General features: G+C 36.9%; 3 protein-coding genes across 5 annotated transcripts in view; all 3 read left to right on the top strand.

Annotated features, from left to right (window-relative positions):
• LOC138699972 (uncharacterized) overlaps positions 1 to 9,586 on the top strand; it is a 51,961-nt gene extending 42,375 nt beyond the window's left edge. For both annotated transcript variants that reach the window (XM_069826218.1, XM_069826219.1), the window contains one exon: positions 7,600 to 9,586. In XM_069826218.1, coding sequence (XP_069682319.1) covers positions 7,600 to 8,021 — 422 coding nt within the window. In that variant the 3' untranslated portion in view covers positions 8,022 to 9,586. The remainder of the gene's footprint in view (positions 1 to 7,599) is intronic.
• An 8,065-nt stretch (positions 9,587 to 17,651) lies between these two features.
• Positions 17,652 to 42,443, top strand: LOC138699971 (uncharacterized). Its single transcript, XM_069826217.1, has 5 exons — positions 17,652 to 17,807; positions 25,291 to 25,375; positions 29,337 to 29,422; positions 33,420 to 33,588; positions 39,916 to 42,443. The coding sequence occupies exons 1-5, from the start codon at positions 17,721 to 17,723 to the stop codon at positions 40,194 to 40,196; spliced, it is 708 nt and encodes a 235-aa protein (XP_069682318.1). The 5' UTR covers positions 17,652 to 17,720; the 3' UTR covers positions 40,197 to 42,443.
• Positions 42,444 to 54,167: 11,724 nt separating this feature from the next.
• Positions 54,168 to 126,222, top strand: LOC138699970 (UDP-glycosyltransferase UGT5-like). Of its 2 annotated transcripts, XM_069826215.1 has the most exons (6): positions 54,168 to 54,312; positions 60,802 to 62,985; positions 91,495 to 92,321; positions 113,016 to 113,238; positions 118,161 to 118,380; positions 124,708 to 126,222. In XM_069826215.1, exons 3-6 carry the CDS (start codon positions 91,503 to 91,505, stop codon positions 124,988 to 124,990), a joined length of 1,545 nt encoding a protein of 514 aa, XP_069682316.1. In that variant the 5' UTR covers positions 54,168 to 54,312; positions 60,802 to 62,985; positions 91,495 to 91,502; the 3' UTR covers positions 124,991 to 126,222. The 2 variants fall into 2 exon arrangements, with proteins under 2 accessions (XP_069682316.1, XP_069682317.1); XM_069826216.1 differs by lacking the exons at positions 54,168 to 54,312; positions 60,802 to 62,985 and adding an exon at positions 88,562 to 88,684.
• The last annotated feature ends 17,957 nt before the right edge of the window (positions 126,223 to 144,179 follow it).

Raw genomic sequence — 144,179 nt, 5'->3', positions numbered from 1 at the left:
GGAATCTGAATCCATACACACTCGCTAACGAATTCTAAGTCATGTCTCCGGTATACTACAGGTATTTGATTGTTGACAGCTATTAAGACACCACCACCACCACCACGGGTTTTATTGGTATCCCCAAATTTTCTATCACCGCGAAAAATGGTATAATAATTAGGGAATAAATTATTATACTCAACAAGCTCTTGAAGCCATGTTTCTGTCAAACAGATAATAGTGTCAGCATTACTAACAACATTTCCGAAAAATTCATCAATTTTAGTGTTTAATCCTCTGACGTTTTGATAATATATTTCAAGATGATTGCTTGAACTATACATTGAATGTCAATGGTAAAACTAAGAGGCATTCCCGTTGGATCCCTCAGGTTCTCTAGCAGTAGAAGCATAGTGTTGCTCCGGTTTCAATTTACCATAGAAAGGTGCGATAAGACACCCGACTGGCCAGACACCAGTGTTGTTAATTAAGTGGAAATCTTTTTCCTCAACCGAGATATGGAAAGAGGAATAAGTTTCATATTTTGTCTTTAATTTGGTTACTACCAGAGAACTTAGCGTAAGTTGGTTCTTTAGAGAATCCTCAATACTTTTACCATTAACTTTCGGACTGAATCTAGATACAAAAAGAGATTTCATTTTAGCTCTAACTGGAACTGTTTCAAGCGCACTAGATGTTAACACACATTCTTTTGTCCAAAATAATAATAATAATAATAATAATAATAATAATAATAATAATAATAGCAGTAGCAGCAGCAGCAAAAGAAAATGCGCACGATGTGCATGGTTTTCTATATTTATTGGAAAACTGTGTCCGTGTTCCTTGTGTGTGTAATGTGAAATGCGTGATATCTTTGACACTTTTGGTTACATCATTTACACACACACACTCGGAACTTGGTTCATGAAAACCTACAATTCTGCACATTTTATGTTGGAGACCAGCTCGTAGTCCCCGCGTGTCCATTCTCGGTCGATCATCGCACCCGTCGTGTAGAACTCGGTCCATATCATAGTTTTCTTGGTCCGCAGTTCCTGCAGGGGTTCCTCGTAGTTTGTCGTGGAGGGTAGTAGGAATTTGGTCCTCGACTCTTCTATCAGGAACATCTTCCTCGCCCCGACTAACACTAGACGGGATGGTGTGTATTTTGACATCTGTAGGACCTGTCTGTCAAGGGTAAATGTGATCAAGGATGAGAATGGTGACTTGCTTGCAGACTCTTCATCAATCCTAAACAGATGGAAAAACTATTTTGCGCAACTACTAAATGTACATAGGCCAAATAGAAATGATCGGGACGATATTGAAATACAAACTGCTGAGCCATTTATACCCGAACCCACAATTTCAGAAGTCGAAATTGCGATAGAAAATCTGAAAAAGTACAAGTCTCCAGGTATCGATCAAATTCCAGCAGAATTAATACAAGAGGGTGGAAGTGCATTATATAGCGAAATTTATAAACTTGTACTTGCTATTTGGGAAAAGGAAATTGTACCAGAACAATGGAAGGAGTCCATAATTGTACCTATTTTTAAAAAGGGGGACAAAACGAACTGTGGTAACTTTCGAGGAATATCACTTTTGTTGACGTCGTACAAAATTTTGTCCAATATTCTTTTGAGGAGATTAACTCCGTACGTAGATGAAATTATTGGGGATCATCAGTGCGGTTTTCGGCGTAATAGATCGACTATTGATCAGATTTTTTGTATTCGGCAGATAATGGAGAAAAAATGGGAGTATAAGGGTACAGTACATCAGTTATTCATAGATTTCAAAAAGGCATATGACTCGGTTAAGAGGGAAGTATTATATGATATTCTTATTGAATTTGATATTCCCAAGAAACTAGTTCGATTAATTAAAATGTGTCTCAGTGAAACATACAGCAGAGTCCGTATAGGTCAGTTTCTATCTGATCCTTTTCCAATTCACTGCGGGCTAAAGCAGGGAGATGCACTATCACCTTTACTTTTTAACTTCGCTTTAGAATATGCCATTAGGAAAGTTCAGGATAACAGGCAGGGTTTGGAATTGAACGGGCTACATCAGCTTCTTGTCTATGCAGATGACGTGAATATGTTAGGAGAAAATACACAAACGGTTAGGGAAAACACGGAAATTTTACTTGAAGCAAGTAAAGCGATCGGTTTGGAAGTAAATCCCGAAAAGACAAAGTATATGATTATGTCTCGTGACGGGAATATTGTACGAAATGGAAATATAAATATTGGAGATTTATCCTTCGAAGAGGTGGAAAAATTCAAATATCTTGGAGCAACAGTAACAAATGTAAATGACACTCGGGAGGAAATTAAACGCAGAATAAATATGGGAAATGCCTGTTATTATTCGGTTGAGAAGCTCTTATCATCCAGTCTGCTGTCCAAAAATCTGAAAGTTAGAATTTATAAAACAGTTATATTACCGGTTGTTCTATATGGCTGTGAAACTTGGACTCTCACTCTGAGAGAGGAACATAGGTTAAGGGTGTTTGAGAATAAGGTGCTTAGGAAAATATTTGGGGCTAAGCGGGATGAAGTTACAGGAGAATGGAGAAAGTTACACAACACAGAACTGCACGCATTGTATTCTTCACCTGACATAATTAGGAACTTGAAATCCAGACGTTTGAGATGGGCAGGGCATGTAGCACGTATGGGCGAATCCAGAAATGCATATAGAGTGTTAGTTGGGAGACCGGAGGGAAAAAGACCTTTAGGGAGGCCGAGACGTAGATGGGAGGATAATATTAAAATGGATTTGAGGGAGGTGGGGTATGATGATAGAGACTGGATTAATCTTGCACAGGATAGGGACCGCTGGCGGGCTTATGTGAGGGCGGCAATGAACCTTCGGGTTCCTTAAAAGCCATTTGTAAGTAAGTAAGTAAGTAAGTAGGACCTGTCTAAGGTTTCTTACCTTCAGGTTCTTCAGTTGTGTTTTGGTGAGGTGTTTCCAGGTTATTTCAAGCCCGTATGTCGCTATTGGTAATAATTTTGGTTCATACAGTTACATGGGTGTCTCTAACGCTACCTGTGGTAGGTGTTTGATATCAATGAAGCTTTTTATAGCTGCTACATGCACTCTGAATGTTGTTCCTGTCACTTGGAGAGTTAGTTCCAGGTATTTATACGAATTGCTGATTTTTAGCTTTTGACCCTTGCACATTACGAAGTCGGTTTTTGCTGCTCTAACTCTTTTTCTAAAGATTATACCAGAATCATTTTGTTTTCTTTCGCCCATTCTGTGATTAGATCCATGGCGATCTGTAGCTCCTCTTTGTTGTTCAATGCGATAGCCGTATCATCCGATGTACTTTCTGATCTCTTGTGTCTGTTTTGCAATTTCTCTAGTCACATCATGTGTGTAGGCGTGAAAGAGAATTGCACTTAGGGGATGGTCCTGCAGTACCCCATTTGCTTGACGTATCAACTTTGACTGACTGATATTGTCACATATTTGTATGTAGTTCTCTTCTAGTATGCTAGCTATTAGTCTTGTTAATATTGATTTGCCATTAAGTCTCTCCAGTTTTTGCAGCTATTTACCGTATCGAAAGCCTTTGAGAAATTTATGAAGATTATGTACATTTTTCCTGGTTTTCTGGTAATAGTTTCCTCTATGTTATGTACGAGGCATCCGGCGGCCATCAGCGTCTATCTTCCGGCCCTGAACCCGAATTTTTCCTCTGGAAGCTGCGGGTCTATTAGTCTGCAGATTCTCTGAGTTAGAAGCTTTGTCAGTAGTTGAAATGTGCGAAATCCTGACATACTTCCGGCTTGCTCAGCTCCTCTTTTCCTTTCTGGAGAATCTTAATGGTTGACTTCCTCCATGTTTCCGGGATCTTTCCCATTTCCAGGCACTTATTCATCATATTATTATGATGTACCGAAGTACATATGATATTTCCGTGCGTTCACACCTGTGGAGTAACGGTTAGCGCGTCTGACCGCAAAACCAGGTGGCCCGGGTTCGATTCCCGGTCGGGGAAAATTACCTGGTTCAGTTTTTTTTTTTTTTCCAGGATTTTCACTCAATCCAATATGAGCAAATGCTGGGTAACTTTCGGTGTTGAACTCCGGACTCATTTCACCGGCATTATTACCTTCATCTCATTCAGACGCTAAATAATCTAAGATGTTGATAACGCGTCGCAAAATAACCTACTAAAATAAAAGAATAAAATAAAAAATATATTTTCGTGCAGGAATTCTGCGTTACGATATGGTGATGAATGGGTAGAACGGAAAAAAAATCTGTTCGGCACCAGGATTCGAACCCGGGTTTTCAGCTCTACGTGCTGACGCTTTATCCACTAAACAACACCGGATTCAAATTTCGATGCCGGATTGACTCCTCAGTTTAAGTTCTATCTCTCTGTTCCCCTTTGGTGACCTATCCTCATGTACTGTGTCATAGCATATGTGATAGTGGCACAATGTCATCAGTTCCATCCAAACCGTTATTATCCCCGCGCTCTCATGCTTAACATGTCGGCATCATACAATAACGTGCGGTGTGCTTTTAAAACATAATTTTGCCGACCGATTGTTGCTCTGTATGTTTCACTCTAAGTGTCACGTTGTCACGTCTACTCTTCGATAAGAATAAGCACTAGTTTGTTATATTGTTAAATGGCTATTATTATTATTATTATTATTATTATTATTATTATTATTATTATTATTATTATTATTATTATTATATACGAGTATGTTGACATTCTTAACTCTTAATAATAACTCCTTAATAATAATTTTTAATCACATACCTTAATGTTCGTCTTCAGCATAAGACATTGCAACCTCGATTTTAGTACACGTGGATTCTAATCTAAGTAGGTGTCATTTAATAATGGAAGCAGCTTATTGGTTGCAATATTGAAATTGAGGCGAGTGATTGGAGCGGCGACATAAGAAATTGAAAACAATAATGCAATGAAATTTCAAAGACCTGCCGAATGTTATGCACGAGGCCGCTCAAAGACCTGGCGAATGTTAACCATGAGAGCGCGGCTATAATATTAGGTAGTCTGCCGTTCTTTTCAGGTGCTCATGATAGATGTCGATAGGTCCAGGTGCGCTGTTGCATTTTGCCTATCGTATCATTTTTTTTTTCACTTCTTCCATGGTGAATGCGGCACATTGTTCCACTTCCCAATCTGCATTTATAGAAATCTTGACCTATTGCATAGTATATTTTCCATATGTTCAGCCCAGATCTTCTTTGGGATGTCTGTCGGGAAGCGGGGTTGTCTGTCACGTATTGCTCTGTATGAGTCCTTTAAGGCTGACTGTATTAACTTCTGGTTCGGCTTGTCCATATATTCGATTCTTTTCCTCTTCACTAAAGTTTTGTATTCCCTTCTGGTTGTTTGATACGCCGCGAGAAGTGCAGCCTCCCCTTGATTGGCTTCTCGTAACAGCTTCAGTGTTGTTCGTCTCATCTGATAACATTCGCCATCAAACTATTTTTTCGCCCTGCGGGAGCTGTTCACCTTTCGAGCTGCATACTTTATGTAGTCTTCAATGAGGCATGATGCCTCGTCGATATTTCCCTTTCTGATTTCCAGGATCATGCGTTTTATCTTCCCTGCATTTTCCTAGTGTTCAGTTCCCTCGATAGTTTTGCCTCATTTTGGTTTTGTCGTTCTATGATTGGGATCCGGCGTATTCGTAACCGGTGCGTTCGCCAACGGTATGTTTCGTCACGGACTTTCTCTTCATGTGGACATGTTTTGTAATGGCGTTGTCATTGTCGTCGTTGTTGATAATTATTGGAAAAGTAATGAGCGTATTCCGAATCTCACCGGTGAGCAATCCAATGGCATCACGGTGTTCCGAATTCCACCGATGACGTCATTGATGCTCCACCGGTGTCGCACCGGTGCCATCAACTTGCAGACGTGGTGGCAGTCTCCATCAGTCGCCATCAGTGACTCTGATTGGTTCTTGTATAGGGCGGGAATTAGCAGACGAATGACATCGTGCACTGCTGTGTCATGGCGGTATGTTCTGCTTTAGTTCTTCTTTATTGTTTGTAATGAGCACAACGTAAAAACAATATGTTAATGGCTTATGAGCGAACATGTCAACGGACCAGTTATTACTACCGGTTCAAGAAATAAGTTGTTTATGATCTCTTTTATTTGAACGAGATGGCAGTACGGAAATTTCGCAAAATTTTGCTAGCGTAGCACAGATAACCACTTACATAGTCGCCATGACAGCATCGATTCTTCCAGCAGTTTTGTTCCTTATTATCGTTGCAACATGACGTCATTGATGCCACCGGACCGGTGAGATTCGGAATACGCTGAATGTTAAAGTAAAAGTTGTGTTTTAGCTACTGTAATAATTATGGTAATAAATCATAACACGACCGCCATAGATGCGTGTAATTAGTTGTTCTTCATGCGTGTAAATTGGGGCGGTGCGCCATCTTGCATGAAGATTATGATTTTCTTGTCATGATTCTTTTGTCTAGTGAGGAAATTCTTTAGCATACTACAATAGCTTTTCCCGTTTACTTGCGTAGCGTCTGTTATTCTATTGTTGTTAGCTTCGAAGAAATATGGACCAGTAATAAATTATTTTCAAGTGAAGCAACAATACACTATAATATGGGGACTTTAAAATCATTAGGACCTTGTCTGAGAGTCATTTTCAGACCAAATTTTTGTAATTACGTGTGTTAACACCACAATTAAGAAAGACGTGTGATTCGTCTGTCCAGAAAAATTGTTCCAACCAATGATTAATTGAATCTCTGCTAGAACAAATAAAGTAAAATCAGATTATATTTGCTGCTTGTCACTTTCTTTGAGTCCGAACACGGATATATTTTTTATGGGTACAGACTAAGGTAAAATGTTTTCTTAGAGTTGTCCAAATTATGCCATTTGAAGATGCCTGGAATCTGGAAGAATATTATTAATTAGATAATAATATTTATTCGTATTTATTTAATTATTTGTTTCAAACGCTCCAGCAGCAGTAACAGTAACTTTGATCACTCAGGTGTCTTATCAGCAATAGAAGTAGGTTTCTCAAAATGTCCTGAATGAATCCCCATAATTACGATTGCTATATGGACTTTCTCTTAACCTATTAAGTGTTGTAAGTTTTCTCAGACCTTGCGAAACACTTCTATTGCTTTCATTATGTATTGGAACTAACAATTAATAATTGAACCATGGCTTGAAACTGAATAATTTATTCTTGTAACAGCAGTAATAACATTATTAATATATTAGCCAACAAAATGATAACTATGGAAAAGCAATAGACACCATAAGACAAACCCCATTGTTTCCTCAACACTGTGATTCCCCCCCCCCTATCTCACATTTTGTAATATCTATAACGTTTTGAAATTAGAAGTGACTTTTGAATAATCTATATAAAAGAAGGTGTGCATTGCATTATTCTGTTATAAAGTATGATTTAAAAGATAGTTATAACCAATATTAACATACTTCGTTCAACCTGCTAATCGCACATGTATAAACCATGGGGTAAATTAATATTAGTTTGTGAAAAGCTATTAAATGTATTATTCTTATGTAATTTTTCTCTTCCACTCTAGGTACTCTTCTATACTGCTGGATCGTAGTGTACAGTTTCTACAGGGTTTTGAAAGAGGCTGAAGACAAGTTGGCAATTGCTTTCTCGCGAAGACAATATGCTGCCACGGCACCGGCAGAATATACCGTACCAACAGAAGTGGCACATGTCCATGCGGAAGCCCCACCTATTCCTGGGTCTGTTATCTACAATGTACAGGCTGAAGTGCCATCTAGCCAACGCTCACAACGCCACAGACTATCTCATCTGCCATCTAACAGACATCCATCACACTACAACCGTCAACATAACGCTTCATCTAATCCACATTTGCAACAATTACATTGGAATATGAGACGAAGAGATCAGCCAGTTGATACTGAGAGCAGAAGATCGTCATATGATGATTATTATTCTAATTCTGGCGAAATGATGAGTTATTAAAACGCAAGGTGATGCTTCCGCCAAAACAAATCACTCCGTTGCGTTGGTGCCAATGGCCTGCCGCTAGGCTGTGCTAGTGAATGTTTAAATCCCTCTAGTGGCCTAATGTTATAAGCTGTTTTAGATTTATGCAATGAAAATAAATGACCAAGTTGAAGGAAAAATATTTACAATAGGCTAATGCTTCTCATATTGGAGACCATTCTAATACTGGAACGATGAGCATTTCGAGTTCGCTATCACAAACCAACCTCCACCTGCAAACCATTTCATGCAGGAGTACCTTAAAGTTCTATATTGAGTCCAACTCGATATTTTGCTTACGTCCACGATATGATTTCACGCTCAAAATGCCACCACGCTTTGTATGCTGACAATAGACTACAGTAATGTACACATACATTTCTTTTTTTGCATAATAATGAATAGTACGGAAAATAAACATGTGGGTTTTCTTCAGGCTTCTACAATGCCATTTACGATCTTTTAAAGTGTATGGTTTGGAACTTCCACATGCTCGTCCGCTGCTTTGCGACTAATCGCTTCCCCCATTTTCTGCTCTCTACAGAGGAAGAGTAGACAGCTCATGTCACGGCCTGTAAGCATTGGTGCATGTTCTCAGTCACATAAACAATATGTGACTATGATGTACCGAAACGCATATGATATTTCCGTGTAGGAATTCTGCATTACCACCGGGACTAGAACTCGGATTTTCAACTCTACGTGCTGACGTTATCATGATAAGCGTAAGTAAACACTTCGTGATTCAAGACGGAGCATTGTTCCGTCGGACCCCGGCCACTTAATCACTCGTAATTAGTTCACCTCTGTACATAGTGGTGGACAGCCACTGTCACATATTCTGTGACACTGTACATGAAGGTAGGCCATCAAAGAGGAACAGAAATGTAGAACTTAAACTGAGAAGGATTCAATCCGGTATCGGAACTAGGCTTAGTAGATAAAGCGTCAGCAGGTAGAGCTGAAAACTCGGGTTCGAGGCCCGGTGCCGGAGAGAATTTTTCTCCGTTCTACTAATTCTTCACATAACATGCCTAGGTGATCCATCACTGTTTAACCGGGCACGCATCTTCGCATTGATCCAGAAAGGCCTGACTCTGACAGTTTGGCAAGCCGTTTTGGAGTTAACCAAAGTAACGTGTCGCGAGTATGGAGGGAGTATCAGCAGTAGGGATGCAAGGTTCTTGGAAAATAACCGGTTATCAAGTAACTGGTTATTTTAAAAATAAGTTAACCTGAAGAGGGTTAACTGATTAAAAAATAACCGGATAACCGTTTTTTTTCAACTTTGAAATTCGTCAAATTGGTCAGGAAAATAAAATGAGAAGTTATTGCCAATACCCATCAATGAAAAATGTACAATTAACTGTAAAACCAAACACAGGATAGTTAAAAGGATTTCATTAGAAGCTCAAGAACATCAAAGACGTATATGAACAAAATGTAACAAATAATAAGGTTATGAAATTTAGGGTCATAATGATGGGTGGAACTGTATCTTAACATTAAAAATAAATAGCACTATAAATAATTGCACATAATTTGCTCTATTTCTCTATAATATCGTAAATTGTTTATAATTAGGCCAATGTGCATATTAATAAGTTGAAAGTATAAATATATTGACAATAATCATAATTATTACCTCATCTTTATTTCAGCATAATCAGCTTCATCACAACTACATGAAGATCTATTAGATATCTTAGGTTGTGCATTTTTCTTTAACTTTAAGCATGATGGATGTTTACGAAGATGATGATTTTTTTAAATTAGTTGTTCCTCTACCTGTTTTGTAATTTTTTTCCATAAAAATTATAATCACAAGTATTATTTGGCTTCTTCGTAAAAAAATCCCACACAATACTTTCCTTACACGACTTATACTTATGTACAACACAATAATTTAATAAGCAGTTGCAACTATCATACCTGACGGTTAGAAAGCCACGTACCGTCAATCTTAAATATCAGAAAGATATTTTTAAAAAAGGAGATACGACATCGTTTGAAATCACGGATCATTTGAAATGTTCCATTAACCCGCGCATTTATATCAGCCAATCAGACAAATGAAAATTGACTGCCATATGAAATGCTCCAATACCAGCACATTTATATTTAAGCCAATCAGAGGAAGTCAGCGTTTACGATAGGCATAGATTGACAGTTGAATTGGAGTCGAAATTATTTTGCCATCAATGGACATATTAATAACTAAAGCAATAGAATAACTCTTCTCGGGTTCTCCTCCAGGTGAGTTGGAGATTAGCTAATATCCAACTAACCTGGCTGAGAACCCGAGAAGAGTTATTCTACATCAAACGCGGGGAAAGCCTCAAGTCATAAAACTAAAGCAATATCCCATGCTCCATGTAGGAATGACACAAGAGAACAATTTGTTAACGGTGATTACTGTATTTTAAGAAATAACCGGTAATTCGGTTATTGATGAAAATAACCGGTTATCAGGTTAAACCAGCAAGCAAAGATAACCGGTAATTAACCGGTTAACCTAATGAAAATAACCGGTTATTTTTGTCCATCCTTAATCAGCAGACACATTCCGTGTCTCATCGTCTGTGGATAGGTCGTCCTCGCTCCACAGCAGCTGCTCAAGACCGCTTTGTTATAATAAGCGCCACAAAACGCCCGAAGGCTAATGCCACAGAGCTCCGGGCTGACTTGCAACGGGATTCAGGGGTACAAGTTTCCACTCAGAACATCAGGAATCGTTTGCATGGGAGAGCAAGGAGGTTCCTCCGTCGTGTCTTCTTCCTTGACCGCCACAGAGCTGTTCGTCAGAAGTGGTTCCGAGCACACCGTGAATGGGGACTTGCAGAGTGGCGCTTTGTGCTGTTCACGGACGAAACGAGGATCGCCTTGTACCCCAACAGTCGCCGCACAAGTGTCTGGAAGGGTAAGGCTGCAGCATGTCCAAGGATTGCACGCATTCGCGGAGGGTTAATTATGTTTTGGGTCGGTACCACGCTGGGACAGCGGACGCCGCTCGCGTCTTTTGATGGCACAATGTCAAGCGAGTGTTATATTTGTGAGGTACTGCGACCAATTGTGCGTCCATTTTGTGAACAAATCGGCAATGAATTCATTCTTGTGGTTGACAACGTAAGACAACATCGAGTTGTCTAAAAAAAAAAACACTGCTTGTGGGATAAGTAGATCTGGCCAAGTAGTAAGTAACAATACCAAAAAAAAAAAAAAAAGGGCTTAAAGAAAGTACAATGCAGTCTGTGAAGTTTTTTGTGTTTTTCTCAAAATGATATCCGCATGACTAGTCCCATTTTTGATCCCAGTGCCACAATTAATTGAGCAATTATCGAGACTTTGAGTCTCACGTAATTGTTTGATTGCTGATACATCGAAACAAATGAACGTAGGAGGATATCACTCATTGGTTTTATGCAGCATACTTTTCTATCAGTGTAATTCGATCCTCATTGATCAATTTAGCGTCGTAGAGCTCGTTCATTGGCTGAGAAACGTTCGCGTAGGGTTATCAAAATAATTAGAGTTGATATCTTGCTCTTTAGTGCCTTATTACCAGGCTTCGGCCTAGGGACACAGAGTAACCAGTATTGAGGTTTAGAGTACACGGTGTATAAATGACGTCATTACCCGTGTGTGGAGACTGCAACGGCATAGGTGGATCCTTAATGTGCATTACCGTTGTATGTATTGCTGCTTGGCTGCGGTACGTGTAACAGGCTTCGGCGTAGGGACACCTGATTGAAGGTAACAACTCACATTAATACTTTAATGGTAGAAATTTATTGTCTACACTAGGAATATATTGTATGTACTGCATCTTTACAGGGTGAAATGTATTTTGTGCCGTACTAGGACGGACTGTTTACATGTTGAGACACGAAATGACTATGCTCTCCATCTCCCAGTCCACTCGACCAACACAACACTATCGTTTGTGCGTTCTGAACTTCATGCGTTTCTGTGCCCAGGACTGAAGCCTGCTTATTACTATGCGTCTGTTTGGTTAAGTCGCATTCCGATTTCTGCTGACAAAGGCTAGTGGTTGAGCTGTTAGGTCAGTCTTAAGTCTTCTCTGAATAAATTTGCTGTTCGGAATTGGACATCTACGTAATATTATACAACTTTTTAAAATAATTTATGGAAAAGGACCCCGATAAGTAACTGTCACGTGATTTCTCCCTTTTCGACGATCCTGCGACATAACCTCTTGGACGAACAGTACTCCAGAAAATGCCACTGGCTTGGTTCAGACGGTAGCGTCTTTACCTGCTGATCCGGTACTGGGCTCGGGCGTGGGTTCGATTCACGCTAAGGCTGGCTATTTCATTAGCTGGTTCAATTTTTTCTTAGATTTTCCATAACCGTAAGGCGAATGTCAGATAGTCTACGGTGAACCTCGGCCTCATCTCGTCAAATATCACCGTTAAATAATCAACTTAAAATACTCTGTTGCAGCTTTTTATAGCATGTAATAATCTTGAAATTTCATTCAGAGTTCATATTTCACTGCTATTATCTTGTTCACTTTAATCGACCGTCGTTTCTTTTATTATTTAGGTTCTTGCGAATAGTATCACATCGGTATATCTCCTCACTTCATGTCTATATTTGCTATATACAGAGTGCCTGAGAAGTCACGAATCATTTCCAGGATAACGCTAATTTTGTTCTCTCAATTGTAGATAATCTGAAAGATGTTGACTACACAATGAGCATTTTAATTATTGTGAGATTAAATATCGTATATACCGGTAGAACAAATGATATCAGAAACATTACAATGGCTGAATTTAATCGTGTCAATCAGAATGTTCTTTTCGATACGACATCTGTTTAGCCGAGGGAGGACGACATTTCCAGCATGTTCTATAAGATACGATTTTATACAGGTTTTAAGTAGCGGGGTTAACGTACAAGTGCGGCCGGCTGCGACATGCCCAGCCACCGAGAAGCAAAACACCGCGCCAGCGGTCAGTACATACTGGGTCATCCATATATCGCGGCACCGCAGCTGAAGCTATCGCTTCCCGCCGGCCGGGCAATACAAGAGCCCGATGTTTAGCAAACTAGAGTGGCTGCCTATGCCTAACAAATTCTAATGCACTTTAAAAGTTATGTATTCACCCATGTCACTAAAGGAGATTATAGAACTGCCTGCCTTCGCTTTCAACACATTGCTGGCATCTTGTTATGAAATTACCCATTACTTTTCTTAATTCTCTTTCAGAAATTGAATTGATCTCCTGGTGAATGTTATTCTTAAGTTCGTCTAAAGTGTGTGGAATCGTTTTATACACTTTATCTTTTAATGATCCCCAGAGATAATAGTCACATGCGGTTAAATCAGGGGCTCTTGAGGGCCATATGTTATTGCTGATAACTCTATTGTCAAACACTTGTCGAATTGACCATTATGAAACGTTGGCTGTATTAGACGTCGCACAGTCCTGCTGAAAAAACGCAAAAATACGTTCCCTTTCAGTTGATTCAGCAAAAAACGTATTGCAAAATGTTGTGAACAACTTCAAATTAGCGTAACTCTGAAAATATTGAGAATTGTTTATATGACATTTTTTGCTCAAAATGTCTTTGGGAATATGATTCGTAAGTGGCGATAACTCCACGTGTATACATTTTACGGACCAATAGGCCTACTGAGAAAGACGAGGATGATGATAAATTTATTACAGTAATAAGTATATACCGAAATAGGGTGCAAAGTATATGCACAGTACCAGCCGCCACTGTTGCTTGTACAACAGCTCTACGTTCACGCGCTTTGTCCTACCTCATGTCGAGTCAATGCAAGGAACATGAAGCAGTCAGAATATTAGTAACCATCCCCTCCATATTCGTTCGCGCCTTGGGAGCACGAGTTGATAGGCATGGCCTATATCAGTCATGTCAACTGACGCCCATAGGTGCAAGCGCGCGATTTAGAGCTCAGGAGAGCCTGAGCGCTTTACAGCGGAAAGGAAAAAGACAGACGAGTGAGGTAATATATGCCGCTTGATCGAACTATATACAGGGATGGCAGCACTGATTCTTCTTCTTTTTCTTTCCCTTAGTTTAACCTCTCCCTTTTAGGTTCATTTATACGACCCACGCCACCCGGGCCTTACAGGGCCGCAACCTGTCGGGAGAGGAATTAATCTATGGATCACATACATACTTTTTGATCACACAAGGACATGGAGGGCCTCCCCGGATGAGGGATCAGCTCTATGCCAGGGCCACCTCCGATACAACACAAACATTTAAGACAATACACACCATTCACTAACACATATGAAAGGATTAAGGGAAGGATCGCCGTCCATGGCCGGAATTCCAAGAGGCACAATCCTAGCATTTGCCTGGAAATAACTGAGGAAACCTTGGAAAATCTCAGTTAGGATTGTCTGCCCCTGGGATCGAACCCCGGACCTCCCGAATGCAAGGCCAACCCTCTACCACGCCGCTATCCCGCTCGGTCAGCACTGATTCAATGGACAAAAAGAAGAGAACTTATTAAAACTCTATCCATGTTAATTTTTATATTTGTCTGAGAAGTATAAGTGCATTATAAGAATGTAAGTTTTAATTTTAATGCTCATTTTTCAAAAGTTTGCTTTTTATTCAAAAAGGAATATTTTCTCAACTTTTTTTTACAGAAAAGTGAAATTTTCAGATATGTTTATTTAGCAGCCTTACAAATACTGAAACATTGTTTTCGTAAATCTAATATATCGTAAATACGTTTTACTGAAGATAGTGTATTGAAAATTTTGAAAACATTTGGAAAATGTTTGTAAGGAAATGAATTAACAAAGCAACTATTGTTACATCATAAACATTTGATTTGGTGCCACATGACATATTAATAGATAAGTTAAGTAGGCTAGGAATAGATAAAAGAGTGGTGCTATGGATCCAAGAATTCTTAAAAGGTAGAACCCAGAGAGTTAGAGTAGGTCATGAAATATCGGAAATTGGAAATATAAGTTCAGGGGTGCCACAGGGCAGCGTTCTGGGTCCATTACTCTTTATAATATACGTAAATGACCTATGCCAGGATATTTGCAGACGACTGCATTATCTATAGAAGGATTAGAAATAATTCAGATGTAGATGCTATTCAAACAGACTTGAATAACATTTACAACTGGGCGTTAAAGCATAGGATGAAAATAAATGGTTCTAAAAGTAAATCTATAACATTTTGTAAAACCCGAGAGGAAACTAGTCTTAATTACGAATTCAGTGGTGTTGTAATTCCGCAAGAACAATGTTGTAAATACCTAAGAGTGTATTTAAACTCCAAACTTTCTTGGGGAGAGCATGTTGATAATGTTACAGGCAAAGCATGGAGGGCACTTCACTTTATTATGAGTATCTTGAGGAAGGCTAGCCCCAAATCGAGGGAAATAGCATATCTAACATTAGTGCGACCGTTAATGGAATACGGAACTACGTGTTGGGATCCCTATAGAATATATCAGATAAATTCCTTAGAAAGAATCCAGTATAGGGCAGCTAAATTTGTTAAAGGTAAAAGAGAAGATGGGAACGATACGATAAAAGAACTTAAATGGGAAACTTTGGAAAACAGACGTAGGAAAACTAGAATAACATCATTGTATAGAGCACATCTAGGTCAGAAAGCATGGGTAGACATAACGGCTCGGTTAGAAAAGCCAACGTACTATGGTAGGAACGATCATGATTTTAAAATCAAATGTAGGAAACAGAAAACGGATGTAGGTAAATTCTCATTTTTAAATAGAACTATAAATGATTGGAATGACCTACCTGCAGCGGTCTTTGAGGACTGTCCTTCCTTAAGGAGATTCAAGAATAATTTAAAGAGTTGTGTATAAAGTGAAAATTAAAATTAAGGTGACATTCAACATTTAATTTTTTAAGGTGACATGTATTTATCTAGCCTGACGAGTTTACTTCCTTGGTTTGAATTGTAAATTATTTAAAAATAGCGTGTAAAAGGGCCTTAGACTAGAAATGTTTAGTTTAAATGTAGTTCTGTTTATAAGTATGCATAAGAATGCAATTATTTGACTTATTTGAACTGTTGTATCAGTGAAGCGAGGTGAGTCAGTGAAGTTATGGTTTTACAGTGCAGTGAACAGTTCCGATCAGTGATAATTTATAGCGTCAATGAAATGTGTTCTATAGTGTCAGTGAAATGTGTGCTAAAGTGTCAGTGAAATGCGTCATAGTGCCACTACAGGGAATGAGATGAGAGTAAAGTGAAAGACTATTGAAACTTATGTAGGACCTATAGATAATTATGTAGGTTGTGTTGTAAAATTAGGTGTTTTATTTTATGTTTTATTATTATTGTGTTAAATTGTATTGTGTATTCTTATTGTATTGTGTATAAAATTGTATATGTGTTGTAAATTGTATTATGTATTGTAAATTTTATTGTGTATTGCTTATCATTTTAACTGTGTATTGCTTATCATTTTAACTGTGTATTGTTAATATTGTATATACCACTGCCACCGGGTGCTTGCCCACTTGCAGTGTAAATACATACATACATACATACATACATACATACATACATACATACATACATAAGCAGAAGATATGTGCTCATGTGTTGGTAAAACGTCATCTCTATAGCTTCAGCAGATTTCGAGAAAATAATTTAATATAGTGATGATAGGAAGTTGCGCACTAATATCACCTTAAAAGCATAATGCGATGAGAGTTTTGTTATGTAATATTAGTTACAGTTAAGACATATAGGTACCCGGTAACTTTGCTTTGTACTATAATATTGTTTTTATTACTTTTATAAAGCTAAAGATATCATCAAGATCAATTCCAATCTCTTTCTTTGGGATATCACTTTCTTTATGAATGATGTGTTTCACTCACTTAGTACAATATAGTTGTACTACTATGGAATTTATGTTAATTTTCCTTCTTACCTCTTTATTATGTTATTAACGTTTAAAACACAACTGCAATATTAAGAAATTGGTGTTAGTACTTTTGTTTTACAGGCAATATATATAATCTCAAATAGAAAGAAGCCATATAAAAATAATGACATAACATTTCACGTTCCGTTTGAAGTTTGTATACCACTGTTTTCTTAATCCAACAGGTTGCTTATTCATATACATAATCCTTCCTCCTTCCATACCCAGCTTTTGATCCCCTCGCATGACGTCAAGGTCATATAAATGCGCTTGCTTTAACATCGCTGGCCTATACTGTCGAATTTTCACTTCAGTGATGAGAGTTCTGATTCCAGTGAGTTTTATTTGGATATCATGTAGACGTAAAGGAGGTTGTGACAGTTTTCTTCGTGAAATTCCCTTTTATCCTGGCTTCAAATTTGACCAGTCTTTTCAGACTAAAACAATTTATTTAAATATAAAATAAAATACAGTAGAATATGATTTGTAGTTAAAATATGACGGTAATAAATTTCCCGTTATATCTTAAACGCAAGCAGAAGTTGTGAGATAGGTGGAAGTTATGATAAAAGACCACTCTATCTCTATAATATGTGTTCTCTGTAGATAACGAGTTGCCCCACCCAGTAGTCAATAATTCGGATATCTTGATTAACCGTAATCCTCGCGCAATATAATCTGCAGTAATACAGCCTGTGTGACAGTTCTTGTGTGTAGTGCAAGTCAAGCCAACATGGCTGGTTTCATCAGGATGCAAGCGTGTTGTTGCTGCGGCGGAAGTCTGAAAGGAGGAGGTCTGTCAATTGCGGTCTTCTATTTGGTAAGGAATATAGCTACATTTATCGGTACATGCGCCCATCAGTCCTTCCTCTTTTTACTTATTTAATAGCCACTAGCCTATCCGTCATTCCATTCATATACTATTTATCGATAAATAGCTGACTATATATTACGTATATAACTACCTGTCAATGTGTCCATCCATCCTCTATTAATCCATCCATTCGTTATCCATTCTTTTATCATTGTTTTTATTCATGAATCCATCCGTTCATATCTTTACACCTACCCATTCAGTTGTCCATCATTCTGTCTGTACAATTGTCCAGCTTTTCATTCATCCATTCATCCATCCATACATACATTTGTCTTTCCACCCTTCCATTAATATATTTATTCATCAGATCATTAATCTATCTGTCTGTCTGTCGGTCAGTCCGTCCGTCCGTCCGTACATACATGTAGTCGGCCTAGGTAGCATAGTTGGTATAGCGCTGGCCTTCTATGCTCGAGGTTGCGGGTTCGATCCCGGTCCAGGTCGATGGCATTTAAGTGTGTTTAAATGCAACAGGCTTATGTCAGTAGATTTACTGTTATGTAAGAAAAACTCCTGTGGGACAAAATTTCGGCACACCGGCGACGTTGATATAACCTCTGCAGTTACGAGCGTCGTTAAATAAAGCATATATCTTTTTACATGTATGTACTGTGTATGTATTTATTCACATTGCAAATGGGTAAATACCCGGTGGCAGTGGTAACTAATTACACTCAATAATGACAATTAATAATAAACACAATTAATAATAATAATAAGTAATAATAATAGATAATAATAATAATAATAATAATAATAATAATAACAATAGTATAATAATATTAACAAGGAGCATCCTAAATTAAATGAAGCACGATCACTTAAAATAACATTTAAAATAAATCTAATTTGTATCTTAACTCTAATTTCGAACTAAAACCCACGAGTATGATATGTTCATACATGCACAAGTACCTTTCAGCACTACACTCATTTTGCTGTCAACTCACTCATTTCACTGAAACTACGACCATTTCACTGATACTATCCCGATTTCACTAACACTTCAAAAACATTTCATTGTTCAAATACTTTGTTCTACCACTATAAACTATAAAACTTCACTGATATAAAAAAAACTTCACTGTCACAACACACTTCTCCACTCATACAACACTTCAATTAAGAAAATATCAATTTACACCCTTTAAATAGTGTGCATAATATACTACCGTCTATTAGTAAAGTCCTAAAGCTTATTTTTAAATACATTTTTGGTTATTGGTAAAGCCTTTAGTAAATCTGCAGGTAAAACATTCCAGTCCCTGATAGTACGATTGAGAAAAGAAAACTTTCCACTGTCCGTCCTCTGTCTTCTTTCCCTAAATTTATGTGAGTGGTCATTCCTTGAAGAGTAATATGGCGGCTGCAACCTATTTTTATTTCTCTTCAGCCAGGCTTACCTCTGTATGTTTTGAACATTGCTTATAATCGAATTCGCGTTCTACTGTTCGTGAGTGTGTTCCATTTTAATGTTTAATTATTACGAAAACGCTTGAGGGACCTTTTTTTTTAATTTTTTCCAATATCTTAATATGTCCTAATCTGTAAGAATCCCAATATGCAGTACCATATTCCATTACTGGACGAACTAGTGCAATCTCTTTGGATGTATCAGAGCCTTTTCTTAATACCTTCATCACAAAGTGTAACGCTCTCCATGATTTTCCCGCTGTGTCAGTAACGTGTTCCCCCCAGCCGAGATCGCTGCTAAAAGTTATTCCTACATATTTACATTTGTTAACTTCCGGAATGGTTTCACACCCTAACGTATACGTTACGATTATTTTATTTCTTTCCTTGTAAAGTGACGGCCATTGTCCGATCGTTTATTCTATTGAGGTCATTCTGAAAAATAGTAGTATCTACATAACTTTTTATTTCTCTGTATACGATACAATCATTCGCGAATAAGCGAACCCTGGACAAGATGTTAAATGTTAACTGGCAGATCATTTACAAAAGTCAGGAATAGAAGGGGCCCCAAGACACTCCCCTGTGGGACTCCGGAAGTAATTTCTATTGCGCTCAATAATTCCTCCCGCACCCATTTTGTTCATCTTTGAAAAGTTTATTTAGGTAATTATCCTACGCTACCTTTTTTCGAATTTAGCAGTTCTTTCAATAGTTGTGGCAATTTTGTTTGTTTTACAACGCTTTCCTTGCGCTGACGGTAGGATTTCCTTAGTTTTCTTTTCAGTTTCCGTGTGTATTTATTATAATATTCCAGATCAGGATTGTTTGATAAACGTTTAACCGGGATAAATTTCTGTATTCCTGTTAAGGGATAATCTGCTTGAACTCCACCCAGCATTCTTCTACACTACTGCCCTTTACTACCCATAATAAGTACTTTCCTCTACGATAATTTGGAAGCATTCTCTGTCCGTTTTGTTAAATTGCAAGATTTTGTTCCGCTTTGCTTGTATACTTCGCACGAAAACATGACGACCTTCCCTCATACCCTTCACCAGTTAACTGCAGGCACGCGCAAGGGATAAACACTTAGCCGAGTTGCCAATTCTTCAAGTCATTGTGTTTTGCGAACGTTTTTCAAATTGTGTTCCGTGAAACCGCGATTTTCAGCGAGACTATATTATCTTTGTAAATATACATTAATTTATAATTACTAAAACAAAATTGGTATAAAAATAAACAAGATCATTTTAAAAACACATTATATTATATTTTCACTAACATGTTTTGCCTAAATTAACAAAGAAATGCAGAGTTATATAATAAGTGTTAAATTCTCATGTTATTGAAGAAGTTCCAGAATTTTATACGTAATTAAGGATGTTGCGCTGGTAAAATTTTCGGAAACTGTGATCATTGAATAGCAATTTATAGTAGAAGAGAGTAAAATTAGGTTTTATCCGCTTCGCCTTGGGTGATAATTTCCACGAGCGCATAAAATCCGTTTACTCTAGTGTGCTATACAATATTTTAATCATTACTGATATGTAAATTTAATTTTAAAGTTTAGGTCTTTTCTTTGTAATGTGTTTTTGGCGAAGAAGTTCATATATATTCATTTTAATTAATGCTAATATGTTGGTTGTCATGTAGAGAGTGATTTAAAAACATTTAATTCACTGCTGTAAGTTAGAAAACTTTTAAGCACTGCTGGGAATAATGTCATTATTTAGGTTGCTAAGGACGGTGAAATAAAGACCAGTTTAGATACCGCTCATGGATAAATGTATTCCTTTTACATCATTTTTTCATAACATGAAATCATATTAAAGCACAAAAGATTATATTTGTTTCTCTGCCAGTTTACTTGCTGATTCGATGCAAATTTTCTGTAGGCCTAAGGAACGTTATAAGATACGAAATATGATTGAATTAATTAAGGGGGCATGTACACTTCTTATACCTTAAAATTATGTTATGTGAAATATAGGCCTAATATAAAATTTAAATTTATACACCAACTATTGAAGTTCATTCAGATAAAACAACCTGTATTAGTTTTTTAGTTATTTAACGACACTGTATAAATTACTAGGTTATTTGGTGTCGATGGGATTGGTGATAGAAAAATGGTATTTGGCGAGATGAGGCCGAGGATTCGCTATAGATTACCCGACATTCGCCTTACTGTTGAGAAAACCTCGGAAAACCCCCAATCAGATAAATCGGCCAAAGCGGGAATTGAACCCACGCCCGAGTGCAACTTCGGATCGGCAATCAACTAAGCCAACTAAGCTATGCCAGTGGCTCTGTATTAGTTCTGAAGTTATGATTTGTAATGTAAAGTGCGGCATTGGCTATAATAGCTGTTAAGTGGAAAACGGCATGAGCTCTTTTTTCTTCTTCGCAAACTAGGCCTATATTCCTTAAAAACCCTTTTCCTGGTAATTCCGAAAATACTGGATAGAATCGAATGAAATTTTTTCTGCATTCTTAAACATAATGTACAAATCAGAATATTTCCGGAAGTTTATTTGCTGTTGGCGATATCTCTTCCGAGTACTGTTCGACGAAGTAAATCACGCATAAAGTCGTCTATCTTACCGAATTCTGTTTTACAGTAGTTTATTTTCTCTTCAGTTGGTGAACCGTAATTCTTAATTTCTATGCCCATATATATTTTTTTACAAACTCCGCCGGTTGCGTCCGATGTTAAGTGATTAAGATTTGTACTTATCAAACTGCCTCAACTTTCGATTACTCTATGGATAGAATTTCTAACGTTGGATACAATTTTAACACACTCCTCTGCAAATAACATATTCTGTTTTCTTCGACTGTGTTATTTGTTCTTGTCGTGATGGTCCTGGATCTTCAGGTGAATCAGGAGGCCTGGCTGCGGATCATCGGCTCCTACACTCATTAATCAAGGCCGGAATAAATTAGACATATTGAAGTGCACAACAGTATAAAACAACACGTCGACATATGTCTAAAAAGACACTGACAACAGGTGAAACCAAACAGGTAGAGGCAATGACTTACGAGTAAATTTGGCAATGCTGGGATCCATTGTATTTCTGCCACGCGGCTAGGGGTTGAGCAGAGGATGGGGGTTTATGAGGGATTACCAATTCCAAGAAGAGAGGCAGTCATGCTTTCGGGGCAAGTATACTTAACATTCCATAATATTTCAAGTATTACCGCGTCGTGGTCACTAATACCTGGAATCACTTCAATACCTGAGAATTTTTCTGGAGGTCTTAAAAGAAATATGTCTAGCAAGGAATCTCCCTTTGCTGTCCTATTTGTTACTTGTGTTAAGTTTATGTTTCCAGATGAGTGAGTTTACTATTGACTGGGCCTGACCCATCCCTCCCTCCCTCCCTCCCTCTATTCTACCCTGCCAGTTTACCTGAGGCAAATTTAGGTCTCCCGCGACGATAACATATTGACCGCGAATGTGTCTACTATATACATGCACGCACGCACGCTCGCAAACACGCATACATACATACATACATACATACATACATACATACATACATACATACATACATACATACACACATACATACATACATACATACATACATACATACATACATACATACATACAGTCCACACCTGTAGAATAACGGGTAGCGCGTCTGGCCGCGAAATCAGGTGGCCCAGGTTCGATTCCCCTTCGGGTTTTTGAGTTTTTTCCGGGGTTTTCCATTAACCCAATATGAGCAAATGCTGGGTAACTTTCGGTGCTGGACCCCGGACTCATGTCACCGGCATTATCACTTCATCTCATTCAGACTCTAAATAACCTAAGATGTTGACAAAGCGTCGTAAAATAACCTACTAAAATAAAAATAAAAATACACACATACGTACATACACACAGGCCTATATATATTTATGAATAGTGAGGGACATAATATTGTTGAGCGGGCGAACGGATTTCAAGATCTGCAGCGCTGTTTAGAACGTGCTAGAGCAGGCTCCGCCAGGTCGAGTCAAGATCGCGAGAGGGCATACAGGTCTGCTTACGGGCAGTACAGTTGTACACTGCAGTCTATCAGTGGTGGAACCTATCGAGGTCGCTTGGGGGCACCGGTGCACTGCATTTTGCACCAGGAATATTTGTGCTAAAAACATGAACCTTAGCAATGTAATGGATGTTGTTGTGCGAACAATTAATTTCATAAGGTCTAAAGGACTTAATCACATGGAGTTCAGGGCACTACTTGATGATATTAACAGTGAGTATGGGGATTTACTCTTCTACACCGAGGTAAGGTGGTTAAGTCGAGGAAAATTTCTGGAACGTTTTCTCCCACTTAGGAATGAAATTGCGTTATTTATGGATGTACATGGGAAACTTGTTAGAAGCCTTGAAAGAATATATTAAGAATAATACAACAATTGTGCGGAGACTTCGAACGTAGATATCAGGAAATTAAAGAACTTGAATAACAATTTCAGATATTTACAACACCTTTTTCAGTGAGTGTCCTGGATATTCCTGCTGAACCACAAATAGAAATACTTGATTTAGAAAGCGATATTGAGCTAAAGGATAAGTATCAAAACAGAGAAGTATTAACCATTTCTATACTTGTTTTCCACGAGAAAGGTTTCCTAAACTGCAAAATCTTGCTGCAAGAACGTTGTGCATGTTCGGGACAATCTACGTATGCGAAACACTGTTTTCTTTAATGAAGTTTACAAAGTCACGTCACAGAAGCCAACTAAGTGATGAACACTGAAAGCATGTTTGCGATTAGCTGGTACTAAAACAAAAGCTCCACGAATTGAAAAGCTGCTTACTAACAAAAAACTGCAAAAATCGCCGCGGATCTCTGATATATAAGAAAAATACTAATATTACAGAATTGTATTTGAATAATAACGTTTTTACTGTTGTTTTATTTTGTTAATTGAATTGTATAGCAATGAGAAGGAAACAAACAGTGAACAGTTTTATTTCGTAGTATGTTAATCTGTATAAAAGTGTATATTTTGTTTTGTTTCATTATTGTGCAAACATGCAAAAATTTATTTCGTATATAGTTAACTGTACCAAATTATGTAGAGTAGTGTTTTGAGTATAGTTCAATTAACAGTGAAAGTGTACTTCAGTTAAAAACTGAAGTTAATTTATATTCTTATCACAAATTTGCTTCACATACAGTACAAGTTCTTAGCTCCGCCACTGTGGAAGCAGCTTCCCTTGCCCGCAGCCGTACGTCAGGGCTTGAGGGTTTGCACGCACGCCCGAGAGTGTAGTCTCTTGACGCCCCCTGTGCTAGAGTTTTAATTCCTTCGCAGCATAGATATGTAATATTTAAACAGAAAAGGGAAGCGGATATCTAGTTAACATATGACCGACAACTTTCGGCTCGGAGCATGCCCAGTGTGACATTCTTTGACTTACAAAAAATTCGAGTCGCTCAGCTATCAGGTCCCTCATTGTACTTTTCCAGTTGTCCATACTCCTTTCAATTTTCTTCCTAACCAATGGACAGTGTCCATCTACGTATTCAGTCCACCTTACATTCACCAGTCTATCAATAGGCCTACATTCATCTATCCATCCATCATACATCTGTCCATCAATCCATCCACGCAACTATTCATCCATTCACCCAACTATCCATCCATATGTATATCATTCTATCTGTCCATTCACATTTATCCATATCATTTTGTTCCTCTTTCTGTCTCTCCACCCATCTACCCATCCATCCATCCATCCATATATTAATTAATCTGTCCATCTTCTGACTATTACAGGACATTGAAACATTCTTCACTCCATCACCCTTTTTAATGGCGTTTAAGCATTTACCTCAGACGTTCCTAGAGTCGTGACATTTACAGACAGAAAATGGAATACAATTAAATCTTCCAATAGATTTTAAGAACTACTTTGTTAACAGAAGTGGTTTTTAGTAATTGCTTTTTGTGTCAAAGCGGTGCTCGTCTTAACTCGAACTGTAACTTCTTTATTAAACAGATTGTGGCCTTCATCGGAGCTTCTGTGACAGAGGGATATATACCTATATATACTTTAACTTCAGGTTCGATTTTTGGATTGAAAGGTGAGTACACAAGTATCGATTGTAGTATTTATTGATCTATGGAAAGAAATCAAACGTTGAAATTCAAATAGGTCTAATAAGAAAGACAACTAATCCAGCTATCCAACGATCCTCAACATTCGAAACCCGTTTGATTTCATGGTATGTTTTTAATGTATAGTAGATATTATTAATATATTTCAGTTTCCATATCATTTTCATTTCAGATTCTGCCAAAAGAATCAATATATCCGTATTTTGTGTAGGCTACACTGGTATGTAATACGCGTCTGGCTAAATAAATGATTCCGATAGAATATACAGAGTGGAAGTAATGTAATTCTGCAGATTGAGAAGCACGATAGGGTACTCGCTTGAACGAATAGAAAATCTGTATTACATTTTGTGATAAAATGCACGATTAATTAGAAAATTGAGTTGGAAGTATCAACACTCTGGCAATATCACTGCTAACACACTGCTCTTTCTTCCCGTAATACAAATGTAAGAAGTCAACGAACTCTGGTGCCTCTTAATACGGAACAAATCTTGAGCGCATAATGCTTGATGCTAATAACAGTAATAGAGTTGGATTGTTGAAAATATCAAATTATAGGAAACATATTTTGCTATATATTTTGTTTTCCCATAACACCAAGTGTAATGAGAAATTTTTGTGACTTTGCAAAAGATAATTTTATAGATTTTCGTTAAAATATACTCTTTCAACATCCGTAATACTGAAATACTTATTTACGTAAGTAGTACAGAAAGTGATACTTTGAATACTAAAGCAGTTACAATTTTATTTTATTTATCAATCACGGAAAGTAAAATTCATAATTTTGCTTTCAACACCACAGAAATGTGCCATTATCTTAAGTTAAATTTCACACCAAAGATGATTGTAATATAGGCTTAAACATTTTAATTCATAGCAGTACCTGTGTTACAGTTGTACCAGTTTTTAGGTTAAAATTTTACAACAAAGATTATCGTAATATAGGGTTAAACATTATGAAATAGTAACATTTTAAGTTAAAATTTTACACACAAAATTATTGCAATATGGGCTTAAACATGTTGTTAAGAGTAGTGTCTCTGATGCAGTAACGTTTGGAGTTAAAATTTTTCATCAAAGATTAAAATAACATAGGCATAAACATGCTAAGAGTAGTGCCTTAAAACAGTAACATTTTAAGTTAACGGTTAACAGAAAAGACTATGATTACTATTTTGTAATAGGTACAGCAGTGGCAAAAAAATCGGACCGACCCTTGTAGCTATTTAAGAGCCCTGTTCACTCCAGACCACGATAGACTGGTAACTAAGACTTTCGTGGTTAGAATCCTGCCTGGGAAGGAAACTGTTTTGTGTTCCTTATTCAAATTTATTCCCAATACTTTTCGATTGCAGGTAAAATTCATGTTCTGGGAATAATAAGTTAATCAAGTAGTAAAATATCGCTGCAGTCGAAAAATATTGGGAATAAATTTGAATAATGAAAAAAAAAGTCCTTCCCTAACAGGATTCGAACCACGAAAGTCTTAGTTACCAGTCTATCGAGCTCTGGAGTAAACAAGGCTCTGAAATCAACTACAAGGGTCGGTCCGGTTTTTTTTTTGCCACTACTGTACACAACACAGATCTACTCTTGAACATTCTTTTATGTGTGTTACTGTGATTGTTGACCTTGATGCGGGAGTAGTTTTTGACCTTGATGCGGGAGTAGTGTTTCAATGTACAGCACCACGCGCCACTACTCTTCATCAAATCATTTAGCCCATTGCACAAACTCCGTACTCACTTAACTTCAAAGATTAGTGGTTAAGATTCCGGTCTCTACTTACTATAATTGAAATGTCATATCTTATGGTGCACAATGTGTTGTTTTGTTCAATGCAGAGGTTAAGTTTTGTATTGTTACTTAGGTAGCCTACACCTGACATTAATCATTTTCGTTTTTCTCATAAATAACACATGAAGAAAATAAATTAAAAATTGGAATATCATTTGTAACATTAGGAGAATTCAACTGCTGCGAAACGAAAAAATTATAATATAATGAGAAGGTATGTGTCATGTTATGATACAGATTTTCAGTCTAGATCGTAACTGATTTTTATATTCGTCTTTATCTGGATTTTCTGCTTCAAATTTCGTATCTGTGAGTTGCCCATTTTAAGGTAGTCATAGATTGTTTATTCTTGCTATGAAATATCTTCTTAGACTTCTTATCATTCAAGACTCTATCTGGGTTACTATAATCCAGAGTCTTATCAATAATCCTTTGGTACAAGTACAATACTGTGTTCCTTTTTATAGAACGGGAAACTCATTGAATGAAGCAGATGATAGTACAGTGTTTAATTTTTTCACTAATTGTTCGCAGATTAGTTTAGAAAGTTGCTTATATTATATCTGTTACATACTATGTAAAGATATCTATCTGTAATGAATTGATCTGCCTTCTCCATTGCCCTAGAATCGGTATCTATAATTCATTTCTGTAAGCAGTATTCTCTTCCTCTTCCTCATTCTCCTTCTTCTTCTTAATAATAATAATAATAATAATAATAATAATAATAATAATAATAATATCGAGCGATGGGCATTTTTATTGCTGAATATACTAAACAGCAAGAAATTTTCACAAATAGAGGATGTTTCTGTTCATGAAATTAGCATTGTAAAATGCCAAAGTCTAGAACACCATGGGAAATACACTCACTGTCTGTGGGGGAAAAAATACATCTCTATTTATCTGTCAGTAATCTGAACGCGAATAAGCTAGATTTGTAAAAAGAGAGTCTACCGGTTCAAGAAATACTGGAGAACGCTTTATTGAACTATCCCTCTGATTGAGGTTCTGTCTGATAATGCACATTTATTATCAGGCAGTATATCTCACTTGGCGATATGTGTCAGAGGAAGAACAATTGTTTGTATACATCTGAAGTTTGATTAGTGTAATATGTAGCTAGTCGGCGATATATGCAACGGAGGGGGAAAGGAACTGGCCACCCTACCCCTTTATCTCCTGGTTCAGTTGCCTCATGAGAGATGCCTTATTGGTGTCAGTTATGAGGTTCAAAACTGTTTTCGGACGGTTGGCAATACAACACCAAAAACAACATACAAATTCTTTTCTCCTTTAAGTAGCTTATTAAGAATATCGTATGTACTCGAATACAGAACTCCTCGCATATAAACTTCTTTCATTTCCAGAAGCAAAATTAAAAATATCTTCTGTTCCGAATATTGGACCATCTTATACATACGGAACAAATATTAAACTGGTGTAGTGAAACGTTTCACACCTAGTCACATATAAGATAATTATTATCAGCAAATGTCACAAAAATATATTGATACGTCATCATTGTTTTACTAAACAGTGATTACTATAGCACTTCTCAATTAAAGTTGCACTGTAATACAATTAATTACTTACTACTACTATTAATACATTCGTAATACCATTGTCTTAAGGATTTTTCAATTTTTTTTATTATAGCTTATTACTGTGTTTCCCTTTTCTAAAAGCCTTGTAATAAAAGGTAAAAAAAAAGCCTTGTGTTGAAGTGAATCCAGTAATTCTTTCTATGAAATAAGTTATGCATTTGAATTTAAATAAATACAAGTTACCCACAATTAAATTCTTATGAAATTTTTCGTACTATGTAATTATCTTTTTACTTCTCTAATATAAAACTTCAAATTTATCATCATTGATCTAAAGTATACAATCTTAGCTTTGGACTAAATGTTTGTTTTATATTTCCGTGTCTCGCCATTAAAAATATCATAAACTTTAAAAACTTATATTAAAGTAGTCATATCTTATGATCTACAGCAACTAAGGTATACATTAAAACTTTTCATGAGTTATAAAGTATTTCACTTTAGGCCCATTTCACTAATTAATAATTTAAACTGCTGTATAGTGATTTTACATCTCTGTTTGTTTTTAATTTCGCAGGAGAGAACACATTTATGCCTATGCTGAACATTGCATCGAAGTTATCTATACTTGCTAATATTTCTCTACTTTTTGGCGCAGTGGCGGTAAGTAAGTTTAGATCATTTAGTGTTGTGGGATTTAATCGATTAATCTATTTCTGATGTAAGAATAATTGATCAAAACTATTTAGTCGAATAATCGAGTAGATTAAAAATAATCGGTTGTACTTTATATTAATTATTATTTTGTTAATGCAATCTCAGACTAAAAATTCTGACAATATTCTTCTCTCAGAAATCGCTTACTTAAAAGCAGAATAGTACCGTTATTTTGTAACTGAAAAGAAGGTAGCAGGCAGCATAGGGCAAATTTTTGCACAAACACTTCAGAAAGAGATGGAGATATAAGGACAGTGACCTGGTCTACCCCTATTGAAAGTTGAAACACAATGCAAAAATCTTATTAAGTTTTATGGTTTTCCAAGGAAACTTCCACCTTGTTGTCTGCTCGTCTTCCTAGCACATGAAGTACATACTTTTCTAGCATCCGCCCCTATCATCCGTTAGCCATGGCTACACTGTTTGCAAGTGAGTAACTATCTCCTTCTCTTTCTAAAGTTTTGTAACCCGATTAAAAATGGGGCAGTCTGCCGTTTTCACCACCGCTGCACTGTTGCAATTTCTTCACTAGTTTGTAGATTAATCTGCTCCTATAGCCAGCTCATCTCAGTCGAATTTAAATCACTTCATAGCCCAATCGGTTTCTGTTTTAAAGGAAGCTGAACTAACAAACAAAATACTATGGATGAAGCAGTATTAACTATTGTAGGAGAGTCTTCATACTTTTCCAAATTCTTTTTAATCCTAAGTGTACGACTTGCTTCCCTTCTTTCATTGAAATAATTATCTCTCTTCTCCTCAACTGGATCCTGTAAGAATTTAAATTTCGACTCCTTCCTTCTTTCTACTACCATGCAGCAATCTTCATCAAACCACTGTTTCTTTTTCTTAGCTTCACATTAACCTATGCTCTGCTCAGCTGTAATTTTGATACTATCTCTGATATTTTCCCACACGCTATTAACATCTAACTCTTTCTCAACTTCGTCGGAACTTCCTAAAGTGGCAAACCTATTCGAAATTTCGACCTGATATTGTTGCTTAGATTCCTCGTCCTTTAATTTCAGAATACTGAATTCACTAATATTAGCTTGCTGCTCTACTCGCTTGATTATTGATAGTCTTTCTCTTAATACTCCAATTACCAAATAATGGTCAGAATTACAGTCTGCCCTCCTGAAATTGGGAATGTCTACTATACTAGTATGTCTCCGTTTATCTATCAAGATGTGATCTATTTGGCTGTGTGTCAATCCATCTGGAGAAGCCCAAGTATATTTATGTATATACTTATGGGGGAATGTTGTACTTTTGACAATTAAATTTTGTGATGTCGCAAAGTTGACTAACCTAACTCTATTGTCATTACAAGTTACGTGTAGGCTCTCTTTTTCAATAGCTGGTCTAAAAATATCCTCCTGTCCTACTTTAGCGTTGAAATCCGCTAATAAAATTTCCATGTGATATCTAGATAACTGATCAAAAGCATGTTCCAATTCCTCATAGAAACTATCCTTTATATCAGTCTTGCGATGGTGACTAATAATTTCGATCGAGAGCTATTTTATGCCCGCTGCGCACGCGTGGAGCTCTTTTACCTGTAAACATTGCTAAAGGATGTTCAGATGTTAGAACACAGCGCATCATGACGGAACGGAAACGCTTAAAGCTTTCAAGGAAGAGTGGAAGATACAATATTTATGCTTCGAACATGGTGATGAAGTCTAGTGTTTGTTGTGTAAAAAAAATATCATTTGCAAAAAAAGCAACATAAAACGGCATTATGAGACGCAACATGAAAAAAAAAATATATATAGGCATTATTGAGGAGAAGAGAGAAATAAACTGATTTTGGAATTGACATCGAAGGTAAATTAATTTACATTTGGGCTAGTAGATTGTACCTAGATTCCTTTTATTTCTTTATTTTAAATGTATCGTTGATGTTTTATTTGTTGCTTGTTTCTGAATATTTACTTTTATTACACTACGTGTTTCTTTAATTTAGAAATAGTGTTTTATCTTCGATTTCACTTTAACTTATACTATTACTAAGCTCAAAAAGCTAATTCACTTTTATTCCAATAACTATTGTCAAGATTTTGAGCAAATATGAATTAAACATTTTGAAAACTTTGATGCAAGGAGCTTTTTTAGTAACGTCAATATAAAATATACTTAAAAATATAATTTCAAAACTATTAGATCAAATTGCACCAAATTTTGTACAGATATTATTATAGACCTGTTAATATAGTTTAAATTTCACAAATTTTAGCCGAAAATTGTGGAAGTTTTAAAAATCATACATATCCCCTTAAATGATTGATCCCAAAAATTACGATGGATGTTATGTTATGTTTTATTTAACGACGCTCGCAACTGCAGAGGTTATATCAGCGTCGCCGGATGTGCCGGAATTTTGTCCCGCAGGAGTTCTTTTACATGCCAGTAAATCTACTGACATGAGCCTGTCGCATTTAAGCACACTTAAATGCCATCGACCTGGCCCGGGATCGAATCCGCAACCTTAGGCATAGAATGCCAGCATTACGATGGATCTCAATGTCTTAATTTAATCAATTTGTTTTTTTCGTGTTACGTGCATCTCACAAATCACTCTAAGAAAACTCATTACGTAATCACGACTCCAGAGTAAGCACTACATTTTCACAAACACATAATCAATATACTCTATTTCAATCAATATTGTCATTATTATTTGTTCAACAAATACTCAAAAGTTCTTAGAGATCACACACGTCGAGCAGGTAGACCCTATTAGTTTCTCCTAACCAATGAAGTGAAGTATTTACATAATAAATAATTTCTTTTAACAAGAAAATGGTTTACAAACAATTAACTTTTCCTATTTCTCTTTTTGTTCTTAAAACCCCTTTCCTTTGCGATTTGTTTATTTATGTACTTGTATATTAAATAATTGAATAATTAGCCCTATTATATAGCCAGAAAATTAGTAACGCAAGTTATAGTAATAATTGGTGCTTTTATTCGCTGAATGTGCATGTACATCCATGTTGTCTACGTTACGACGCCAATAAGTGGATGCGCTATGCGCTCGTGATCAAGGTCGAGCTCTTCTACCATGATTGGTAGCTAATATCGTCTCATCCCTGCTTCATATGGTCGTCTTTCTCTTCTGTAGAGGCTTGAGCATTTATAACTATGATATCGCACCATCTACGCTTAAGTACTAAATACGATAACCTGTCACTGATAAATTCGACCTTTTTGACTGCTGATTTTATTCTTTTATGAACAAAGAATCCTGTTCCTAATTGGTGATTATTTCCTTCCCCATAATACAGTACAACAAGTAATCTCCTATTTGTGATATGCCATTCCCAAATAACCTAACTTCTTGTACTCCCACGAAGTCTATTCTATATCTAGCCAATTCTTTTGCTACTAATGTTACCCCTCCTGTTCTATAAAGACTAGTTACGTTCCAAGTGCCAAATCTCATAACCTTATTCCTTTGCTGTGGTCGTACCAGAGAATCAGTCCTATTCCGAGGCTTATTGTAGGGATTCGTAACAAGCTGTTTTTTTTTTTTACGGTGATGGGTTGTTAGCCCTTCGCCCAACCTCCTTGCTGGAGGACCACCACTTATCGGCTGTCCACGATTGCTTATTCAATATATTCGAAGGTACCCTCCATATGTGAAGGCTGTCTCCTCTATCTGCAACCTGAGGACGCGCCATGCCGTGGAGATAGATATATACTAGAAAATAAAATTAATTTGTATTAGCGTTGTACCAGATTCACTTTTTTATAATGAATTAACAACTGTTAACTACCCACTCCCATATGATCGATGTTTTCCTGTCAATAATATTCCTCGACCTTCATGCTCTACCGCTTGTCATTTGCAGGGGACTTGCTCCGCTTGTTATATCTAAGTAAGTGAACATCGACTTTCTCCGATATCGACGGAGCAATTATTATGTTTTGTCAACAGGATAAGCCAAATTTCGTGGCAGTCTGGCTCGCATGGCACATTGCTTTGCCTTTTGTGCACTTCGCCCTCGTGATATGGGGGATTGTGGTTCTGAGCACGACTGAATTCTTGACGAAAGATCTCGAGAGTATCATCATCGGGATCCTCGTTTGCTCCGGAGTCAGCTTGGGTAGGTATTACACATAATCACAGACTGAGTGAAATCTTCACGATAACGATTATTAATTATTAGCTGCATATCGCGTAATATTTTGCATATAATTTAGAAAATTTATATCATCATGTATACAGAGTAGTGTCGTTAAATGTTCGAACATGAGAGGGGATGTCAAGATACTACAAACTTCGCCTTACTCCATAGACATCCCAACAGTACGTGAAAGTGAAGCATGTAAACTAAAATAACCAATTCCATTGAAAACCGGTAAGAGGCCTTATGTTCGGTTCATGTTTGCCGAGTCTTTGTAGAACTGAAGCTCCCTTTGCGTTTGTTCAATCTTTCCCTGTCCTTACATATGTTCGGTGCCTTTCTCTTTAGCTCCTACTCTCCCTGCGCCTTTATGCTTTACCTGCATAAGGATATCAAGCACATATCTTGCGAAGTTACGAATAGTAATAAGTATAGGTAATATTTCGTGTTATTAATATGACTAAACATCAGTAGCGGCTCGTCGTTCCTAAACTAAGTAGGCTACAATTTTACTAGTTCTAGAACACATGCAAACAGGAAAATTAATTTATTTTAAGACTCACCCAATTTCTTGCATACCAAGTCAATCCTCCTATCTTTTAAGCCGCATACCTGTCTATAATGTCTTAATAAAATGTCTAAATTTATTTGAGGGTGGAGAATATATCTCTATGCAAAGCTATCTGGGGTGTATTCCTGATAAAATAACATAGAGTCAGCTAATTTACCATTGCAGGGGTGGCTGCTTGGACACAAGGAATGAGGATACTATTCTCGAGTCAGGTAGTACATACTGTACTGTAAAATTTCACAGCCCTTAAATAATAGCCCCCGGTTTGGAGACCAACTTCAACTCTTCTTTATTTTTAGTACCGTTAGATCTGCAAACTGTTTCTCCTCCTACAACAAGTCTGACAGTTCTCCGTAACTGAAAGACTCAGAAACGCACTTCACTCATACAAACAGTCTTTAGTGCGTGACGTCACGTTACCATGGAAACCAAGTGTTGTATGAGAATGGAAGCCCAAATAATTTCACCTCTACAGTACTGAAAGTTCCAATAGACACCGTCGGCACTCGAAACTGTTGACATTATTCTATTCAGCGGACGGTTAAAGGTACTATTTATATAATTAACACTGTTCATAACGACTGAAAAGGAAACTTTTTTTTTATTTTAGAAATATGTTACCGGTAATAACTAGAATTAATTATTAATGAGAGATAAATTGTTTTTTACTTGTAAATAGGTGAAGTGGCACTTCACCTATTTCACCTGAATAACAGTCCCTGCTAAACATTCACACAAATATAAGTATAAATAAATCAAACAAAACATATTTTAAAAAGTATATGTTCGAAGTACCGACTGGTACGTGCAATGTTCAAATATAATAGAGGAAACCAAGACATTGCAAACTTTGTCTTATTGCATATAACATACTAATCGCAACATATGTGCTCAAATCCTTAAACAGATTAAAATGGTGACCTGCAATGTTCGAAAATGAGAGAGGAAACCAAGACATTACAAACTTTGTCTTATTCCGTATAAAAAACTAATCGCAAGATATGTGCTCAAATCCTTAAACGGTTTAAAATAGCCATCCGCAATGTTCGAACTTGAGAGAGGAAACCAAGATATTGCAAACTTTGTCTTATTCCATGTAAAAAACTAATCGCAAGATATGTGCTCAAATCCTTAAACTGTTTAAAATAATGACCTGCAATGTTCGAACATGAGAGAGGAAACCAAGACATTACAAATTTTGTCTTATTCCATATTAAAAAACTAACCACAAGATATATGTTCAAATCCTTAAACTGTTTAAAATAGTGACCTGCAATGTTCGAACATGAGAGAGGAAACCAAGACATTACAAACTTTGTCTTATTCCATATTAAAAAAACTAACCACAAGATATGTATTCAAATCCTTAAACTGTTTAAAATAGTGATCCGCAATGTTCGAACATGAGAGAGGAAACCAAGACATTACAAACTTTGTCTTATTCCATATTAAAAAACTAACAACAAGATATATGTTCAAATCCTTAAACTGTTTAAAATAGTGATCCGCAATGTTCGAACATGAGAGAGGAAACCAAGACATTACAAACTTTGTCTTATTCCATATTAAAAAACTAACAACAAGATATATGTTCAAATCCTTAAACTGTTTAAAATAGTGACCTACAATGTTCGAACATGAGAGAGGAAACCAAGACATTACAAACTTTGTCTAATTCCATATAAAAAACTAACCCCAAGATATGTGTTCAAATCCTTAAACTGTTTAAAATAGTGATCCGCAATGTTCGAACATGAGAGAGGAAACCAAGACATTACAAACTTTGTCTTATTCCATATAAAAAACGAACCGCAAGATATATGCTCAAATCCTTAAACTGTTTACAATAGTGACCTGCAATGTTCGAACATGAGAGAGGAAACCAAGACATTACAAACTTTGTCTTATTCCATATAAAAAACTAACCGCAAGATATGTGCTCAAATCCTTAAACTGTTTACAATAGTGACCTGCAATATTCGAACATGAGAGAGGAAACCAAGACATTACAAACTTTGTCTTATTGCATATAAAAAAATAATCGCAACATATGTGCTCAAATCCTTAAACAGATTAAAATGGTGACCTGCAATGTTCGAAAATGAGAGAGGAAACCAAGACATTACAAACTTTGTCTTATTCCGTATAAAAAACTAATCGCAAGATATGTGCTCAAATCCTTAAACGGTTTAAAATAGCCATCCGCAATGTTCGAACTTGAGAGAGGAAACCAAGATATTGCAAACTTTGTCTTATTCCATGAAAAAAACTAATCGCAAGATATGTGCTCAAATCCTTACACTGTTTAAAATAATGACCTGCAATGTTCGAACATGAGAGAGGAAACCAAGACATTACAAATTTTGTCTTATTCCATATTAAAAAACTAACCGCAAGATATGTGTTCAAATCCTTAAACTGTGACCTGCAATGTTCGAACATGAGAGAGGAAACCAAGACATTACAAACTTTGTCTTATTCCATATAAAAAACTAACCGCAAGATATGTGCTCAAATCCTTAAACGGTTTAAAATAGTGACCTGGAATGTTCGAACATGAGAGAGGCAACCAAGACATTACAAACTTCGTCTTATTTTATATGAAAAATTAATCGCAAGATCTGTGCTGAAACATGAAGTGATGGGAGTGGAGGACAGCCAATATTTTTATAACAAAGTGCAACAAACACGAACTTCGTCAAACTCGACTAACTTGAATCGAACATAGTGCCTGTAATACTTTCATCATCTGTATAGTCACACAAATATTGTTACCGAGAAACTGTGATTTATTTGAATATTATGTGAAGAATATAATTATAGCTATTTTCTTTCTTTAATTGGTATAGTAACAGTTGTCATGTATTTAAAAAAAACATAATATGATATAACTATATGTACGTATATTTCTGTTGAAGTTAATAATATTTTTGTAATGGAAATTACCTCTGCTTACAGCTAAATAATACTTCACAAGATTTGTTCTAAAATCCTTACTCAGGTAAAGGCATGAAGGGTTGTGAGAGGAGTGTAGAAGAGGCCAGCGAACTTCAAGAGCACAGATCACACAATGCGCAAGACCGAGCGAGCGAGACAGATCCGCTTCTTCAAAGCAGACTTCGGTTCTTGTCACTCTCGACAAACTTGAACCGAACATAGAGCTTGAAATGCACGACACTAAAACAAAGTATCCCAAAAAATACTTTTTTCTTAAATGACAGCGTATACTTATTTTTATATTTTTTAAACTGTTCTCTCAATTCTGTGTGTGGAAAGATTAATTTATTCGTTATTGTATCGTTTATTTTCTTTCAATTTCAACCTTATGGAGAGAAGGTAAATTAATTTAATATAAGTATTAAATTGTTTTAGGTATTTCAGACGACCATGTTTGAAAAAAAAAATAGTCATTCATAGTGTAGAATATTGTGTATCTTGGCAAAAATGGAAATTGAAAGAATACATAGTCTTAATGGTGGTTGGATATGGTGATAGAATAAGAATTCAGCAAGAGGTATGTGATTTGTTTAATCAGGTGCATCCAAACAGAATCATAACAGAGTCTACAATATCAAAAATTGTAAAGAAGAGTGAAGAATCGGAAAGCGTGGAGAACAAGAGAAAATTCGGAAGGCCAAAATCTGGTCTGAATGATGAAAATGCATTTAATATGCTACTATCTGTCCAATAAATCCACACACGACAACAAGATAACCAGGAAAGAATCACAGCGACAGTTCAGGCATCTGTTTATAATTTAATGAAATCTGTTAAATGGCACCCATACAAAATACAACTTCTATAGGAATTAAGTGAAGATTTTTTTGACCGAAGAAGTGAATTTTGTTAAAATTAAAAGAAAATGAACAATACAATAATGACTAAATTGACCTCTTCACATTTAGAATTGAGAGAACAATTAAAAAATGTGAAAATAATTATATGCTGTCATTTAAGAAAAATGTGTTTTTGGCACACTCTGTATACACGAGGATATAAAGTTTCTTAAATTATGTCTAAAATATTAAGCGATACACATCTAATAAATACAGCATTTAATACTTTTGAGAAACATTCACATTATAAAGTTATAAGCAATATTCCATACTTATTGTTCACTCTGTGTAATACAGAGTTGGGCAGATAAAACCTGCCCGTCTCATCTCATTTTATTTGAAACAAACTTTTTTCAAAGAAATGGAATAAAATGAATAAATGAATGTGTCCTTACTAACTTTCATAATACAGGGTTGTTTCCGATCTCTGATAACAAATTTGAATGATGTCATGTGCGTCAGGAGTCACACGATAGCTGCACTGTGGCGCGAGGTGTCAGACTAGTAATGAGTGATCTCATAGTTAGAGTGCACGGCGACTCACAGCAGAAATTCCCAAGAAAATTGAGCCTTTTTGGGAGGGGTACATTACGACCCTTTCCAATGCCAAGTACAGTTAAGTGAAAATAAAAGGAGCCTGCAATAAACGAGGTTTCGTTATTTCCAAGAAAGGCATCTTCTGTGTACTTAATAAGATAGGTAAAGCTCGAATGGAATTAATTTGTATCAACTCGCGGGGTGCGGCGATTTGTGACGGGAGGTGGATTTGCTTACTTTTTCCAGTCTTGAATTAATCCCATCCGAGCTTTGCCAGTCTTACTAGGTACACAAAATATGCCTTTCTTGGAAATAACGAAACCACGTTTTTTTGCAGGCTCCTATGATTTTCACGTAACTGTACTTGGCATCGGAAAGAGTTGTTATGTACTCCTCCCAAAAAGGCTCGATTTTCTTGGGCATTGCTACTGTGATACACCGTGCACTCTGAATATGAAATCACTCACTACTGGTCTGTCACCTCTCGCCGCAATTCAGCTGTCGGTGTAATTCCTGACGCATATGACGTCATTCAAATTCGTTATCAGAGATCGGAAACAACCCTCTGTAGGTGTTGAAACTGCCCTCCACCAACACCTAGACACTCCTATGTGACATATTTATCGATTTTCAGATTTTTGCCCTATTAATTAACTTAAATAGTGATACAGCAAATAATAAAATCTTCTATATGTAATTATATTTTTTTGTTTCGAAAATATAAGAATTCACAGTCTCCTATGTACGGCTGCCATAGGATGAATAAATGTGTTTTTTCTTCCTACTGAAAACTTTTATCCAGACGTTTGAGATGGGCAGGACATGTGGCACGTATGGGCGAATCTAGAAATGCATATAGAGTGTTAATTGGGAGGCCGGAGGGTAAAAGACCTTTGGGGAGGCCGAGACGTAGATGGGAAGATAATATTAAAATGGATTTGAGGGAGGTAGGATATGATGGTAGAGACTGGATTAATCTTGCTCAGGATACAGACCAATGGCGGGCTTATGTGAGGGCGGCAATGAACCTCCGGGTTCCTTAAAAGCCAGTAAGTAAGTAAGTAAGTAAGTACTGAAAACTTTTATATTTTGCACATAGGAGTCTTCGCAGGAACAACGACGATATAGACAACATAATTTCAAATGAAATGAATCTCTGCCCAACTCAATAGGCCTATAATATAATATGATATAATATAATATAATATAATATAATATAATATAATATAATATAATATAATATAATATAATATAATAAAACGTAACCTAAGAACATAACATAACATAACATAACATTAGTATAGTGCAGTGTAGTTTAGTATAGTGTAGCATGAGGTAATATCTCGTGTGATTTTTTTTCAGCCACCATGTTCTACTTCGCAATGGTGGTGTACAGTCTGTACAAGAATTTGCTGGAAAAGACAGAACACCAACTGAGATATGGCACCAATATGCTGCTTCCCTCCAACAACTGGGATTCTGCTCTCTCCCCCTACACAAACTACAACGCTGCCCAAGCTACGCCCTCTGCTTGGGGAATGCTGCAACCCCAAACTCCGAACCAGCCACCACCACCACCGCCTCCACTCCAGAGATCCAAGTCTGGAATCCCACGACCGCAGTCGTCCCAGTACACAGCCTGAGAAGATCTGGGCTTGTTTTTTCTCAGTCACGTTATTTATTATTTTTGAGAAAAAAAGCTTTTTACTTTGCAAAAAATATTTTTGGACGGAAGTGCATTTTGTATTAGACCTACTCGTATTACTATTTGAAAGTGACTATACAGCATTCATATTAATCTTTTCAAGCTATAACGTGATGAAACGAGTCGTACAGTAAAGAGTAGTCCACAATAAATCGGAAATGGAAACGACAACGAGAACGAGAACGGAAATATTGTTAAAATAAATGCATTTAAATGTGAGCATTCATAATTAACGAGAAGCTTGCCGGAGCCCGGGAACTGGAACGTGATCATTAATTGTGAATGCTCACATTTAAATACACTTATTTTAACAATATTTCCGTTCTCGTTATCGTTGTCGTTTCCGTTTCCGGTTTATTGTGGACCAGCTTTATGATGGCCCTCGATTCCCAGTACATTTTGTCACACTTGTCACTGATGGAGCGGTTTTAAATTGCCGAATAGAGTGAAAGACCAAACGTTCGGAGTAAAATATACGTACTGTAGAAAAAGAAACAAAGAAAGAAAGGCAGACAGATAGAAAAAAAAGAAAAAGAGGAAGAAAGCAAGACACACAGAAAGGAATATTTTTACGTCTAAGAAATTAAGTTGGAAGAAGATGATAAGTCAAAGATTCAAGGATTACACGAATGCTTAGGTGATGTTGCGATGGATAAATTTGTAGCACAATAAGTTCTCAATTGTTATGCTGTACTAAGTTCGAGTATGTCTGTAACGTTGATGGATCTTGCATGTCATAACTTGTGTGTAACATTGCTGAAACATGAGAACATTCTGTTATCTTCATGATTGATTTAGATAATTATGATCTCTTTATCCCTGATAAGACATCTTCCATTAAATTTCACTTCTCTTACGTGTATTTGCAATCCATATATCTTTGAAGAAATCTTCAAGATAAAATTTATTTGTCACTCTAAAATATTTGTGATGTCATTCCTTTCAAATTGTTATCTTGTACACGTTCGGTAAATTAAGAAAAAGATATTGCTTCCCTGATAAATAATCAACTACTTCAATTGAAGAATGCTGCGTTTATTTACTTCTTATTTGTGGAGGTTGCGAACAAAATCGGTAATTTCCAAAATAGTTTTTTTTTTTTCACGAAATAGGAAACACTGTATCGAGTCTTCACTTTAGTCCAAAGTTTTTTTTTTATTTAACACTTATGCCACATTTACAATCTGTCTACAATTGACAATAAGTAAATATTATAAAAGAATATGATATGAGTGGAGAGGTTATCCCATGACAACACTCCAAAAGAAAAATAACAATGCTTCAAATAGCTATAGTAAAAATGAATGGAAGGTCAAGAGCATTGGTCCTTTTAAGTCTTCTTATTGTTTGACTATTATCCAGTAAATTTAGTGCATAATGACTGGGCTGTTGATTTAATCGGTGCAGGTATTTTTTGCAGAACTTAGAGATTTCTTCTTTCACCGTTGAAATGTTTAGATCACGATGAATGACATCATTACGGACATACCATGGTGCAATGACAATGGAATGTAAAGTTTTAGACTGATACCTCTGCAGTATTTCAATGTTTGAGTTGCTACCAGTTCCCCGCAGTTGGATGCTTATGTCCAGATTGGTTTTAGTATGACTTTATAAACAAGAAGTTTATTTCCTAAGACAGTTTTGATTTAGGTCCCAATAACCAATAGATTTTTGTTGTTTCAAAATTAATTCTTTACGTTTAGTTTCAATATGTTTACGCCATGTTAATCGGCGATCTAAATAAATACCTAAATATTTAACATCATCTGCTTTGGGAAGTTCTTTGTTGTAAAGTGTTACAGGAGGATAGTTTTCAGTTCTGGTGCAGAAAGTAACATGAATTGAATTTGTTTTTACTCGCTTGTATTCTCCATTTAGTTAGCCGGTCTTCTGTTTCTTTCAATTCATTCTGCAGGTTCTCAGATGCTGTTGATGGATCTTCATGTGAAGCAAGAATAGCAGTACCTCAAAGTGAACGACAATTTTATGTGTCGTGCATGTTACGTCCGTTGTTCTATTGGTGCAAATAATCATGATTTTATTTATTTATTGTGTATTTTATACACAAAAATACTTTGGAAATGTCCGGTTTTGTTTGGAAATATGAGGGAAAGGTTCACTTATGTTCGAAAAAAAGTTATGTAACATTGATAACAATAAAGCATACAAGTCACTTAATCAACTGACCGGTGTTTACTACATAAGCACCCGTACCATAACACTTTTACAATAATTTAAATTAAAAAAAAACATGTGAATGCATATTGCATGAAAATAAACATATGAATTTTATTGAATAGCTTATCCTCTTAGATATCCTTCACTTTCATTCTACTGCATCATGGGAAAATGTATATATTATAACATTTTTACAATAATATCAATTAGCAATAAGATATTATCACTCTTGCATATAGAAGTGGAAATGATCGATTTTTAATGCACTGGTAATTGCAACCAACACATACAGAATGTTGGAAATGTCCTTTTTTTTTTGCTACAAATAAGACAATGAAAATATTGACATTAGTAGAAATAGGACATTATTCGATTTTAATTGAAAATAATGATTTTACCTTACTGCTTCTCATGCAAATGACCGAGTTAGAAGAAAAACAGTAACATATTCAGTAAGATGGCTCTTTAAACATACCGAAACCGTAAAAAATCACTTTTTGGTTGCTAGGAAATGACCAATTTTGTTCGAAACGTCCACATTTCTTCCCTTTCTATCCTCTTTGTGTTAATTTTTCTCATTATCTTCAATTTTCTTCATTTCACTTTCTCTCATGGTTATCTTTCTGTTCTTGGTTTCTTCACCTTTCTTGTTTTATTCATCACCTCTATTTCTCATTCTCTTCTCCCAATATCCTCTTTTCCTTTTCCCCTCGTTTTTAGCATTCATTTCTAAAGATTCTTCTTCTTTTCTACCTTTCACTTATTATTCGCTCTTCACCTTTACATATTTTCCTTTCCTAGTTCTCCTCCTGAAATTCGTTTTCAACATCACCATCATCTTCTTCTCCGTATTCCTTTTATCACCTCTTCCTCTATCTCTTTTTTCCTTATCTTCAGCTTCTCCTTATCTTATTTCTCTTCAACTTTATCTTCATTTCGTGGCACATGCTATGGAGGGTCAAGGGCTATCAGCCGACGTCTGGCTCTACGATCACATACCGCAGTAAAGATGAACGATCATCCAAATAGGACGGGGTGACGTGTGTTCAGCACAATGGTCCCTCCAGCGGCTACAGCTTACGAAGCCGGATTTTGCTACTTCCATTAGCTGTCTAAATTCATCACATTGCTGCGTGGGCACTGGTCATAGGCTATACACTGGTCGAAGTTTAACGAGAAAATATCTTCTTTCATGAGGACTCGAACCAGTGATCATTCCATATCGTTAATCCAAGGCGTGATGCCTTAGACCAAGCGAAATCATCTTTAATTTTACTTCTCCTAAGTTATTCCAATCTACGTTAGTTAGCGACTTAGTTATGGAGATCGCGGCTTCACACAAAAAGAGCCATTCGCGCTTAAGCAACGTTGCGTAGTTGAAAGTTAAGACTCAGTCGCTGTTAGTTATGATAAGTTAAATATTACATGCGTCTAGACAAAATATTGTAGGCAAAGAGAAGCTGGGACGGAACTATGTCTCGTGAAAAGCATTGTAGTGTTTTTCTTCCAATTCACACTGATTTTTCTCCTTCTCCTTTCTCTCTCTCTCTCTCTCTCTCCCTCTTATTTGTCCCCTCAGTTTTTCTCATTCTCTATCCCTTCTTTCTTCTGTTTCTGTTACTCTTCTTCCTTTATTTTCATACAATTTTTCTTCAGTTTCTTGTTCCCATTCTTCCGCATTTATTTTTATTCTCCAACTTTTCTTTACGTCCTTGCACTGGCGTCAAATGCAAACAAGTATTTCATTCAGGAGTCACATTGTATTCATTTCCGCGGCTATGGCCAGTATTAATGCGCTGATCTTCCATCCAAGCAGCCTAGGTTTTTTTCACCAGCCTAGCCGTAAGGTTTTTCTCTGGGTATTCCCGTTTCCCCTATTTCATTTCACCAACATTCGCCACATTCTCTTCATTTCATCTGCCATCAGTAATAGTTAAAAATAGGTTAGAACGATGTCTTTGGAGCATTACAGGTATCTGATTCCGATACAGGATTTAAGGATTTGGGGCTCCGGGCTCCGGGCTCTGGGGTTCATCCGACACTTTCCTGAAGTTGGGACCTGACTCTTAGGGCTGAGATAGGATGGTCCGTCTTGTGTCAGATCTACAAATGTCACTTGAGCGGTCTGTTGGTTTGGAATTATTAAAGCATGAACGGCGCACTATGGGTTAATGTGAGCCTAATGCTTGGAAATATTCCGGATCTGTCCTCGGAAAGCCAACTAGCCACAGTGTTGTTGTTAAGGTACGCTTTAATATTCTAAATAGCAATGCAGATACGGTGACCATATTTCCTGAGTCCGAATTCGGAACAGATGAACGTCCTTTTCTCCCTGTTCTGTCTGTGTAGGGACCGAAATAAAGTACGTTTGGCTTTTGTTACTACAGTAGAACTTGGTTATAACGACATCCAAGGTACCTTAAACATTATGTTGTTATAAACGAGAGTCGTAGTAACCGAGATTAGTATTATCAGTCTAGTGAGGTGGAAAATGAAAAATAACAAACTTAATTAGGCTTATTTTAGATTTATGTATTCACCATGAACATAATAAAGTGCACATAGGGTAAAGGTATCCCCGTAACATGCCACGAAGGCACTTAGGGGGCATGGAGGTAGAGCCCCATGCTTTCCATGACCTCGGCACTAGAATGAGGTGGTGTGGTCGGCACCACGCTCTGACCGCCTTTTACCCCCGGGAAAGACCCGGTACTCAATTTTATAGGAGGCTGAGTGAACCTCGGGGCCGTTCTGAAAGTTTGGCAACGAGAAAAAATCCTGTCACCACCTGGGATCGAACCCCGGACCTTTCAGTCCGTAGCCAGCTGCTCTACCAACTGAGCTACCCGGCCGCCCAATAAAGTGCACATACAATTATAAATACAGTATTCTGTATTAAAACAGTTTGTTCGGTATACCTTGTTTTATTTCAAGGAGTGCAGTTCGGTGGCTCCTTTGAACACCGAACTGCACTCCTTGAAATAAAATAAGGTATACTCACTAAACTTCTTTACTTAGGAGTGAAGTAATCAGTCATTTTACTCTGTTATCTCCTACTTGCCCAATACACACTTTCTAAATTACGTTCTACAAGTATGTTCATAATTTCAGTTACAATTTCACTGCTCCCTCCTCTAGCTTCGATCCATTCTGTTCAAATGCAGCAACAATTTTGTCCTTGCTCTTTCAAATCGCTTGAATTGTGAAATTAACTAGGCCAAACTCACGACACATGTAAGCTTTTTTAATTCCATTCTCAATTTGATGAATCACTTTAACTTTTTCTTCCAACGTTAAAACTCTTCTTTTAGTGGCCATACTGCGTTAAAATGCGTCCATATAGCGAAAACTTCCTATCGAAATTGATCGCAAGCAGCTACCGTTAATACCACATGAATTCGGGCGGGTTACAATGGGCTGGGGAATCTGCCTGCATTTCAGGGGTCTGTGGCAGAAGGGGACAGTAAAGAATATGCCAGGTTACCAGATTTCAACAAAATATATCTTGAAATACTTTGGTTCTTAGAAAATCGTATTCCAAACCGAGGTTGAAAATGACGTTATATGCAAGGCAGACGCATATACATTTGTTGTATTAAGCAAGGTAGAAAAGCTTATGTCTTATGGGGAATTAGTTGGGACCACAGAATATTTGACGTTATAGGCGAGGTGTCGCACCAAACGACGTCGCTATAACCAAGTTCTACTGTATATACCTCTAAATTTAACAATTAAAAATAATAATAATTGATAGTTTGGAGCAAAATTATTAATTACAAAAAATTAGTTTAATTACACTTTACGAGTATAGAAAGCGACCGTTCCATTTTATTCTGTCTGTTTTTTATATATACATTTTATCAATGTAAGTCACCTATCATTGGAAGTTTCCTTCTGTTGGTGGTGAAGTTTATGTAAGTAAATAAATAGATAAATAAGTGTATAAAATAGAAATAGAGTAAGTAGATAATTAAGGAAATAAATAGACAAATAAGGAAATAAATAAATAAATAAATAAATAAATAAATAAATAAATAAATAAATAAATAAATAAATAAATAAATAAATATAGAAATAGACATAAAGAAATAAACAAATAGATAATTAAATAATTGTTAATTAATAATAAATAAATAAAAAAATACTTAATTAATTAATTTTCCATTGAATTGGTTGACGGCGCTTATTGTACTTCTGTGCCGAAGATCGATCCCGGCCAGTTCGATGGTATTGAAGTGTGTTTAATTGCGACAGGCCCATGTCAGTAAACTTACTGGAATGTAAAAGAACTCCTGCGGGACAAAATTACAGCACACCAGCGACGGTGATATAACCTCTGCAGTTCCGAGCGTCGTTAAGTAAACCATAATTTAAATTTCTCTGCCGAAGACAACTGTTTTATGAGCACTTTCTTCTATTTTAAATTTTTCGTACCTACATTTCTATACAAGATTCCAAATTATTCATTTGGAGGTTCAGCAAGACTTTAATTCATCCGATTGCCATTGACAATTTCTCTGATCCCCATAAATTATTAATATGAAAAATATCCTTCCTTCGGAAGCATTGGTTCCAGAAAGTGGCAAAACTACGTCTATAGTCTAATAGTGCTTTCTTTAAAATACGTATAGTTTTGTGCTTCGCCTCCTGTTGTACAGGGTGGACGAAAAGTCCGTGTACCCTTCTTGTCATCTATATAGATTTAAAATCATTTGTCCTGCCTATTACGGATCCAAAATATTCGCATGTACTCTTCTATTGTCTCTCCATAGATGGACGTGTCTTCAGATCTTCTTGCATAAAATAAGTGAACAATTTAAGTCTGGGTGAAATTCGGAATGTTTCTTTCTCGATACCGGGACAGAACTATAAAATGTGAGACTATCCCGAAAAATTCGAGACGTATGGTCACCGTAAATGTAGGTGAAAATGATTGTCATATGTGGGTAAATCGTGCAGTTTTGACAAGGAAAATAGATGTTTTATGTTTTTCGTTACTTTACTGCTAGAAAGTGGTTATATTTAACGATATCTTTGCACCGAAACCTTCTACAATGTTACTGAAAGCATTTTGACAGTAAAAACTAACATGTGCTCCAGTCTCTTTACCTTCAGCAGAGGTCATGAACTGAACGATTAAGCCACATCTGTTACCTAAGCATAGGTGCGACAAAATTTAAATAAACACAAACAACAAGTTACATCTGGATGTACCGTATGTCTAGCCGTTATGTACATATATCTGCAGAGAAATGTTTACTGTATTTGAACACTTGGAGACATGACTAATCTACGACAAATTACACAGCTTCTTACTTTGCTGGTTTCACTGGAATTTTAAATAACGTTATATGATTAGAAACGTCATTGCTTCCTACATCTTGCTCATTTCTCACTTATCATTTTAATATTAACGTCATCAACAGACCAGTACAGCTCATGCATTTTGTCAAGACACTCGCGATGTGCAGTACGGGAACAACTTTTCTTTTGAGGGAGTAGAAGTAGAAGGGAAGGTCGGGCGTATATCTACCAATTCCAAGACAAAGTCTGACCCATTCCCCTATAATTCGTAAGAAAACTCATCCGACCTCGTTTGCAGCTCTGTAGGAAGACTGGGAGAGTGTCTTGACAAACTGCATGAGCTGTAAGCCTTGATTCACATAAAAGGTACCTATAATTCTCAGCAGATCCTGTGGATTTTTGAGAGGTTTCTGTTTGAGTACTTCAATTTGTTCTATCATTTCATTCCGTATGATCTTCAATATACTCGGAATTACTTTCTTGTCATGTTCTTCCTCAGTCCAGATCTGTTACCATTAGTTTGTCTTATTGATAGGTTTAAATGTCATTGAGAAATAGCACAGTATGTTTTTCACTTTAATCAACACTTTATGATTTCTGTGTTGAATCTTTCGTTATAGAAACACCTTTTATATATTCGGCCATTTTTGATCCACTTGTATTAGAAACGATTCTCATTACCTATTAAAAATCATTATCGTGTTGAAGTTTGAATTGAAAGCAATTTAAATTATTTAAACTTGTACTGTTCGAGTATACTTAGAAGTAGGAATGACTTAGGTAATTTTAAATGTTTGTTACGTTAAAAACCTGCACACTGAACTGTATAATAAATAAATATGAAACTATTACAATAAATAACTAGGGTCATTGTTGAAACACACACAATTTAATTGTAAAGAGACTATAACTTTTTCACATTACAGATGTAATCTGGAAAATATAGAGGTATTAAAAAATTGGGTAATACGCTTTTGTTTTCAGACACTTCTGTATCAATTGTTTCACTATTGTTGCTGTAGCAAATGAAATGAATTAATAGCAATTCAAGCTATTCTTGAATTAGTTAATATGTATATTTTTTTTCAAATGGCACTCGGGAGGAAATTAAACGCATAATAAATATGGAAAATGCCTGTTATTATTCGGTTGAGAAGCTTTTGTCATCTAGTCTGCTGTCAAAAAATCTGAAAGTCAGAATTTATAAAATAGTTATATTACCGGTTGCTCTGTATGGTTGCGAAACTTGGACTCTCACTTTGAGAGAGGAACAGAGATTAAGGGTGTTTGAAAATAAGGTTCTTAGGAGGATGATATTAAAATGGATTTGAGGGAGCTGGGATATGATGATAGAGACTGGAATAATCTTGCTCAAGATACGGAGCGATGGCGGGCTTATGTGAAGGCGGCAATGAACCTGCGGGTTCCTCAAAAGCCATTTGTAAGTAAGTATATATATTTTTTTCAATGTCATATCAAAATATAATGGGTTTGCCTTCACAGCTGCGACTTGACCTTATTCAGTGTTAGTATTAAGGCGATGTGTTACTGAAATTTATAAAATCTACAAGTTTGAGCTAGAGAGTTAAGATTTTTACTGTATATGCATAGGCCTACCAGTATTTTCTTATAAACACTTAAAACATTAAACTGTTTTTTAATTTCTTGGTGAAAATCCTATTTCAAAAGAGAAAAAAATTAAATCTATTTTTTTCTTAAAGGTAACACTGCATATTGTGCAATGGAACGTGTGTAATACCCTACTGTAATTTGTTCATTTCTAAAAAAATATAATTCCTTCAATGTGAAAACATTAATAAAATAATACTGCTTTACGTATAATTCTCGCCAATCAAATGCTCTATTTCACAACAGAGATATTAATGAATTAGTATGTCATGTTTGATCACACTAGCTTAAACACCTGAGATATGAAATGAATATTTGTCTTAAAGTGATCTGCAGTTGATAAAGCCAAAACCACAGTATAGATGAGTCAGTACGAGCCCATGGCCCGATAGCACCATCTTTAGCATATTAATCGTATTGGTTAAAGAATACTTTTAATATCACTACTTTATAGCATAACAACTTTATACAGTACCACTTCAACCTTTAGATAACGACAGGATGGTGAGATACATTATTCAAACTGTTTATATCTGATGGTGTATGACGTCAAGGAACGAAGTCCAACGATGATCCAGTTGCATTGAAAATGTTGGTATAGTTAAAATAGGGTAATACAGGGGACTTTTTAAACAAAGAGAAGATGAACATTTATGCCTTTTAGCATATGGACAACAATAATAATGCAGGTTTTTGTGTTTTGAATATCCCAGTTCAGATGATGATGAACTGGCTGTATCACATTAATGATATACATTGCAGCAACACTATTTCAGTTAACGATGTTAACAATTACAGTTGTTCAGTGCAGAAATTAAACGTGAAGGAATTGTTGACAAATTTTGACTGGAGCACTTATTTTATGCACATGATTAGTTTACGTGCCGTAAATCTACGACACAAACCTCTCAGATTTACTCTCCTCTTGGAGAAAGTGTTGTTAATGATTTTTTTTGCTATATAAAATAAATAGCTCTCGGATCGAATGGCACATGAAACAACTACAAACTAACAGGGAGAGAAATGGAAGCCTCCTACTAAAATGCGGCAAGAGGAGATGACTATAGCGAGTCTAAAGATACATAAAGTGTTAGTGGTATACTGCAAATATTTTTAGATAGAATAATAGGGTATAGTATACTGAACCACTTTAACCTATGTAAAAAATTTCTCGATCTGTGAAGTTATTTTTAGACATGAAAAAATCATGTTTTTAGGTTAGTTAATAATTCCTGTCTAGTTACGCGCTCCAGTTACGAACTCCAGGCTAGTTATACTGAGGTCCAAGATTGTAGAATTTGTCTGTCGTTCAGGTTAACCATGAAGGTCTTTGTGGTGTAACAGCCTACATTTTTATTCTCATAAGTATTGTAGACTGTAATGATACAAAATAATTTAAATTAATTTTATCTAAATTACCAAAGTAAAAAAGACTTCTCAAACGGTATGACATTAATTGCTAAATTATCACGAAAGAATTAAAATAAATTACCTTTAAAATTGTTATTAAAATGAAAGAAACGTACGAAATATAATAATCTCTCAAATGTTAACAAAACTTAATATTTTCTTAAGTAGTGTAGAATTTATTTTTAGAAATTTCATATCACATTATGAAGAGAAAAACATCACGTTGCGATCCACGATCATTGGTACAAGGTTGAAGAGATCGAGTCTTTGGCACACAACAACTAACATTACTATATTTGGAATCCCACGATTTGGAAAGTGTAGCCAATACAGCTACCTTGCTACGACTGCAGATTCTCTTGCTGTTCCGCCCATTAAATGTTGTTGTTATTCAATTGTCCGAAGGCAGATCTAAACCTCACAAGTGATACCAATAAGACACCATTTATGAGACAACTAAGCCAGGAGATAATGGGGCAGGGTGGCTAGTTTCTTTCTCACTCCATTGCATACATCGCCAGCTAGATACATATTATACTAATCAGCCTTCAGATGTAGGCCTATCCAGACAATTGTTCTTCCTCTGACATATACAGGGACATGATTTTATTTTTACTAACATTTTTAATATTAACCTGTCTATACCTTTAGAGAACCGGAAACACCGCTTGCTCCCCCCTCCAAGACTGGAGTTCGATGATACTGGCGTAAAACACAAATCACTCTACTAGGTATAGGAAGGAAGAAAAGTAGTTCATCCATTTACGTAAACTAGGAAATATCGCGATTTTGAGTTTGATAATTTTCATTAGGTTTTTCTTTAATCAAAGTACAGTACTGTATTAAGAATAAGTGTTTTTACTCACGAAGTGAGTATCCATGCGAACGTATTCATTATGCAGTGTATATTATACTGTCTATAGCACATTAGCGTACAATATAGAGAAAGAAGTTAAATTGAAAAATAATCATAATATGAATATTTAAACACAATTTTGAAAATGGTGGCCGTTCATTTCGATACAGGCTTCAGTTCTTTTGTGCATATTATCGCACTATAGACTATTGCATCTAATTCCAATTGCCAGTTTCGTCCTTCGTACTAGTAACTCATGTTGAAATAATTCTGTACCTACTCTACATACTGTATATTCAATCTTCACTTCTGCCCGACCCGAAAATATAAAATTACTCAGACATGCTCTCTACTGTCCGTCCAAGTGGTTATGCCGCAGGATTGTAGAAAGGGAGGAAATCACGTGACAGTTAATTACTTAACGAGGCCCTTTTATTTAAGTTAAATTAAACAGCTGTATAATATTACGTAAACTTCCAATTCCTAAGAGAAATTAATGTTTTCAGAAAAGAGCTAAGACAGCCCAGCTATTACAGAGGGGCGAGCAGAAGCAGGTGGGGGAAATCGGGATGCGACGTAGGCAAACGGACAGTATCTGTGCGAAAATATGATTGAATATTGAAAGCTCTTTCGTCACTGGAAAACGCGAACATATTTCTGGAACGTACTATACTCAGTAACTCAGTACTGCTTACTATCTGCGGTCTTGGTTCTGTATGGAGTTGGAACTTCCTTAGTAGAAGGGGTGGGAGTGAAGTACATTAAAAAACTCAGGTACAATAAAAATTGAAGTAAAAATAAAATGATGTCCCTGTATAATGGGGCAGGGTGGCTAGTTTCTTTCTCACTCCATTGCATACATCGCCAACTAGATACATATTATACTAATCAGCCTTCAGATGTAGGCCTATCCAGACAATTGTTCTTCCTCTGACATATATCGTCAGTGAGATGTACTGCCTGATAATATAAGTTACAGAACCTCAATCAGAGGTAACATAAAACTAATGTCGGCTAATTCAGCATTATTGAATCTTCCATTACGTCAAGTGAGCTTCCTGCGAGGTCAGTGACCCTTAACTGACTTACAAGCACAGTCTAGTATATACAGTCACGAAACTCAATACGTAGTAAATATGCATCTATAGATTAGTTGCTAACCGCTAGGATCGCTAATCTCGCCTCATTACAGACAATGCGAAATAGTACCGGCACAGCCTATTGTTCCTAGCACCCTCACAACTCAAGCTTCGTGACTGTATATACTAGAGTGTTTATGCTGGAGTACATGTGATCGAAAGGCGTGCGTATAATCTAAACTGAGAGGCATTTCACAATACGGTCATGCGTAAAACATCAGACCGTGACACTATATATATATACAGCGCTTTTTTTCAGCCGGAACGGTCCGGAACGCGTTCCGGTAAACTTTTTGTCATTACAAATTCCAACGAGATATATTTTATAAGCGAAATTGAAAATTAAAATTGTCGCCACTGCCGAGTCCAAGAGTTTACATTTTCTCATTATTGTCGTTGGTGCAAAAGTAACTCGTGCAATCTAGTGCTGCCATCTTCCGTTATTGATCCTGAAACTATAGCTCGAAATCGCAAAATTTCCGTTATTCTTAAAATCGATGAGCTCCGTTTGGAACTTATTGTGCCTAATATTTTTATATCTACGTTTTTGTTGTATAATGTGAGATCGAGTGATAGAGTTCCGGTAAACTTTTTTCCAGAAAAAAGCACTGTGTATATATATATATATATATATATATATATATATATATATATATATAACAATTAAAGCAAGGGAAAAAGTAAATAGGGCGTTGTTTACTTAAACAGATATCAATATATTTTCACGTATATATCATTTGCCTCCCGTTTCAGTTACCTGTCATCATATCATAATCTCTTCACACGCACGCAAAACAGCCGCATACTAGCCATACCAACACATAAGACATCATCGTATTCATCATCATACACAATCTCGCTCTCGCGCTTGTGGAATACCCTAACCAGTGACATCAGACACTGTCGGAATTTAGTAGCGTTCAAAAGCAAGCTTATTAAGCATTTTCTTACTGCGTAGAGTAGGTTTAATTTTTAATTAATCAATAAAAAATTATTCTCTCTTCGTAACTTTTACAATAAAGTGTCTAGCTTTTATTAATCAGTTAATCTTTTAGTGCTTTGATTTTTATTGTATTGTAAATATAATATTAATTGTAATTATAATTGTAATTGTATTCTTAATATTGTAGTTTTAATCCCCTGGTAGAGGGGAAGAGAAGTCCTGATGACCTTATCTCTACCAGATTAAATAAATAAATACATAAGTAAATAAATAAATGAATAAATAAATAAATGAATAAATAAATAAATAATATCGTTAAGAAAGAAAAAAAGGAGAAATATAGTTGTCTACGTAGCAGGGCCCTAATGAGTAATTGAACATGTCTGTAATTTCCATTTCTAAACTTAGTCACACTTCTGTTTGAATTGTATGATCCAACAGCTGTGTATACAAATACTCATAACAAATCGTCGTGTGTATATAAAGCAAGTTCACTCCTTCTGCTGCCTGACTCACGTCGCTATGGCTGCCACGTTCCTGCGTTTCTTGGTGATCCTCCTGGCCTGCATAGTACTGCTGGTATCAGCAGGAAGTGAGTATGACATCTATCACAGATAGGCCTACAGTATTTTTTAGGATTTGGTTTTGGTAGGAACGGGAATGGAATGTTCAATCGGTTTCGGTGGGATTGGGAAAGGAGTGAACGATTTCTTGGTATTACAACGAGAAAGAACGGACAGGATTTGGGATAGTAAGGTCACAGTCTACTATATACAGTCACGAAGCTTGTGTTTTTTTTGCAAATCTCGTGATAAAGCGCTCCAAGCGGTTAGCAACTAGAAACAATAGACTGTCCATGGTCGACTTTGGACTGTGTCGTATTTCTATCGAGTGCTAGCTCGTTGCGTATTTCACATTGATGCTTGTGAAATGTTCGTTATTGGTTATAATGAAAATGTTAATGGCTAAAATATAATAATTGGAATAATAATATGGGACAAGGAGGAGACGTTAGTAGTGTTATAAATTGTAGCAACAGTAAGAGAAAGAGGCTAGAGTTATCCTTTTTCCGGTTTCCGAAAGATTCCTGGGTTTTCACAAGAATGCTGTGCAGAAACAAAACTGTTAATTTGAAGTTCTTTGTGATTGTTAGAATACATTATATCCTTAAATTTCACAATGAAATGTTTCAGTCTAACCGAAAGGACATTAGATACCGGTTAAAGTTCTGTCACTTAGGCTGCTAAATTTCCAGAGAAATAAAGGTTAGGTCTACTTTTTTTTTTCAGAGGATATATTTTTAATTGCAGGTATTAATTTTTTTATAATTTTTATGTGTTATTTTACTAAAGACGTAGAAAAATTAAGTTTGTTTTAATGAAATTTATTGATCACGTTTTATTTTCAATTCTGGTGGGATTATTATTGCTTAGGCCTACTGTTTTCTTCAAAGGATATGTTTTTAATTATAGCTGTTACTTTTGTTGTTATTTTTATTTGCTACTTTACTAGAGACGTAGAAAAAGTCTGTTACAATAAAATTTATTGATCACGTTTTATTTCCAATTCTGGTGTGATTATTATTGCTTAACCTCATCCCACTTTATTAACTACGTAAGCCTACACTACAAGTACCGGTACACGTAAGTTACTCCATTATTTCATATTTCCATTATTACTGTTGTAAAGAGAAATGCAAATTAATATTTATTGGTTTCATAGTTAATTATCGCTATAATCTTGAATGAGTGAAGCTATTATAGTAAATTTCAGTTCGTTTTGCACAAACAAAAATTATATTAACTTATTTCTTGCAGGTATCTTCGAGTTTATGGTGGAATTTAATATACTTCATTAAAATAATAAATTAACTTTATGCATTTAATATTTCAATAATGGAAGGAAGGTGTTAATTTTTCCAAAAGAACACGACAACGAAAGTGTAACATATTTTGTCGGCTGCTAGGAGAGAGATCTGCGTTGATTAGGCGATAGTAGCGATCCTAGTGGTGGGCAACTACCCATGTTTGCATTTTTACTACATATTGAGCTTCGCGACTGTATATAGTAGACTGTGGTAAGGTGACGTCACAGCGTAACTGACTTCTAAAGCAGACCCGTGCGCGCTTTGCCCGTACGAACGTGTTCTTGCCCCGCTGGCAAGGTGAGTCCACAGTTCCTCTCTCGGGTGCAAGCTCGCCATCAGTGGCTCGCATTGTAGAATTTTATGACACGGAGTGTTTTAAAGTTCAATGAGTAATATAATACATAAATTACAATATTATCACTAACTGACGAATGTGATCAAACCGAAGACGAGTTTTAATAGGCCTACTAGGCTAAATGCTTAACAAAAATTATATTAAATGCATTTAAAGCATTATCTACTCATTTAATTTTCACATTTCTTTAGCAAATCATATTTCTGCGTCTGACGGCCCTGTATGACATGGTAAGACACTGATGCATTTTCATTAGATTAGGACAAAATTCTTCTACAGAAATCATTAAGCGTTTGTTAATAATATCTCCATTATCAATATTTTGTACAGGTTTTGCTAAATGTAAAGAAATTCGGTAGCTGAGTCGATAAGCTGGCTCGCTCTTTATCTGTTCCTCAGTCTCTCTTTAAAAAACAAAATAAAAAATATTTAAGATGTAGTGGTTATCGCTATAACTCCACTGGTCTCATGACAGCACACAAAGTAACTCGACAACTTGCCACGCGAGCGCTCTTGCTGCTCTTTGCCCGTAGAACCCTATAGTGTACGGGTCTGCTTTAAAGTCTCTGTGTACCTAATTAAAAAAGTATATATAACATGACAATTAATTATTAATTTAGTCCTGAAACCGTGATATTTTACAGTAATATTTATATATAAATGATCAGAATTAAGATTTTATGAATATTCAAACATAAGTTACACAATAGGAGAACTATTTTCTTTGACACTAACTATACTTGAAGTATGCCGTAAAGTTTTTAATTACATTTTTGAATAACAATCAAACATCACAAAAGAATACACTTCGATAATTCACTACTTCTTAGTGTTACCTAAAAGATACATTGCAGTTTCTTTTTCTTTGATGGCTATATTGCTCATTTCATAATTGCATATTGTATTAAAATTATTGCATTGCTTAACATTTAACATATTTATTTCTAAATGCTATTATAATGAATTCATATTTTTTTCTATAAAGGGGAGCAAAATACTTCCACTATAGTCAAAAGAAGCCTCGTCATCTTCGATTATTTTACACGGATCATCCTCATCCTTTACCACAGGTTTCAATTGACTACAGTAGCTGGGTTTTGAACACGTGATCTTAGACTTATTTATGTTGGCCACTTATAACTGACATACTTTAGAAGTTTATATTTCGGTAAGCTAACAGCTAGGAATTCTCTCAGAACTCTCTGTGGTGTCTTCGGGGGTTTTTATTTACTAGGAAAAGTTCATTCCTTTCATCCCTCCCTCCAAAGGCCTATAATTACAATAGACCTTGTGACAAAGACTTCGGTACACTCCTTATTCTTCTACAAGATTAGACTTTTATCTGTTCCAACTCAACTTTGTCCTCCCAAAGTAATCTTGGTCCTCCAACAGGCCATTGGCCTTGTGGTGTGTATTATAATATTTGTTTTATTACTCTCGAAGAGTGCAGGAGTTCAATATGTGAAAGCCATTGTTGTTTTATTTCAGCTGCTTTATTTTCCAAGTTGCAAATATTTATTTCTTTTCGTAATAATAGTATTATGCATGTACTGTGGGCCCCTATCACCACGGCATGGCGCGTCCTCAGGTTGCGGATAGACGAGACGGCCTCCAGTTATGGAGGGTAGCTGCGAATATATTGAATAAGCAGTCGTGGACAGCTGATAAGGGGTGATCCTCCAGCTTTGTTGTTGGGCGAAGGGCTAACAACTAATCACCGTAAAAAACAGCTTGTTACGTAACCTAACAATAAGCCTCGGATATTCGGGCTTATGTGAGGGCGGCAATGAACCTCCGGGTTCCATAAAAGCCAGTAAGTAAGTAAGTATTCCCAAATCCTTTTACGAGGTGGAGAAAGAAGACTAAGAGTAGAAAAGAATGGGCTACAGTCACAGTCTAGGATATACAGTCAAGGAGCTCAATACGTAGGGAATATGCACTAGGAACGCTACTATCGCCTCATTACAAACAATGCGAAATAGTACTGGCTATTGTTCCTAGTACCCTCACAATTCAAGCTTCGTGACTGTATATACTAGACTGTGCTACAGTTATAAGGGAGGCTAAGGTTCTCAGAAGACCGTAACGTCCAGGAGTAAGTAAATACAGTATTCCCAAATCCTTTATATTTTTCTTGATTGCATATGTGAAGTAATCGTTCATTAGGCTACTCTTTATGAAATGAATGGAATGAATCACAACTGAGAAAATATACACACAGTTTTTTTCATGAAGTAAATATGCTTATCTTAAAATTATTTAAAATGTATCTTTGTTATAATGATTATGCGTTTAAATTTATCTTAATTAAAATATATCTCCAAAGAGATTCTCAGCGTAACTGGAGTATGCGAGTGGCTCGGCCTGGAGACAGGTAGTCGCGTTGCAGTTTTTCCACAATATATTTATTCAGTACTTTGCTTTGTGCAACTGTAATATAGTTTATTATTGTACCGTTTATGTCCTCTTAGTGAACAGCAGTAAGAGAGGGCAGTTTTCTCTTTTGATTTACGTCAATTTTCCTTAACTTTTATAACCCCCTCCGATTGGGACAATTCTCTTAGCAAATTGAAACAAAATATCAAGAATAAAACTTGCTGTACCGGTAGGGCCTATATAAAAATGTTAAAATCGAATGGAAGAGGATTCATTCATTCATTTATAGTTTTCTGTGCAAGAGAAGGTATTTCCTATTTTCTGTCTTCCTCTTAGTCTCCGCATATGATCCATATAACTTAATGTGGTCTATCATCTGATATTTACTTCTGCATCGAACTCTTCTCCCGTTCATCATTCCTTTCAGTGCATCCTTCAGTAGGCAGTTTCTTCTCAGTCAGTGATCCAACCAATTCCTTTTTCTCTCCCTAATCAGTTTCAGCTTCATTTTTTCCTTCACCCACTCATTCCAACACAGCTTCAGCTTCATTTCTTATTCTGTCTATCCATTTCATCCGTTCCATTCTTCTCCATATCCACATTTCAAATGCTTCTAGTCGCTTCTCTTCACTTCGTCGTAATGTCCATGTTTCTTCCCCATACAATACCACACTACAAACAAAGCACTTCACTAGTCTCTTAGTTATTTTTCCTGAGGTCCGCAGAAAAGGATAAGGAGATTTTATTTTTATATTCAGCACCTACAAACAGAGCTAAAATCATTCCGTTTACCATTAGATTTTATAGATCAGGGAGTGATATATTGATAGGTTGATACATAAATTCGTATTAAACCCTGAAGCATTCACTTTACATAAGTAAGATACATACTTAAACTAATCAATATTCTACTTTCCTACATGTTTGGAGTTGAAGAAATCGTCAAGCCAATTATTTTGAATAGCAGCTTCGTTATTAAAGGAGATTTCACGCAGATTGTTAGATTGAAAGAGTGTAAGATGAAAATCTGATGCAGCAAAATCAGGAGAATATGATGGATGTAGAATTACCACCCAACTGGGGATCTTAGATTTTGAATTGAATCGGTCATTTGCAAAACCACATCAGTCCACATTTTTACGAAAATGAATTACCGCTACTGTAGGAAGCATTATGAGTAGACGCATCATTTCCAGTCAAAACAACATGAGTCCGATCATTACTAAGCATTATATAAAATCTTAAAATATTGAGTTCTTTCAAAATCATATCAGTCCCGGACTCATATGGCTTTAATGCTTAACGCCATGATGCAGCCATGACGCATTTGCTATCATGCACTTCTTTGTCAAGGTGTTGGACAGTGAGTGTAGTTCCTAGAGTTCTATAGAAGAAAAAATAATCAACAATGTTCTATGAAAGTACCTGTACCAGATAGAATAGATGTTTTTAATAAAACTACGTCATTTGAAAGCAAAAATGAACAAGATGTGTACTTGTGTACCTTCAAGGACTTGTAGAAGTGCATGATATAAAGAGAAAAAGTCATCAAAGAGAGATCCCAAAGCAAGAAACACCGTCTTTTTTTTAGGGATAATATGCAATTTATGTTATTTCTTATTGTGAACTAAAGATATATCTGTACTCACACATTGCCATTAAACGTGTGACACAATGGTATGAAAATTAATTACTCGCGACTAATTTTTTTAAGTTAGCTATGATATTTTGAATTTAATTTGTGGGTGATATGAAGCATTTTGAATATGGAATAAAAATAGCAATATCAATTAATTGAAAACTGTATAATGTATTTCATACTACAACAAACAATACACTCCATATTTTGTCAGGATACTGGAGTTATTATTGGTACTTGTTAAAACAACACGAGTCCAAGAAATTAAAAAATATTTTAAGGTGATATGAAATGAGATAATTAAGATACAATGCTTTTTAATCAGTTATACTAATGTATGGTCCTCCTGTAAAAATTTCACAGACCTAACAGAAAATCCATTAACTATAGGTAGTTTTCTCCATTTTTCTCGAAACTTATTTTCTGTGACTCATGCGGTTTTACAAATGACCGATTTAATTTCGGCAAGACTACATAATAGGCGAGTTCCTAAATTAAACGTAGAATCAGCTGTCAGATGCAAAAGATCACAGGTACATTTTGAGTAAAACTAAAAGTTGAGAAGTTACAAGCAATGTTCCATACATTTTCCAAACTACATAAAAGAGTTTATATATTCTGCTACAAGATTAGGCTACCTTGGAAACGACCGTTGAGTCAGCACAACGCCTGACCTCTACCCGAGGTAACAGAAAATTCTGACGACGACGGGTGAATTCAGTTCCAAAGTTTACTTTATGCGCTGCGTATACATTGTACTGCTAAAATTTCATAGCGCTCGTACGTAGTGACATAATACTATCAAGTGTAAGTTTCAGTGAGGTTTGTTGTTCTTTGTCCTCAGGTCGTGGTCCAGCGGCGAACTGCGGGGAAATGGGTGCCTGCATGACCAAATGTCCTGATAAACTAGTCCTCAGGAACAACGACGACTGTGCAGAGCCCCTCGTGTGCTGTACCCTGCTGTGAAGAACCATAATTAACTGACTTGTCTACAATTTAAACAATAAAATATAATCAAATCACAGTATGATTCCACTGCTACCTCAGTTCTGGAAACTTCTTTAAGAGAAAATATAGGCAATTTAAAGACAATACTGTAGTAATAATAATAATAATAATAATAATAATAATAATAATAATAATAATAATAATAATAATATGAGCCATTCGTTACCTCAGGAATCCTAACTGCACGTGAAGGCAAGCAGAAAGTGGACTAAAAAGCTTCCCTTCCTCATTATGATTACACTTGCAGCTAGTTAGCTCACATATCCCCACCGTGAGGTTCTTACTGTAAGCTATAGAGCACACATTCATTTGGTTCCATGAGATAATCTTTTTTTAATGGTTTATTTTACGACGCTTTATCAACTGATATGGTTTTACGACGCTTTATCAACTGATATGGTTATCTGACGTCTGAGTGAGATGAAGGTGTTAATGCCGGCGAAATGAGTTCAAGGTCGAACGCCGAAATTTACCCAGCACTTGTTCTTAATGGGTTGAGGGCAAACCCCGGGTAAAACCTCAATCAGGTAACTTGTCTCAACCAGGTTTTGAACCCGGGCCCGCTTGTTTAACGGTCAGGCAGGCTAACCTTTACTCCACAGAGGTGGACACCATGAGATAAAGAATGACTTATAATAATATTTTTTCTGCTTTTTCCGTAACTTTAGCAAAGATTCACGTAAGTAATTTAGCAATTCGAACATACTTGGAGAGAGGAAGTCTTTTATTATTATTATTATTATTATTATTATTATTATTATTATTATTATATTGAAAATATTACTTATACAGACAGATTTACTGAAATTATAGCAATAATAATAATAATAATAATAATAATAATAATAATAATAATAATAATAATAATGCCAGGAGACACATTACATATTTAAAGTTATAAAAGGTAATAAAAACAAATCAACAATTAATAAAATTGCATAACATACAAAATACCATGTTGGATATGCAACATTTATACACTTACTTCATTCGGAGATTTCTTCCAAGGTCCTATAATGTTATTTCGTGTTGTATATTCCTTCCCGATGTTCCTCAGCATTTTGTTTTTCACTAACAGTTTAGTTTATTAAAATTTTTAAACTTTTAGTTGTGTAAACACATGAAATGCAAGCACAATGTTTATTGAACAATATACTGGCACGCCTTTTAATGTTACGATGATTTGTGTCATTAATATAAAATTGCATTCATCAATTGCTAAATAAGTTGGTAAAATTTCTGGTCCAAAAAATGAAGGTACCATTGTATACGGCAGTGTTTGGAAAAATAATTTTTCAGCAGTGAAAAAGTAAAATTAAAATATACAAATGATATTTATCTTAAACAGCAAATCTTTCTTTAGCAGATATTGTTTTTCTGTAGTTAGTGTCTTCCTTCTGTACGTTTCGTCCTTTTGAATGAGCAATAATCTCTTGAAACTGTTTCTGTTAAACGAAAGTACTGTTGAAAGTTTTCCTCACCATTTTCTAGGTGGTAATATAAGTGATGGAATTCTCAAGAGTTGGTCCCTACGATTATTAATTTCATTAATTCAGTTCTTCCGCTTCTGTTGCAAAACCAATGCAAACAATAAAAATCCTTCTGGATCCATCCTCTTGGTCATCTTTTATAAATGTCGCTGATGAATCATTAGCATCTAGTGCACCATATTCATTTATATTTTATAGCTCACAAAAGCATAGCGCTAGTATATAGCATAGCGTCCGGTCTGCGATTGCCTTCATGCGACTCTAGTGACGATATGAACAATTATATCTCTCCAGCTTCGAATCATATTTCCTTGTCATGTGTAAATAAAGCAGACCACAGCTTTGCTATGTGGTTCAACCTGTAGTATGAGATGGCAGCACTGCAGGACTGAAAGGTCATTGTTTTTTATTCAGTACGCAGGCAACCAAGACAGTGATTCTTGTACTATCGTAGTAGTATCGTTCTGCGTTTGTCAAACCACAACTCTTGTGATCAACGAGCCCAGAGAGGAATATACAGCAATCGAGAGGTAATTATTGCTTATTATTGTGAAAACATTTTGCCGTCATCATCATCATCTTCATTATAGACTTTACTACTTTAGACTCTTAGGCATCAACATTATAGGGCCGAAGGGGTTAGGGTCCCTCAAAAATTTCACATACGGAACCAGCTCCCCTAATATTCCCAAGTAATACTAGTAATAATTTATATTAGGCCTACTATATTATATCCCATAGTTGTCAGGATAAGTGGGTTCTAGTTATGGATGTGCAGGATTACCACTATGCCAACTATTTAGAAATGCTGAAAGATCGGCAAATATTGTGTGCGTTATGCATGATATTTTACCATAGTGACACAGTTAATATTGCTCTATAAAAGTAAGCGGCATTTTCTATGAGTAAAATACAACATTTCGAACTATAATTTTTAACTATTCGTTCGTTTGTTATTTTCATTTGCGATGTCAATATTTTCACCCTATTACTTTTATAATTTAATTTGCATTAGTTGTAAATAATAAAATTCATTATGGTAAAACTGTAGTCCATTATGACGGCTTTTTTTCCTTTTTTGTTGCAATAATGATGCTATGTCATGGTTTTTCAAAAACGAACGTTATTAAAAAAACTGACTGAAAACAATGTTAAGAATTTCTCCAAAATAAATTACTCGTAAACATTACAAATTGCAAATTTTAAACATCGCTAGAAGTGGACAATTTCTAAAAACAAAATATCTTACTTTTCACAAACGTAGCACAAAATCATACTTTTTATTTCTTTCAATTTTCGCACCGAGAAAAACGTATATGGCAGGAATATGAAACGCCTGAACAAATCAAACCTAACCAGTCACTGATCCTAGATCTTACGGAAAATCGCTTTCTATCTATCTGCCTATCTATCAAAAAAAGCGTATACGCGAGGTATACCAAAAGCCGGAACAAAAAGAAACCTAACCATCAGTCACTGATCCTCGACCTTACGAAAACTCGCTTATTCCACAGTTCCACAATTTGCACAATTTGGCATTTATCGGATAATACACATGTCTTAACAAAACAGATCATAGTTCTTCAATATTCTTCTCCATGATTATTAACCAGGTTCGTGAAATATAATCAAATCTACCATGTGTCATCCATACTATGTCTGGACGTTAATACCTCAATTGAGCCACTGCAGACTACTCCTTAACTCCCCACTCCACCTTCCCCGGCAGAGACAGTTATGTATCGGATCGATACGAGTAGACCTGAAGGTAAGCATTTCTGAGTGACAGATTGTTCAAGGCATGCATCATTGCTATCGACCCTCGCTGGTCGCCTAAAATCCACCACTGACGCACAGTGATTTACTATATGTTCGTTTCTAAAGCAGTTGAAGCAGAAAAGAAATGGATTGGCATACACCACCCCTTCATTTCTTCCTCCACAAATAGTGTACAGTAGTGGGAAAAAAAACCGGACCGACCCTTGTAGCTGATTTGAGTCATAGATTGAAATTTTGCTAGTCACGAAACACATCCATCTTGTATAATGATTGTAACAATGGAATTTATTGAATTTATTCGATTATTACCGTCTTTTGTTTCCTTCAGTGCCTCAAACTTACAGACGAAAAAACTTCGAGTGTTTTATTTTCATCTGGCATCAATATTACATTTCTACCTCTATTCGGCAAAGATAACTGTGTATTTTTACATTAAATAGCAGTACATACCTCTGGCTTCACTATCCATGTTGAAATTACCACAGTTTGACACACTACACAGCACAGGATTTTTTTGTATCAGCTACAAGGGTCGGTCCGGTTTTTTTGCCACTACTGTACCTGTATGCTTGTGCATGCAGTAAGCAGAGGTTGAACTAGGTACCATGCGTTCTAATCAGGGGTACCGTCGACCGGGTATACTTTACACAAGGGGGGTAACTTTACACATTTCTAGAAAAAATGTTTAGAAGGCAGCACATTACAGACAATGTGTAACAACTCCGTAGAACTGATTCTATGTGACAACAGCACATATGTGTAGTAGACTGAAGTGTGTGCCATTATTAAAGCTGTTATACACCATTTTCTAGATTAGAATTGGTAGAATGTGGCGAATAAATGGTAGGTTTCGTTTTAATTTCCAAGAAACATGGGAATAAGACTGTTTTGTTATTATGAATAAAGATAAAGCTCAATGTCTCAACTGTTCAGTTCAGATTCATATGAAACATTATATTAGAACATAAGAAGAATTTTGACGAACATAAACTTACAGGTAAGAGTTTAAAATAGGATCGTTAGAAATGGTTTATATTAATAAAATAGTTGTTACAAGCGATAAAGCAATGTATAATTTTAATTGGGCGCGCTTCCGTACAGGGGCAGCGCCAAAATGGCGCCAAAAAAAAAGAGAAAGAAACTACATAATATAGCAATGAAATATCCTGAACGATTTTGAAGAGAAACGCACCATTTCCGAGAAAAAAAATATACCATCACAACACCTCAAAAAATGCTCAAGGCAGAAACAAAAAAAAAAAAGTATCATTTATCTCATATCCTCTCTTTCCACTCCCTCTACCTCCCTCGCACACTCTTCTACACTCTCATTCTTCCATCCTTTTTCCCCCCTTTCTCCCCACACAACTACTTTATTTCTACTACCTAATTTTATGCCTACATTACACACCTTATCATTAACACACATTTTTACTTACCTTGCCAGTGATGAGACTCGAACCACCGACGTTCATTTCTATCCTCCATAGCCTTAACCATTAGGTTACAAGAACACTTGCGAAAAATACGCTTGAAACTTATACAAAACCTCAACCCAATCACAAATCTCCAAATTTACGTCATATACTACGTCACCCACTACGTCACATCTTACAAAGAAAGACATTCCTCTCCACCAGTCGCTTAATAACAAGGTATTCGACTAACCTACTATCGATATATCTCGAAAACACTGTCACTACCACTCTTCAAACGCCGATTTCAAATGACATAACTCACAAACACACCGACCATCGATCAACATGACACAAACTGATGTCTAACCTTTCCAAAAAACCCTAAACTAACCATTTTCAAATACACACACCTAAATTGACATCTAACCTTTCCAAAAAAAACCCTAAACTAACGTCTAACCTAACCTAACCTAACCTAATCTAACCTAACCTAACCTAAACTAACATTTTTCAAATACACACACCTAAACTGACGTCTAACCTTTCCAAAAAATCCTAAACTAACGTCTAACCTAACCTAACCTAACCTAATCTAACCTAACCTTACCTAAACTAAAATTTTTCAAATACACACACCTAAACTGACGTCTAACCTTTCCAAAAAAAACCCTAACCTAACCTAACCTAACCTAACTTAAACTAAAATTTTTCAAATACACACACCTAAACTGACGTCTAACCTTTCCAAAAAAAACCCTAAACTGACTTCTAACCTTTCCAAAAACCCTAAAGTAACATTTTTCAAATACACACACCTAAAGTGACATCTAACCTTTCCAAAAAACCCTAAACTGACGTCTAATCTTTCCAAGAAACCCTAAACTAACATTTTTCAAATACGTACACCTAAATTGACGTCTAACCTTTCAAAAAAAATCCCTCAACTGACGTCTAAGATTTCCAAAAAACCCTAAACTAACATTTTTCAAATACACACACCTAAACTGACGTCTAACCCTAAACTAACATGTAACTTATCACTAATCTATGTCAAATTTCTTTAGTCTAAAATCTAACTAATCAACGATAGGCTATGTGGAAACCAGACTTAAATAATTTAGCGTTCTTACACACTTCAAACTCCCCATGACGTCAACTGACGTCATCACATTCGATCTGTGTACACCATTCCTAACAACAGTCAATTCGTGTACACAGCTCTACGAACACCTTTCCAGATAACAGTCAATCCGTGTATACAGCTCTACGTAAAGAACATACAACAAGAACTAACGTCATTACACAAGCCGTCAATAAAACAACAAAAGCTTGAAAGGTACGTAAAGTAATATCACCCACTAAGATAAAAAATAATCTGATAGCTACATTATATTCGCAACACGAAAATGGCGTCCCATTACAACCGTCTCGTAACCTCTCTGTGCCATAACATAACCACGTTCAATATTATAATATACCGTGTCGAAAGCACTTGATCCTCGTAAAAAAATACGCTTATCAATATTAAGTAACTATTAAATCAGTACAAAGTACCATAATCCCAATTTGGCGCTGCCCCTGTACGGAAGCGTGTCCTTTTAATTTAATTTGTTGTGCAGATTAAAATAGTGAGAAAGTTTTCAAGAATCTGAAACAGCGAAAGAGAAGGGCCTCTCTCAGAGAGCTTAGCTTACCCCGCTACCTTAGTTGCTGTTGTATGTAGGTACTCATGTTGACTGCTCTGTTTACAATACGAGTTCCTCGTCCCGGTCTACAATAATAAATTGTTAATGAAAAAGAAAAATACCTTTTTTCAAATTTCAGGTGAAACCGGTAAGAAATTGTATTGATTATTATTTAATGACAAGTCTCCTAACTTAGTATTTTCGCAGCTAAGATGCTGGTAATCGTTGAATCTACGTATGTCTGCGAACATTTTTTTCTAAAATGAATCTGATGAAAAATATGGGAAGTATGCGTCTAACAGCCTATCTTCTCGTAACTGCTTTACGTTTATGTAGTGTCTAATAGTATACATCCTAATATAGACAGACTCGTCCTGACAACAGTATAGGCGATCTAGAATTCTAGAGCACATACTTGGAGTGCTAAGCCACAGTGACCATATGAATGTCTGTATTTCGTACTTGACCTGTTCTGAAATGTTCAATGTAATGGCATACCACATTAGTTTTGTACATCCCTAAGCGGAAGAGAAGCCAAGTTCATGTACAGTAGTTGTCGGTTGATATAAACACAGCAGCTACGTCCGAAATTTTGTGGAAGGAGTGAATGCGATCATTTTACCTCCCTTCCGTTATGCCGCATGGATGGGCAACTCGTGCTCCCAAAGTGCTAAAAAACCTTGAAAGAGAGAAAGACAGACTGAGCCAGCCGCAGCAGTTACAAGTTGTTTGTAGTTTCGCTGCAAAAGCAGTTCATTGCCACGGTGCGCTCTGGCGGTTCATGCAGATGGTCGTCATATTTTCTCGATGATTTGAATTTCAGAATGACGCATGGTACAATAATTATAGTAATTTTAGACAGATTGTACCTAAACACATAACAAAATTATATCATTTTCTAGCTTTGTAAGTTAGTACTGGATACACACACTGAATACAACCTTTTCAAGATACAACAAATATTGCTGCAACATTTATATATTATTCCAATGTTCGTTAATATTTCTTATTAATTATTATATGTCTTATTTGAAACGTAGAACGGTAGAATTTACAAGTCTTTATTCATTAAAGAGTCCTATTCCTCTGTTCTCAGAAAGGTCTATATTCGCAAACAATAACAAATTCAAGGAAGTAATTTTTACATGTCACGGCAGATAAAACAAGCTTACTTCTGAGCTCTTTCTTTATTTTGAGAGCTTTTAAACTTCTTTCTTGCTGCCTCAAGCACATAAGTATATATGGAAGCAAAGAGTATATTTGGAAATTCTGACACAGGCAACATTACGAACAGTTCGATTCCTGATTTTGCTGGAATCTGAGTGGCGTTCTGTTCTGTAGATTTATTAATTCAAGCCATAAATTTTCAGGATTTTCTATCGGCGTAAGCAAAAAGATTTCAGAAAAATTGCCTGAAAGTTTAGATTTGCATAATATATACGTCACTGTGTACGTTAACAGAAAACCACAATTTCAAGTCACACAGAGCTTGTGTGCACTCGATGTGGGTCTCTGGCGTTTCGTCAGCCCACGCGAGTTGTGTGGATATAAAGGGAAAAGTTGGGACGGTGTCGGGTGGAGTTCCCGGGTAGCTCAGTTGGGAGAGCGCTGGTACGTTCAACCAGACGTCCCGGGATCGATACCCGGCCCCGGAACAATTTTTCCCTTGAAATTATTCAAATCTGCTTTACAGGAAGCTTTACCTGAAAGTTTAGATTTGCATAATATATACGTCACTGTGTACGTTAACAGAAAACCACAATTTCAAGTCACACAGAGCTTGTGTGCACTCGATGTGGGTCTCTGGCGTTTCGTCAGCCCACGCGAGTTGTGTGGATATAAAGGGAAAAGTTGAGACGGTGTCGGGTGGAGTTCCCGGGTAGCTCAGTTGGGAGAGCGCTGGTACGTTCAACCAGACGTCCCGGGATCGATACCCGGCCCCGGAACAATTTTTCCCTTGAAATTATTCAAATCTGCTTTACAGGAAGCTTTACCTGAAAGTTTAGATTTGCAGAAAAATTTCGATTCCTTGCCAATTGTCACTGTTTATCCAAACTTAGCAGTGAATTCTGCTGTAGATCTTGAAGTAGGGTCTTATATTTTATAAGAAGATTTTCTTATCACGCTTCAAGATAGTTTATAGTCAAAGAAAGTGAAGTTGTCTATGTTCTACATAATACTGCCACATTTCAAATTTATCCATAAATATTCTTAGCTAGTCGATTATATGTCGTGCAATTCTGTAACTCGAACGCACAACGTGCTAATGATATTTGATATCAGTCTCACCTTGTTGATATCTAATTTTACCTTTATCTCTTCTAAAGCAGATGCAGACAGTATTTCTTTACTAAAACCTTCAATGTTTATTTGTAACATAAAATGTCATGCGTAAGAAAGTGTAATAGAATACAAGCTTTACCTCTCTTCTTAATAAAAAAATTCTCTTTTTACTCGTAACTAAAGGGAAATGAACTGGGAATTATATTGTTTTTCACTTAAAACGAGCCTCCACTTACTGCAGACGCGATCGAACTTGTGTCTTGAAAGAATCGCACACAGACAGTACAGCTAGTACAGAGTCCGTTCTACCTGCACTGAGATTGTGTTGACACTTTGAGAGCACGAGTTGCCCACCCATGCCTTATACCCATGCCTAGCTTAGACCTGTTGGCCTGTTCCATCTTCAGAAAAGTACATTTCGTCTTTCTATTGATATATAGCCTACTAGTGCTGTCGATCGATCAAAATATTTAATCGATTAACTATTTGAATTTGATCGAGTTGAAAAAATGTTTTAATATACTGTAATACACAATAAAATTGTTAAATTTAACTTGTGTTCGGTGATAAGCATAAGTATTAAATGTTGTATATCTGTATATTATACTGTATCGTTATATTACAAAACAATTTTAATTACTTAATAACATATTTATTATGAGGCTTATAATTTATTGTGTCAAATTCTCCGGAAATTTTTCAGAAACTTAAGTAAGAAAAAGTATGAAGACTCACCTAGTCAATACTGCTTCATCTATGATTTTAAACATGTGAATGAATTCACATGCTCCGCTCTATGTTTAGTACGTAACAATGTTTCCTGCATCACTAAACACGAAAAAACTTTTTTTCTGTCAAGCACTTCTCCACGATCATTATATTTAAATCCAAACGTTTCATCGAGTTAACCTGGAGTTTACACTTTTCACAGACCACAGAAAACTGATTTTTTTTATTTATCAAACTAAACACACAACCGTCTTATACAAACTGAGTATAGAAACTGCAAGCACCTAATTACAGCGGTCGAAACAGAAGACTGGCCCCTATTGTAATCCGAATTACTGTACCAGATTTTAGAAAAAGAAGAAGATAGTTACCCATTATGGGCAGTGTTGTCCTCAGAGGATCTCAGAACAGCGACACATTCCATTTCTTTGTTTGTAGTCGATAATACGTAGTCATCATCTTTCTTTCATATTATTTGTAACGATTATTATACGTAACATTGAAACAGATACATCTCTACATCCATTCAAAATTGGATAAATATTTGTCTGATTTTTTTTACTAAGAATAGACCATATTATTATCAACCCCTAAAAATATTTCCTATTCCTTCTGAATACTCTGAATAGAAAGATAAATGTTTAAGGATATATGCATGAAGTAAATTTCCTTAGGATAAGTCTCCATATGCAATCACAGAGGTATTCCATTATGCGGGGAGGCGTCGGATACCGTCAGCGAAAAAAAGTACTTTGCTCATTGAACAATTTCAGTATCGGTGACTCGTCATGTGCGAAACCTGTGCTGAACAACTTTTTGCAAGTATCCGAAAGTCACACGGTGACATTGGGTCTGAAGCTGGGTGGCCTTGAGCCTCCACAACTTTTCCTCATATATTCCGAACATTTCTCCTTTGGACGGACTTGTAATAACACTAGCCATATTAACAGGCACCTGACGTCTACATTCATGCTGTATATAAAAGGAAACTGTTTTCGATTGCTCTACGTCAGGCGTGTCCAAAGCGCCAAATCACTGCTGAATGCAGCCCGCAGTGCTTGAATCTAGGTTTGAGGAGTGTGGATGGAGAGGTAGCTGATACTGATCACAAAGTGTGGTAGTGGTGGATTACTTCATTTAACAGTTACCAATAACTTTATTTATCGAACTATCAACATAAAATAATAGTATATATTTACACAAAATTATTCCTTAAAATATTTCCCTACAGCTATTACTAGGCTGTGGATGCGGGATGACTTATCGTTGAATGTAGGTGCACATTTACTATATGTTACATTTCTTTCATTCAGACTATTGGCTCAACAGGTTTTAAACGTAAACAGACGACGTCAACATGCTACTGTATCTCCTTACAGTCAGAAGGAAAAGAAAAATGAAGTACTGTAGCACATACCTAGTCATCATTGATGCAATTACTAGCGTTGCAGTAAACGACGATATATTCTCGTAAGTTGTCGAAGTTGAATCATCTTCGTCTATCGCTTAAACAGTTTTTCTGAAGAAAGCGTCTAAAATGGGGATCACTCAATTTCTTTAGAGGAATATTTGCACTGAGCATCATGTACATGTCTTTGCAAAATGTTTCGTTTAGACTCTCACTACTAAATGATGATGATGATGATGATGATGTAGATGGTTCCTCAGATTTCATTTCAACGCATTTCCTGTGCGATGTACTGTTGCAATGTTTCTCTATAGCCTGAGTTGTTTTGGTTTTTATTTCAATTTTACGTACATTACACACGATATTGTCTTCGTTAATGCATGAAATATCACTCCCATACTTAATTGCACTTCGTATCTCTGAGCGAATTGAACGTTTTGCCTTCGACATTATGAAGTGATCAGCACAGCACTATTCAACGCGTACTAAATACTTGAGCAGGATAACACAACTGCACACATTGTATTGCAATATTACATTGTATTGAACGGACCGGGGTTCCTTCGTTCTGTACGCTGCTGTACACAAAAGACGGACGACGCGGCACGTGCCATATACTCTGATACGAAACAACTTCACTTTTCCTTAAGTCATCCCGCATACACTATCTGGTTATTACTTTCCATACAACACAACATTTTTTTGAAAATGAATATTATACATGTTACTCTCTTCAGTGAGTTAATGTATAATGCTTCTTATAAAACATTTCATATATTATAGAGGATTCCACGTTAAGAAAATAGCATTGAACATATGGGGGCTGTTCCATTAACTATTTATAAGTATTTTTCTTGAAAACTGGGAATTAATTAGTTTCCTTTAATTCGTAGAACATAATTTCATTGAGAACTAGAGCGATTTCATGTGCTAAAATTATGTTACACCTCTAAAATTACCATATATTTAATTTACGAATGACGGGATAACAGTTAAATTGATGGAATAGTCTTCCGCTTCCTTACCAAACATCCCCGCTGATAAATTTAACAGACAAGTAGGGGTGATACAGATGAGGCTGAGATTTCACACTGTTAAAACACGTACAATATTGCCTGCACTTAATATAAAGTACACAAAATTTAACTCTCAGGAAAACAACAAAGGCATTAGGTATGTAACTTAGGTTCTTGTTTAATTATAGTGTGAATTTAATAACGGAAATCGTGTGCTGCACATAATCCTAAATTTGTATTATAAGCACTTCTTAACCTAATAAAATAACTGTATTGATGTTTAACACAGTTTTATTAGTATTATTATTATTATTATTATTATTATTATTATTATTATTATTATTATTGGTACTATTATTTGTAATTGCAGTAACTTTTTAGGTGCCTAAACTGTATTTTAATGCCTACTTTCGATCATTATGGAGCCTAGTTGAGGTGTGTAAAAGTTTGTTAATGGCCTAAATGTCCGAAGTATAGTTATAATGTATATAAAATGTACCGTATTGTATATTTTTTCAGGCATTATGGCAATAATAGCTTTTTATCATTTGAACGGACTGAACATACCTATCTTGTGCGATAAACTTGCTAGAACGCTGTACGTGTTAGAAAGAGAGTGAGATGGAGATATTGTACCTCACTCTTTCTTCTAACGGAGGCTTCTTGCGGCAACAGTGTACGACAAAAGACCCATAAGACCAATGCTTTTTTCTTAAGCTGGAATACTGTATAACGAATTGTTACTGTATCAGCTATTAATTACGTATTTCCTATATCAAATCAATAATTCACTGTAAAGAACTTGGTTTATACAGGCGGTATGAGTGGTCCAAATTTTAACAGGAGGTTCATTGTATGAAATAGAACCAATAATTCTAATGAAATATTTTTCTACAACGCATAGTTCAACAATAAAAAAATAAATTGTGTAGAAAATTTCGTTGCTGAGTTTTCATATCTCTTTAAAATTTTAAGGTTTACTATGAATGTCGCGATAGATATTAAACATATGAACAATTTATGTCTTTGGCCTTTTTTTCATAAAATGAATCGTTTATTCACAATTAATGCTCATATTTTATTATCTGTAAGTTCCATGTAACTAAACCACTAGTACTGTACGTGAAAACGTACCACCCTCTCCTCCCTGAATCAGTTTAACCAATATTCGATGTAGGCTACACTGAATTAGTTTAACGCCAGGATGGTTTCCCGGTTGGGAGAAGTTACCTGGTTGAGGTTTTTTCTGGGTTTTCCCTCAACCTAATATGAGCAAATGCTGGGTAGCTTTCGGTGCTGGACCCCGGACTCATTTCACCGGCATTATCACCATCTCATTTAGGCGCTAAATAACCTGAGATGTTGATAAAGCATCATAAAATAACCTACTAAAACAAACTTCAGCAGTAATGTGAGGAACGTGAACAAGAGTAATGCAAGTACGAGACGGTAATAATTATTACAGATTGTAATCGAGAGTATCTTCATATGTTACTTTGTTATGGGAAAGCTGATTGCAGTTCGTGAAAAGCACCATGTCTGTATAGGACTAAATTTCCTAACAGAAATGTTCCAAACCCGAGATCTTTTACCGTAGTGGCTCAGAGGGTACGAGATATAGGAAATGTAGTTCCACGGCTAGAAAACCGGAGACTACAGCGATCGAATGAAGTTTTGGAGGCAAAAGAAGCTATTCTGCGAATAGTGGAAGAGGGCCCGAGTGCAAGCAAACCGGGCATCGGAAACTGCACACCAACATTTTCTACCTGGATTACGGCCATATGGAAATTGCAAACCAAAATATTTTCTACCTGCTTTGCCAATACTATAGATAGTTTTAATTTACCAAACTGTTTTAATTTTGTTCGAAATGGGGCGTCTGTTTACATCTGAAAGTGAACGGAGTAATTTAGTACTGGTATATGACGACTGTAAATTTTATAAAGCCAAGGAATTGAAAAACTATGAAGTAATGTGGAAGTATTGTGTTAGAAAATGCAATGCGAAAATTTATAGCTTGCTGAACAATATGGAAGTTATTAGAGAAAGCGGTGAGCATAACATGTGGTGGACATTAGAATATTAAATCGCCAAATAATTATTGCAGCCACGAAAAGAAAAGCCATCGATGTTGTTAATAGTAAGTCAGTAAGTCATCAAAAATATTTCATGCTGTTTGTCAAATCTTGCCTAAGAAAACCTGAAAGTGCGTGACATATCTCGAATATAAGATAACTTATACAAATCGTGGAGGTAACTTCCACCTATTTTACCTAAATCGCAACCCAAAGTTCATGACAGACTGAGTCATTTAAACTTTATTACTAAACGAAGCGAAGATTTCGTTCTTTTCAATAACAAGAAGTCGGGGATTTCTTCACTAAGGAACTGGTTGAGGTAAAACCGATAGGTATTGGATTATTTACTAGAAACGTACATCTCCGAAGATGCAATTTTCTCTCCTACTGTATGGACAGCCCTGACTGCATCCTTTCGCACAACAAATGGCTGTGAATAATTTCACAAGCATCTTAATTTCAGTTTTTACAGCAATCTTTCGTTGTATAAATTCGTGAATCAACTTTTGGACATACAAACTGAGGCTTATACAGGGACATCATTTTATTTTTACTAACATTTCTAATATTAACCTGGCTATAACTTTAGAGAACCGGAAACACCGTTTGCTGTCCCCTTCCACGACTTTAGTTCGATGATACTGGAGTAAAACACAAACAAATCACTTTACTACGTATAGGAGGGTAGAAAAGTAGTTCATCCATTTACGTAAACTAGGAAATATCTCAATTTTGAGTTCGATAATTTTCATTAGGTTTTGTTTAATCAAAATACAGTACTGTATTAAGAATACATGTTTTTACTCACGAACAGAGTTATCCATGCGAATGTATTCATTATGCAGTGTATATTATACTGTCTACAGCACATTAGCGTACAATATAGAGAATGAAGTTAAATTGAAAAATAATCATAATATGGATATTTAAACACATTTTTGAAAATGGTGGCCGTTCATTTCGATACAGGCTTCAGTTATTTTGTGCATATTATCGCACTATAGACTATTGCATCTATTTCCAATTACCAGTGTCGTCCTTCGTACTAGTAACTCATGTGAAATAATTCTGTACCTACTCTATAAAAAAGTACCTTACGTAGTGTAAATTCAATTTTCACTTCTGCCCTACCCGCACAGATAAAATTACTCAGACATGCTATCTACTGTCCGTCCATGTGGTTATGCCGCAGGATCGTAGAAAGGGGAGAAATCGCGTGACAATTAATTACTTAACGAGGCCCTTTTATTTAAGTTATTTTAAACAGTTGTATAATATTACGTAAACGTCCAATTCCTAACAGAAATTAATGTTTTCAGAAAAGAGCTAAGGCAGCCCAGCTCTTAAAGAGGGGCGAGCAGAAGCAGGTGGGGGAAATCGGGATGCGACGTAGGCAAACGGACAGTACCTGTGCGAAAATATGATTCAATATTGAAAGGTCTTTCGTCACTGGAAAACGCGAACATATTTCTGGAACGTACTATACTCACTAACTCAATAGTGTTTACATGCGGCCTTGGTTCTGTATGGAGTAAGTTGGAACTTCATTAGTAGAAGGGGTGGGAGTGAAGTACATTAAAAAACTCAAGTACAATAAAAATTGAAGTAAAAATAAAATGATGTCCCTGTACTATTAAACTTAAAAGCAATGAAGAAAGTAACCGAAGTTTCAATGTAAAGTCAGCCAAATGCAAAAGAAACATAATTTGTAAATTGTGCAGTTTCCTGGTAAGATTAGTAAAACCCTCGTGGATCAGTGTACAGTATCTGGGTAGGACTAGTGGCCCCTTGAAAAGCGGTGTACAGTTTCCGGATCAAAGTGTGCAGTTTCCGCCTACCCGCCAGGGGAGGTATTGCACGTGGTGTTAAAGTGTCACATTGGACAGTTCATAGGACCTTGCGGGAGCAGTAACGTCGTCCATACTATTTCCGTGTCCAGTACTTTGACTTAAACGATTATCAACCAAGAGTTGCTTTTTATCAGCGGTTATTGCAACAGTGCGAACTTAATTCTCAGTTTACGTCACAGGTATTAGTTACTGATTAGTCATGTTTTACTTACTTACTTACTTACGTACTGGCTTTTAAGGAACCCGGAGGTTCATTGCCGCCCTCACATAAGCCCGCCATTGGTCCCTATCCTGAGCAAGATTAATCCAGTCTCTATCATCATACCCCACCTCCCTCAAATCCATTTTAATATTACCTTCCCATCTACGTTTCGGCCTCCCCAAAGGTCTTTTTTCCCTCTGGCCTCCCAACTAACACTCTATATGCATTTCTGGATTCGCCCATACGTGCTACATGCCCTGCCCATCTCAAACGTCTGGATTTAATGTTCCTAATTATGTCAGGTGAAGGATATAATGCGTGCAGCTCTGCGTTGTGTAACTTTCTCCATTCTCCTGTAACTTCATCCCTTTTAGCCCCAAATATTTTCCTAAGAACCTTATTCTCAAAAACCCTCAATCTCTGTTCCTCTCTCAAAGTGAGAGTCCACAGCCATACAGAACAACCGGTAATACAACTGTTTTATAAATTCTAACTTTCAGATTTTTTGACAGCAGACTAGATGACAAAAGCTTCTCAACCGAATAATAACAGGCATTTCCCATATTTATTCTGCGTTTAATTTCCTCCCGAGTGTCATTTATATTTGTTACTGTTGCTCCAAGATATTTGAATTTTTCCATGTTTTTTTTTTTTCATGTTTTACGCGTGAAGGAATTGTTAACATCCATAACAATCATATTTGGGCTGACGAAAATACGCATATTGTGAAACCACCACTTTGAACATAAATTCTCGCTTAATGTCTGGGCTGGAATTATAGGAAACATATTGATAGGAACATTCATATTACCTCCACGGTTGACGGGAACCCGGTATAGACGTTTTTTTGCGAAACTTCTTGCCTGATTTTTTGAATGACGTGTCTCTTCAAAAAATACGTGACATGTGGTTCTTACACGACGGGGCGCCTCCTCACATAAGTGTGCAAGTTCGTAGACATTTGAACCGTACGTTTCGTCACCGGTGGATAGGTCGATTTGGACCAATAAACTGGCCGGCAAGATCACCCGACTTCATCGATTTTTATTTATGGGGCTATATCAAGGATATAGTGTATCGTGAGGAAATCAATGGTCTTCAACTTCTTCGGACACGTGTATTTGCTGCAGCGGAAGATGTTCGGCAGAATGAACTTCTGACGACAGTGGTGAGCGACAATTGGTTAAAATGATGTGAATTCTGCATATATACCAACGGTGAACAGTTTCAACATCTACTGTAAACTTGTATCAGTGTAATGTTTAAACTCGTGAAGTACCGCCATATTTTATAGAGATGTAATTGCATTTAACACGAAACGCACACGATCTTAGTAGGCTACATCAGTAATTTTGTTACTTTGTTCTGAAACAAGTACAAGAACACCGTCGCGTTTACAATGTCAATTGTTCCATCATTCAGCTGGATTCTAAACAGACACTGCATCCCTATTCGTGTTTGACTTCAGTGCAGTGCCTCAGTAGTAGGTACCATCTGTAAACAAGAGTGCGAACGTACACTGTTGCCGGATGACGCGACGATTAGATTAAAAAACATTGCATTTGCGCATTAACCGTTGAATATAGCCAAAAGTTTATAGGCCTATATAATTTTTAGTTCGTCGTACAGTTATCTGTCATTACATGAAATTTGTGCACTCAAACTTCTAAGACTTTGTATGTGCGTTTTAATAATAACCATTAAGTTATTGCTCCCTAATCTTCATTATCGACTCGAGTAAAACAACTTGAATATCTGACGTCATATCTGATACAGCCACACGTATTTGTGCCAAAAGGTTCTTGTGCAATATATGTATCCTGTATTTTGATTTCACAATATTCATAATCATAACTAGAGCTAGGATTCGTATGTAGTAAAAGCTAATATTTTTAGTCGATATAGTTTGTAAACATGCAAGCCATGCCCCCTGCCCCACTCCTTATACTTGGCATTCTTGTCATTCAGTACTTCCATTAGTTAGCGATAAGAGTCTTTAATCCTCTTAACCACCACTTACAAAACAGCGGGGGGTTTAAAAGCTGCATTGTCTAGTCCTTGTGACTTTTCTTGCATTTCGAGTCTTGTCAGCCAGGCTTAAAACTTCTTAACCGGCATCATACCGACTCAACTACACTCAGCGTCATTCTTAACCCTTACTACATATAAATCCTATCTCCATAAAACACTTGTATGTTGACGCTTCGTAGATTCCATGGAACACTCGAAGGAAAATAATAATAATAATAATAATAATAATAATAATAATAATATAATAATAAAGGTGGAGCTTACCATTTAAATCAAAATATTGGGAGTGATACGTAGTATAATAGCTTTTTACATTGATTTTGAAAAGCCACATAAATCTTGCAGCAAATGACGCATTTAATATTTCTTTCATATCGGAAACTATAATTTTCCTCCCATTGCGAAAGGAGGTTTCTATTGTTCATAATCGACACGAAATAACACGACTTCGATACGGACATTGCGAAGGTACAAGGGCCACTGATACCATCGTTCCTTTGCCATCCAGAGGATTGTGGAAGGAGTTGAGGGAGGAAACATTACGTCTTACAATGATCGATGCTTACAACTCGCGTTTACATCACAACTCACTAAATGGAAGGACACGTCTGCTGAACGCAAGTCGACTAACACGCCACTACGACATAATTTTTCAAGGACAGCGAATCACGCGAGACGGAAGAGAACGGTTTTCATTTGGTCATTTTTTTATTTAGGGTTAAATAATTATCAAATGCTATACCTGTACACATATTGTACGTAAATGAAGCTAGAAATTCCGCTTTCGTACTTTGTTAAATCTCATCGAAATAAGCATCACTAAACTTCCCGCAGCCAAAGAAGCAAGTTTTGGTATCTCCGTAACGTACTGTATATTTTTGAACTTCCATCCGCTCCATGGATCCCTCAGACAATGGGAACTGGATACTGGATACATCACTCGCCTTTCTGGAGCCATACATGAAGTGGACACGACGCACAGTGGTCCGAATCGCTTAAAACCCGGACAAAAGTAATAACTTCTTTTCTAGTGGCCATATTAACTTGAAATTTGGTACACTTATTACTAATAACATGTATCTAACGTGTGCAAATTTTAATGTCATTTGGAAATGAATAACTACCCCTATTGAGGGGTGAGATAGTTATGCGTTCATTAATAAGGGCCAAATTAGATATTTTTATCACACTGCTGTTATTTTATTGCAAAACTCGATAAATGCAATAATTATAGTCATTTTACGTACACGATTTTATCAGCAACCCCTAATATAAGGGTTGAAAAGTTACATAAGTTACGTAATCCACAAGTTTAAAATTATATATAATCTGTATAAGTTATAATCGAAATTCAATTAAGGATTGTATTTTTGTGGGTGAGTACATTCTTATATTTAGTAACATAAAGAATCCGTTAATATTTTCGTAGTTTTGTAGGGGTATCCAAAATGTTACGTACCATTTAATACTACTGGTAATATAACTTGTATGAACTTGCACACTTGTAAATTCCATTATATTATTGTGCTAAATCATATTAGAATATCTACATTTTTATATATTTTGTTATGGAGTTTATGGCTAAGCAGAAATAAAGTACGCATTTTGATACTTACAAAGGTGTTGAGCATTTGCATCTGAGAAGTGTGTCTTGGATGCACTGAGTAGTTTCATTATTGTAAATGCAGACAAGTTGAAATACAGAACTGTTTGAAGGTCGCAATTCAAACACCAATCAATCAATCAATCAATCTTCTTAATGTATCCAGATGTTTGCTGACGACATAAAGTCCACTGTAGTCTTTTCAGTTTTTGTTTTCATGACAAATGAGGTGTATATTTGATCGTTCATTGTAGATTTCTGTTGCTAGTAGCCAGAGTTGGGGTGTAGTCAATATATACTGCAGAACTGTGTCTTCTGCAACTGGTACTGATGATTTTAATTTACTTTTTTTGTGGTTTATGGATGGACAGTATAGAAGAATGTAAATTCAATCTTCACTTCTGCCCAATCCGAAAAGATAAAATTACTCAGACATGCTATCTACTGTCCGTCCAATTGGTTTTGTCGCAGGGTTGTAGAAAGGGGGGAACTCACATAACAGTTAATTACTTAACGAGGTCCTTTTATTTAAGTTATTTTAAACAGTTACACAATATTACGTAGACGTCCAATTCCTAACAGAAATTAATGTTTTCAGAAAAGAGCTAAGACAGCCCAGCCTCTAGTCTTTACAGAGGAGAGAGCAGAAGCGAGTGGGGGAAACCAGGATGCTCGCTGTCAGATATAAGTGTCAAAATTCTGCTAGAAGTCCGTGTGGTCCAATAAATCCTGAACTTTTACTTCACATGCACTCTGACTAGCACTTATATTGTTCGGATAAGTTGCGTCTTTTGCTTTCAGAACTGCATAATAGCTCGGATACAAGTCATGATTGTGTTTGTCATTTTTATAATAGACATGTATTGATGTTTCGATAAATTTGTACGTACTATCACTGATAACGCTTCTTCTTCTTCTGACAGTTTCGTAGCTTGTTTTCTTTTCTTCAGCCATGATTCACGAATTTTTTTACCTTTGGTAGGTGTCGTTGTGGTAATTTCTTTTAATAGTTTTGCTGAATTGTCGTCACTTCTAGCCCTCAAATTCATCACTGTGGCATATGAAAGCTCCTCAGCACACACCTTCTTCCTCAAATCCTCTATTTTCCTCCTCTTACTTCTCTCACATAATTCTTGAAATTCTTTTGAAGGACGTCCAAACGTTTCTGAAGAGGAAGAAGCGGAAGGAATGCCTGTAAGTGGTAATTCAATTTCTTGTCGTAACCAGTCTGAATATTTAGGAACAAACATTTTTTCGCTGCGATAACATTTCTTCCAAAGCTGATAGTACGGAAGAAAAAAGCGCCTTCTTATTACACTTCGTAGAGAATTTGTGCCACGGTTGTCCAAATGTAATTCAAATTTGTTCTTCATATAATCCACAACATATTCTTCTTGTTGCACACGAGTCCCACTGTTCTTTCCTTGAATTATGTCGTAAATTTCTCGGCGACTCACACGTAAATTAAATTTCATACACTGTATTCACACATTATACACTGAACTGAGACCGACAGAAACCCTCTGGACACTGAAAAGTCAAGGCCTGTGCTGTTTACATCCAATAAATCATCCCTCAATATCTAAATATACAAACATAAATTTTACTGCGTGCTTATCTCGCAACATGTGTTGACGGACCACGCGCATGGGGATGATTTGAAGGTCACGATTCACAGTTCTGCAGGGTTCCGCAGATAAAACCTTCAGTAACGAACTTATAAATGTCTACCAATATACAATATGTAAGTTTCACGGTGTACACTCGTGAACATTTTTTTAAACTCTAAAACATTTTTTTATTTTTTCGCAAAACACGAGCATTAAAATTTGTATTTATTATTAGAACTTAGAAACAAAAAAACAATGATAATTATAATTTTTCCCTATACATAAGACCGTAATACATTCATAAAAAATATTCTCAGAATTTTATTTTGCATTGTTAAGGCAGACACATTGTTAAAAAATCAGTTACAAAATCGCAGAATTAATCACGAAAGATTTGTGTCACTTTTGCTCGTAAGTATTGAACAGAACCTTTGAAGTATTCTTCGAAAAACACTTGGTCTCATTAGAATGACTATTGAGGATTATCATTGAGGTAATTTTGTATTTTTAATATGAAGTTTGAAAAATGACTTTTGTCCGGCTTTTTAGCGATCCGGACCACTGTGCGACGTTGCCACATAGACATAGTTCCTGGCTTTCCTTCTCCTTCTTCTTTTTTTTTTAACTTGATTATTTAACGACGCTGTATCAACTACGAAATTATTTAACGTCGATGGGATTGGTGATAGCGAGATGATATTTGGCGAGATGAGACCGAGGATTCGCCATAGATTACCTGACATTTGCCTTACGGTTGGGGGAAAAACTCGGAAAAAACCCAACCAAGTAATCAGCCCAAGCGGGAATCGAACCCGCGCCCGAGCGCAACTCCGGATCGGTAGGCAAGCGTCTTAACCAACCGAGCTACGCCATTGGCGTTCTTCTTCTTCTTCTTCTTCTTCTTGTACTGCAACGATTAGGACCTGTGGCTTGTTCCGACATCAAAAGCCAAAGGTCTCAATGCTTGCAGTACAAGAAGAAGAAGAAGAAGAAGAAGAAGAAGAAGAAGAAGAACGAAAGGGAATATACTATATATGTGGCAAGGTCGCGTCCACTTCCTGTGTGGCGCCAGAAATGAGAATGACGTATCCAGTTCCCATTGGCTGTGGGATCCATGGAGCAGATAGGAATTCAGGTTTTTCCGCCCGTACTCCATTGGACCTGGTTGTTGTAAAATGTAAAGCCTTGGTTTTTCTGAACAGACGCATACGAGATGCGAGGTCTACTTCAAAGCTATAGAAACCACTCATTGTCTCTCGTGTGCATGCATCGGTTCAGAAAAACTGAAATCGATAATGTCACCAAACGGCGAACAGTGAATAACGATACTTACAGAAATGTGGTCCTGAGGTCTTCAATAATCATCTCCATAATAAGGAGGTCGGCCAAACTTAAGTGTAGGGATCCTCACCTGCTCCGTTCCTCGAAATACAAAGCAAAGCCAAGCCAGTGAGGTGGAGAACATTGTCGAAACATGTGGGAAAATGTTAATAATATTGCTCATACATGCTACTGCTCGTTGACTGTCGCATACAGAACATCTTCATACGTATTTTTTTTTATTACTGCGATTCTCATCCAGAACGAAATTTTATATAGTGATTTTCTGCTACTTTGTACTCCATCACAATGCTAATGTTTTTTTTAGTGTAGGTATTTGCATTTACAATCATAAATGCTTTAATAAAACTACAATTCACAGGATAGTTTAACCTGTCTGCTATTCTTTGGCGAGGGTGTAACTTATTCTTCGTTGTATAGCAGAGCACCAACTATTTAAACAATTTCAAGGGAAAAATTGTTCCGTGGCCGGGTATCGACCTAAGCGCGCCAACGCTCTACCGACTGAGCTATCCAGGAACTGTACCAGACACCGACCGGCTCAATTTTTCCCTTTGTATCAACGTACCCCAAGTGGGTCAAAGACTCAACGTAAATGCACACAAACTCTGTCTGACTACAATTGTGGTTTTCTGTTAACGAACAGTGACGTATAGTATTCAAATATGGATTTCAGGTATAGCTCCCTGTGAAGCTGATTTGAATAATCTCAAGAGAAAAATTGTTCCGGGGCCGGGTATCCAACCCGGGACCTTTGGTTAAGCGCGCCTATGCTCGACCGACTGAGCTACCCAGGAACTGTACGAGACATCGGGTCAATTTTTCCCTTTATATCCACATACTATTTAATTCTGCTATACCGGTTTCTATAGCTGCGTCTTCGTGATGAAATTTGTGGGTACTCCGTTTCTGTCTTTCATTCCACCAATTCTCTCCAACGTTCTCTCATTTTATCTATCATATACAATAGCTAACATATGCTGGGGCGAAATCCTGGGGGTTGTACGAATATCCGATGCTCTTATAGGTTTTAAGGGCTTAGGGTTATGGGTCCCGCAGTTTACCAGGTGCACGTCTAGGTATAGGAACTTGCTCTTAACAGGGTTGAGGCAGATTGACCCGCCTGTCAGCGTCGGGTTCACGATTTCCATCCATGCCACCTATGAAACTGGAACTATATTCTCATTTAAGATCTACAATGAGTCAATGTTAATGTGGTTACATGAACAGACTATTTACCTCGCGTCTGGTTCGCGGAAAGTCATGTAGTCGGATCTTTTAATATTTAATGTACAGGTAGTGCTCGGGCAGTCAGGTACCCGCTATCTTCATGTAACTTCAAAATTATTACTCCTAACATCACGGAAGCGATATAAGAAATGGTATGGGATTCTTTGGGGGACAGAATAAGATAACCACGCGTCCATTATTTCGGGAACACTTCTTTATTCACAGGCGCTGTTCCCGGAGAATAAACATTCATGATTTTGCGCTCGGAAAGTAATTTTGTTCCATTAATTTTATCTTTGTTACATTAATATTTAACTTGTAGTTGATAGATATGTTGTATGTATTTATTCACACTGCAATGGTTATATATCCGGTGGCAGTGGTAACTAATTACACTCAATAATGACAATAATAAACACAATTAATAAAAAATACAATTGAATCGGTCGGAGCTAAAAGGAATTAAGTCAATATGAAGTTTTGGGTTATGCAACAATTTGAACAACTGATTTCATGCACATCGAACGGGGGAAGAAGGAACTAAGACTTTTAAATATTCTTTTGTCTTCTATAACATAAAAATATAATATTTGTGTTATTAGAGGAATATTTTTGCTTCTCCTGAAAGGTTGTCAAAAGTGACTTAATTCCTTTTAGCTCCAACCGATTCAATTAATAATAATACTAATAATTAATACTAACAATAATTAATGATAATAATAATAATAATAATAATAATAATAATAAAATAATAATAATAATAATCTCACATAATTAGGAACATAAAATCCAGACGTTTGAGATGGGCAGGACATGTAGCACGTATGGGCGAATCCAGAAATGCATATAGAGTGCTAGTTGGGAGGCCGGAGGGAAAAAGACCTTTAGGGAGACCGAGACGTAGATGGGAAGATAATATTAAAATAGATTTGAGGGAGGTGGGATATGATGGTAGAGACTGGATTAATCTTGCTCATGATCGGGACCAATGGCGGACTTATGTGAGGGCGGCAATGAACCTCCGGGTTCCTTAAAGCCAGTAATAATAATAATAATAATAATAATAATAATAATAATAATAATAACAATAACAATAACAGGGAACATCCTAAATTAAATGAAGCACAATCACTTAAAATAACATTTAAAGTAAATCTAATTTGTATCTTAAACCTAAGTTCGAACTAAAACCCACAAGTATAATGATATTTTCATACATGCACAAGTACCTTTCAACACTACACTCATTTCGCTGTCAACTCACTCACTGCACTGGAACTACGACACATTTCACTGATTCTATCCTGATTTCACTAACACTTCAAAAACATTTCACTGTTCAAATACTTCGCACTGCCACTATAAACTATAAAGCTTCACTGATAGGAACACGTTTCACTTACACAGCACACTTGACTGATACAACACTTCAATAACAAAAATATCAATTACAACCCTTTAAATACTGTGTATAATTACCGTCTATTAGTAAAGTCCTTAAGCCTATTTTTAAATACATTTTTGGTTGTTGTGTACTGTGTATAATTACCGTCTATTAGTAAAGTCCTTAAGCCTATTTTTAAATACATTTTTGGTTGTTGGTAAAGCCTTTAATAAGTCTGCAGGTAAAGCATTCCAGTCCCTGATAGTACGATTGAGAAAAGAAAACTTTCCAGTGTCCGTCCTCTGTCTTCTTTTTCCTCAATTTATATGAGTGGTCGTTCCTTGAAGAGGAATTTGGCGGCTGGAACCTATTTTTTATTTCCCTCCAGTCAGGCTCACCTCTGTATGTTTTGAACAGTGCGCATAATCGAATTCGCGTTCTCCTGTCCGTGAGTGTGTCCCATTTTAATGGTGAATTTTTCCGAAACTGTTGTAATCAATCTACATTTCTGGATGTTGTCCCCTCTCGGACCAAAAAAAAGTTGAAATCTAGATTTGTGAATGGTGTCCCCTGTTGGACCAAAAAGCCGGTTATCATAACTGATATATTTATTCATTCGTTTCATTTAGTGATCTGCCCAAGGGCAGGTCTTTCACTGCAAACCCAGCTTTCTTCAATCTTTCCTATTTTCCGCCTTCCTCTTTGTTTCCTCATATGATCCATATATATCTTAATATCGCCTATCATCTGATATCTTCTTCTACCCCGAACTCTTCTCCCGTTCACCATTCCTTCCAGTGCATCTTTCAGTAGGCAGTGTCTACTCAGCCCAGTGACCCAACCAATTCCTTTTCCTCTTCCTGATCAGTTTCAGCATCTATAACTGATACTTATCCCGGAAATTCTATTAATAAATTAAACTGCAGTAATACGATGTGCCCGATTTGACTTTTGGTAAAACTGGCAGTTTGTGCGGGAGTTGCAGTTCTGATTTACAAGTTTTGATCTCCTCTATCATGTCTTGTGATATGTAAATGGTCGTTTCCTTAACACTGAGTAAACGTTATTTTTATTCTATACGAAGTCTATTTAAAAATATTATTACTTACTACAAATGGCTTTTAAGGAACCCGGAGGTTCATTGCCGCCCTCACATAAGCCCGCCATCGTTGCCTATCCTGTGCAAGATTAATCCAGTTTCTATCATCATATAGATTCGCCCATACGTGCTACATGCCCTGCCCATCCCAGACGTCTGGATTTAATCTTCCTAATTATGTCAGGTGAAGAATACTATGCGTGCAGTTGTGCGTTGTGTAACTTTCTCCATTTTCCTGTAACTTCATCCCTCTTATACCCAAATATTTTCCTAAGCACCTTATTCTCAAACACCCTGAATCTCTGTTGCTCTCTCGAAGTGAGAGTCGAAGTTTCACAATTATACAGAACAACCGATAGTATAACTGTTTCATAAATTCCAACTTTCAGAATGTTTTTACAGCAGGCTAGATGATAAAAGCTTCTCAACCGAATAATAACAGGTATTTCCCACACTGATTCTGCGTTTAATTTCCTTCCGAGTGTCATTTATATTTGTTACTGTGGAATTTTTCCACCACTTCGAAGGATAAATCCCCAACTTTTATATTTCCATTTCGTACAATATTCTGGTCACGAGACATAATCATATACTTTGTTTAAAAATAGTATACTTTTTAAAATAATAAATATCTTCCATAATATATATTGAAATGTTGTAATATGAAAATATTGTTATAAATAATAATTTTTTTAGATTACGAATTAAATTAGCCTTTTACTTTATTATTATTATTATTATTATTATTATTATTATTATTATTATTATTATTATTATTATTATTTGGAAAAAGAGCATTTTGTGACAAAGTAGTAAATTGATAAAAGAAATTCTATTTAAAAGTTAGTTAATGCTAGAAATCTAAGATTTCGTAGGCTATCTATGTTAAATCTGCTTAAAATAGTTTCTTTAGTGTTGGTGGACAATATGGAATCTATACATATAATTTGTTAACGGTTGTCTTGCGTGTAATTGAATAAAGTTGTTTAGTACGTTAGTCCAGTTTTCATTATCCAGTACGTTTATCCTTGTTGGTTTTCTGTTTGGTAATGAAATACTTAGACAACACTCTAAAATAGATTATGGTTATTATCTTCCAGCCCATTAGTGTTCATTATTTTACTTCTATTCTCATATCTCACTGACGATAAATGTCTGCAGTTGAAGGTATCGTTAAATTATACATAAATATTTCTACAGTAAAAGGACATTAACGATACATATGAATGATCATATAGCATTTTATGTTACCGTAATTGTACGAGTTTTACAGTGCAAGGGATAATAGAGGAACGAAAAAGAAGCAAATTTCGTAATATAACCCTATAATATGGTCACAAATTCTATTTTCAGACTCCAAGAAATATTTTACAAAGTTACACTAATCCAAGATAAAGGGGCATAGGCTATGCATTGTCGTTTGGTAAAATTGGAGTTAGGGGATAAGTTTCAGCCCTGATTTACATTTCCTGCATGTTAAACTGTAAGTATACTCTCTTAGTGCATCGATTTATAAGCAAAACACGTTAAGTAAAAAATATTATAACTGAGAATCCTCAGAATATTATTTTTAGTAAGTTGTTTCTCTTTAAGTGTATTTCATTTCCCAATTCCAAATTTATAAACATACATTATGAACATTACAGTATATACGCTTTTTTTTCCCAGAAATATTACTTTTTAACTTAATGTGTTTTACTTGTAAACCGACGAGTGTCGTAAGTCCATTGTGTATAGTTCATAAGGTTTTACATTTTATTCTTTTCATGTGACATAAGTAGAAAGCGGAAAAAAAGTCAAATAGAAGTCATGTTTACGGTTTACAAGTAATGTACGCATAGACTATGGCATGAGATGTGCATGCATCCCAAGTAAGTAGCTACAACACAGTACCTCTGCAGAGAGCATCACGCGAACACCGAAAATAACTGCCACTCTGCGTTCTCAGTCAGTCCTCGTCCGTACGTGAACAGAGAACATTGAGATACGTAAACATATTCATTTATGTTCGGTGAAGTGATCATAATGTCAAAGACAGATGTTAAAAAACATAGGGTTTATTCTTTAATATAAGAATATGGTGTCGACATTTTTAGTAGAGATCTGGTGAAACAATTAAATGTGGGTTATGTATGCGTGCATTAAAACGATAGCAAAACAATCGACAGAACATCAATGTAATACACAGAACCAAATGAAAAATGTTGTTTTATGTTAGAAGAAAATAAGGGTTCAAGTTCAAACTCCGCCTCAAATATGAAACACGACTTTTGCCAGGATTTGTGTCGAATGGTGATAAATTGCAATATTTCATTCAAAACGCTGGACACTCCTCACTTTAAAGGATTTATAGAAAAGTACACAAAATATCAGACACCTTCTGAATCATCGATTCGAAAACAGTTCTTACCCGCACACGCCTCTAGTATGCTTACTGTGCTTACGTAAACAATAACCCTCTGACGAGACAAACTAATCGCGTTGTAGTTATCTGCACATCCGAATGACTTTTTTTCCGCTGTCTAGTCATAAGTATAGACCGTTATCTTAGTCCAACAATATTAAAATTAGTAGAAGTGAGCATGGGATATATATTACATCACGTGTCCTTCAGTAGACATCACAAGTAACGCGCAATACAGGGTCACTCTAAAAGCGGTTCCTTACTCCTAAACAAGTACAGTATGCTTCAGTTTAGCAATGTTTATGATGTTATGCACTACTAGTTGAAATAAAGCTGCATAAAACAAGTGCGAAAGTACAGGAGTGCGTAGAGGAATTCGAAAGACGGTATGTCTGTGTAAGTGGCGACATAATTGTGTGTAATTTATGTAAAGCTGACATAATCTGCCCTAAAAGACGAAATTTATAGCAGGACTGTAATTAAAAATATATAATATATAAACCATTTCAAATTGATATAAAGAAGTGGGTCTGACGAATTACCTTCAACTAGTAATTCAGTGTCAGCGGACGAATTTAGCAGAGATCTGTATGACATGATGGTGCATGCCAACATTCCTTTCAATAAAGCTGAGGAACATCAGTTTAAAAATTTTGTTGGAAAGTATACTTGTACACAATGCTGTACCTGTGTCACAGTAGTGCCATTTTTCAACATATGAAGCGTCCACTGCAAGAATGATGGATGTCACTTTCTTGTCGAAAATGAACCAAGACTATCAATGCATAGCTTAAGACATAAAGAATGTGCATAGAGAGTTGTATGGCATTAACACTGATAGTCATTGTCCAGTAATGATCGGAAAATCACAGTTAAGCTTTGAGCGCTAAGCATTTCAAACTTTCAATGCTTCTCGTGCAAAATGTATTCCAAATGACGTCCATCATTCTTGTAGTGGACTCTTCATATCTCATCGAAGTATTAACATACAGTATTCTGAAAATTAGGTATAGAACTGGAACCCTCGCAATGGTCCAAGAGGCTCAGTTGTTCTTACAGAGAAAGTAGACTATAAGAGCACCATAATCGTAATCATAATCATCGCAACTTTTGAAAAAAGGCTATTAGAGCTGATGCTAAGCTGCGGTTTACTCCAGATTTTAAGGATCTTCCCAAAAGCCCAACCCATTGGTTCTTGTAGTAGTCAGGTCCAAATTGTAGTTCATTAAAGTTTCATTTTTAATTTAGAGATAGTAACATGATGTTAATGCAGTAATAAAATAAGGACGATTTTAAAATAATAAGGAAAATACAAAGAATTCATAAAACAGTTATGTTATCGGTTGTTTTGTATGGTTGTGAAACTTGGACATTCACTTTGAGGGAGGAACAGAGGTTAAGGGTGATTGAGAATAAGGAGTTAGGAAAATATTTGAGGCTAAGAGGGATGAAGTTACACACGCAGAACTTTATGGATTGAATTCTTCACCTAACATAATTATGAAAATTAAATCCAGACGTTTGAGGTGGGCAGAGCATGTAGCACGTATGATTGAATCCATAAATGCATATGTAGTCTGTTAGTTGGAAAATCTGAGGGGGAAAAAGACCTTTTGGGAGGCTAATATTAAAATGGAGGGAGGTGGGATATCATACTACGGAGTGGATTAATCTTGCTCAGTATAGCGGCAATGAATTTCCGGGTTCTCTAAAAGTTACTTGTAAATAAGTAAGCAAAACAGAAGTCTTCGGAGAATACGGGAGCTACAATTTTTTGACAAAAAATCACGCAAGATTTACACAATTTCGAATTCTACTAAAGAACTAAGCTACGGTTATGGCGAAAAACTTTGCTATTACTATTTTAACGACTGATTTTTTCTTTTCAGTTGTCTAAATGGGGCGATATTTGGCCGGAATTCTGTTGCTATGCTTCCTTACGAGTGAAACTTCGGGCGCAAGAATCCTGGGTATATTCCCGCATGTTGCCAGAAGCCACTTCGTTATGTCCGATCTACTGATGAAGGGCTTGGCAGCTAGAGGCCATGAAGTTGTCGTGATAAGCCATTTCCCACACAAGACTCCAGTGCCGAATTACACAGACATCAGCCTCGTAGGCTCCATGCCCAGCTTTGTGAGCGCAATACCTCTGGATGAATTAGCAACGGGCTACACCTACACCATTATAAAGATTCTGGCTGAACTGGGAGTTACAGGTTGTGAGAAAACCTTGTCGCATCCTGAAGTCCTAAAACTCATCAACTCTGATGTGAAGTTTGATCTAATTGTGACTGAACTCTTCAACACAGACTGTTTCTTGGGTTTTGCACACAAGTTTAAGGTTCCTTACATTTCAGTTTGTACCACGCCAATTCTCCCTTGGGGATTTGATAGATTTGCAAATCCATACAATCCGTCTTACATTCCTAATCTTTTTTCGCGGTATTCTGACAATATGAATTTCCTTGAGAGAGTGGTGAACACTATTTATCTAAAAGTAATACAATACGCGTACCATTATTGGATCGATATTCCTTCCCAAGAGATTGCAAGGAAGTACTTTGGTGAATCTTTACCGCCTCTGCAGGAACTTGCAAGAAACACAAGTCTGCTACTTGTGAACAGACACTTTGCAACTAACCAACCTGTTCCAAACGTACCGGCTGTAGTTGAAGTTGGCGGATTGCATGTTTCGATACCGAAGAAACTCCCTCAGGTTAGTAAACATTTTGTAACATCAGACTTAAGCTATGCCAAACGTAGTTTCTTGGTTTATCGGCGAGAGTACCTAATGGTAAATTAAGAAGTGTTCTGTTTGTCTTTAGTAAGATCTGTCTTCAATCCTTCAATGCATTTTCACTTTAAACTTACTTACATTGTCCTTCGGTCTGTCACGCAGGCGGTCCGTATTCAGGACTCGAATTTTTCATTTGAAATTCCTCTAATGACAATTGAATACTCCCTGGAATAAGGGTCTATGTACAGTTTCCCTAGAAAAGGATGAGACGATTGAATATTCCTAAGTCTCAGATGTAAGACACTGCGCATGATCAGAGACCAGAGCACTGATACACAAGATAACGAATATTGAGTTACCGGTACTTAAATTCAGGCTATTTGGTTTCTTACTAGCATCGTTCCAAAATTCACTTCAAAAACTGCAAAAATATGATAATAGTACGTAAATAAAAGATAAATATATACATAAATTGTGTAGTTAAATCGACAATGGACCTTCATGACTAGATCGACACTCCGCACAGAAATGAAAGTTTTCGTGTCGTTTCCATAGCTCAGACTCTAAGACTTCTGCGTCTCGTGTAGAAAAGTGCGAGTTCGATTCCTAGTCTACACAACGATTTTTTTTTTGTTTAAATAACTTTGAAATAGAGTTTTACAAGTTTTAAGTGTTAATGATCACAGACAATACAAAATTACAAGTTATAATATTGTAAACGTTAATCTAATGAATGCATTTATACATACACACACATACAATGTAAATGCATATATATTAAAAACTAACAATTAAAATGAAATTAAAAAATATTCCTAAGCCACACAGACAAATTTTTACAAAGGTTTAGAGTCCTTAGGCTATGTCATTTGTTGAGTAGTTATTACAATATTTTATTAGAAGCTTTCCCATATGTGTAAGAAATGCACTCGCACAAAACAATTTTTGTTAAAAGTGTGGCTTTGGATTATTTTATTCTCACCCCTTCAGTTGATTTTAACTATTTTATCTACGTGTTTGCAATAGTGTTTAATTTAATGTTCATTCAATTTTATTCATGTTATGATTGAATGTATAAGCACTGTTGCAGTTATTGACTAATTACATATATTAATATTAATTATTAAATGCATCTTTTAAATAACCAATTGCAATATCTTTTGCAAAATCTTGAATGTTTAAGTTGTCAATAATATTTCTGTACTACATACTATAAGACATTAAAAGAATTTGCAATAGTTTGGGATCCTCTAGTTTATAATCACTGGTTTTAATGAAAAAATATTTTCTTTCTTAGAATATCTACAAGTTTAACTTCAATAATATTCCGAATAGCTTTAATTGCATTATCTGAATGTTGTACTTTTCTATTCGAATGTATTCTATTTCCCTCTTTCATAATTTTTGATAAATTACACCGTACTTCTTGTAGTATTTAAGAACATGAGGATCATTACATTGCAACTCATTACATAGAGATTCTTCTTTTTAATACATGAGATTTTTAAGTCCCTGCGTTAACTACATGTTTTAACTTTTGAATTTTTTCACAACATTGAGTGGAGAACATCCACTAAAGTGATTCTGAAATTAAAGTGAAAAATACAATATATTTACTCTTAATATCAGTAGTACCAGTATCATATACGTTTTTCCAAGATTCATTTTGTAGACATAAATGTGAATAGTCACTAGATACAGCATTTACGACCCTTTTTTAGTTTTTAAATTAATATTTTGAAATTGTTCAGTGACATTGGAAACACTTAGGATTTATATTGGAGTGTAGGCTTTCACGGCCGGCGTCAATAGTAGAAAAGTTTTCCGGGCTATGAGGCCGTGGTCTATTGGTTGTGAGACCAAACGTTTCGTTCACTGCTGCGGTGAACATCTTCAGTGGTGTCTATTGCTGGTGCGGCTGGTTCTACTGCGTGTGCCGATTACAGTCTGCGCTCGAAAAAAAAATCGAAAAAAAAATCGAAAAATCGAAGGAGAATTGGGAGGAAAATTTAAAAGGTACGCAAAACGCGTCCTTGCAAGGGGTTGGGGGCTGTACAAAACTAAATATGTGAGCTCCAAGCCTGTTGGCCACTAGTCTCACTCCGGGTTACGCTGCTCCCCTGAAGGAGCTCTAGAAAATTTTGAAGGGGAAGCCGAAATTGGACGTAACCTCTTAGGTACCACATACGCGAGGGGGGCTGAGATTGATCAATTGATCACGGAACGGGGCGAGGAGGAGTTGGCTGGTGTTTGCCGTTAGGATGGCAAGACGCCGTCATCTGTTGTTCGATGACAAAGCAGGTGAAGGCCGTCGGAAGAAGCGCCGTGAAATCTAAGCTGCAATTTGAGAGGTCCCTGTCCTTTCAATTTGCGACTTATTGAGTGACCTCGTATGTTTAATAGACTATTAATATTATCTGAACTAGGGCATACATAATTTATAATAAAGGTGGAATATATATGGGGAAGGGCATATAGGTCCGTGGCCCATTTCTTATAGGGCTCATCCCGACATTTGTCTTACGCCTGAGGAAAACCACGGAATACCTTAGGCAGGATGAGTTGTCTCATATAAGAGACTAGCGAATTTGGCTATTATGTAGGAGGTCATGAGCCTTGTTGATTTGTCTCAAATTCGAGACCAGCCATTTGGCTATATGATGGCTCAATTGCGAAGAGGGGGGAGAGATGTAATTGTTAATTAGGGAGATTCATGGGGATATGAGTGCAGGTCCGTGGCCCATTTCTTTTAGGGCTCATCCCGACATTTGTCTTAGCGCCTTAGGAAAACCACGGAAAAACCTTAGGCAGGATGAGTTGTCTCAATATCAGAGACTAGCCAGTTGGCTCTTAGGTTGAATGACTCTATGAATCGATGGATATATACTAGCCAATTGGCTCTATTAGATTTCCATCGATCAACAAAAGTAGATAATGTTATGGAGGGATTTTGTTTAGCCCAGTTAAGACAAGGTCATTTTACAGCGGTTGCACTATCCAAGGAGTCTCATGGAGTTGAGTCGTGGCTACCAAAACCTGGGAGTAACGCCAGCCTCCCTGTCCTCCTGTCTCAATAGTATAGCTAATGGACCTGTCTGGTGTCTACGCCGTAACCTAGGATCATACTGGCCGAGGCCAGATATGAGCGGGTTGGGGTTAGCACGAGCTTCCGCATACAGGTTCCTAGCCAGTCGAGCAATGAACTCGTCTATGGTTGGCAACTCTAGTTCATCATGGAACTTTCTTCTCGAGGCGACTCGGGGGAGATGGGTAATGAGTCGAATCACCTGGTTTTGGACAACTTGGAGTTTACGGAGATGGGACACTGCCGCAAACCCCCATGCGGGTGCGGCATAGGTAATGACAGAGCGAATGAGGGCCTTATACATGGTAAGTCCTACCCTCAGGTTGTCAGGAGTTAAGGCCGCCAGAATGGGATAGTGTCTAACTATCAGCCCGTTGGCCTTACGAAGAAGGGATTTGATGTGATCTCGGAAGTTGAGATGAGAGTCCATAATGATCCCTAAATATTTAATTTGGTTCATCCACGGCATTTCTCGTCCGAAAAGTGTGGGTGGTGGTGGTATGTCTTCGAGCCTCGCTCTTAGTGAAAAGAGTATGGCCTGACATTTCTCTACATTGACCTTGATTCTCCAGTCGTGGAACCACGGCTGGAGGTGATCTAAGATCGACAGTAATCTACGGGACGCTAATCTATAGGTTTTGCCCATCGCCAAGAGGGCAGTGTCGTCTGCATAGATATACAGATGACTACTTCTGCAGTGGATATAGCGAAACGGGAGGTCATTAATGAATATATTGAAAAGTATGGGCCCGATAATGGAACCCTGTGGGACTCCTGCGTGAATTTCACGGGGGTGGAGAAACTAGTGCCTACACGGGTTTTGAATGTACGGCCTCGGAGGTAGTTAGAAATGAGGCGTATCATTCCATCTGGGACTCCCATGCCCAGTAACTTAACGAGGAGTCCCTCATGCCAAACCTTGTCGAATGCTCGCTCGATGTCCAGGTAGGCTGCAGCTATTACACGCTTCGTGCTCATAGCCCAGGTAATGTCCTCCGTCATGCGGAGTGCCTGGAGTGTAGTGGAACGACCAGGGTGAAAACCGAATTGCTCGTTCCTGATTTGGGGCAATACTACTTCAGTGAGGCGTCTATGTATGACCCGCTCCGCCAGTTTGCTGAGACAACTGAGGAGACTAATAGGCCTATAGTTGCTTGGATTCGTCTTATCCTTTCCGGGCTTTGGAAAGAGAACTACGTGAGCTTCTTTCCAGGGAATGAGATAGTGACCGGAAGCCAAGATGTTATTAATTATCTCTGCTATGCGCTTCATAGCTGACCTTGCGAGATGCTCCAATATAATTCCTTGGATACCGTCGGCTCCTGCAACCTTATGAGGGCCGAGGCGACGAATGAAATGGGCGATCTCGTGGGTGTTCGTAGGTCGTATCCCATTTTCCGGCTCCCTGCTAAGGAGGTCTCGAACCGATTCCTCAACAACTCTGATATGGGGCAAGTTTAAATTTTGTTCCACGGGTTGAAAAGTGGTCTCTAGAACGTCTGCCAGTGCGGTAGCCTTCTCCTCAGGAGTAAAGGCCGTGACATCTGGACCGACTACTAATGGGTGAATAGATTGAGACGGATTGGACAGAGCTCGAGATACGCGCCAGACATCTGACATGTTTCTGCTGTCCATCGTCTCAACCTTGGATTTCCAAGCATCCACGACCGTCTCGTGGACCGCCTCACTGATCCGCCTGCGCAAGCGGTTCATTTCTATTCTATGTTGATCTAACCTAGTACGCTTCCACAATGTTCTTGCTCTATTGCGGGCGATCTTTAGGTCTCTAATATAGGCTGGGAGCTGCATCCGTCCCGGTTGTGAAGACCGTTTCGGTATTGCAGCAACCATTGCCTTCTTTATGCACTCCGTCAGGTCGCTAACTGACCTATCTATCCCTGCCGGAGTGACTTCAGGGGGGAGTGGTGGAAGCGTAGCGGCTACCTGGTCTTGAAAGAACACCCAGTCTGCCGCCTTGTAGTTGAATTTCTCAGCGGTTGGGGAGAGTTCGACTGGGTGCATGATCTCCATTATCACCGGTAGGTGGTCGGACGGAAGATCATCCAGGGTTGTTAGTCTCGCTCTAGTTGTGAGACCTTTCACCAGAGCGATGTCTAATATGTCAGGCAGTTGATTTGCAGCATCCGGTACGTGTGTGGGTTCCCTAGGGGCCATCACGACGTATCCGTTTCCTGTAGAATTAAGAAAAAGCCTATCGCCCTGCCGATTGGGGCGTTGACAGTTCCAGCTAGCGTGCTTCGCATTGAGGTCGCCGGCGACTACGAATCTATCGGATAGACTTGTCACTATATCTAAATCGCGTTCATCTAGTATGCCCGGAGGACTGTAGGCAGCCATAAGCAGAAAGGGGAGTCTGCCTATGTAGGCTCTAATAGCCACTGCCTCTAATGCCGCTAGCTGGGGAAGGAGATACTCACAGTGCGCGATCGTAGAACGAACGAACACCGCTACACCTCCGCCTCTTCTACCCGCTCTATCTTGTCTATAGACTTTAAAGCCCACGCATCTTAAATTTACTTGGGGTGTCAGGAACGTTTCTGTTATAAATGCTACGTCTATATTATTAGCGTCTAGGAAAGCCCTGAACTCATGTCTATCATGTCTAAGGCCCTTGGCGTTCCATATACACATCCTAGCAACTCCGTCACTTCGTCTGGCCATTGAGAGAAACTAGGGAGGTTAGGAGCTTAAATATCTCCGGGAGGGCAGACATAGGATTCTCCATAAGGATTGTTAATCCTTCTAGGATTGGGGCGAGCGGGAGGTTAGGGTTTGCTAATTGCAACGCCTCGGCAAAGTGCTGAACTTGGTCCAAGGTCGCGCCTTGACCGGTCGGGCCTTTCGAGGTGCTTGCAATAGCTTCCTGCTGGGCCGGTGGGACAGGGGCGGAGATGGACTCTACCATGGTAGCCTTGGTGGCTTTTCTGCTGCCCCTGTTGCGCTTAGGGCGCTGAGAAAGGGGTCCCTCCCGCACTATATATACAACGATGCAGCCAGCGCAGACTGGATGGAGGACAGATGGGACTTCTTTCTTGGACGTGAAAGAAGCAAGACGTGTCCTGAGGCCTTCTGATTGGCGCACCGGCGAAAGCAGCTACAGCGGACAACCAACCAGATTCATCAGTGCTACAGCAGCAAGCGAGCGCAGCAGCCAAGCAGCTCTCGCCCAGGGAGGCTCGAGTCGCCGAGCATTGTACTTCTGTCGGCCAGGCGGCGGACACCTACGTAATCGACACTTCTTAAAGAGCAGCCTATTGGTTCCATTGCCGCACCGGCGCTCAGCGCGAAGAAAGCCGCGCAGCCTACGGAGGGCTGTGCGCACTAACTTCCCTAGGCCAGGCGGATCCCGATCGGGGATTGAGTCCTCTCTCGAGGAGACCCCTAGCCGTCCTCGGCCCCTAGGCAGGCTTCCTGCTAGGGAGAGACTCTGTGCCTTCGTGCCGGAGTGACTGCCCAAAGGCAGGGCCTTCCGGCTAATTTCCTTTCCGCCCTCCACTCTTCTACTATTGCCCGGCTCTTCTGAGGGCTAAGCAAATTTTCGTCCGGCCCTTATCAGGGCCAACGAAATTAGCGAACCAAACCGACGGTCCACGGCGGGCTCCGCAACGTTTGTTGCGATCGGCTAACCGGGCTAGGCTTCGGCGACCGGTCGGGCGTAACTGCTGGGCTTCCACCCTTAGTGGGAAAGGGGCCTAGCAGGTTCTTGCACTGCGGACAGAGTGCCGCTTAGGTCTCCCCCCCTGTCAGGATCGAATCTGTAATTCGAATGGCTCCAGTTAAGAGCAACAAGGCCACGAGCCATCCTACTGCAGGTGGCGTAAAGCGGTTGCTAGTTTGCACTAGCCAGACAGGGCCCACCACCTCCTACTTGCGCGTGTCGCGTCCCGCGCAGATTACTCCTCCGCCCAGGCGTCGGAACCTGCGATCGGCTGGTCCTGTACGGACGCCGCCTGTCCCGGTCCCCGTTGCGGAGATCCTTGAGCTTCGTCCCCCTACCACCATCCCAGTCCCTTCAGGACTCCCGAGAAAGCCCACCCCTCCCAAGGTAGCTCCCAAGGTCACTGAGGTGACACATATTGACTTGCCCGGTCCTAGCGGACTGAATAGCCGTGGTGTTACGGTCTTGGCTGATGAAGTGCCGTGGATTCCATCTGGGTCCGGCGCACTTCTGGTCATTAAGGCCAAAAAGAAGAAGAAGAAGGGCTCAGCTAAGACTGAGCAGGGCGGCATTCCTTCCGCTAGTGAGCTCACCAAGGAAGAGAGATCGGCTCTCTCTACCTTGGAGCAATTGGAGGCGGCGACTCTTCAAGTCGTGACCGAGGAGGCAGCACCCCCCGCCGAACCTGAGGCCCCACAGGAGACGGCTGCTGCCCCTGAGGTAGATCAGGCAGTTCCCCGCCCCCCTTCCCCAGCTCGTGCTCACGTGTCGGAGAGTGAGGACGAGGAAGATGATGTTGAGACTGCCCTCACTAGGCGACGTGGTGATATCCCACCCGTTATTATTACGCCAGCCTTCACTGGCTCGCTGGTCCGACTGAACTTAGAGTTCAAGGCCGAATACGAACCGTTGGGCTTATGCTCGTACAGGCCGCGCGGCGGGATGGCCGTGAAAACTGTTTGCGAAAGGGACTACGCAAATCTTTGCAGGTTCCTGACCGAACAGGAAGTAGCGTACAACTTGCTGCGCCCCAAGAACGACAAGCCTCTGCGATTCGTTCTAAGAGGAATAGATATTCACACAGATGAGGAGGACATCCAGGGCGACCTGGAATTCCAAAGCATAATCGTCCGGCGAGTGACGAGGATACACTCATCAAGGACAAAGGCCAAACTCCCAATGGTCATTGTCGATGTGGAGAATTCCCCCGAAACCCGGGATAGAATGAGAGCCTTGCGTCAGTGCTGCCTGATGAGAGTAACAGTTGAGGACTACGTCCCCAGCAAGCGCCCGCCTCAGTGCAGCAACTGCCAGTGGTACTACCACACGCAGGCTAGCTGCAAAGCGCAGCCTATGTGTCGAGCTTGTGCACGCCCCCATAAGACTGAAGATTGTCGCAAGCCGCACGATGTCCCCGCTACATGCGCACTCTGTACTGGCGCTCACACCGCCAATTACGGAGGGTGTCCCGTAGCACTACAGGTTAGAGATGCCACGGAAGGAACGAGCAGGGCTGCCCGACAGAGGAGGGCAGAGCTCGAGGAACAGCGGACGCTCCAATACGAGTGGCTCCGGCAGCAGCGTGTGGAGCGAGCTGCGAGGCAGCAGCAGCTGTTCCGAGAACAGCAGCCGCAGCCACAGGCTCGCGCCCCTGTGCAGGGGCCCCGTGCGGAGCGACGCACGGAACTCGGGCCAGTCCGCCAACAGCAGCAGCAAACGCAGCAGCAGCAGGCGACCATCCATTCGCTTTTGGAAGTGCCCGTTGCCGCGCCTCTGTGGTCCACCGTGTCAGCGACAGCCCCCCAAACTGCTGCCAATAATGCAGGACCCCTTTCTCAGCGCCCTAAGCGCAACAGGGGCAGCAGAAAAGCCACCAAGGCTACCACGGTAGAGTCCATCTCCGCCCCTGTCCCACCGGCCCAGCAGGTAGCTATTGCAAGCACCTCGAAAGGCCCGACCGGTCAAGGCGCGACCTTGGACCAAGTTCAGCACTTTGCCGAGGCGTTGCAATTAGCAAACCCTAACCTCCCGCTCGCCCCAATCCTAGAAGGATTAACTAGATTGATAGTTCTCCTTATGGAGAATCCTATGTCTGCCCTCCCGGAGATATTTAAGCTCCTAACCTCCCTAGTTTCTCTCAATGGCCAGACGAAGTGACGGAGTTGCTAGGATGTGTATATGGAACGCCAGGGGCCTTAGACATGATAGACATGAGTTCAGGGCTTTCCTAGACGCTAATAATATAGACGTAGCATTTATAACAGAAACGTTCCTGACACCCCAAGTAAATTTAAGATGCGCGGGGTTTAAAGTCTATAGACAAGATAGAGCGGGTAGAAGAGGCGGAGGTGTAGCGGTGTTCGTTCGTTCTACGATCGCGCACTGTGAGTATCTCCTTCCCCAGCTAGCGGCATTAGAGGCAGTGGCTATTAGAGCCTACATAGGCAGACTCCCCTTTCTGCTTATGGCTGCCTACAGTCCTCCGGGCATACTAGATGAACGCGATTTAGATATAGTGACAAGTCTATCCGATAGATTCGTAGTCGCCGGCGACCTCAATGCGAAGCACGCTAGCTGGAACTGTCAACGCCCCAATCGGCAGGGCGATAGGCTTTTTCTTAATTCTACAGGAAACGGATACGTCGTGATGGCCCCTAGGGAACCCACACACGTACCGGATGCTGCAAATCAACTGCCTGACATATTAGACATCGCTCTGGTGAAAGGTCTCACAACTAGAGCGAGACTAACAACCCTGGATGATCTTCCGTCCGACCACCTACCGGTGATAATGGAGATCATGCACCCAGTCGAACTCTCCCCAACCGCTGAGAAATTCAACTACAAGGCGGCAGACTGGGTGTTCTTTCAAGACCAGGTAGCCGCTACGCTTCCACCACTCCCCCCTGAAGTCACTCCGGCAGGGATAGATAGGTCAGTTAGCGACCTGACGGAGTGCATAAAGAAGGCAATGGTTGCTGCAATACCGAAACGGTCTTCACAACCGGGACGGATGCAGCTCCCAGCCTATATTAGAGACCTAAAGATCGCCCGCAATAGAGCAAGAACATTGTGGAAGCGTACTAGGTTAGATCAACATAGAATAGAAATGAACCGCTTGCGCAGGCGGATCAGTGAGGCGGTCCACGAGACGGTCGTGGATGCTTGGAAATCCAAGGTTGAGACGATGGACAGCAGAAACATGTCAGATGTCTGGCGCGTATCTCGAGCTCTGTCCAATCCGTCTCAATCTATTCACCCATTAGTAGTCGGTCCAGATGTCACGGCCTTTACTCCTGAGGAGAAGGCTACCGCACTGGCAGACGTTCTAGAGACCACTTTTCAACCCGTGGAACAAAATTTAAACTTGCCCCATATCAGAGTTGTTGAGGAATCGGTTCGAGACCTCCTTAGCAGGGAGCCGGAAAATGGGATACGACCTACGAACACCCACGAGGTCGCCCATTTCATTCGTCGCCTCGGCCCTCATAAGGCCGCAGGAGCCGACGGTATCCAAGGAATTATATTGGAGAATCTCCCAAGGTCAGCTATGAAGCGCATAGCAGAGATAATTAATAACATCTTGGCTTCCGGTCACTATCCCATTCCCTGCAAAAAAAGCTCACGTAGTTCTCTTTCCATTGCCCGGAAAGGATAAGACGAATCCAAGCAACTATAGGCCTATTAGTCTCCTCAGTTGTCTCAGCAAACTGGCGGAGCGGGTCATACATAGACGCCTCACTGAAGTAGTATTGCCCCAAATCAGGAACGAGCAATTCGGTTTTCACCCTGGTCGTTCCACTACACTCCAGGCACTCCGCATGACGGAGGACATTACCTGGGCTATGAGCACGAAGCGTGTAATAGCTGCAGCCTACCTGGACATCGAGCGAGCATTCGACAAGGTTTGGCATGAGGGACTCCTCGTTAAGTTACTGGGCATGGGAGTCCCAGATGGAATGATACGCCTCATTTCTAACTACCTCCGAGGCCGTACATTCAAAACCCGTGTAGGCACTAGTTTCTCCACCCCCGTGAAATTCACGCAGGAGTCCCACAGGGTTCCATTATCGGGCCCATACTTTTCAATATATTCATTAATGACCTCCCGTTTCGCTATATCCACTGCAGAAGTAGTCATCTGTATATCTATGCAGACGACACTGCCCTCTTGGCGATGGGCAAAACCTATAGATTAGCGTCCCGTAGATTACTGTCGATCTTAGATCACCTCCAGCCGTGGTTCCACGACTGGAGAATCAAGGTCAATGTAGAGAAATGTCAGGCCATACTCTTTTCACTAAGAGCGAGGCTCGAAGACATACCACCACCACCCACACTTTTCGGACGAGAAATGCCGTGGATGAACCAAATTAAATATTTAGGGATCATTATGGACTCTCATCTCAACTTCCGAGATCTCATCCAATCCCTTCTTCGTAAGGTCAACGGGCTGATAGTTAGACACTATCCCATTCTGGCGGCCTTAACTCCTGACAACCTGAGGGTAGGACTTACCATGTATAAGGCCCTCATTCGCTCTGTCATTACCTATGCCGCACCCGCATGGGGGTTTGCGGCAGTGTCCCATCTCCGTAAACTCCAAGTTGTCCAAAACCAGGTGATTCGACTCATTACCCATCTCCCCCGAGTCGCCTCGAGAAGAAAGTTCCATGATGAACTAGAGTTGCCAACCATAGACGAGTTCATTGCTCGACTGGCTAGGAACCTGTATGCGGAAGCTCGTGCTAACCCCAACCCGCTCATATCTGGCCTCGGCCAGTATGATCCTAGGTTACGGCGTAGACACCAGACAGGTCCATTAGCTATACTATTGAGACAGGAGGACAGGGAGGCTGGCGTTACTCCCAGGTTTTGGTAGCCACGACTCAACTCCATGAGACTCCTTGGATAGTGCAACCGCTGTAAAATGACCTTGTCTTAACTGGGCTAAACAAAATCCCTCCATAACATTATCTACTTTTGTTGATCGATGGAAATCTAATAGAGCCAATTGGCTAGTATATATCCATCGATTCATAGAGTCATTCAACCTAAGAGCCAACTGGCTAGTCTCTGATATTGAGACAACTCATCCTGCCTAAGGTTTTTCCGTGGTTTTCCTAAGGCGCTAAGACAAATGTCGGGATGAGCCCTAAAAGAAATGGGCCACGGACCTGCACTCATATCCCCATGAATCTCCCTAATTAACAATTACATCTCTCCCCCCTCTTCGCAATTGAGCCATCATATAGCCAAATGGCTGGTCTCGAATTTGAGACAAATCAACAAGGCTCATGACCTCCTACATAATAGCCAAATTCGCTAGTCTCTTATATGAGACAACTCATCCTGCCTAAGGTATTCCGTGGTTTTCCTCAGGCGTAAGACAAATGTCGGGATGAGCCCTATAAGAAATGGGCCACGGACCTATATGCCCTTCCCCATATATATTCCACCTTTATTATAAATTATGTATGCCCTAGTTCAGATAATATTAATAGTCTATTAAACATACGAGGTCACTCAATAAGTCGCAAATTGAAAGGACAGGGACCTCTCAAATTGCAGCTTAGATTTCATGGCGCTTCTTCCGACGGCCTTCACATGCTTTGTCATCGAACAACAGATGACGGCGTCTTGCCATCCCAACGGCAAACACCAGCCAACTCCTCCTCGCCCCGTTCCGTGATCAATTGATCAATCTCAGCCCCCCTCGCGTATGTGGTACCTAAGAGGTTACGTCCAATTTCGGCTTCCCCTTCAAAATTTTCTAGAGCTCCTTCAGGGGAGCAGCGTAACCCGGAGTGAGACTAGTGGCCAACAGGCTTGGAGCTCACATATTTAGTTTTGTACAGCCCCCAACCCCTTGCAAGGACGCGTTTTGCGTACCTTTTAAATTTTCCTCCCAATTCTCCTTCGATTTTTCGATTTTTTTCGATTTTTTTTTTCGAGCGCAGACTGTAATCGGCACACGCAGTAGAACCAGCCGCACCAGCAATAGACACCACTGAAGATGTTCACCGCAGCAGTGAACGAAACGTTTGGTCTCACAACCAACAGACCACGGACTCATAGCCCGGAAAACTTTTCTACTACTTAGAATTTATTTATCATGTTCAGACAAGCCATTGATTATAGGTTCTGTCGAATAGGAATTCAGTCTAATTCTGTGTACAAAACTTTTATCAATGGCTGTGCTACTTCAGCTTGTTTGCGGGTGGGAAATTGGCTCTACGACTAAGGTTTCCAGTTTCAAGCAGTGAATTTAATTTACTTTTACGGAAAAGTTCCGAGAGATAATCTATGTTTATGTCACTACAGATCACAAATGCCATATGAGATTTCTAAAGTCTTTTCTTTACAAATTCAATGTTGGCTATAAATATTAATAAATAATGTAAGAAATATGAATGATTGTAGTTAGAAGTCTGATTTACATTATAAAAAGCAAGAAGTTACATTCCGCGGCAACATTCGAACTTTCGATGTTTGGTTTTGTCGTCCAACGCATAAGCACGGACCTATTCAATGCTTATGTTAATAACATAGAATTTAGCTGTAGCAATGTGGTGTCATAACTTGGGATTTGTTTACTTAACGTAATTAGATTTAATGTGATTAATTTTGCAACAATAATTGGACTTCCTGTTATATCCTGTTATTTAAATATTTAATTTAGGGTTGATTTATTAACTCTTCCTGTACAAGATGCCCCTTATTTCAATAATTCTATATCACACTAAATAGTCATTATCTACACTAAAGTATTATCGTCATCCTTGATTTCTCCATATTTTTCGACAAATTATACAGTCGAGGAACTCTGAACAACTTAATTACACCTCAATAAAAAAAAGAGTTTTACCTGGGATCGAACACGAAACATTTCGGTTATACTGTAGAACCGACACGCTACTATATGAGCTACCGAGACAAGACAGTGACAGCAGCAGTCCAGAATGTAGATCCTATAGCCGGCATTTGCCACTCGGTACAGAGAAGCAATGATATTTTGTTACCCGAGCTATGTTGTGAAATCGTGGCCTTAAATGGCTGTCTTCTTCGTGATCCTTATTCTGATCCTTGTCCTTGTTGTGGTCCTTATAACAATTCTTGTTCTATTTGTCATGGTACTTATCGTTATACGTCGATATCGAGTGAACCGCGCTGTAGAACTTTAACTTCCGACAACCAAGAATCGTCTCATTATTTTTAAGGGTAACTATACATAGGGAAACCATGCACCATATACCCTTAGAGACAGGTTGGAGGAAATTAATGCCACAACAGCAAAGAATAAGAGTTCAGAGATACTGATTACTCTTTACAACTTGATTAGTCATGTTATTTCTACGTAATTTTGCTATAATTATTGTTTATATTATTTTTACGTTGTAATTGTATCAAGTAACTTATACAGAGTGTAAGTAAAATGTATGTCAAACGTTTAGGGCATATTCTTATCATATAGATAATGAAAAAATATTCTATGAACATTAGTTCGGAAACGCTTTATTTCCTTGTATTTGCACTAATGTATCCTTGGAGAATGTTGTATTGTCTCGTCTTCCAAAATGAGTCTAAGACTCTCTTCATCATCACATAAACTCTTTTAAATGACTCCACGAATAAAAGTCTAGTGGATTTAAGTCCAGAGAGCGCAGAAGCCTAGAAATTGATCCATCTCTACCTATCCGTCACGAAACTTTTGATTTAAAAATCGACGAACATTGACACTGAAATGAGCAGAAGCTCCATCAGGCATGAAGTACGTGTTTCGTCGTATTGCTAAAGGCACATGATGTAACAGAACAAGCAAGACATACTACTGTAAGAACACTTTGTATCTTCCTCTGTTGAGTCTGGGCGGAAGGACATAGGTCCCACCGAAACGTCACCTACAATGCCCGTCCCAAACATTGACATTGCCATGTGGTATGCTATTTGTTTACATAATGTACCGCATCATGCAATATCAGGAAAACTGTAGAAAAATGACTGTAAGAGGAAATAAAGTATTTTAGGATCAATGTTCATATAACGTTTTTTCATCCTCTATATGAGAGGAATATGTATGTGTATGTATTTATTTACACTGCAAGTGGGCAAACACCCGGTGGCAGTGGTATACACAATATAAACAATACACAATAAAATTACAATACGCAATAAAATTATGTACACAATACGATAAGAATACACAATACAATTTAACACAATAATTAAATTAATACTAAAACATAAAATAACCTAATTTTACAATACAACCTACATATGTATAGGCCCTACATAAATTTCAATAGTCAAACTCTCATCTCACTCACTATAGTGGCACTATGACGCATTTCACTGACACTTTAGTACACATTTCACTGACACTATAGAATACATTTCATTGATGCTATAAATTATCACTGATCGGAACTATTCACTGCACTGTAAAACCATAACTTCACTGACTCACCTCGCTTCACTGATACAACAGTTCAAATAAGACAGATAAGTACACCCTTATGCATATTTATATACAGAACTACACTTAAGCTAAACATTTCTAGTCTAAGGCTCTCTTACACGCTATTTTTTAAATAATTTACAATTCAAACCAAGGGAGTAACTCGCCAGGCTAAATAAATACATGTCACCTTACAAAAAATTAAATGTTAAATGTCACCGTAATTTTAATTTTCACTTTATACACAACTTTTTAAGTTATTCTTGAATCTCCTTAAGGAAGGACAGCCCTCAAAGACCGCTGCAGGTAGGTCATTCCAATCATTTATAGTTCTATTTAAAAATGAGAATTTACCTACATCCGTTTTCTGTTTCCTACATTTGATTTTAAAATCATGATCATTCCTACCATAGTACGTTGGCTTTTCTAACCGAGCCGTTATGTCTACCCATGCTTTCTGACCTAGATGTGCTCTATACAATGATGTTATTCTAGTTTTCCTACGTCTGTTTTCCAAAGTTTCCCATTTAAGTTCTTTTATCGTATCGTTTCCATCTTCTCTTTTACCTTTAACGAATTTCGCTGCCCTATACTGGATTCTTTCTAAGAATTTATCTGATATATTCTATAGGGATCCCAACATGTAGTTCCGTATTCCATTAACGGTCGCACTAAACATTAGATATGCTATTTCCCTCGATTTGGGGCTAGCCTTTCTCGAGATTCTCATAATAAAGTGAAGTGCCCTCCATGCTTTACCCGTGACATTATCAACATGCTCTCCCCAAGAAAGTTTGAAGTTTAAATACACTCCTAGGTATTTACAACATTGTTCTTGAGGAATTACAACATCACTGAATTCGTAATTAAGACTAGTTTCCTCTCGGATTTTACAAAATGTTTAGATTTATTTTTAGAACCATTTATTTTCATCCTATGTATTAACGCCCAGTTATAAATTTTATTCAAGTCTGTTTGAATAGCATCCACATATGAATTATTTCTAATCTTTCTATAGATAATGCAGTCGTCTGCAAATAGCCTCACATTTGATGAAATATTCTGGCATAAGTCATTTACGTATATTATAATGAGTAATGGCCCCAGAACGCTGCCCTATGGCACCTCTGAACTTACATTTCCAATTTCCGATATTTCATTACCTACTCTAGCTCTCTGGGTTCTACCTTTTAAGAATTCATGGATCCATAGCACCACTCTTGTATCTATTCCTAGCCTACTTAACTTATCTATTAATATGTCATGTGGCACCAAATCAAATACTCTCGAAAAATCAATCACAACTGCATCGATTCTTCCGCCTCTATCTACCTCATCAGCTAGATCCTGCACCAGCGACGTAATTTGGCTATCACATGAGAAGCCTACCCTAAAACCATGCTGGAGGTTGTAAAACCAGTCTTTCGCATTTAGAACACGACGAATATAATCCTATATCAAATGCTCCATGACTTTACATACGACAGATGTAAGGCTAATCGGTCTGTAGTTTCCGACATCTAATTTATTTCCACCTTTATGTATGGGTACCACTATAGCTGATTTCCAGTCGCATAGAATAGATGCATTGTTTATGGAAGCTTGAAATATACACATTAAGTATGGAATTATGGCCTCGGAACCTAATTTAAGAATCTCTGTAGTAATATTATCTGGTCCTCGAGACTTCCGATTTTTTAATTTCGTTATTCTCTCTCTAACCCCTTTGGAAGTTATTTTGAAAGTCGAATTTGGTTCACATCACGCTCTGTGACACAACCACTTTTATCAGCGTGATTATTATTTTTATTATTGAAAACTGAAATGAAATAGAAATTTAATAAGTCGGCCTTTTCTTTGTCATCAGTCTTTAAAATTTTGACATACATTTTAGTTGCATTCTGTATAATAATATAAATTTTCATGAATATTAGACTACTGTGTTCATGTATGGTGAGGTCAACGAACTCGGCGAGCCTCCATAAGTAAACTGCTCTCTCGGCCGAGACGCTACCAGTCACAGGCATCGTGCAGTGTTTTGAATTTAAGGATTTATTTAATTAAATTTACGCTAAACCCTTACACGCTATTGAAATACACCAGAGGGATAAATTGTTTTTTTATTACTTTTCCTATCGATATGAACAAAAATCACGGTCCTAATCGCAATAGTTAACGAATAAGAGATTGTTAAACATGTGGGGGGGGGGGAAACATTTTTTTTCTGAAAAAAAAAACCATGAACTTTTCACCATTATGTTATTATAGTCTTTTGTTACATATATGCGTATATGTATATATATTGCATAAATACAAACATATTTACGTACATACGTACTAATTATGTAATTAAATCGTTTTTTTTTTTCTGAAGTTAAAAATTAAGATATTTTTAAAAGTTATAAGAAGTCTCGAATATTAATCAAAACTCTCCATGATAAGTTGGTGTAAAATAATAATAATAATAATAATAATAATAATAATAATAATAATAATAATAATACATCTTGTTTCATTATTGAAATTGTGCAAGTCATCTAAGCAATAAGCCGAACCATTTAGTTCAGAACTCTAACGAATGCTAGACATGCATAATAAATGACACTAGGCTTTCAGAACAATGCTATCAGCAAACAGGTTAAATTGATTTCAAACGAAGGCAAACAGGAATTATCTAAACAAATGAGAGAAAATTTATTTTATATCCGCCTGTCATAACAGGTGACCATATAGGTCCGGAAAACAATTAACAAAATGTATATATGGAATGGAGAGAAAAACCAATACAGCAGGTAGCAATCATAGTACAATATGCAATTCACCACTTCCGTTTGTAATTTGGGTCTTGAAAGTTTCATTTGTTGTGTAATTAAAAGTAGTATAATTTAAAAATGTAATTGTAACAGCAACAATAATAGTTATAGTAACAATAATAATGACATTATTACTCGTACTATTATTATCTACTCGATGAAATATCGCAATACCTGTTAGTTGGGCGAAATAATGAAGTAGGAGGCCAACCAACAAGAACCTATTTTCGTGATATTGACCATTGAAGTAAACATATTATGCACAGATAATAATGAAAAAGATCAAACTGCGGTCAGTGTTGCCAAATCGATTCTTAAAAACCCGCTGTGTAACGGTGTAGAAATCGCTAAATTGCTATATTGTCGATGTAAAATGGTATTATTTTGCCGCTGTAAATGCTAAAAATACCCGCTAAATCTCTATATCAGCAATACAAATGTCATACATTTTACCCGCTAAATTAACACTGAAAAACGACAGATTTAGCGGGAAATTCGTTGAATTGGCAACACTTCCTGCGGTTCTGCATAATTGGACGTAGTTATGCAACAATAGACCAACAAACAATTTGAAAAAAAAAAAAAGAGATATTTGTACAAATCTGTTGTTGGCTGGATTATTTAACTCAGAAAAAATCAAGAATGCGATATCCGCACTCTGTTAGGCCTATAAGCAAAATTAGGTTCTTGTATAAAATTTATTTATTTTTGTTTTGGTTTGCAAAATTGGATCAACTATTGATCTCTTATTAAAAATCAATTTTGAACATTTCACACACCATTTGTAGTCGTTTTGTCTCGAGATATATCAAATTGGTAAAACGGCCCCTGGATCTCTACAAATTACAATCATTGACTGTAAACATTATAAATGTTTCAAATGGAAAATGTTTCCTTCTTTCTGATAAAATACAATTTTTTCTTTCCTAGTGACGTGCTCGCTACTAAATTCTTCTATTGTAGCACTCATTTCCAACTGCCCAGCTATGTTATGTTTTCGTATGTTCATTGAACAGAATACCTGAACTAAGTAGCTTTGGATGCCGTCAAGCTATACTCCGTACATACAATTCTTACACTGTTTCGGGTTGCTTGGAGGCTTTAGGTAACCAAACTCAGGACTGTAGTAATATCCAGGCACACTGAGATGAAGTTGCGCAACAAAAATTATCTACATTTTTCAAGCTACTTTTAGATGGAGCAAATAGGTCCTTTCTGCTATATACGCTGAAACTTTTGAAATTGAATTTAACTTGTGAAAGATTCGAGTGGCGTATGTAGTTTTTCAAGTTTCATGGTCCTTTACACTGTGCAACTCAACTTTTCTTAGCGCAACTCGACATTGACTGCAATTTAAGTTGCACCATAGACGAGTATCTTAACATAAACTACCAGTTCCTTATTGAAGGTAGACAACGATAAATCCAAATTCTCTTGTCGGAAATATAATACTTCTACGCTGGAATTTCAGCCGAAAGTGCTAACACACTGAGCCGTAGAAGAAAACAATAATATTGTGTTCATCAAAATTATGTGTTAAATAAACACCGTCACATAGTGAAAGCATGGACTTGTCTATTGCCATTTCATTGCTGTATTATTTGCTCTTCAGACGCATCGTATGTAATGGACTAAGAATACGCTGCGTCACATTCGTTTGTCGTCACGTCATGTTAATTATTACGACGGCGATAAATATTTATAAAACTGATTATGCCTTGCCAAGGATGAACACAGTGTTGTAAAAGCAGAAAGTTCTATCTCCTGCACGACGATGCAGATTTATAAGAACAGAATATATATCCCTTATTTTCCACTGCTTTGGAGTAACGGTTAGCATGTCTGACTGTGAAAAGAGCGGGCCCGTGTTCAAGTCCTGGTTGGGACAAGTTATCTGGTTTAGGTTTTACCCAGCTATTTCTTCAACCAATTCAAGTGGAATTGGTACGCAGCGAACTTTGTGTAGTCATCCGGTGTGGGTTGGGGATGCGCCCAGTTCGACGTTTAGCCCAATACATCTAGATTGAAGTCAGAGTCTTTGTGCCGTCTCCTGAAATTCAGTACAATCCCTTCTTTTCTTCGTATGATACCAGGTGCAATATTAATGGTCGTGCGTGTCTCCATTTCTTGCATCATGAGCTACACAATCTTTTGGATGAGGTGCCTTTATGAAAAAGGCAGCTATTATGATACATGTAAAACAGAGTACCGGCTTACTTTCATTTGAACATTCGAGAGATCTTACGCGCAAGTTCACAACAAGTGTATCGACCGTGCCTTTCTGAACTTCTTTTGTTTGGGGATATTTGAAATGTTTTGTGTATTTCAGCCCTGTTGTAATGTTTTTAGTGGTTTATTTTACGACGCTAACTGGACGGATGGGTACATAGGCACATGTGGAAATAGAAAAATAAATATACCGGTATATATGCACGTTTATATATATATATATATATATATATATATATATATGTATGTGTGTGTGTGTGTGTGTGCGTTTAATTACGAGTGGAGGTCAACATTTGTACTATTGTGCATAAGCTGTAAGCAATGGCAATGTTTGAAATGTCATCAAACCTGCTTCTTGAAGAATAAGATTTGTTTGTCCCTAATATATCTTCTTTCGGAATTTGTTTAGGATATCGACAAGTACCTGAATGAATCTAAGCATGGAGCGATCTTCTTCAGTTTGGGATCCACTGTACGTGCTGACACGTTTTCTGCAGACAAGATGAATGCTTTCTTACAAGCGTTTTCTGAACTTCCGCAAAGAATCCTGTGGAAATGGGAAGGAGAGTCTTTACCAGGACATCCCAAGAACATCAAGATAGCGAAATGGCTGCCACAAGCTGATGTTCTAGGTAAACAGATCTATCAAGTAACTTGTTAAACAAGTGTTATGTACTTAGCAGCTCCTTGAGAGTTTGTAACCTTCCACAGTTACTGCTTTCAATTTTATTGTGATTGAATATTTTGTAATAATGTCTTACAGAGTATATGGAGAAAGACATGCTGAAATAGTAGCTGCCCAAAAGATTGAGGCATAGTAATGCAAAGTAGGTCTGAAGGTGAAATGCATTAATGTCGTTTTATTGCTAGGGACCATTAAAATATCTAATTGGAGAATTCTAAACTTTACGTGTCTAAGCACCACCGAGGATAATTGTCGTTGATCTATAATTAGTTTTGCGATGTACTCACAAAAAGAGGTATCCTGATGAGGATTTTGATTCTATTATGGTTTTCATGCTGGAGTAAAGGGGAAATTTAAGTTTTAGGAACAAAAATCTCCACCTTATAAGACACAGGTGATTGGTCGTATGCTTGAAAATTATAAGGTCAAATACAATGCCATAATCTTTATATTCATCAAGCTGAATTCTATAGAGCAGCCGTGGAAAATAATGCACAGTTTTGGAGGCATGCACATTGTGAAAAGATCTATGCACGTCTGTATACCTCAACAGCAGCTGCTATTCAGTGAAGAAGTTAACAGCTAAGCAGGAATAGGAAAGCGCTGTGCAGATTAGATGTTTTAACACTACTTTCGTCCAATGTTTGGCTTCGGAACGGCAAACTAAATGTCTGGCGAAAATTTTGTGCCAAAAAGTCGACACAAATTCTTTTCCGTAATAGATTATAAAAGGGGAGAAGTTACGTGTTATGTCGACGTAAAACGCTACAGTATTTATAGATATCATTCAGAGCAGTACGATTCTAAAGCGACGAGAGAAACAAAATATTTACTGAACTGAAAAACGTCATCGTAGCAGTAAACATTACACAAATTTGTTTGGTAAAATGGAGTGTTTTGAGTTTAGCCGAGCTATTACTTTGTATTTAAATATTTAATAATTGCTAGTTAACATATGATGTGTGCTAGAAATAATCTTAAACTGGAGTCTAAAAATCCATATGTTTCAAAGTGGCGGCAAGAAAATATAAAAGCATAGCAAATAGCAATAGCAATTGGTTGTATGTTTAATCAAGGTTTAAACCTTATAAGTGACATCAATAAGGCATCACTCATTAGCGAACTAAGTCAACAGAAAATAGGTTTGATGACCAGTTCCTTTCATCTTCAGTTGCATGCATCGCTGACTACTAACATATTTCACTAATCATAATTAAGATATATGCAACTTATTGTGAAGTGAGTTGTACTGTCTAATAATTAGACAATAGCAATTAAGGATACGAATTTATGAATATATAACTATTTCTTACATACGATTTTAATTAAACTACATTTGAAACTGAAGCAGTAAATTTCACGATTCTTGCAGGAATCAGAAACTAAATCTGAATTGATGTAACTAGAGACTATAAATTTTCCGCGACAGTTTATGGTTCTGTCTATAACGGAACATAAAACAAAATATAAACTTTCTATAACAGTAAAAAAGTTTCTCATATTCATTCGTTCGTGTTACGTAATTTGCCGCCATCTGTAGATATATTTGCATTAACTTGTGATAAACGAACTGGATCATACCGCTGACCACTTACATAACTAGTCCATCTTTATCTTAAAACACTGATAATCAAATTTATTGATTTTAGGAAGTATGAAGGCTAACTGAAGTTTGTTCATTGATCTTCTGTACTCTACCTTTATACGAGTATTGCTTCTCCTTTTATTTGCTCTATTCAAATGTTGTATTTTCCTCATGTTTACTTTCGGCTTATTTAATATTATTTTTGCACTACTTGTTATGTAAGGTAATTATTTTAACATACAGGCTATATTTTGTCAGTGTTGATTTCTTAATTGCAATGGCAACAATTCTTGAACAGGTTTGAAATATTTACAGTACTATTTAGCATATCTGAAGTACTTACAGTATTAGTTTGACAGTAACATACGAGGTAATACTGAAAGTCATGAGCAAGCCATTGTTATGAATCTTAATTTTTATTTTTTTAGACAAACCAGATACGTCATGTTAATCTACAGACTTTTCTATCACTTTTCAACATAGTCTCCATTTGTTTGGACACATTTTTCCCGTCGTCCAGTAAGTTTGAAAAGTCCCTTGCTATAGAAGTCCGTTTCATCTTCCCGAAGACACTGACGCACTGCTTTCCGGATGTCCTCCAGCATCTCGCAGAGTTGGCCTCGCAGTTGCTTCTTTCCAGAATCGAAAATATGGCAGTCGGAGGGTGTCAAGTCGGGACTGTAGGGAGATTGCGGAAGAGTTTCACACCCAAATGTTCTGATTTTCTCTACGGTGACACGCGTTATCGTGTTGCAAGATGATCTTTTTTCCAGGGCGTTTGTCTCGCAATGCACGACGGAGCTTCAAAACTGTCTGAATATAGCGGACAGCATTTATGGTCTGTCCAGGTTCAAGAAATAAAACCAAAATGCATCCCAGAACTCATCAACGCTTTCCTTGTTGCGTTTGTGGAGGTAGTTCGAGAGCGACCGCTACGAGTCTCATCTTGGATGCTCATATTCCCATCTTCGAAATGTTTCACCCATCTCTTAACACTGTTGGCGCCCATGCACACATCTTCTTATGCACGCTGAAGTCTGAGGTAATTTCAGCAGCAGATTTTTCTTGTTTTGTCAAGGAATTTAATGACAACACGCTGTCGAAACGAACCATCGTTGACGACCATTTAGAAACATTGCCTGTGGTCACACGATAGAAGTTAATAACGTCACAATATGTCAATAAATAGTGTAAAGTCTGTAGATTATGATCATATAATCGTTTTTGTTACTTTTTGAAACTGAAATTATAGCAATGTGTTGCTCGTGAGTTTCAGTACGGCTCTCTGTAGCAACCAAGTCATGTGTTACTTGAATTAATGAATATATTGCAAAATTTAGAAATTCAATTTTGATTTATTATTACTTTTTACATTTTTTTCAATTATTGCAAAAAATTTTCACTAACTGCAAACTGTAAGTAACAATAACATATCTCCATCCCTTCTACTGCCTTCCTCCTACTTTGCTCTTTTACCTATGCTTCCCCTCTCAAGGAACTCGAGAGTAGAGACGTGTGACTGGAGGTTGAAATCTATGATATAGATGCATGTTCCGATAAGGACAACATAAAGTGCCTAGTTTTTAAACATTATAGTTAGTGCTGGAAAGGAAATAGTAAAGCAATGACTGTGTTGATCAAGTAGAGGCTAAGGAATACTAAGGTATAAGGGAAAAGAAAACCGAGCATTATATGAAAAGAATGTAAGAAGAATACTGGGAGATGGAATAGAAGAACAACGTGATGAGCCTTCATATGATCCAGAAATATACTTTTACGAATTTTTATATTTTTATGTGATAAAAATTTTCCGGGCTGAGATGCCGTGGTCTACTGTTGTTTCTACCAGACGGTTCGGCTGCTACTGCGGCAGACATCATTAGTGGTGAGGTATCCTTGGACGAAGTGTTCTCCTTGGTGTACAGGCACACAGTGTAGACCACTGCATCTCGATCCGGAAAACCTTCATCACATAGACACCGGCCGTGAAAGTCTACATACTTTTTATTATTAGTGTAAAAGAAACCTTTTTTCTAAAACTACTAAGAAGTATAGGCTTCAAAATTTCAATATTTATTTAGTATAATATACTATAAAGTTTAAAGAGAGAATTTTCAAATATATTATTAAATAGAGATTTGATCATTTAAATATGTGCAAAAAAGTTGAAGACAAAAGGCTATTCATAAAAGAATTATTACCTATGTGTGCAAAAGTAATCTAACTTTAAATTACACAGTTGAAATAGTGATGAAATTCCAAGGAAACTTCTGTAAAAATTAAGTCTGTCTTCAAAATTTTTGGACGAAATTTTCCGCAACTCCAATTTAAAATAATAGACATAGGAGAATCTGAGTCGTCATTATCTCTTTTATTTCAGTCTGTTTCTCATAGAGCTAGTAGTTAATATTATTAATGTTTATGTGATTACTCATCCACTCATTAATGTACTCAATCACTTATATATTCAAATCCATGTATGTAATAATCCAGCGGTTATTAATCCTTTCATATGATGTGTATTTTGCCGAACCCCTTAACATGTCAACTTTATACTTTTGCTTAATACAAGTAAATCACATATATATATATATATATATATATATATATATATATATATATATATATATAATCCATTTCACGTCACACATTATCAAAAACTCGAGTAGTTCACAAACTTTGAAAAAATTAGCTTCGTCAATAATAAAATGTTATTATTCACTACATTATAGTAATGTTATTGTATTTTTCATAATAAAACAACAAATAAAATTTTAGTTAGAAAACTCACTTGCGAACCCCTGATTACTGACCACTGTTTAAGAATTACTGCACTAATCCATCTCTACAACCATCAGCTCATTTATCCATCCATCCATCCATCCATCCATCCATCCATCCATCCATCCATCCATCCATCCTTATAACATATAAGTAAAAGTAACACTGTTACCGTCCATAGAAATCAACACCAAGACGAAAATTTGTCTTGCGCTTCTTGTACAGTCGGAATTAGCAGCAGTAGGAATATCAGTTGTATGTGTTTGCCGCTTCACTTCCCAAGAAGACTTCGAGGTATTCGTTTCTGTTACAGGATGAATAGACCTAAGAGCTATAGACCGGCATAAAATATAGACCATTTAAAAAAATAATTACCCCATCAGGAATTAAACCTGTAATCTGCACTTCGGCTTCGTAATGTAGCACTTTAACATTTATTCTACTGCATACTCTTTACTATAATACAGTTATGTCCATTTATACAAAGTGTTTCTGTTGTTCAGCGCATCCAAATGTGCGCCTGTTTATAACCCACGGCGGACTCATGGGCACCATGGAGGCAGTATACAGCGGAGTGCCATTGGTAGCCATTCCACTGTTCGGCGACCAGTTCTTCAACGTGCGGAACTATGAACAGGAGGGCATCGCTGTGTCTCTGGACTACCATACCATTACCAAGCAGAGTGTACTGAAAGCCCTCAGAACGGTGCTGGACAATCCCTCGTAAGTTGCATTGACTTTGGAGTTGAGATTACTTTTGGATTCATTAAATTTTATATGCAATCCAGAAAACAAAATTCATCTTATTTCATTGCGTATTAAATTATATCATTTAAGTATATCTTTCGAATAAGAGTGTAAAAATAACTTAAAACGGGAAAAAAATTCGCATTGTGATAAAAGAAGTAAACTGTTATTATTATGTTAGAAAAGTTTTCTCTACTAGATAGCGGATTTTCGATCCCTACACAGCGGCAAGACGTCACGTCCTTTGGCGTACGGAGGGATGGTAGCAATGAATTCAATGACCTCCTGCAATTGACGTACGCCTATCGTTCAGTATCGGAACCCAAAATCCGCTGTCTGATCATTATTTTAGCGCAGGAATGCAAAACTGTGCTACATTTGTCGCAGACGTCACAAGCCGGAACACGTAACTCATCCCTTTCTTTCAGAACACCGTCATTGGAAGGAAGGGGGAGAAGAGATATGTATTTAGTGTGCTTACGAACCATACGTCATTGAAGGCCGGAGGATTGTGGACGGGGGGAACAAACACTTTACCCATGCTTCCACCCTTCTCTTTCCCAGTTCTGCAGCCCTGGTATAGTGGTTCAGTAGAACAATGCAACACTGTGATACCTTTAAATTTGTTATTAACCCTGCGTTACTCAGGTTATAAATATTCTCACCATTGCTCAGGTGGGGTTTCACAAACCCCATTTTAAATAACTAATATATTTTTCCGAAAGTTTCAGAAATCAGATAAACGCAATTAAATATACTATTCTTAGTTCACTTAAACAATTTCTTAAGTGAACTCTTCTGGATGTGATTGAAAAGTGTACAGATGCACAGAGTACACACTAGCTCCATCTCTTAGATTTTCGTTGAAATATACGCACCGGGGTTTACCACACCCCACCTGAGTAATGCAGGATTAATATGTGAAGTTAAAGATATTCTCTTTAGATGATATGAAAGCGCGTAGTGCTTCATTCATTCATGATCTCGGCACTGGAATGAGGCGATTTAATGTTACTTACTTTAAATTAAACGTATTTTCAGTACTTACATCGGTAAAGGAGGTGGAAGACAATATCTGTATAAACCAGCCAACTTTAGTTATGTTCGTGGAAAATTTGCGCCAAAACTCCAAAATAAAAATAGAATTATAACTTTTTTCCTAAAACTGCATAACTTCTTTATTTAGTTAATAAAAATTGGTGATCACGATAAGAAGTGAACACTAAAAGCTGCAAAAATTGTACGACTGATTTAAGAAGCTGTTTACATGGAGAATTAAAATATCTGACAATTTCTGTCCCTCTTGTTTAGTGAAACCATGAAATCAAGTGAATGACTTGCATTTTGTGACGAAACCGTTGGACGTGTGAAGGAAAAAAAATATATCCTAATTATTACATTAGTAATATCAACATCAGGAATAACGTCATTCTCTCACAGTGAACTTTTGCCATTGTACTTGCCACGGTTCTCCCTCAGTGACTCTAGTTGACGGATACCGGTTGCATAGAAACCTATGGCCTGGAAGTGATCAGTGTTTAACAGCATTTTGCACAGTTTCTTCGGATGAAAATGTGACGCCCTTCATGCTTTTCTTAAAATCCCCAAAAATATGAAAACCTCGTGGAGAAAAATCTGGGCTGTAAAAAGAGTGTGGTAATGTTTTCCATCGAAACTTTTGGAATTCGCCCCATGTTCATCTAACAGCGTGAACTCGAGCATTGTAGAGTAAAATCACCCTTCTTTTCAAATGCCGTGGGCGTTTTTTCTTGATGTTTTATATAAAATATCCGAGAGTGTCTATGTAGCGGTGGGCATTGATGATTTGTTCACGCTTCAGAAATTCCATTAACAATGGGACTTCATAATCGAAAAAAAAACGATAACTTGACTTTCTCTGTATTTTCTTGCGAGTTGAGTTTTGTAGCGCAAGGAGATCCTCCGTGTTTCCATTCCATGCTACACTGATGGAAGTGTGGCTCCAAAATCACCTATCACAATGTGATGTTGACAGTTTCTCATACGTTCGGCTTTCTGCTCCGTAGTTACAGCAAAGGAGAGTGGCAAACTTTGCCATACTGCAGGTGTATGTGGAGAATTTTACGGATACTTCCTTGGCTGATAAGTCTTGCTCTGGTCGTGAGTTGTCCTGTAGAGATGTTAGGGTAAAACAAAACCGCACACACCAATCCTTTATCCTAGGCATGTGCCTCCATATACTGCAATCATTCTGTTAGATTTAAGCAGGTGTACGCCCTTCTGCATTCAAAAAACGAATTACAGCTCTCTGGTCACTTTTGAACGATTCTATCTTGCACCATTCTCTTTTATTTTTTTCATTTATTCAGAGCAACAATGAAAGGGTATGCCAACCACACATACCAATAGTAAGTTTATAAACACTTTTGCCAATTTCCCTAAAGCTAACTCCGGCCGATACTACTGTTGCACATTGTAATCTCGGACGACTTTCTTTTGAACTATTATATTACATTTTTCATAAACAATGTTAAGGATTCTCATTTCTCTTAGTACGTATTTTTTAAATTCTGAATAATTTATCTTCAGCTGTGCTTGTGACATTTTTCATACGTCTTATTGCTAAGTTCAATTCTTCTAATTTTATAATGTCGCAGTGATAATCTGAATCTCATGTTTCGTCTTGGTTCTTTTTAATTTATTATATTCCATAGTTTTGTGTGATATTCTAGATATGTGCTTTCGTCAATTTTAACGTTTTCTTTTATATATTTACTTATTAAGTTATTAATTACTATATTCTTTTAACTTTTAGTTAGTTTTGTTCTGTCATGTTTTCAATTTGTAACAAAATTTGTTCCAATTTGTGTTTTATTTCAATTTATGTTTAGAAATGACAGGTCTGCTTGTCCCAAATATTATTCAGTTCAAAAATATTTAACTATACTTCACTTTTCGATTTAAGTGAGTGTACCATAACGTCAACACATAAAGCGATATTAATAAAGTCCCTTGTCTTAAGTATATTACTTGAGTTACATTACTGCTAGTGCTTTATTTTCCTACACGTCAGTAATTATTACGCAATCTCGACATTTAGATGTTGACTTCCTTTTATGTACGTACGGTATTCTAGTTTTCTAGTCATATGTTTCCTATATTTACAACTGTGTGTGTACTTGAATAATTTTTTTGCTTATGGACTGTAAACAACAGTTCTTGTCATGTTTTATTTTTATTTATTCTGATATGTTTGTTTTGTACGGCAAAAAACTGTAATATATTTTGTAAGTTCGTTGTTGAAGGTCATTCTGTTATCTACAGTATATGTTTTAACTATGTTAATAGACATTTGAATGTGACAGTGATTGTATTTAAATAGTCTGTGTCCGTCGTAGAAGCGGACGTATTTCGCAAGTCTTTATACACTGCTCGAAAGGTTAATTCTGTAAATGACACGATAGTGTTATGTGTAAACAGTGAAAATATTCTGGTGTGGAGTCCGTTTCAGCATTGCCAACAATAGCAGAACTCATGTTAGCATGTAGCTGTAGCATAACGATCATAGCATAATGCTGAAATGTAGCATAATTCCAACCCAGAATATCCAATGTACTAAAACCTTTAACGTGGAAATTTCATGTCAATATACAGTATTTTAATGACAAGGTGCCTGTTTCAGAAAATTGAGTTTTCATTATTCCTGTTAAGCCGTTGTTGCGGAATACTTACAAGATATGATCGTCGTCGTCGTCATCATCATCAACATCATCATAATGAAGAGCTCAGGTTTAGATTCATTTGAACCTGTTCCTATATCTCAAAATGTTATTGATTTGACTATGGTTGTGTAGTCCTTCCTGTATCTAGATGCCATCTTTGGTTGGTATTGGAATATCTTCTTCGATAAAAGGGATAAATGTGGTTGATTTCATTCTCTGTAGGTGATTTAGCCTATCATTTTGATATGCATGGGTATCTTCTTCTTATATTGGCAGAAATGACATTATTAAAAGTTTATTCTATGGCGATAATGTTACAATTTTAGAAAATGAAGAACCAATCTATAAAAATCAGTATATCAATTACATAAAATAGGGAAAGAATGTAACTTGAAAATACTGTATCAGTTAACAAAACGGAGACCATGGTACTCAAAGGGTAACACTTATTAAGTGGAAAACTTCTAATAGAAGAACGAATTTTTGAACAGGTCAGATATTTTAACTACTGTATATACGTTAAGATATTATTTATAACTATGGCAGAAAGATAGATATTAAATTACACCACCGATGACAAATGAGGTATGGAGCGATGAAGCACGACTTTCTCACGGCGGGTATTTTGCACTTAGGGCGCCCGGGCACTTGGTGGGCAGACGCTGGAAACCTGTTGCAAATGTCGTGCATTCAAGTCCAGTGTAACATCGCTGGCGTTTGTAAAATGAATAAGTTTATTGATACGTTATTAATAAATTAATTATTGAAATAAAGTTATAAAACAATCTTGTCAGTCCCACTAGGACAGTAGTTCTTAATCTGTTTTGAGTGACGGACCCCTCCGAAAATCTGGTGAAAGGTATGGATCCTCCCGGTGGCTTCCAACTTTATTTCACTCAGTGTATTCTCTTCTCATAACATTACTGTAACCGTAACTTTGATTTTAAGGACATTGTTTTCCAAAATAACGTATAGTAATTCCACTTATTTCATTGTATTTTTAGGTGTGTATCTTTTATGTCGGAGATTAGGTGTCCAAGCCAATTGATTTCAGATAATTGTTCTATTCCTTATAGTTCCACTTCGACTCTTCCTATATTTTTGGACACGTTCCTATACTTTTATCTTTCCACGACAAATTTTCATATTGCAATTTTTGGCGATAATATTTAATTCAAATGCTTCCTTCTGTAAGTCATCTGTACTGATATTAGCCTTCCTAGACTTCCAAATGGCTTTTTGAGAAACTGGAGTTTCATTGCCGCCCTTACATAAGCCCGCCATCGGTCCCTATCCTGAGCAAGATTGATCCAGTCCTTATCATCATACCCACCTCCCTCAAATACATTTTAATATTATCCTCCCATCTACGCTCTCCAAAGGTCTTTTTCCCTCAAGTCTCCCAACTAACAATCTATATGCATTTCTGGATTCACCCATACGTGCTACATGGCCTGCCCATCTCAAATGTCTGGAGTTAATGTTCCTAATTATGTCACGTGAAAAATGCAATGCAATGCGTGTCTCTATTCTTCTGTAACTTCATTCCTCATAGCCCCAAATATTTTCTAAGCACCTTATTCTCGAACACCCTTAACCACTGTTCTCTCAAAGTGAGAGTTCAAGTTTCACAACTACACAGAACAACCGGTAATATAATAATCTGTGGCGCTACAGCCCATGAAGGGCCAAGATCGACAAGCCGGCTGCTGGCCTCACGGCCACATACCGAAGCAGAGATGGGCGATCATCCAACCAGAATGGAGGTATCGTGTGGTTGCTACGATGTGCCTCCCAGCCGTTATAGCTGGTTTGCGTAACCGGATTTTGCTACTATCGTAGTTCCCCAAGTTCATCACTATGCTGGGTGGTCACCGGTCCCATATACTGGCCGAAATTTCATGAGAAAATTTCTTCCCCTCTGAGGGCTCGAACCAGCGCGCATTCCGTAACGTGAATCCTAGGCAGGATGCTTTAGACCACGACGCCACGGCGCGAGACAATCGGTAATGCAACTGTTACATAAATTCTAACTTTCAGTTTTTTTTAAGCAGACTAGATGACAAAAGCTTCTCAACCGAATCACAGCAATCATTTCCCATATTTGTTCTATTTTAAATTTCCTCTCGAGTGTCAGTTATATTATTTATTACTGTTGCTGTTGCCCTAAGGTATTTGAATTTTTCCTCCTTTTCAAAAGATAAATTTCCAATTTTTATATTTCCATTTCGTACTACGTTCTGGTCACGAGACGTAATCATATACTGTGCTTTTTTTCGCGATTTACTTCGAAACCTATCTCAGTACTTGCTTCAAGTAAAATTCCCCTGGTTTGTGGATTTTCGCCTAACATATTCACGTCATCCGCATAAACAAGCAGCTGATCTAACCCGTTCAATTCCAAACCCTATCTGTATGTATTTAAGCTATATAAAGCTATTTCAAAGACGGTTCGCCGAATTTTTCTAGTCTGAAAATGTATATCCTCGTATGAAAAGCTTTGAAATCACCTGTCTAGGTAACGTCTGAGTTATCTCTTCTAGTAACACTGAAATACTTGTTATATCATACTATCTCTTTGATATTTTTTTTTCTTTTTCAGCTACAGAGAAAATGCTCAATCCGTTTCCAGAGCATTCCTGGATCGCCCAATGTCGCCTCTCAACACGGCCATTTTTTGGACTGAATATGTCCTGAGACATAAAGGCGCTCCACATTTGCGTTCAGCGGCCTTGGACTTGACCTGGTACCAATATTTGTTGATAGATGTCATCTTGGTGCTACTTTTGTTTGCAGTAGTGTTTGCAGCGATAGTCTACTTAATTTGTAGGAGTATTATGAATTTGTTTAGAGTAAAATCTCGAGATAAGAAGAAGGAACAATAAATCAAGCACATTTTCTGAATCGATTATTATAATCTGCAGCAAGCTAGTAGGATCCGTGTCAGGAAGATGAAAGTAACGGGAAGTAAGTTTTCAACATACTGTACAGAATTTTGTGACAGTTAAAGAATTTCATACTTACGACACGACAACAGTGAATCAATAATCGAATAATTATTATTGTAAAGTGGCTAAAGAAATAGGAGTCAACCTCGTGCATAAATGCTAAAGATGGATTCACCTAGAAAGAATCTCTTATAACCAATCAGAAATCGAATCCTGATCTTTCTTATAGACCGACTGAACTGTAACTGACTTCCTTTCTTTCAATTTTGTGACTTTTTACTCGTTTTCATAAGTACTTTTGTACCAATGAAAATTAGAAGACCTCGAGAAAGCATTGGATCAATGAATTTTCAGTTCACTACAATATTCATGTATAATTGTGGAAATGAGAGTGTATTTAAGTTGGACATGTAATTAATTATTAAGGGTTTTACGACTCAATTCAAAGACTAAAACATTCCAGAGAAAACAAGTTCCAATTGTGGTCAGGTATGGCATTTCCAGACCGTGCCATTTCGTGGCGAATACTGCTTGGGTTTTTGTTATTCATTCATAGTTTCTGCCCAAGGACAGGTTCTTTACTGCAAACCCATTATTCTCCAATCTTACCTTTTTTCGCCTTCCACCACATACGATCCATATATGAAGAGTCCACTGCAAGAATGATGGATGTCATTTGGAAGACATTTTGCAGGAGAAGCAATTGAAAGTTTGAAATGCTTAGCGCTCAAAGCTTAACTGTGATTTTCCGATCATTACTGGACAATGACTATCAGTGTTAATGTCATATAACTCTCTATGTACATTCTATATGTCTTAAGCTGTGCATTGACAGTCTTGGTTCATTTTCGAAAAGAAAGTGACATCCATGATTCTTGCAGTGGACTCTTCATATCTTAATGTTATCTATCAACTGAAATCTTCTTCTCCACCCAACAATAGGCAGTGTTTTTCTTAGCCAGTAACCCAGAGATCTGTGTTAAAGAGATTATAAACTGAAATTTTTGAAATGGTAGAAAAACGGAAATCTTCAGAGTTAAAGGAAATGAAATTAAATGTTTGTTAAAGGACAGACTCTGTACACTGACAAGGGACACTGAAGAATTCCTTAAAATATTTTGGTATATTCTTACGTATTCTATACAATTCAGGTTTCTGAAATACTGGCTGACTATAAAACAAATCAAGAACTGTACAAAAATATACTCTTTCAGGTGATATTAAAAACTGCAGGATTTCATTTGAAAATGTACTCGATACGCCATAACTGGTACAGCAATAGAAACAAAAATACATTGTTTGCATGAACATATTTCTTCCTAAATGCAAGGTTTGACGTGTCTGAGCTGTCTGTCCAAAAATTCCCTCGTTATATATAAATTGCAATTATGAGTTACTTTTGAATATGATTTCCATGTCTTGGTTCCTTGCCGGCATAAAAAATTTCGTCGCATCATTTGCCACAACACTTCGCTCTTTGATTGCTATTCACTGTATAGCCTACGTCATAATTCCAATTATGAAGTCTATGAAGAAGTTGGTGTTCTTTAAGCTGATAGTTCTCTAGCGGATATGATAGTACTAGATCGTCAGAAAAGTTTGGACTTAATTCTCAACCCCACAGCACTTTCCCAATTGAACGAACAGCAGTCCAGCGAAGTCTGCCGTGAAAAACGGGAAATTTATTAGCCTTGTAGTCGATATTTGGGTACCTGATAAACAATACCACCTGGAAGGTTATTGGTCTTATGTTTTGAGCACGAGGATGCATTACTGGAGAAACTCCTAGGGCCATATTCATAGACATCCTTTGCACGGGCTTCCGGTGGATGATCAGCGAACTAACGTTTTTCGTATTCATAAACCAGTGTAAGCGATATGATATGATATGATATGATATGATATATGATATGATATGATATGATATGATATGATATGATATATAGTATGATATATAGTATAATATGATATAAGATATATTATATATATGATATGATATATGATATGATACGATATATGATATGATATGATATGATATGATATGATATGATATGATATGATATGATATGATATATGATATATGGTATGGTATGATATATGGTATGGTGTATGGTATGTTATGATATATGATATGATATGATATGATATGATATATGGTATGGTGTATGGTATGGTATGATATATGATAATATATATGATATGATATGATATGTTATATGATATGATATGATATGATATGATATGATATGATATGATATGATATGTGGTATGGTATGATATATGGTATGGTGTATGGTATGGTATGATATATGATAATATATATATATATATGATATGATATGATATGATATGATATGATATGATATGATATGATATGATATATGGTATGGTGTATGGTATGATATGATATATGATAATATATATGATATGATATGATATGATATGATATGATATGATATGATATGATATGATATGATATGATATGATATGATATGATATGATATGATATGATATGATATGATATGATATGGTATGGTATGTTATATGATAGGATATGATATGATATGATATGATATGATATGATATGATATGATATGATATGATATGATATGATATGATATGAATCCTGTACAAGTAATCAGTCGATAGCCGGGGCTAGTTTAGCCCGCGCTGATTACTTGTACAGGATTCTTATCATCATATATCATATCATATCATATCATATCATATCATATCATATCATATCATATATCATATCATATCATATCACATCACATCATATCGCTAACACTGGTTTATGAATACGAAAAACGTTAGTTCGCTGATCATCCACCGGAAACCCAAGCTAAAAATGTCTATGAATATGGCCCCCAAGGTTCTCACAAAACTTAGTCTGTGATAAGACTATTGGTGCTATTTCATCATCTGTCTTGAAATCCTCACTGGCTATCATGAGCCATCATTTATATTCTCCATAACTTTTTAATTTATTTCTGTAAATGACATACCATACTCAAATAATATTGTATTTTTGACATTGTTCTTAACCAGAATGAATAAGGAGGCCGTTCTTCTGGAATTCTTATTAAGGGCGGCTATATTGTATCTATTTACAATAAAATTATTATTATTATCTCTTCCAGCCAAGAACCAGAATAATATATCACTAATCACGTAATGAACACAAAAATATATTTAAACATTAATGAACAGGTACGTTAGGTTTCTTACACTCTAGCGTAATAGTTAATTACATTGCATTAATTTTAAATCATGTATACTTGTAAAATCGTTAGTTATAATGAAATATTTCCTGGGTGTTGATTTTGGTTTTCAGCCAATCGCAGATCAGTCAGTGATATGAAATATTTACTGGATGTTGATTTTGGTTTTCAACTAATCGCAGATCACTCAGTGACGTAATATTGTTTTGATGTAGTACGGTTCTTGGCTTGGATAGACATTAGTATCGTAAATGTGAAAAAAAAATGTATCAACAATGTAATTGTTACCATAGTAACCATATTCGTAGTACTTCCACAGTCTAATATATACAGTCACGAAGCTCAATACGTAGTAAATATGCATCCATGGATAGTTGCTAACCACTTGGATCGATACTATCGCCTCATTACAGACAACGCGAAATAGTACCGGCGCAGTCTATTGTTCCTAGCAACCTCAACAACTCAAGCTTCGTGACTGTATATACTAGACTGTGATACTTCTGTATAAAACAAAAATGAAGTATAGAATGAAGTCTAGGCCTATGCTTTCAGTTGATATTAAAGAAACTAAAGGGTGTCGTTTAAAACTTGATGACGTCATGACTCGCACAATAGTCACAAAAATATTTTGTTGCCATTAAAATGTTTCTTTCTAAATGCAAGGAATGATGTGTCTGAGTTTTTTCTGCAATATCCCTTCACTCAATTTTAATTACAATATGCGTCACTTGTAAAAAACCCTGTAATCTAATAAGTATTTTATAGGGATTTGAGAAAAAATATTACATAAATAGCCTATAATTAACTGCAAAACTAACAAATGAAATAATACTTTTTTTTTATCATATTACAAGTTATGTACAATTAGGAAAACGAAAGTTTATTTTCTTGTTTTGTTGTATACAGTTAATGATTTCATTGTCCAAGTCTTTTGAATAATATTTCGTGAAAATATAGTATATAGGAAATATACTTGGTTGCTTGTTGTTGTTCAGTCAACTGTTCTAAGACAGGTCTGAACCTCACAAGTGATACCAACACGCCATCACTTACGAGACAACCTAACAAGCAAACTTTCTAATGGAGGCAGATAAAAAAGCTATTTTTTCTTCCACCATGTTAATAAAGTTCAAAACAAATGCTTATACAAATTTTGGCCACTCGAAAGCAATTACGAAGGCTGTAAAATAAGTTTCCCTGGGACTACTTGCAGAAAAAAAAACAATTTCACGGAAAGATTTATTGGAACAGATATAACAAATGAGATATTTTTCAACACGTTCCCCACCGGAATTGAGACATTTGTCATACCGTGGTATCAATTTTCGTAGCCCTGTGTCGTAGAAGTCTGCCGTCTGGGATCGGAACTAGTGTGCGGCAGCAGTCTGCAACTCTCTGTCGTTCCCATGGTATAACAAATGTCTCAGTTTCATGGGGAATATGTTTAAAAATAGCTCAACAGTTATATCTGTTCCAATAATTTTATCAATGAAGTTGTGTTTTCTTTCTGTAAACGGCCCCAGGGAAGCTTATTTTTACAGCCCTTGTAATTGCGTTCGAGTCACCAAAATTTGTACAAGACTTGTTTTGACTTTATTAACATGGCGGAAGAAAAAAAGTAACTTTTTTTCTCTCTCCCCATGAGGAATGTGCTTGTAATCCAGGAGATAATGCGGTAAGGTGGCCAGTTCCTTTCCCCTCCATTGCATACATCGTCGATTTAACTACATATTACACTAATCAGATTTAAGTTGTATATAAATAATAAATTGTTCTTCCTACTTAATAAATAATTCTGTTATTACTAAATACGAGTATGTCGGCCACCTTGGTAGCTCAGAATTCTCACGTATTCCTCTACCATTCCACCATTGCTGTCCATTTCAATGCCGTATTCATTATTGTCATTACAACAGCATTACTCAAAATGCTACGGTGTGATAGGTACTGTACAGTATTTTGACAGGCGTACAGCTGGTATTAGCCTGAGGAGGCCATAGTACCCTTTGAGAGTGTGTTGGGCATTGTAATGGGACTTCATCGGAACCGTAATGGTGTATGTATGTATGTATGTATGTATGTATGTATGTATGTATGTATGTATGTATGTATGTATGTATGTATGTATGTATGTATGTATGTATGTATGTATGTATGTATTTTTTTTGTATATCAGCATGCTCCATTACATTGGAGTAATACTACATGCTTTACATAAAATATTACAATAATTAGTTACATAATTTATGAGAACAAGATATTTACAATTTTGATTGCGATCTTGAAGTTCTTATAGATAGAAGTGTTGCCTAATTGTACTTCTTATATTTTAGGTTACCATCATTGTTAGTATTATTTCTAATTTCAATTTCTGTTACATTTTGCAAAATTCTATAGATTTTATAAATTTTCTGAAGCTTTTGAGGTATGCTGTTGTGAACTGATCAAAAGGTGGAGGCCAAGTTTGACCTGTGCGTATTATACTAGCTCGTAGGATTCTCCTTTCTTTTATCAGTGTGGCACATCTTAATATTATATGGTTGACTGTCTGCTCTTCTTTTAGTCTGCAAGGGCACGTTGGAGTTGGAATAATCTTGAATCTGTGAAGGTACGATCTTGTGAAGCCGTGACCTGTCACAATAGAAGTAAATTCTGCCCCGACAGGTAAATTTATCTTCAATCTATCTTTAATTGATGGGAAGAATGATTTCGTTATTGCGCCCTTAGTTGAGATAGTCCACTGCTCTTGCCATTTTCTTAAGGTCTTTTCTCTCTCTTCTATTACTATGGTATCTCTCGGTATTTTGTTATAAGCTATTTCCCCTTCATCTTCTATGGCGGCTTGTTTGGCAAGACGGTCAGCTATCTCATTCCCTACTATTCCGACATGGGCCTTCACCCACCTAAAGAGAACTGTCCATTGCTGTCTCTCCAATTTTTTCCATTCTCTCTTTATATTTTCAATTATTGGATTATGTTTATTCTTGTTCTGTAAAGTGTCCAGTGTCACTTTGCTGTCTGTGTTAACTACTGCAATATTCTCTGTTTCTTCTGTTATTTCTACATTCTCAATGTGTTGTAGTACCTTCAAGATTGCTATTTGTTCTGCCTGATTGTTAGAACATTTTTCATGCAATTTGTATTTGGATCGGTGGATGACCATGTCGTTTTGGATTATGACCGCAGCAGCTCCAACTTTTCCTCCGATTTTACTTCCATCCGTGTATATATCTATTTTGTTTGCCGTATCCTCCATAGGCGCTCTTATGAGTGGTTCTTCAGCTGGGTGTGGCCAGTGAATCACTTCCAGAGGTGCATCGTATGTATGTATGTATGTATGTATGTATGTATGTATGTATGTATGTATGTATGTATTCACACTGCAATGGGTATATACCCGGTGGCAGTGGTAACTAATTACACTCAATAATGACTATAATAAACTTATTAATTAAAAATACAATTAATAATAATACTAATAATTAATACTAACAATAATTAATAATAATAATAATAATAATAATAACAGGGAATATACTAAATTAAATGAAACGATCACTTAAAATAACATTTGAAATATTCTAATTTGTATCTTAAAACTAAGATCGAAATAAAACCCACGAGTATATGTTCATATCTGCACAAGTACCTTTCAACATTACACTCATTTCGCTGTCAACTCACTCACTGCACTGGAACTACGACACATTTCACTGATTCTACCCTGATTTCACTAACACTTCAAAAACATTTCAGTGTTCAAATACTTTGCACTGCCACTATAAACTATAAAGCTTCACTGACAGGAACACGTTTCACTTACACAGCACACTTCACTGACACGACATACTTCTTCACTGATACAACACACTTCTCTGACACAACATAATTCTTCACTCATTCATTCATTCATTTATTTTATTCCATAGATCTTACATGAGCAATGAAGCTTTAAGATGTGGAACATGTCAACATTTTACAATATTACAATTACAATTTTTACAAATTTTTATAGTTTTACAATTTAGTAATTTTCTACGATTTTTACAATTTTGTACAATTTTTTTACATTTTGGCGAGATGTAGTGAGATGAGATGAGGTCCGAGGATTCGCCAAAATATTACCCGGCATTTGCCTTTTCGGTGGGGGAAACCTCGGAAAAACCCAACCAGGTAATCAAATCAAAGGGGGTAATCAAATCAAAGGGGTTGATGCCAAGGACTCGCCATAGACCATCCGGCTTCAGTCCCACGGCTGGGGAAAACCTCCGAAGAAACCAAAGTCCAAAGGGGGATCCAACCCAAGCCCGAACGCAGCTCCGGATCAGCGGCCCGGCGAGTCTGCCGACTGAGCTACATCGATGGCTCTACTAAAAGTATACAATACATAGCCAATCAGATTATTAAATTTACAAACGCAAACGATCATTCATAAGTTGAGCTATATTATAATACAAAACAATTTAATTAAATTTAAGGCATAAACAATTCAACCAGTTGTGATATACAGAAATTGATAATACATATCATGCAAACTACTTCAAATTACAAACACAAACAATTTATCAGTACAGCTATATAAATTACTATTCAATTTAAAGCATATACAATTCATCGGCCAAAACTATACAAACATATACAATACAAAGTAGCATATTTTCATTAAGCTATACAAATTTGTGCAATTAATATCAAGTAGATTAATTCAATTTATAACCATAAACAATTCATCAGTTGAGCTATACATATTACCATTCAATTTACAGTAGGTCTATATACAATTCATCAGTAGAGCTACATAGACTAGTAATCATTTTAAGAACATATACAATTCATCAGCCAAACTATACAAACATATACAATCAAATTAGTTCAATTTACAAACTTATTTTCGTTATGCTATACAATTCATATGAAGTAGATTAATTCAACTTATAAGCTTAAACAATTCATCAGTTGACCTATACAGTATACTATTCAATTTACAGTACATACAATTCATCAGTTATGCTAAACAAAAAATACAATATATAGTAAACAGATTAAGTCAATATAAAAACATATTTTAGTTGAGCTATATAAAATTGTACATGTCATTTAAATAGAATAATTCAATTCACAAGCATAAACAATTCATCAATTGTGTAGAAGGTATGAGTATGTAGAAATTTGGTTAATTCTTTTCTGAACCTTTTCTCGTTGTTCTTCAAATCTTTAAGATAATTAGGCAGTGCATTGAAGACTGTTATACATGAATAGCGAACTCCTTTTTTAAAACAGCTTAGACTAACAGAGGGTAGATGAAGATCTGATTTATGTCTTGTATTAAAATGATGAATGTCTTGATTAGTACTGAATTTATCTTGGTTCTTAATATACACATTAGGGAAAGAATGTATTCACAAGGTAAAGTCAAGATTTATAAGTTTCGGAAAATATTTTTACATGAGGTCCTTTTATGCACACCGGCCATTATTCTTATAGCTTTCTTTTGTAAATCAAAAACGTGTTTAGCTTCAGACGAGTTATCCCAGAATATTAATGCATATTTCATTACAGAGTGAAAATATGCAAAGTATGACATTTTAAGTAAGTTTATATCACCAATAGTAGATAAGGATCTTAATGCATAACAGGCAGAGCTCAATTTACGAGTAATACATTCTATATGCGTTTTCCAGTTCAAGTGATTATCCAATTCTAAACCAAGAAACTTTGTGCTTATAGATTCTTTGAGATAAGTTCCATTTAATCGAATACTGTAGGAAACCTGAGCACTAATGTGTGTACTAAATTTGACTGTACTGGTTTTTTCAACATTAAGTGCTAGTTTATTTGCATGGAACCATTCATTCATTAGATTCAGCACTGTATTAGAAGTGTTTATAAAATGATCGTATTGTTTGCTTGAAATAATTACACTTGTATCATCTGCAAATAAAATTACATGGGATGAATTTTTTATGGCCAAGGCTAAATCATTAATATAAACTAGAAACAACAATGGACCTAAAATTGACCCCTGCGGAACACCATGTTTAATATTTCTAAATTCTGAATAAGTAACTTTATGACTATTTGGTACATTTATTTCTACTTTTTGTTTTCTATTTGATAAGTACGATGTAAACCAACCCAACATCTCATCTTTAATACCATAAAACGTCAATTTTTTTACTAATATACTATGGTCTACACAATCAAATGCTTTAGCCAAGTCACAAAAAATCCCACCTACATGTAGTTTCGAATTTAATGAATTTAGTATTTCATCCACCAAACTAAAAGCAGCATTCTCTGTCGATTTTTGTTTTCTAAATCCAAACTGTTCTAAAACTAATATATTGTTGGACTCCAGGTAACGATATAATCTATTATACATAACTTTCTCAAACACTTTTGAAAATGTTGTTAATTATGATATGGGTCTGTAATTAGCAATAGTACATTTATCTCCCTTTTTGTATATTGGTTTTACTATTGAATATTTGAGTCTTTCTGGAAAAATACCACATTGCATTGACAAATTGCATAGATAGCTTAACGGAGGGGATAATATTTCAGAACAAGCTTTCAGAACTTTACTTGGAATTTCATCATATCCAGAGGAATATTTTGTTTTTAGTTGTTTTATCACATGCATGATTTCTGCTGCGGTAGTGATACAACACTTCAATAACAACATATCATTTACACTCTTTAAATACTGTGTATAATTACCGTCTATTAGTAAAGTCCTTAAGCCTATTTTTAAATGCATTTTTGGTTATTGGTAAAGCCTTTAGTAAGTCTGCAGGTAAAGCATTCCAGTCCCTGATAGTACGATTGAGAAAAGAAAACTTTCCAGTGTCCGTCCTCTGCCTTCTTTCCCTCAATTTATATGAGTGGTCGTTCCTTGAAGAGTAATTTGGCGGCTGCAACCTATTTTTTATTTCCCTCCAGGCAGGCTCACCTCTGTATGTTTTGAACAGTGCGCATAATCGAATTCGCGTTCTCCTGTCCGTGAGTGTGTCCCATTTTAATGGTGAATTTTTCCGACAACACTTAAGAGCCCGTATTTGAATCTTTTCCAGTGTCTTAATATGTTCTAATCTGTAAGGATCCCAACATGCAGCACCATATTCCATTACTGGACGTACAAGTGATTTATATGCAATCTCTTTGGATTTATCAGTACCTTTTCTTAGTACCCTCATCACAAAGTGTAACGCTCTCCATGCTTTTCCCCGCTGTGTTTGTAACGTGTTCCCCCCATAAACTGATCTACAGATGGTATCACACAGCTGAGTTACGACTTCAACATCACTCCTCCTATACGAGAGGTAAGGTACAGTACAATAAGTCCACTAGAGGCTCCGATTCCTCCTCCATAAAATAAGTGCTAAACGTAAAATGAAGAAGTGCTCATCTTCATTGCAATTACTATATATTTCATTTCAAACAAATTTTTGGATTTGCAATTGAAGCCAGTATTCTATTAATCCTACAACATATACAGCGTGTTCTGAACACAGTTCTAATTTTTAGAGATGAGGTAGTATGCATCTAAAAAAGAAATAAATGTCCTACAAACATGGGTCTTAAAATTAATACTTTTTGAGAAATGAGCATATCGTCGTTGTTCCTGCAACAACTCCTATGTACAAAATATAAAATTTTTCAGTAGGAAGAAAAAACACCTTTATTCATCCTATAGTAGCTGTACATAGGAGACTGTGAATGCTTACATTTTCGAAAGAAAGAGATTTTATTTGCTGTATCACTATTGAAGTTATTTAATAAAGCAAAAATTTGAAAATCGATAAATATGTCACTTAGGAGTTATTGCAGGAACAACGACGAAATGTTTACCATCACTGTAAGAACTCATAATGCTCGTAATTTTAGTGATACTAAAGAGCTTCACTGAACTCTCACCCCACATGCTAATGTCAGACTAATCGGGTAATAAAATATGATTAAGTATTGATGTTCCAAACGTACGTACTACATTCATAACCTAAAGCAGTTGTTGATGTCAGAACTTTAAATATGACTTATTTAGTAAGGACTTGGTACATCTCCAGAATGCTTCAGTAATGTATTTTAGTCGTCGTTGGACGTTTCTGTAAAGCAGCGGTTCCCAGAGTGTGGGTCGCGACCCCCAGGAGGTTCGTGTAAGGGGTTGAGAGGGTTCGCGAGACGATTTACAAAAGAAGTCAAAAGGTTTCTTATTAACATTTATTTTGTATTCAGAAACATAAAAAATATTGAACATAAGAATAAACAATGTTTCAGTAGTTATAAAGCAAAAAATAATTAATGAGATTAATGTGCCTGTTTTTTAGAAAGCAGCTTCTTAAATCTGGACTCAGCATTCCACACACACACACACAGTGATATCATTTTAAAGTTAAAGGAAATGTCTTGCTTTTCTTTTGATGACAATTACAGACTAGAAACATAATTTGCACGACTCCGAGGCTGCAAATGTTATAAAAATTTAAGAGCCCCTTTTGCAAACTTGAGATATTCTTTTAATGTAAAATTGGTCAACGCTCTGCAAAAAGAAAAAATAATCTAGTTTCAACATTTCGTCAGTAGGTACATATTTAAAGGAGTTTTTTCTTCAATTTTTTTTTTTTTTTTTTTTTTTTTAATTTCAGCCAGTTGGACGCAGCGGATACAATATCCATCTGTGACTATCATTATTATTTTGAGTTTCTTCCAGAAAATACTCAAAAAGCTGTTGTTTAAAGTGATACTTCGAGTGGTGTCTATTGTTCTTGAGTAAAATTATAGAATTATTCACAATTTTATAGGGATTTTTGGAACTGAGTCAAGAATCTGTACGGTAGTGGGGCGGGGGTCCTAAGCTTAAATCTCGCCCAGAAGTGGGTCTCGCCTTTGGGAACCACTGCCTAGATCTTATATCAGTATTCTATCTTTGAGATGTGGAACAAGTAAATAATTATATATAGTTATAATACATGGTAAGTAGGCCCTATATTAATTTAATTTACAAGTATAAACAGTTAACCTTTGGGAAGGCCGAGATGTAGATGGGGGAATAATATAAAAATCGATTTGAGAAACGTGGGATGCTAGGGACTGGATTAATTTTTGTCAGGATAGGGACTGATGGCGGTCTTATTTGAGGGCGGCAATGAACCTACGGGTTCTCTAAAGTCTTGGTTTTTCTGAACCGACGCATGCGAGATGCGAGGTGCTAGTTCCGCCTCTCACAAATCCGGACTACACGAGAGATAGTGAGTAGTTTCTATAGCTGCGAAAGGCGAGGTCTGCGCGCTTCGCAGCTATAGATACCACTCACTATCTCTCCTGTGGTCCGGATTTGTGCGAGGCGGGCCTCGCATCTCGCATGCGTCAATTCAGAAAAACCAAGACTTTTAAGTCATTTTTTGTATGTCAGTAAGTATAAACAGTTAATCAGTTGGATGGAAGACATGAATAAGTAGAAATGTTACTAATTTTGTTCTATTTTTTCTCTAGGAACTTTAATGCTTTCAGTCTGGCAAACACAACTTTCTTTCTGCCATATTCACGGTTGTGGACCGATGAACATAGGGCCGCCTAGGATGACACTATTGTTGATTGGTTTTTCAATCTGGTGACTGCTAAGGAATTACCTGATTTAGCTCTATTTTATCTCCGGGCTACAAATGCATTTATAGAAGTTCATTAATCCTAAGTGAGTCTATGAATTCATTATAGGCCTACCTTAATGTTGCAATGCAGGACGACCTCGGTTGATCTACTACTACTACTACTACTACTACTACTACTACTACTACTACTCAGTGGCGTAGCATGAAATTTTGAGCAGGGGAAGCTAACTCAAGTTGTCTTTCATGCAATATGAGAAAACGTATTACAAAAATACAGTCTTAAAATAAATAGTAGTCAATTTCAAGTCAGCAGTCGAAGATCGGTTGGAACATCGTAAGTAACACCAATAAGGCATGACCTCAAATGAGACGTAATAAAATATGATTTCACGGTTTACACATATCTCTTAACAAATAGACACGTATACGTATAACATCAGCTCACTCCCTGTCATACTTAGAGAAATCACAATATTAGTATCATTACGTAAGTATGCGTCTGTCTTTTGGTTGTGTCCTTCATTGACAGCAAGGGAGTCGGTCATTTGTTTTTTAAATCACACTTTTGTTCGTAAGTCAGTCTTGATAATACAATTGTCCTAAAAAATTCAAGTAAATCAGTGTCAGGAACTGTTATTTCGCTCATTATTTATTATATCAGCCACAATGCACACTAACACTTCAACTGAACACAACTGACGAAATGGGATAACTCGGAAACCACTCATACTTATTTTAAATGTTAAAGCTAGCTTCTTTTCGAGCCTTGCGACTAGGGTAGTTTAAAAGGGATGGAAAATCTGCGGGGTGGATTACACAGAAGAAACCGGTCTGCCTGGAAGCTGGTGTGTGCAGGCTTCTTGTTTACTGCTGCATCACAAATAATCCTGAGCTGCCGCATCACAATATTTAAGGCGTAAATATAAATTCTATTAAAATTAATAAATAATTTTGTCCATAAACTGCAGGTTTATTATGAAATTATTATTAACTGGGGAAGCTAAGCTTTTTAGCTTACATTGACGCTACGCCACTGCTACTACTACTACTACTACTACTACTACTACTACTACTACTACTACTACTACTACTACTACTACTACTACTACTACTACTACTACTACAGGGACATCATTTTATTTTTACTAACATTTTTAATATTAACCTGGCTATACCTTTAGAGAACCGGAAACACAGATTGCTATCCCCCTTCCACGACTTAGTTCGATGATACTGGCGTAAAACACAAACAAATTACTCTACTAGGTATAGGAGGGAAGGAAAGTAGTTCATCCATTTACGTAAACTAGGAAATATCGCGTTTTTGACTTTGATAATTTTCATTAGGTTTTTGTTTAATCAAAATACAGTACTGTATTAACAATAAGTGTTTCTACTCACGAACTGAGTTATCCATTCGGACGTATTCATTATGCAGTGTATATTATACTGTCTACAACACATTAGCATACAATATAGAGAATGAAGTTAAATTGAAAAATAATCATAATATGAATATTTAAACACATTTTTAAAAATGGTGGCCGTTCATTTCGATACAGGCTTCAGTTCTTTTGTGCATATTATCGCACTATAGACTATTGCATCTAATTCCAATTGCCAGTTTCGTCCTTCGTACTAGTAACTCATGTTGAAATAATTTTGTACCTAGTCTATAAAAGAGTACCTTACGTACTGTAAATTCAATCCTCACTTCTGCCCGACCCGCACAGATAAAATTACTCAGACATGCTATCTAATGTCCGTCCAAGTGGTTATGCCGTAGGATCGTAGAAAGGAGGGAAATCACGTAACAGTTAATTACTTAACGAGGCCCTTTTATTAAGTTATTTTAAACAATTGTATAATATTACGTAAACGTCCAATTCCTAACAGAAATTAATGTTTTCAGAAAATAGCTAAGACAGCCCTGCTTTTACAGAGGGGCGAACAGAAGCAGGTGGAGGAAATAGGGATGCGACGTAGGCAAACGGACAGTACCTGTGCGAAAATATGATTCAATATTGAAAGCTCTTTTGTCAGTGGAAAACGCGAACATATTTCTGGAACGTACTATACTCACTAACTCAGTGCTCTTTACTATATGCGGTCTCGGATCTGTGTGAGAGGATAGTTGGAACTTCATTAGTAGAAGGAGTGGGAGTGAAGTACATTCAAAAACTCAGGTACAATAAAAATTGAAGTAAAAATAAAATGATGTCCCTGTACTACTACTACTACTACTACTACTACTACTACTACTACTACTACTACTACTACTACTACTACTACTACTACCATAAATACCACAACCATCACCAATAAGTTTATACAAGACATTGAGTTTTTTTGTTTGTTCACGTTCTAAAGCAACATTAGAAATTCACAATAGTAGAATTTTGTGATTTAATTAGAATAGGGAAAACCTTTCTCCTGAGTCAATAAATGGTGAATGAGGGACGAGGGACATAAACACTATCTATAAGGAAATAAATATTCTCTCCTTTTCTTGGCCGAGAATAGAATGTCGATTTATTAGAATTGTAGCCTGAAAAGTTAATATTGAAGTACGGTTCAAGATGAGGGAACTATAATGTTCGGTAGAAATCTGAGAACTGAGTGACAAAGGTGTGGCTGGGAGTGCCTTCCTTTGCACAGTATTTATACTATTGTAAATTCAGATCTTCAACGTGGGAGACTCTTGGCAAATATCGTAGTAAACATCCGGTAAGATAAACTGATTTTAAAGAGGTAGTTTTGAAAGCACTGTTTACAAAAGAAATTTGATTTTCTTTGCTTTGAAATATAAGGTGGATATTCAACATGACATGCGAACTCTTAGGTGTAATAGATCACACTAAAATAAGCATAAACAGAGTAGGAAATCTGTTCTTTGCCTTGTAATTGTTTTACATACGTGTTTCGTAAGAGAAAACTTTCACTTCCGCAGGTAGAACTGCTATGTGCACGGTTTAAATTTGGAATCCACTATAATACCGGTACTTATTTTTATTTACCATTTGAATGTCTACTGCATAGCATTTCCATCATAATTTCTGATAACTGACAACACAGCACATCGCTCTTTTCGTCTGCAGAACAGACTATCCTGTTTGTTATTTTCCCCAGAGGGTTTCCTACTCATTCTGCGGAAGACTAGAATTTTTACCTGTTCAAAGGTCGAGCGCACATTGTATGGTTGTAAACACTTGAGGCAACCCGTTTCTTGAGCTCGGTAATTACATAATGCTTCAGATTAATGTATTTCTCAACCCAACGGTTCTCAAACTGTGATGCCCGATCCCTGGGAACTTGAAATATCGTAGGAAGGCTCGAATATAAATTTATTAAAACCTTTAAAATGACGTCTTATTTTATTTCAACCGAGTAATATAAAAATTGAGAATAATTACTATGTACTTCAGTTTCGTGAAACAACCAACCGTTGTTCATAAGATACCCAATTTAAATGCATACCTCCGAATAATTACTCTTCTGTAAATCAATCCATTAATATTGTTCATTCAAGATAATTTCAAATATAATCTATACATACTTTCGTAACTAAACATGGAATATAATGATAATGATAATGATAATAATAATAATAATAATAATAATAATAATAATAATGGCTTTATTTAACCTGGCAGAGTTAAGGCCGTAAGGCCTTCTCTTACACTGAACCAGGATTAAATCTTGCTTACATGTTTGAACATACAACTGGATCGGATTTAATTAATTACAAACTGATACGATTTAGGTAATAATGAGATCAAAGAGGTAGTTACATAAAAATTTAGCTCATAAAATAAAAATAAACATAGTGGAACACATATTAATTTTGTTAGAATCAAATATGAACCACACAAAAACAGGAGCCGATAATTCAATAAAAATGTACACAGTAAAAATAAAAATAAACACAATGAAATACGTATTAGTATTACATTACAAGTAAGTAGGATTCACATAATAAAACCAGAAACCGACAATTGAATAAAATGTACACAATAAAAACTAAGGGACAAATAATAAAAAATAATAAAAAACAACACAATGGGATACATATTGGTGTTAAGTGATAAATAAACATGATTTACATGATTACACAATAAAAATAAGGAACAAAAAATAAAAATAAATACAGTGGAATGCATTGCATTAAATATTTTCAACGCCTTAGGTCTGGCAACTCATCATAAGATATTTTTTTAATTTACATTTAAAAGAAATTAAAGTTCGGTAGCCCTGTACTTGAGGCGGCAGAGAATTCCAGTGACGAGAAGTAGCAACAGTGAAAGATGAACAATAAAGAGATGATATGTGGAGTGGTATTTCTAGCGTGTTATATTGTGACTGAGTATTTAAGTTATGATAGCGAGAAAGATTGTGAAATCGGACAAATAAGTAAGAGGGAGTAGAGATGTGCAAAATTCGGTATAAGGGAGAAAGGGAATGTAAATTTCTCCTCTCGTAAGCGTATGGGAATATGCACAATGACGCTCAAGCGATGTGTGGAATTCACTCAGAACTAGAAATAAAATTAAAACAATAGATAAGAACTCACTGTATGAGTCAACGTGAGACTTTGGCATCTAAGGAATTCAGTATTTCTGCCAATGAAATGTCTAAATGTTTCAGACTATTGTAAGGCTGTCAACCTGATTGAAACAAATCCACTAAAATCTATAGGTCTACTGTTCCAAATTTTACATTTCTTTTTCCTTAGTTTAGTAAAATGTCTGAAGACAGATCTGAACCTCACAAGTGATACCAAGAAGGCACCACTTATGACTAAACAAGGAGATAATGGGGTAGGGTGGCCAGTTCCTTTCTCCTCCATTGCATACATCGCCGACTAGCTACTATTACACTAGTCAGACTTCAGATCCATACAATCAATTGTTCTTCCTTTGACACATATCGTCAAGTGAGATGTATTGCCTGATAATAGATGTACCGTACATATCAGTCAGAACCTCAATCAGAGGCCAATGTTACATTATGAAATGGTTTCGCAACACAGAAGATTACTGTTTTATAGCTGTACTCGATGACTTTCAAGAGGAAAGATGTTGAAGCGGATATCTGAGCATAGGCACAAATAGACACAAAGATGTCTAACATTTGTATTAAGAAAATTGTACAGTAGTGGCAAAAAAAACCGGACCGACCCTTGTAGCTGATTTCAGAGCCTTGTTCACTCCAGAGCACGATAGACTGGTAACTAAGACTTTCTGGTTCGAATCCTGCCTGGAAAGGAATTTTTTTTTGTTCCTTATTCAAATTTATTCCCAATACTTTTCGATTCTAGCGATATTTTATTATTAATTAACTTATTATTCCCAGAACATGAATTTTACCAGCAATTGAAAAGTATTGGGGATAAATTTGAATAAGAAACAAAAAAAAAAGTTTCCTTCCCAGACAGGATTCGAACCATGAAAGTCTTAGTTACCAGTCTATCGTGCTCTGGAGTGAACCAGGCTCTGAAATCAGCAGCAAAGGTCGGTTCGGCTTTTTTTTGCCACAACTGTACATTAACAGACTTGTACACTAACGAAGATTTCCGGTTGAAACTAGCATGTGTTACAGATATGGGCAATGCCAACTCCTTGTTTCAATTTCAATGTAAACAGGTAACTTTACTCCTCTGGAATTATGAATTGTTTCAATTTATTTAAAAATTCTATCTTTGAACAAAGGATTTAGAAAGTAATGATCTTTACACGCTTCCTACTTTGGTATCAATCCTTAATGCAGCTATGGCCAAACAGAGCACAAGAAGCACTTGTCGCACTGGGTTCGAGTCTTGGAAATCACTCCTTCCGTACGGGGCGATTGACATGTTTATCGAAATTATTTTTCTTATTTCCTTCTTTCTCCGGGTACACATCTTGCATATACGAAGGATAGGTTTGGTTAGTTTAAGTTTTTATTAACCAACTCGGCGCATGCACACTTATCATCTCACAGCCAAACTGTTCCTGTCGCGAGCCACACGTGACAAAACTTATTAATTTTAAACATGAGATTTAATTTCATTCTCGATGTACTAATTTCAATTATATCATATTGCACTTAATAAATAATTTGTAACTTTAAATATAAACTGTTCCATTTACATATTACTCGCATGTAATACAAACATGTTATATGACGAGGTATTTTCTCTGGACCAAAAATAAAACGGCAACGTGGTCATAATTACGTAGTTAACGCTTTGACGAACATTAACTATAAATTTATTTTCGTCAATTTCACCGATATTACTTGAACTACTTTTTT

The sequence above is a fragment of the Periplaneta americana genome, chromosome 5 (genome assembly GCF_040183065.1).
Source record: "Periplaneta americana isolate PAMFEO1 chromosome 5, P.americana_PAMFEO1_priV1, whole genome shotgun sequence".
Lineage (NCBI taxonomy): Eukaryota > Metazoa > Arthropoda > Insecta > Blattodea > Blattidae > Periplaneta > Periplaneta americana.
This window is presented reverse-complemented; position numbering and strand designations above follow the sequence as displayed.

What these genes read in the sequence shown, in the direction of transcription:
- LOC138699970 (XM_069826215.1), top strand. Translation starts at nt 91,503, where the DNA reads ATGGGGCGATATTTGGCCGGAATTCTGTTGCTATGCTTCCTTACGAGT. An exon ending in TACCGAAGAAACTCCCTCAG is followed by an intron (nt 92,322 to 113,015) that starts GTTAGTAAACAT and finishes GAATTTGTTTAG; the next exon opens with GATATCGACAAGTACCTGAA. An exon ending in GCCACAAGCTGATGTTCTAG is followed by an intron (nt 113,239 to 118,160) that starts GTAAACAGATCT and finishes TCTGTTGTTCAG; the next exon opens with CGCATCCAAATGTGCGCCTG.
- LOC138699971 (XM_069826217.1), top strand. Translation starts at nt 17,721, where the DNA reads ATGGCTGGTTTCATCAGGATGCAAGCGTGTTGTTGCTGCGGCGGAAGT. An exon ending in CAATTGCGGTCTTCTATTTG is followed by an intron (nt 17,808 to 25,290) that starts GTAAGGAATATA and finishes TTTATTAAACAG; the next exon opens with ATTGTGGCCTTCATCGGAGC. An exon ending in TTGCTCCGGAGTCAGCTTGG is followed by an intron (nt 33,589 to 39,915) that starts GTAGGTATTACA and finishes ATTTTTTTTCAG; the next exon opens with CCACCATGTTCTACTTCGCA.